Source organism: Mus caroli, unplaced genomic scaffold (assembly GCF_978045245.1).
Source record: "Mus caroli unplaced genomic scaffold, Mus_caroli_1 scaffold_9, whole genome shotgun sequence".
NCBI lineage: Eukaryota > Metazoa > Chordata > Mammalia > Rodentia > Muridae > Mus > Mus caroli.
The window spans coordinates 26,939,669-27,083,847 of NW_028227264.1; the positions used below are offsets into that span (position 1 = coordinate 26,939,669).

At 38.8% G+C, this 144,179-nt stretch overlaps 2 protein-coding genes, 2 non-coding genes and 1 pseudogene across 14 annotated transcripts; 4 read left to right on the top strand and 1 right to left on the bottom strand.

The window, feature by feature from the left end:
• The first annotated feature begins 26,263 nt into the window (after positions 1–26,263).
• Echdc1 (ethylmalonyl-CoA decarboxylase 1) lies at positions 26,264–59,245 on the top strand. 4 transcript variants are annotated; one of them, XM_021174149.3, is made up of 7 exons: positions 26,276–26,374; positions 29,453–29,506; positions 30,689–30,904; positions 35,427–35,569; positions 45,261–45,313; positions 47,648–47,728; positions 58,173–59,245. In XM_021174149.3, the coding sequence occupies exons 3-7, from the start codon at positions 30,691–30,693 to the stop codon at positions 58,579–58,581; spliced, it is 900 nt and encodes a 299-aa protein (XP_021029808.1). In that variant the 5' UTR covers positions 26,276–26,374; positions 29,453–29,506; positions 30,689–30,690; the 3' UTR covers positions 58,582–59,245. The 4 variants fall into 4 exon arrangements, with proteins under 4 accessions (XP_029338170.1, XP_021029808.1, XP_021029810.1 ...); XM_021174150.2 differs by lacking the exon at positions 26,276–26,374 and adding an exon at positions 26,606–26,825; XM_029482310.2 differs by lacking the exon at positions 29,453–29,506 and having other exon boundaries at positions 26,264–26,374.
• A 16-nt stretch (positions 59,246–59,261) lies between these two features.
• Rnf146 (ring finger protein 146) lies at positions 59,262–75,514 on the bottom strand. 8 transcript variants are annotated; one of them, XM_085842718.1, is made up of 4 exons: positions 75,436–75,508; positions 74,742–74,802; positions 67,579–67,688; positions 59,262–61,165 (listed from the first exon to the last, which is right to left on the bottom strand). In XM_085842718.1, coding segments are annotated over exons 3-4 (1,080 nt in total). In that variant the 5' UTR covers positions 67,581–67,688; positions 74,742–74,802; positions 75,436–75,508; the 3' UTR covers positions 59,262–60,087. The 8 variants fall into 8 exon arrangements, with proteins under 8 accessions (XP_085698844.1, XP_021029802.1, XP_021029805.1 ...); XM_021174143.3 differs by having other exon boundaries at positions 67,533–67,688; XM_021174146.3 differs by lacking the exon at positions 74,742–74,802 and having other exon boundaries at positions 75,436–75,514.
• LOC115032294 (U6 spliceosomal RNA) lies at positions 62,869–62,974 on the top strand. Its single transcript, XR_003837934.1, has one exon. It is a non-coding gene; the product is annotated as a U6 spliceosomal RNA (small nuclear RNA).
• Positions 75,515–115,197: 39,683 nt separating the features above from the next.
• On the top strand, positions 115,198–115,328 carry LOC115032243 (small nucleolar RNA SNORA17). Its single transcript, XR_003837896.1, has one exon. It is a non-coding gene; the product is annotated as a small nucleolar RNA SNORA17 (small nucleolar RNA).
• A 28,092-nt stretch (positions 115,329–143,420) lies between these two features.
• Positions 143,421–144,179, top strand: part of LOC110303461 (uncharacterized) — a 2,847-nt pseudogene continuing 2,088 nt past the window's right edge.

Below are 144,179 nucleotides of genomic sequence, written 5' to 3' on the forward strand. Positions count from 1 at the left end.
AAAACTGAAAGTGAAGGGCAGACTGACAGAAACAAAATCAACCAGTGAAGTAGCTTGGAAGGAAACAAACTACTGAGCCCCCACATTCCTCTTTCTGGTCTTGTCCTCTAATTAGCATGAGAGAGAATCATATATCCTGTGAATCCCTGAGTCAGTGGAAAATCAACTTTCTCTTGGAAGGCATTTAGTGTAGCTAATGCAGTTTGCAAAGCATTAGAATCTGAAATCTCACATTCTGAACTTGGCAAAAAGGAGTGAGCTGGTGAGGCAGACGCTCTGGGTCTGTATTGAGACAACTGTACAACAGCTGGAGCCTGCTTTGAGTTCCTTGCTGTTTTTAATGATGCAACATAAGTAAACATCTGACCTAATGGCAGGTTTTTCTGGTGATGGGATACTTTTGAAGTGTTTCATAACTGGCTTTCTGGAAAAGGAAGACAAAACAAAAACAATAAACAAAAATCTAGTGGTAGTATTTGACAGTTTCCATGGTCGACATGTTTCTATCAAGACACAAATGTGATGTTCACCAGTTCACAAAATTCCAAAACATTTTTAGTTGATCCTAATTAAATGGCATGAATAAACTCCAGTACACCATCTGTTCTTCTCATCAAGTGGTTATCATATACCACAGTTCATTTAAAGTTTGGCTTCAATAATAAATGCCATGTATACTTATATTTATTTATTAAATTTTAATATTTATAAAGTACCTTGTGAAATGAGTGAAAGAAAATTTTACCATCAGTTAAAAGTATCAAAACAACAAAAACTTTGGTAAGTATAATATTGTAGTTTTTATATTCAGGTTGTCCTAGAAACATGAAAACAAACTTTGTCAACCTTTCTAAGAAGGTCAAGAAACACAACAATAACCATCTAAGAAGTTCAAGAAATACAACAATAACTATTTTGTCATTTATTCTGAATACTTTTAGTAACTATTATGTAAGAAATGCTTAAATATGTGAAAATACAAAAGCAAATTAGATTCTTCTATTGAGAGATCTTCACACTGTGACAAAGTAAGACAAGGCAAAGGTTCCTCCATCTTGAATCATTGCTGAGGTCATTTAAGATTTAACTAGAATTTAAATTTCTTGACGGAGAATCCCATGGAAAACAACCAAACTCCATTCAGAACACAAGGTCAGGATGTCCTAGCTAATATAAATTAGCTTCTTTTAAAGTGCTTTTTTTGTGCAAACCTCTTCCTCCAGCTAACTTCTTATATTAGTTTCTATTAAACTGCTTGCTTCTACAAAGGCCCCCTCTAGCTGATGAGCAAGATGCCAGGACATGGTTTCTGCCTTTAAAATCACTGTGTTCTACATCAGGTTTCCAAACACTTGGGCATGGTTTCAGCTGACTGGAACAAAGATTATCAATTGGCTATAAACTGTGTTTGAATGGTCATCTCTGGTAAACTCTCTGAAACAATACTAATAGAAGAATGATAAATTGTGGCTGGAGATGTAATTCAGTTGTAAGATGCTTACCTGCTGTGGAAATATGAAAATGCTTAGTGCATGCAAAGTGGCACTATTAAGAGTTGTGGCCTTGTTGGAGGAAGTTTATCACTGTGAGGATAGACTTCGAAGTCCTATGATCAAGCTTCACCCACTGCAGAAGAGAGACCCTACTCCTGGATGCCTGCAGAAGACAGTCTCTCCTGGTTGCCTTCAGATCAAGATGTAGAACTCTGAGCTCCTCCAGCACCATGTCTGCCTGCAGGCTGCCATGCTTCCTGCCATGATGGTAATGTACTGAACCTCTGAAACTGCAGGCCAATCACAGTTAAACATTGTCCCTTATAAGAATTGCCTTGGTCATGGTGTTTCTTCACAGCAATGAAAACCCTAAGGAGATGAATCAGCATGTGGCATGACTCCTCAGCATCACATAAAACTTGGTAACTCACACCTGTAATTCTCCCCTTTCAGAAATGGCAGCAGCAGAATCAGAAGCTCAAAATGATTGGTGGTTTGAATGAAAATGGCTCCATAGGCTGTGGCACTATCAGGAAGTGTGGCTTGTTGGAGAAAGTGTGTCACTGAGGGCAGGATTTGAGGTTTCTGCTGCCTGCAGATCTGGATGTAGAACTCTCAGCTCCCTCTCCAGTACCATGTATGCCCGCATGCTGGCAGTACTCTTCCCTCCATGATGATAATGGACTGTACCTCTGAACCTGTAAGCTAGTCCCAATTAAATATTGTCCTTATATGAGATCGGTGGTCATAGTGTCTCTTCATAGCAATGAAAAGTCATCCTCAGCTATGTGCAAATTTGAATGCAGCTTAAGTGGCAGAAAACCAAGAACAGTAAAAGAAAAGTAGGTTAAAGATCACAGTTGTATGTAGGTGCATCATAAGTTGGATATCAGGAACAGAGAAAGCACATGGCACCCATAGAATACACATGCTGAGCACTGTTCAAACTCCAAACTCAGAGAACTCCTCCTGTCTCCATTCTCTTTCCAGTTGTGCTGTTCATGTTCACTAAAACTGTCTATCTGAGCTCTGTTAAATTTCATTCTGCTGTAATCAAATAATTTTAAACATATCCATATAAATACTTTTAGATTTATTTATTTTATTCTGTGTGTGACTGCTCTGTCTGCAGGTATGTATATGTACTATGTGCATGTTGATGCCTGTGGAAGTCAGAAGAGAACAGTGGGTATCTCAAACTGGATATACTGATGGCTGTGAGCCTGTGTACAAGGCCTCTACAGGGGTAATAGATGCTCTTAACCACTGGGTAATATCTCCAGCTTCTGTAATATACATTTTTAAAAGAGATACAATATAGTAGCCTTTATCTGTCTCTCAGATATTCCTTATACAAAGAATATGAGATACTATTTTGACAAATTACTTAATGGCATTATTAAATGTCTTTGAAACTTAGAGTTGACTAATCCTGGATCTGTCTGCTAGGCCTGACTAGCTATACAATTGTTGCATATATCTTTTACCTGTCTACTTACAATTTTTTTCACAGATACAATAAGAGCAATACTAAAGCTTACATTTTAAATTCTTTAGAGCTGATTCCTAGTTTGCATGATATGTTACATGAAATGGTAAGTAGATGACAGAAACATGGCACCATTACTACTTTTCTGAGTGTTGGTGCCTAAATGCAGCACAAGGAAACAATTGCTGCTATTTTCTAAGTACTATGCTCTTTGCTTTGAGGTAATGAATAGCATGTCACAAAATGGAAATCTGCATTTCTCTCATCTTCATTCTTCCTTTTCTCTTTCACTTTTAGAGTGTGTTTTGTTCAATGCTTAGAGAGTTTCAGGTACTTTCATGCAGTAGACAGAGCATGTATTATAAAGTCTAATTAAGATGGTAGTCTTGAATTTAGTTACATCAAAAATAATGGTCACTTTAGTTGGGCCTTGAATTGCTTGTTTCAGAAGCCAACATCCACCCGGGTATACAAAGTTAACTCTGACACTTGCAGTTTCACTCTTCAGTGGCTTCCTGAGGGAACTATGATCTGTTCTGTCTTTTCAGGGTACTGACTGAGTTAGGGTTTCTATTGCTGTGATAAAACATCAGGACCACAGGCCACATGGGGAGGAAAGGTTTTATTTCCTTACAATTCTACAAAGAAAAAAAATCAGCACAGGAAGTCAGGGCAGTAACTCAAGAAGAATTGGAACTTGAAATCAGGAGCTGATGTGGGGGTCATGGAGGGGTGCTGCTTACTGGCTTGCTCCTTATGGCTTGCTCAGCTTGCTTTCTTATAGAACCAAGGACCACCAACACAGGGGTGGCATCACCCATAGTGAGCTAGACTTTCCTGTATCTTCATCTCATGATTAAGAATTAAACAAGAAAGAGAAAATGACCAGGGTGTTACCATCTCCTTAAAAGAAGGCTTTCAGTGGCCTAAGAGCCTCTCAGTGACTGAGCTCACTTCCTAAAGGGTCTACCATCTCGCAGCAGTGACATCCTTCAGACCAAGCTTGAAACACATTGACCATTGCAGGGGCAGGGTATTTCAAGATCAAAACTGGAGCAAAAAATACTTATTAAAGGTCTAAGATATCCAGATTTGTAGTGTAGTTTATGAAATTTAATAATGTAGTAAAAGACAATTTCAAAGCAGTACAGATTTAGATCATAAATTAAAATACCTAGGTATGAGGTTTGGTTCAGTCAGTGTAGTTCTCATTTGGAATGGGCAAATTTCAGGATTTAGCTTCCAGCACCACATACTAGACAATTCAAATGAAGTTCTAAAGTTACAGCTGATGTAATGTATGCAAGCCTGAGAGTTCATTTCTGAGCACACAGCAAGCGAAACATCATTCTGTACGTGTCGTTAGTGGGCAGACGTGGTATCTTATTTCATTATGGGAAATGAGAGTCTTCTTGAGACAGAAGCTCATTTACAAGTATCTGAACTATCACAAACCAGGCACGGGGAGGGAATACAGACAGGGGGCAGGCAGTACAGTGATGAGGGAGGTCAACTCTCAGCCCAAACCATAATTATGCCCCAGCACTAGATTAACAATGCTCCTTCAACTTCAGAATGACTCTTCTGAGTAATAGCTGAGGAAGGTATTTTATTTCGTTAATTTTCAGTAGAGGTGAAAGTGATGGTTTGTCTTGATGTATTCGGTGTTACTAAATTTACCTCAGAAACACTTGTTGGCTGGCGTTAAGATGGCACAGTCATGTTTTCCTTACAAATATAGCTTCTTCCCCATCGAAAGTTTCTTCTTTCCTGAAACCCAGCTTCCAATATTGTCAAAAGAAGCATATCTAAAATATAAATAATGATGACAGGAAAGGGGAATACCTTTGTTTATTGATTATTGAGCTAATATGTCTGTCAAGATGTAATCTACCTGTGAAATTAGAGCCTTTCTCACTGATGTCAGTGAGATTTTGACTCTTGTAATGAAATTCGAAATAACTCAACCTACAGCAAAGCAAGTTTATTCTGGTACATGTTTCTGGAGTCCAGGACGAGTTAGCTCTATTCCTTCTGGAACAAAGACTAGGTATAGTAGGGCAGTGTACATGAATGGAGCAAGCTGCTCACCTCCTGATGGTTGGAAGTAATCAGAGACATAAGATTCCCATAATTCTCTCTGAGAGAACACACTATGATTTAAGGCCCCCAGTGGCCTCACCAATTAACAAATACACTACCACCCAATAACACCACAATCTGGGGAACAGATGTCAAACACTTCTCTTTGAAGAACATTTCAGATTATGGCATTTGATGAGGAATTTATTTTATTTTATTGTTTTTATTTTTTTATACAGCACTCCTTCAATGAAGATTTCTGGCCATTCAAAAATAACATTTCAATGTATGGAGTGTGATATGATTGTAGAAAGGAAGAGATCTCACTTTTTCTAAAAAGATTTTTTTATTGGAAATGCTATGTACAATGTAGAGACAGTTTGAAGGTTTAATTTGCTTCAATGTATAAACAAATATGGTTGATTCATGTTCTTATATGTATCACCCCCTGGATATGAAAGGGTTAGTAGCATGGGAAAATGCCATACTCTTTTTTTAATATTTCTTGAAGCAGATGGTGAACCAATGTGTTGGGCAAGAATCCACTAGAAATTTAATATTATTATCCTGAGAGTTTTATTTTATTTTATTTTATTATAAGTGAGTAGCTGAGTATCAAGTCACTTGGACTCAAGCATAGGAACTGAAACAAAGAAAGCAGGTTCTGAGGTCCCCTGCTGTGGGGACTGCAAGCTGCTCTGAGTCAGAAGGAGGACGGAAGTTGCCTACTTCTTAGGGCAGAGATTGATTGAACTGTGAATTTATAAAATTGGGATTATTTTCTTTTAGGAAATATTTACATACAGATTTTGTCCAAATCACATGTGGATTTTTGCTTGGGTTCAGAACTAAGAGAGGGAAAATTAGTCACTGACTCCAAGTAGAGAGGACAGTAATAATTATAAACAGGTATTAATTAATAATGTCTGTGGCTCCAGGCAGATAGGCGAACAGATAGATGGTATAACAAGATGGCTGCTCTAGGCAGAGAGCTGAACAGAAAGATGCTATAGAGATCTATTGCTCTAATATGCCTCACAGGATACTTAAAATCTGTCTGACGTGAGCTCCATGGGAATCTTGGGTTATTATTCTACATGGCAAGATAGAAAAGGTCTAAGAATAGTCTTATACAGTATTTTAGTTTACTTCATTTGTTTTGTATTGTTTTAATTTTCAAAATGGGTGTGATTTTGAGTTCTGTGGCTATATTATTCCTCTGGGAGAGAGGTCAATATAAAGGTTTTTCTGGTTCCTGGCTCAAAGTTATGCTAGTTTAGGAGAAAGGTTTTGTCTTTGCGTTTTGAGAGAAGGTGATTAGTGTCTGTCCACCTTCCAGAGCTCTATGGATCAGACTTGATAGAGGGCGACCCCAGAGAACTAGATTCCAGAGAATCAAACAAAAAAGTCATCTTGATGATACTAGAATTTTGATTTGCGATTTATATATTACAGAATATACAGCCTTGATGAGTTTCATCGTCAGGCATGCTGAACTGATCTGCTTGAACTCCTGATATCTTGGTTTTTCATCCGGTTCCAGTCAGAACACAGACATCAGAGACTAATACAATCATTGGTGTGGCCTTCTTAAGGCCAACCAACTCCCTCATTTTCTCTACCTTTCCCCCCTTCAAAAATATCTCAACACCCATATTGTGCTTCAAGAAGTTATGTAGAGTCATCGTCCCATTTCCCTGGGCTTTCGGGCTGGAGGTGATAAGTCTAAGACTGTCTTTCTAGGGAATTTAGAAATGGTCATAATTGGAACAGGGAGGAAATGGCTAGAATTGATTGTATAGCCATGATCTCACTTGGTAGAAATCTTTATAATTGTTACTAAGTTGAAGTCATAATCTCTTATTTTGGTACAGAATTTATTTTGATATAGAATCAAAGTTTCATTGGTACAAATTTCTTGTATTGATACAAAACTTTTGTAAATACAAAGCTTGGACCTAGCCCTTCTATAAATGCCATTATAAACTGATCTGAGATGTGTAAGCCTGTGAGTTAAGGGACAAACAACGAATTCATGGCTCTGAGTTTATTGCTAGGTTGTTTTCAGATATTTTAATTAGAAATAGATAATTAAAGGGTAATTAATGGACAATAGTCAAGATTACATAGATAGTTGGCTTTCAAAAAAACTTCATAAATCCACAGAATGTGACATTTAACGTTATTTATTCACTTGTTGTTGAGACAAATCTGATCCTAATAGCTTCCCATTTGTGGATTCAAAGAAGCAGCTGAGCATCTATACCTCCAGGTGAGGTGATACATTGTGGCTAGGTGGCCACTGGGCAGAAATTGCCTATCTCTCCTGCAGACCTATACCTTCCTTGAGAGGACACAAGTTATAGGTTAGGACAGCTTAGTTCTGCTGAGACAGAATAGACTAGTCCTTAACAATTCCTGTTTTTCAAAGGTCTGTCAGATGATCCCAGGCCAGAAGGCTGGAGACTGATGCTCTAACTTCCTGACCTACCGGGGCTGTGTGGGTAGGCAGCTGTCTCTATAACTTGTCTCAGTCCTGGAAGCTGTGTTAGGCTTCCTCTATCTTCAGATATGTTGGCCATTCTCAGATTTCTGATCGAGTTGATAAACAACTTATAATTTCATAGCCAACCCAAGCTATTTAACATTGAACAGATTTGAGAGGATGGTTTTCTGATGGCATACAATCTAAGCCAGGACATAAGTCAGGTGTAGAATTATAAGTCTTTTAAGTTAGGACAGATGACAGAGTGTTCTATTTTATTGACAAAAATGATAGATTGGGTATTAGGTCTATCTTATACCTTATAAATTTTAAAAAGATGGTAATGTTGTGCTCAATTTATACTTGAGACGAGAGGGTTTTTTTTTTTTTAATTTGGACAGAATGAGTGATATGTAGCAGGATTTCCCCTAATTAGTTTAATTATTAATATAACAAGAAGCCTGTTATTGGATAGGGAAAAGGCAGGCAGTGTGAAGAGTTGCAGAGAGGGAGATATAGGAGAAAGAGAGAGAAAGGAGGAAAGATGGAGCAGGAGGAAGATGATCCAGATTCCACATGGCTTTAAAATAGCCAAGGCAGCTATAAATATCATAAAGGATAGAATATTTGGGATAACTGGTCTAATCTAGGTGGGCAGCTTGTATCATTATCAATTGGCTCTGAAATTATTGTGTGGGCATCTTGTGAATTGAGAATTTATTGGTATATAAATATGACTGGTTAATTATAAGCTTCTAGAGTTTTTATTTTACTACATTACTTGGTATTGTGACAACTAACCTTGAGGTGAGAAGTCATTGCATGTGTCTGTCATGGCAGAGAACCGCCAAGGGAACTTAGCTAGTTGGGCAGAGACATTTTGGGAGCTCCCGGCCAGAGAGTCTGCCAAGATGAGAACACCAGCTGGAGCCATGTGGCCCACTAGTGCCTGGAATAGCATGGGAACTTGCTGATCTTTTTAATATTTCCTGCAACAACCTGGTGACCCAATCATTGACTTGTGGAGATCAGTCAATGGATACATCTACAATACAATTCCTGTACCTAAGGCACAGGGAACATTGCAGAAGAGGGAACAGAAAGACCATTAGAGCCAGAGAATCTGTGAGTTTATTGTGATATTATATGTCCTAGCAATGGCAGAAGCTACACCCATAAAGTCTTGCCAACATAAGCTATCTAAACATGAGCTGAACAAGAAAGCATAAGGGTTTAACTTGTTGAAGAGGCCAAAGATGGGGCTGTGGTGAAGAACACATCTGTTCTTGTTAAGGACCAGCTTCAGTTCCTAGCATTCACACTGAAACTCACCACTTCCTGTCACTCCTGCTCCAGGCAATTTGACACCCTCTCCTGGACCTCTGCAGATATCCTGCACTTTCATGCTGCACATAATGAGCTAAATGTAAGCAAAATACTCATACAAAAAAAAGTTTTAACCTATTTAAGCAGGCAGAAGACATTTGCAGTATATATGAAGAATTCAGCTCCTGGGGTCAAGTACATTGAATTTCAAATACTAATATTAGTATAGAACATTTTTCTCATCTTAGAGATTTCATGGTGTTCATGATTGCATGAATCACCACATAATTCATTTCTATTTCCACTTATAAAAAATACACATTGTGAGCTATGTGTGTTTAAAATACATACTGTATGCTGGAGGTCTGAAGATCAGAGCCTTATTTTCTGGACTCCAAATAATTAAGTACTGGGCCCAACTGCTCTGTCTCCAGGCTTATGACTTACCCAGCACCGCTGAATTCCCTTGGACTCTACACACATACTGTTTGTACAGCAGCTATAAGACTTGCTACACAGTCAAAAGTATGTATATAAAGGCATACACACCATTAAAATGAAGCCAAGCTCCCTGCCTCCCAATTTGCTGGTAAGTCAAAGATGACAAAGTAAACTCAAGCCAATCCTGTCACCCTCCCCAGAAGCAGATCAAATCATGGGTTTCATGGGTTCTGTGAATGCAAAATAATATTTGCTATAGTTAGGAGTATATTAGAAAGCACTGTCTAAATATTTCAGATAAAAATTTGAAAAGTTTTTCCTGGCCTGACTTAAAATGCTTGCTATATCCCTTTTATTTTCTGCCTTCAGAGACTACTATATAAACCTGCCAGCGTTATTAATGCATCTCACTATGACTCCTTGGTGTTACTAAATATGGAAAAGCAGAAAAGAGGATCCTCAAAGAAGATCATTGCTGCTGAGGGAAGAACAGTACTGTCCTTTCTTTTTCTTCTTTATACTTTGAATCTTCATATAGGTGTCTCTGCAAATGTAAAAGTGAAAACAGCTAGCTCCATTGGATGTCACATACATACCACACACACACACACACACACACACCATCACCACCACCATGAAATAAATGCACTTTACTTAGGTCTTAGGATATAATTTTTTTCTTTAGAAAGAAATCACAGCTCATGTGTAGAGTAAAATTTTCAGTGTGTAAGTATATTATTTTTTACGTTGGTGCCTAATCATAGTTTAGTTACTTTGTTCCCTTTGAACCATTTGCTTCCTGGTCTGTGTGATGGTTATTATGATTTCAGTTTAAATTACTGTGCTTATGAAATATATATATGCCTCTCACCTGTAAACCTCATTTGCCCAAGTACAGATAACTTCCTGCAATGCTGGGGGTGTTGTTCATTTTAGATAACAAACATGCCTGTGTTTGCTTCTGCAAACAAGCTGGCTTGCCCTGTATACACAGAACATGTGCTTGATTACAAGCAGGCAATAAGTACATAGCCTTGTGAGTTTTACCTCTATGTCTCTCTGCGGAACTGAGAGACAAAAGATGAGGAAAAATTAAACTTTAAGGCCTCTTTGGATCAAATACAAAACAAATTAAAATGTTGAAACTGAACTGATTACACAAAGGCAGAAAGTACACAACCTTAAGGTTTACCTTTATAAGTTCCTCATTAATGAAATTCCGGGTCATACTCTTGGGTATGTTAGGTATGGAGCTGCCCAGTATCCATTCTTCTGGCCAGTATTAATAAGCCTGTTATTAAAATGTCTTCATGGTCAGACTGATAAATCTCTGAATGACTTCAGACCCATAACAGTCTGAAAATCATAAACAAGCTGGAAATTATAAGTATAGGCAGACTCCGAGGTTTTCCAAAGGCCAGGATCACAAAGAGACATCTTTGTATACAGACCAATGTGCTATTTTGGTGTTCCATGCTAATGCCAGGCATTTATTTTCATCTTGTTATCAGCTTTCCGGAATCTAGTTAGCATTGTGTAAGCTCAATTTTCTTCAAGACCTTTGCTTTCTATTTCATCTCAATCTGACAGCTCTATACTGTTCAGTTTTAAGAATGACTTCCAAGTCTCCTTCCTTCTGCATCTAATCTCTTTTTTCTTGCTCCTTTTTTCCCATTACAGGTAACTGCCTCATCCTTGTGTGTCCTTGGGTTTCTTTAATCTGCATTTGTCCCTGTAACACACTAGCTCCTCCTCAGTTTATATGTTCAGCAAAACCCTCCGAGCACCTATTCCCATGTTTTTCCTTTCTAGCACCTTTGGAATCTTATTCCTTATCTCCAAAACTGCCAAAATCATCTCTTGAAGTCTAATAGGTGCCATGCTCATAATCTTTGCTTTTCCTCAGAATTCCCAGTATTTATTATGTGGACCATGATGGTACTGATTCAATCTTGTAAGGCTCTGATAATTTCTTACTTCAACATTTATTTACTGTTTCTTCTTGCCAAAGAGACACTGACTTTACTTTTTTCCTCCTCTTTGACTCCTAGTTCCATGGTAACCTGTTTTAGGTTCTTCATGTAACTCCCATAGTCTCTAACTAAAAAACTGAAATTGTTTGCTATCAAAACACTTCCTGAAGCTTGTGGATATATTCCATCTTTTTTACAGTCCAATAAGCAAGGATAACCATAACTTGAGATGAAGGTTGGGGAGAAGAGCAAGATCCAAGCTGGTTTCTTTGTTGATAAGCCTCTCTTCAGAAGCAGGTACTGGCAATGTGCCCCTAAGAGCCATAATGTCCACATGTGGCAGCATAATTTCTGATAGTCATCTTTGTCATTGAGCCACTCTTGGAATTTAGCACAACAGGCTAACTGTGCATGCATGTTGACAGCCCCTAGTCACAATGCCTTCACAATGTCCTGCTGTGGAAAACTAACTGCCTTGATAATATATATGCTTTGCACATTATGCATGCCTTCCTAGCCCGGCTAGTGGTGTCAGATTCCATTTGCCTATATTATGTTGTTGTGGGTTTGTCCTGGTGATGTTTGCATTCTGATTGGTTCTGTCTCTTCAAGACAGGTTGTTTCTGACGAGCAGTCCATCACAAACTCAAGTGATCTCATGTGGACCTTCTCCCCATTTTAACTGATCAATAAAGGCTAGAACCTGTGATTGGAGAGTAGGGGTGAAACTTGGGACTGGAGGTCTGACTGGGGCAAGTGGAGAGGAGAAGAGGACAGAAAGAGAGAAATAAAGAGGACAGAAGAGGAGGAGTAAGCAGTGATTGATCTGAACCACGTGGCCAGGAGAAACTGCAAGTAGCAAGGGGTCTTGGAGCTGGGGAATAACTTAGTGTAGTGTTAGGCCTGCCCAATGTAGGCAAATAACTTACAATTATGATAATTGGATTGTGGGTTTTTTATATGAGCTTTGTCTTAGTCAGGGTTTCTATTCCTGCACAAACATCATGACCAAGAAGCAAGTTGGGGAGGAAAGGGTTTATTTGGCTTACACTTCCATACTGCTGTTCATCATCAAAGGAAGTCAGGACTGGAACTCAAGCAGGTCAGAAAGCAGGAGCCGATGCAGAGGCCATGGAGGGATGTTCTTTACTGGCTTGCCTCCCCTGGCTTACTCAGCCTACTCTCTTATAGAACCAAGACTACCAGCCCAGGGATGGTCCCACCCACAAGAGGGGCCTTTCCCCCTTGATCATTAATTGAGAAAATGCCTTACAGTTGTATCTCATGGAGGCATTTCCTCAACTGAAGCTCCTTTCTCTGTGATAACTCCAGCTGTGTCAAGTTGACACAAAAATAGCCAGTACAATTGACCCCTTGTCAACTTGACACACAAACACATCACTAGTAAGCCTCAACCCTTACATTCTTATTCATCCCCAAGATATAAATAACTTTAAAAGTCCCACAGTCTTTACATATTCTTAAAATTTCAATCTCTTTAAAATATCGATCTCTTTTAAAATCCAAAGTCTTTTTACAATTAAAAGTCTCTTAACTGTGGGCTCCACTAAAACAGTTTCTTCCTTCAAGAGGGAAAATATCAGGGCACAGTCACAATCAAAGCAAAAATCAATCTCCAACCGTCCAACGTCTGGGATCCAACTCACGATCTTCTGAACTCCTCCAAGGGCTTGGGTCACTTCTCCAGCCATGCCCTTTGTAGCACACACGTCATCCTCTGGGCTCCAGATGCCTGTACTCCACTGCTGCTGCTGCTCTTGGTGGTCATCTCGTGGTACTGGCATCTCCAAAACACTGCGTGACCCCTTCAGTCCTGGGCCTTCAATTACAACTGGGGCTGCACCTTCACCAATGGCCTTCCATGGCCTCTCACAGTGCCGAGCCTCAGCTACTCTGCGTGACCCCTTCATGCCTTCAAAACCAGTACCACCTGGGTGACCCTTACACATTACCAAGTCCCACTGCAGAAGGAGTACAACCTTGCCTATCTCTGGAACATAGCCTCTTTGTGCTTTCAGAAAACACTTCCCAGAAGATGTCACCTCAACGATGCTGGTCTCTTCTTAATCACCGCTAATTTCTTAGCTCCAGCTAACCAGCATCAATAGTCCCAGTAATGCAAAGTTTTTGCTTTAGTAGTTCTGGTATCTTGTTAATCACAGCGGATTCTTCAGCCCCAGCTAACCAGAACTACAAAATCTTCACAATAAAAACAGCAATGGCCCTGAAGAGAGTCTTTAATTTTCCCCCTGAAATTTCACAAACCAGGCCTCCATCTTCTGCACTGTTCTCAGCATTATCTTCCAAGCTCCTACACAACATCTGACAGAGCTCTTAACAATGAATGGATCTTCAAGCCCAAAGTTCCAAAGTCCTTCCACAGTCCTCCCCAAAACATGGTCAGGTTGTCACAGGAATACCCCACTCCTGGTACCAATTTGTCTTAGTCAGGGTTTCTATTCCTGCACAAACATCATGACCAAGAAGCAAGTTGGGGAGGAAAGGGTTTATTTGGCTTACACTTCCATACTGCTGTTCATCATCAAAGGAAGTCAGGACTGGAACTCAAGCAGGTCAGAAAGCAGGAGCCGATGCAGAGGCCATGGAGGGATGTTCTTTACTGGCTTGCTTCCCCTGGCTTACTCAGCCTACTCTCTTATAGAACCAAGACTACCAGCCCAGGGATGGTCCCACCCACAAGAGAGGCCTTTCCCCCTTGATCATTAATTGAGAAAATGCCTTACAGTTGTATCTCATGGAGGCATTTCCTCAACTGAAGCTCCTTTCTCTGTGATAACTCCAGCTATGTCAAGTTGACACAAAAATAGCCAGTACAAGCTTATTGGAGTTGGGAATTCTAGCAATTTTATGTGGCTTTTTGCCTTTGTAGGATCATCTGAGCCATGTTCCTACAAAATGTCAATCAAGGCAACTGAGTCACAGCAATGAGATCTAGAGCTAGGGCAGAAGACAACCAGAGCATTCTAACACATAACTTCCCCAGACATACTGCTGGCCATCAATAGTTCAGCAAGACGGCAAGTCCAGCTTGAACTGACCCTTGTCTTCTATTGCTCCTCTGCTAGTAAATGTTGTCTTACCTTTTCCATAATCAGAAACTGCACTGTGGACAATCTTGTGAGACACACCCATTACATCTACCCTTGACACCCTTCCTAGCCTGTGCAACAACCAAGTTCAAGACCAGACTGAGATCCTGTCTCAAAAACAAAACTCACAGTGACTTCTTTTAACTTTCTCCCTCTTTATTTTCTCTTTAAAAGTTTTTTTTTATTTTACTGTTAGTTTGTATAATAACATCTAAAAATAATTCACAGTATTACCCTAACCTCATTAATAAATTTTCATCACAGATTAACCGATAAGCAAATAAACAAATATAAGCTAAAAATACTACTTTACCCTCCTTTCTCCATGTTTCTCAATACTTTCTCAAGTATTTAATCAATTATATCAGCTGTTTTAGAGTGCTCTGAAAGGCCAGAAGGCATTGGATCCCCAGGAACTGGAGTTATAGATAGTTGTGTTCTAAAAGGCATGAGTGCTGGGGGATAAACTCAGGTCTTCTGGAAGAGTAGCAAGTACCCTTAATCACTAAGCCATCTTACTAGCCCTCTTTTTACTTATTAATCATTTGTACTCTTTTCACCTTGATTGAAGCTACTTTCTCAAAAGTAGCATATTTAAAGAGTTCCCTTCTGAAGTAATGGCAATAGGCCTACCCCATAATTGGTAAACAAGCATACTTGGGAAATTATTCAGAAAAAAACATAACCAAATGTGTTTGGAAATTGATGTAAGAGAGTCAACAACTCCCCCCTCCCTTTTTTTTAACATTGTTAGAGAAAAATCAATGGGGGAACAATGAGGTTTAGGGGGCATTTGAATCACAATCTCCTTCTCAGCTGCTTTATGCTAGCTCAGCACAGGGGTGATTTAATTCTGAACAAATACAGCTAAGAACATGTCTGTCTCCCATGTCTCCATTTCATTCCCTTGAGCTGCCAGATACTGCCATTTTTTCAGATACTTTGGCTAGTTTTGTTTTTGTTTGTTTGTCTTTTGTTTGTTTGTTTGTTTGTTTTTGAGACAGGGTTTCTCTGTATAGCCCTGGCTGTCCTGGAACTCACTCTGTAGACCAGGCTGGCCTCGAACTCAGAAATCTGCCTGCCTCTGCCTCCCAAGTGCTGGTATTAAAGGTGTGCAACACCATGCCTGGCTAGGCTAGGTTTTTATAAAGGAAAAATTCCAGCTGCCAAATTAGCAGGTATACCCCTATTTAGTCTTTCTTTCACCTATCTACTCAGTGGACAGGCATAATGGAGGTGTGTAGTTGCTTAAGACTGAAGCCTAGGTTACATTCATGGGGTAAAGGTTTTGCTCTGGAGAGCAAGCCAGAACTGTAAGTTACTATCTCCTCCCATCTTTAGATACTCCATCTAAAGGAAAGAGATATAAACCCACAGGAAAACCCTCATTCTTTTTCCCTAGAAAGAGTGGAGCAGAGATGGCTGAAGTTCTCTGCCAAAGAATTAACTTTATTTGAAATGAAGTGTTGGAGAATTAAAGCCAAGGGTGGCCTTAAAACAATACAGGTGTTTGTAGGCAGTGAAAGACAACAGGTTAGGACTTAGAGCAGTTTGGCCCAAGAGAACAAGATAGTATCAGTGAAGTATTTCTGGATCAGGGGATCAGGGCAATCTTCCAACTACTTCTAAAACAAAGTTCACCTTGATTGGGTAAAACTCCTACCTCTCTCTGGCTTTTTTTTTTTTTTTTAGGCTCTTCCTAAGTTACCTCTTTTTTCGTCTCACCTTTCGAACTCATGTGTAGAGGTCCAGTCATAGCTCCTGGTCTTTCACCTAAATGCTCTCCCCTCCCAGATCATCTACTCACCCCATTACTCTGCCACCTCTGCTCTCTCCTATGGGACTTTGATGACCACTGTCTACCAAGGCCACACACAGTCTCCTGTCCACTGCCAGTCAACACTGGAGACCAAGTCCTTCTATCCCCTCCAGACCATCCACCCTCACCATTCTCTCCTAAATGGCAGGGCACTTTTCAGGTAATTCTTATGACTCCTACAGCTGCTAAACTTGAGGAACTCTCTCATTGTATCCACCTGTCTCAAATCTTTCACCCCCTCCACCAAGCCCAGAAAAATGAGACTCCACTCCAGCAGCTGTAGTCAACCCTGCTGGATTACATATGGGTTTATCATCCAGGGTAGCTCTTACATCTGGAGATTCAAGGTTCAAGAAACCCCCACTGATAACAGTCAAATAGGTCAGTAAACTGCTCCATACCTGGATGCTAGGACCTGATGCAAATTGTTGTCATCCCTACCTCTACCATTCCATCTAAATATATGACCTTTTTGTTTGCTTCTGCCTTGATCAAATGAAAGATGATTGTAAAAAAAATGGCCAGAAAAAATATGGGGGCTGCCAAAATTGGTCTTGCCAGATACATATGTTAGGATCACGGAACAGTCATTTCTTCTACCAACAATGCAAAACCCTCTTCTTCTATATTCAAGACCCATGGAATCCCAGGTGGGAAACAGGTGTTGTTGGTAAGCTCTACCATAAAAAATCAATCTGGGTCCCCAGTAATTACTATTCACATCCAGATGTCTTCAGGACATGTTCTCCTTCTAAAGACAGATTGATTCCCTGGCAGCAGTGGTGCTTCAGAACCAATGGGGACTAGATGGTCTTACAGGGAAAGCAAATGGCCTTTTCCTCCCAGAAGAATGCTGCTTCTACGTCGATGAGTCTGGAATAGTGAGAAATAAAATCTATCAGCTACAAGCAGACATCAAAGAACATAGGAAACCGTATAAAGCCTCTAATTCCTGGATTTTTGAAAACCCTATAATGGAAGAGCATACTGCCTTTCCTAGCCCCACTTCTCATTTTTCTGGCTTTACTATTTGCTCACTGCCTCATTAACCTTGTTCCTCCTCATCCACATTCCTCCAAATTTAAAAAAAAAAAAAATTCTAACCAAACAAGCAATTAGTTCCTTTTACGGGATTGCCAAGCACTGCCCACAAAGGAACCTGATGAGAATGACTATCCAATGAGCCCCAATGGTAAGGGTCCAAACTGATGACAGCAGGAAGCAATCTAAGAGATCCTCTGATGCCCCTATTCCTGGCCCCTCACTTAGAAAATCAGAGGTACATCTGTGGACAACCAGAAGCGATGAAAAGCCACTCCTGCATCCACTGCCATGACACTCGCCATACATCCCTTTGCAGATGCTTCTTGGCCTGGATAAAATACTCATCTCACAGCTCACAGCCTCTCCTCCTTCTCCCTCTCTTTCTTTTCTTCTTCTTCTTCTTCTTCTTCTTCTTCTTCTTCTTCTTCTTCTTCTTCTTCTTCTTCTTCTTCTTCTTCTTCTTCTTCTTTCTTCTCCTTCTCCTTCTTCTTCTTCTCTCTCACATCCCCTCAGAGACCACCTCTGACAATAAATCCTCCCATGTGAGACCTGCAGCTGGTGTGATTTTTTCTAGGATTGTGCCGCATATTCTAACAGAGACCTCTGAAATGCAAGGTAACAGCTATTTCTACCTTCTTCTTTTCTTTCTTCTCCTCCTTTTTGTTGAGACTGGATCTCTGTACATAGCCCTGGCTGACCTGGAAGCCATTATGTAGACCAGATTAAGGGCGTGTGCAACAGCACCTGGAGCATATTCTTCTTTAAGAATTCTATCGTGGGTATTCTGTTACAGCCCATTTCATTAGAAATTAGAGGTAATGCATGATCAATTTTGACGAAGAATTGTTTGCATTTTCTTCAGGTCATAAGAACTGTGGGGAAATTAAAGGTGCCAAACTTATCAACCCAGTGAAAGAAATTTCAAGAGATCCCACAATATGTAGTGCCAGGGAAATGTTAGTGATCCCCACGAATACAGACAGGAGCCAGTCTGAAGCAACTCACAGTAGGGTCTTTATTTTATTCCAGATAGCTCCCCCCTCCCCCCATGCACCACCATCACTCAGGATGGTTTTGGTGGTGGTGGAGCCCTGAATGTCTTTTGGGGCAAGGCTTTATAGTGAGCACCAATCAGGGAGTATGTGTGCAAGCATCTAATTGGAAAGCTACTGTGACCTTTAACACAATTGGCTGGTGCTGGGAGTCATATCATAAACTTAATTTCTGTTCTCCTCCTTATTCCTTTATTCCTGTTATTAGGAATGGGGTGGGCTTGTAACCTGGGGATACAGGTTTGTTGGAGGAATAATCTAGAAACACTGGTCTTGTTGAGATTGTAACCTGGAGACCCTGGACTTGTTGGGGATTAGCCTAGAGACTGTATCTAGGCTCAGGTTTTTTTCAGGGGTAACTTGGAAACTAATTCTAGGTACCAGCCTGTTTAAACTTAGATCATGTTTTCTAAAATGGCATCTGAATTTAAAAGATTTGCCACCTCAAATACAGGCTGTGATATTGGCTTTATCCCTTGACTATCTTTCGTCATATTTACAGGGGAAGCATGAACAAAAAGCAAAGCAGAGAGATTAGAAAAAGTGAACTTTGTACAGAAAATAGTTGTATATAAAGCTGTAGTCATATTACTATTGCTGTAATTATTTAACAGGTTTCTCTCCTTTCCCCTTTTCACCCCATCCCCTATTCCCCTCTTCCTCCTTTGCTGTCCTGCAGATAGTAGCTACTCCCAACATACTCTCTGAATGATGCATTGAGTTCTGCTTCACTGCAAGTCCAGAAACATCAGTCAAGTGATAATGGACTAGCACTCTTAACAGCACAAGACAAAATAATAAATCTTTCCTCTTTTTACCCCAGGTGTTTAGTGAATAATACAGAGATCTGATGGCACACAAGTTAGCTACTCTAAAAAGCAATAATAAAGGCTTTGCACTAAATCTTTGATAACCAAACAAACAAGCAAGCAAACAATAGCAAGCACCATAAGGTAGGGACTCACTCATTATTTGCATTTGTATGTATTCTAAAAAATATTTTGTAGTTGCTTGTTTATAGAAAAATTGTTTTTGATATTTTAAATTTTTTATTTACTGTTATTGTAGTAAGGTGTATTTTTATTTTTAATATATATGTTTGTGTTTATATATATACATATATATGTGTGTATATACATAAAACATTAAAACATACATAAACATAACACATATATAACATTAAGTTATATATCTGACAAGAAACTTATCCAAAATGATGAAAAAATTTAAAACTTTAAATAAAGCCCTAATCTAGTTTTTAATGGGAAATTTTTGGATAGTTTAAAAATGTAATAGAATACCTTCAAAAAGCTAATTTAAAAGTAAAACTTTAATTTTCATATATCATACTAGGTAATTTCTTTTTTTTTTTTAAATTTTTAAATACTTTTTATTAGGTATTTTCCTCATTTACACTTCCAATGCTATCCCAAAAGTCCCCCATACCCTCCCACCCACTCCCCTACACACCCACTCCCACTTTTTGGCCCTGGCATTCCCCTGTACTGGAGCATATAAAGTTTGCAAGTCCAATGGGCCTCTCTTTCCAGTGATGGCTGACTAGGCCATCTTTTGATACGTATGCAGCAAGAGACAAGAGCTCAGGGGTACTGGTTAGTTCATCATGTTGTTCCACCTATAGGGTTGCAGATCCCTTTAGCTCCTTGGATACTTTCTCTAGCTCCTCCATTGGGGGCCCTGTGATCTATCCAATAGCTGACTGTGAGCATCCACTTCTGTGTTTGCTAGGCCCCAGCATAGTCTCACAAGAGATAGCTATATCTGGGTCCTTTCAGCAAAATCTTGCTAGTATATGCAACGGTGTCAGCGTTTGGAAGCTGATTATGGGATGGAACCCTGGATATGGCAGGCTCTAGATGGCCCATCCTTTTGACACACCTCCAAACTTTGTCTCTGTAACTCCTTCCATGGGTGTTTTGTTCCCAATTCTAAGAAGGGGCAAAGTGTCCACACTTTGGTCTTTGTTCTTCTTGAGTTTCATGCATTTAGCAAATTGTATCTTATATTTTGGGTATCCTAAGTTTCTGGGCTAATATCCACTTATCAGTGAGTACATATTGTGTGAGTTCCTTTGTGATTGTGTTACCTCACTCAGGATGATACCTTCCAGGTCCATCCATTTGCCTAGGAATTTCATAAATTCATTCTTTTTAATAGCTGAGTAGTACTCCATTGTGTAAATGTACCACATTTTCTGTATCCATTCCTATGTTGAAGGGCATCTGGGTTCTTTCCAGCTTCTGGCTATTATAAATAAGGCTGCTATGAACATAGTGGAGCATGTGTCCTTCTTACTGGTTGGAACATCTTCTGGATATATGCCCAGGAGAGGTATTGCAGGATCATCTGGTAGTACTATATCCAGTTTTCTGAGAAACCGCCAGACTGATTTACAGAGTGGTTGTACAATCCCACCAACAATGGAGGAGTGTTCCTCTTTCTCCACATCCTCGCCAGCATCTGCTGTCACCCGAGATTTTGATCTTAGCCAACTCAAAACAACTGATTCATATCTTTTTTGAGTAGCTTTTCTGTCATACAAAGATACAGTTAATTTTGAGTTTATTTTGTGCATAACAATCAAGTAGCACACATTAATTCTTTTGAACATGGAGATTCAATTGTTATTTACTGAAATAACTGCTGTTTTAAACTGCCCATTAAAACTGGATATGGTATGATACCTCTGTAAGCTCAGGACACAAGAACAAGAGGCAGGATTATTTTATGGCCACTCTGAATACATAACGAGTCCAAGAATTAAAGTCACACATTAAAATTATCATAGGTTTTCTTTAGGTATTGATCCTTCACTGGACATTCAGATTCTGTATCTTAGCTGCTGCAAAGAGTGCTTCAATGAAATAGAAAGGCAGCTATTCAATGTACACGTTTCATTTTCTTCTGTGTATCTACAAGAGACTTTTGCTTAAAAACCCAGACATACAAGTTGTGTGTCATACAGTAGATCTAAGGTACTCTTATGCTATTTTCCACACAGCCACAGGACTTCAATTTCTACAAACATTGTCCAGCAATTCTCTCAACCTCCACATCCTTATCAACACCTGCTGCCTCAGTCAATTTACAACAAATGTGATGTGTTAGCTTTGTTGGGTTTTAATTAGCCTTTTGGAAATTAGTGCAGCTTAACAATTTTTTATATATTTTCTGTATTTGTATGTGTTCATTTTGCTAGTGGGCTTTGTTCTGTTTCTGTTCTTTGGTGGTACAGTCTCTCTGTGTAGTACATGCTGGCCTCAAACCTGATGGGTGATCCTTCTTTTTTTATTGTTTTTTTATTAGATATTTCCTTCATTTACATTTCAAATGCTATCCCCAAAGCCCCCTATACCATCTCCCCTCCCTGCTCCCCAACCCACCTACTCCTGCTTCCTGGCCCTGGCATTTCCTTGTACTGAGGCATAAAGAAAGTACCCAAAGGGCTAAAGGGGTCTGCAACCGTATAGGAGAAACAAGAGTAAGAACTAACCAGTACCCCCCAGAACTGTCTCTAGTTGCATATGTAGCAGAGGCTGGGTGATCCTTCTGCCTTCACAAGCTGAGTACTAGGGCTATAGGCATTCATGATCATGCCCAACTGTATACATTCTTTTGGAACGTGTGTGTTCAAGAACACAATTCACCTTTTTTTTCCTTAAAATATAAGGACAGTTCTATTAAGTTGAGTAGGACTTGGACTTTGAATGTCTGAGTATTGTTCACAAAAATCTCTCACTTGTAGACCTCTTCTTTTAACTCTTTGTGGTGAAGAGACTTTTCAGCTTGATGATCCTATCTACTTTTCTTCTTGAGTTGCCTACACTTTGGGGATACTAAAACTTACTAGGTCGATGTGAAGAACCTGTTTGCATTCTTGTGTTCTAGTAGTCTTATGGTTATATGCCTTATTTTTACCCATACTGAATTAATTTCCACTTTTGATATGAGAAGATTCTAATTTCTTTTCTTTCTGAAGTGGGTAAAATATGCTGCTTAGGAACTATCTTCATTTGCCAACTGTTCTTTCTATACAGTCAACAATATCCAGGCTCCTCCTCTCCTCTAGTAACTGCTATCTCTGGTTTCCCAAGATTCTTGCTATTCCGGTTTCCCAATTCTTGCTGGAATTGGTGCTAGGGTTGAGAGTCTCAAGTCAGACTCTTTACTAACATTTATTAATATACCTAATGAGAGCAATCTAAACCTTCTGAGTTTATTTTTAGAACATCTGTCAGACTGTCAGTCTGAGTTAAGTGTTTGCAATAGATCTGTTGGTTTGATGAACTCTTAGGAAATTACCCCAACGTAGCCTGAAAAACAAAATCAACACAAAAAGACCATAAATGACAAAAACAAAAACAAAACCAATCTTTCAAAGATCCTGAAAAACCTTTGCTTGTCTTCAGAGTGGATTCTTGATAGCCTGTGCCACGTGACACACTGTTTCAGAAGACTAAACAGTCAGAAAAAAACCAAAACCAAAACCAACACCAAAATAAATATCTGAACTCCAGCGATGGTAAAATTAACTAACTAGTGACCATTTTATGCACAATATTTTGATGAACTTCCATTTCGATAAGATCGTTAAACTCCCTACAGTGGAATTAAGATTTAGCATTTGTCTGGTTTTGCCACATGGCTGGCCCAAGCAACCTGTTTAATTTAGTCTCAAGAGTAGTAGAACTTTTTGGATCCTTACTAACTCTGGTCATTTCACATAACATTTTGAAATAAAGTCTTCATTGTCTCTCTAGTAGCCATTGTACAGGAGAAGACTCTCAAATTCACATAATGATGTAAAAATGCCTGAAAGCCCACTTCCTCCAACCCCAGCTATATGACTGTCCCCCGCCCAAGAACAGGCACAAGGAGGTATAATTTGTTTTTGTTCATTAACACTGAAAGTTATTTCATGTGTGTATATATGTTCAAGTGTTCAGGTACACAGGCACATGGAGGCCAGAAAATACCCTCAAATGTTATTTTCTGGAACTCTTCTCACTCCTTTGAAACAGGGTGTTTCATTAAGACAGGCTGGCTGGCCAGCAAACCTGTTCAGTGATGAGATTATGAGCACACAACACCATGCAAAGTATTTTTATGTGATTTCTGGGGATCAAATTTAGGTTGTCATGCTTGTGAGGTACGCAGTTAGATTAACTGAAGTGTCTTCCAGGCCCTCCCTACGATTTGCTTGTTTAGCACAAAAGTTACAATAGAAGCTGACTTCACCCTAAGATGTGCATCTACAATGATATACTGTATATAGAAACAAGCTTTCTGGCTTTCTACAAGGTTGCAGAGAGTACAAACTAACTATCTGGGTCAATCTACATATCTGTCACCTTCCTGTTTTCTCAAAGCACTTAAAAATTCATTTTATGTGGGTTAGTCTAAAAGTTTATTCCAATTTACTCAAGAAAATCCTGTGATAGTTATACTTGGTTGTCAACTTGACTAAATCTGGAATAAACTACAATGTAGCACATGTGTGATAAATAGTCTGCTTGGTTTGAAGTGAGTCAATCCTTTAAGGTAGAAAGGCACAACCTTTTGATCCAGATCTTGAAGCAGAACACCTTAAACTGGGTCACACCTCCTGCTAGAAGCTTATATAAGGACACAGAAGAAGGAAACTGTCTTTGCCTGCTTGCCTTTGCCTTGCTAGTATATCTACTTCTTCAGGGGCACTGAAGCTTTCTTCTTTGGGACTCCAACATATACAAAAGACCAGCTGAGACACACAGCCTCGTGGGACTGAGAAGCTATTAGAATCTTGGATTTTCTATTCACACCTGGCCATTGTTGGGTTAGTTGGACTGCAGCCTGTAAGTTATTCCAATAAATTCCCTTTATATATACATATATGTTCCATGTATGTATGTGTGTTCCATATATATGTGTGTGTCCCATATATGTGTATTCATATATATATATTCCATATATGTGTGTAACATATAATATATATACACATATATATGTGTATATTCCATAAATTCTATGACTCCAAAGAACCCTGATTAATACAATGATTAAATCATATATATGCATACAGAGGGGACTGTATATGAAATATAAACAATGATTTGGTTACTTCAGTTCATTAAGTGTTCAGTTTTTTTCTCTATCCCAAATTCCTAAGATGCTTTTAAATTCTTTTTAACTTTTTCTCCCTTTTACCCATTCCATTTCAACTTGCTGGTAAATTCTTTGAGAAGTGGCAACTCATGAAATACTTGGAAAATTGACAAAGGACAGGGTAGAATAATATCTAGATTACATAGGAGTCGACTTAGTAAAGAGAGTAGCCTACAGTTACACAAGAAGAACAAAGGCTTTCAATCTTGGACAGCTGCCCGGGACACAATAAACACATCCAGTCAAGGAGAAAAGTGGCAAATGAGTTCTGTCAAGTCACTACTATCAAGAGGTTTTTCTGCTCAACACTCTAACAGTGTATACTGCTTACTACATAAGAAAAAATATCAGGCTGGCCAAAAGAAAAACAGAATCTAAAAGATCTAAATCATAATGTCCGGTATATTCTGGCAATAGGATCCTGGAGTTTTGCCTTAGTGGCTTTACTATCTACTCTTTTCTCCTAAAGCCTGATTTCCTGGTTATTACTCAACCCATTTACATCAGATTCTAGAAATGAGCCTTCCTATCAACAAATAAAAATCAGTATGTGGTTTCTCCATTGAGAAAGTTCACAGGGAGAACTGGGACAAGTCTCTGGAAAGAACCACAGGGGACACTGACGCTTCTGCAAGGCCAGTTACCTGATTAAAGCCTTCAATGTTTGTGTAGAGGCTGGAATGTTACAGGTCCAGGGTCACATGATAATTTATCTTGGGCCACTATTAGCTTAATAGTCATTTGCTACCTCCTCTCTATGTGACCTAACAATTTAATGGTCGCTGGGTAAGTCTTTTGGAACAAACTAACAGCTTCCACCAGTAGAACTGTTAAGGATGCTGTCAACTATAATTTGACAGCTACAGATTCTGAGACCTAAGATCTGAGACTTAAAATCTCCCTGCTCCTTTCACCCCATACTTTCACGTTCCCATCAGTGTATTTGGAAAATAATTTTTGTTGGTCTGTTACCCTAACACCTTCATATTGTAACAAAGAACTGGGGATAACCCAAACCTCACTTATATTTGGCTTTAGAATAAACTCTCTGCCTTTTGAAAAATACTAGAATTAAACACTTCTAGCAATGACTTCTTCCTACCAGTTCAGCTAACCTAGGCTTATTAATTCTTCCTTACTAAACACACCTTTTTATTATAAACTGATCACCATTTCTGCCCCACTGCTTTGCCACATTATATCCATCCCACCAGAAATACACGCTTTTATTTCTTTGATCATTATCTATGATAACTGCAGAAGTCTATGAACACCAGAGTGCCATCCAAAGCAGGGTACAGAGCTGACAAAACCGACCCCAAAGAGCAAGGTACAGAGCTGACAAAACTGACCCCCTCTGAACACCCATCTTTCTTTTCTCCCCTTTCCTTCCTTTTTTAAAAACAAAAACATTTTGCTTCGAGTCTTTAAAGAGCACATGGCATAGTCGTGTCACAAAAACCTACTAAATATTTTTTGACAAATGATAACATATTGCCCACAGCAGCTCTTAAATCCAAGAAGGCTCAGTGCTCATTAACTTTCTCTCTCCTTCTCATCTTATCGTTCCCTTTTTTCATTTGCAGCCAAGTGGGGTACGAAGTATTTGGGTGGCCTCCTTTCCCTTGTCTGAACCCTAAACCAAGGAGATGTTAACCACGGAAAAAAACCTGAGCTCCCTGCTCTAGCTTACAACAATTGAGGTGAAAGTTCCAGACCTGAAAAGTCTGATGGGGAGGGGCGGGACTTCCGGGTCGCCTGAGTTCCTTCAGCTAACCCAGGAGCTCTGGCCAAAGGGTCCCGGGGAGCATACCAGGAGCGGAAACAGGCCCGGAGCGGTGTGGAAGCCAGAAGAGGCTCGCACGCAGCGGAAGGTGGGGTGCGGGAAGAGGGTCTCAGGACACAGAAAGGGAAGTCAGAGCCAGGGGTTACGGGCCGGCGGTAAGGGGGCGCCCAAGTGACAGGCCGCGGAGATGTCCCCTCCCCCTCTCCCCCTCGTTCCCCTCCCTCACCCCCGCCCCATGGCCAGCGCGCTGTGGCGTGATTGGGTGGAGTGCCTTTGCGGGCCAAGGCAAGAGCGAGGGGACGCGCGGAGCGCACACGCTCACCGCGCAGGCGCACTGCCCTCTGCTGGCTCATGAGGCACCGCAGCGCAGGCGCCGCCGCGCAGGTGGGCTGGTGAGGTCCTGCAGGTCTCTGGGAAGTTCTGAGGCGTTGCAGAGAACGTGGGAAGATCGCTAAGCTGGCAGTTTCAAAGGACGAGAAGGTTTGAGGTCAAGTCTAAGCTGATTTCTGAATATTTTGGAATCCCTTGTGAGAACTGAGGTAATGTTCCGTGGGATCTCTAGAATATCTACCTGTGAGCTAAATGATCTTGCTTATTTCAAACTTTTCCTACATCTTTGTTTCGTGAAGCCAACTTTTCAACAAGAAGAGCAACCCAACTGTGATGGGAGCAATTAAAGATATCCTACCCTGTCTCCACTTCTATCAAATCCCAAGGAGTTATGAACTCCTCACTAAGGACATCACCACACTTTAGCTTTTCTTAATTTCCTAACTTCCACATCGGATTCAATCTCTAACTTATTGTTTCTTGTTCTCGGTGCCACACGTTTAGAGATATGACTAAGACTGATCAAAGAGTTAGTTTGAAGAAATAGCTCCCTCATAGGGGCCTGACAGGTTAAAACAAACAAACAAAAAAAGAATTGTGAAATTTTGGGGAGGGAAGACGAAGCATGGCAACAAGACAGGTTTGTTTTGTTTGTTGTCTTTTTGACGTGAAAACCAATTAGTTGACAACTAGCTGAGGCGCAAAGAGGATGTGCAACAAAGTGAATTAGAAGAAACCAGCTAGATGGTGAACTAGCCTTGTGTTTTAAGAAAAATCTTGGAAATCCCTGTTTGCCAGGGACTGTTCTCAGCACTTCGGATGCCTTCTTGGAAACTAAATTTAGTAGGACGACTTGTCAGAACAAGAAGTTAATGATAGTGTTTGATGTGACCACAGCTGTTGGTAGTAGAGATGGATTTTATGTAGTCTAGGAACTTAGAGAAGATAACTTGAAATTACTGTCTGGAACAACAAAAAAAAAAAAACAACCAAAAAACAAAAAAAAATTAAAACAACCCGGTAACAGTATATGTGCTAAGATTTGGGATGACAAAAATCAATATTTGAGGAAATAAAAGTTGTTTTCTTTGGTTTGTGTGGGGAGAGGTGTGGGTGGTGTGTAATGTGAAAACTTGGGAAACAGGTTATATACTTCATCCGAAAGTACCTTATAATTTTTCTTTGTTTACTTATGCTAATTGTTTTAAATATGGAATTATGTTAGTTTTCCAGTATGACTTAAGGACTTTTAATGGAAGAACTAGCATGTAGAATTGGAGAGGGAAACCTTTGGTCCCAGATGGCCAGAGATGCTTTGCAGTGGCTTGGCAGTGAGCATGTTCACCTGGGATGATCTGTTTCCTGATAGAACAGCTGCTTTGCTGTCCTACCACATGACAAAATTTAGGATTTTTGTCCTCCTGAAGAAATGTTTCTAACATTGTAACTCAGCCATTTTCATTACTTTGTGTTCCCAGGAATATAGCAAATATAATCTGTTTATGTGTGTCTGCTCTAAGACAACATTGAAATCTTAAACTCTACTTATATTTTCAGATACTACGCTAATTCACCAATATCTAACATCTTATCCTCTTAGCACCCTAGCCATCATGTATCTTTAAAAAAGTTATTTTTAATTATGTATATAGGGGTGCGGTGGGCAGGTTATATGCACAAGAATGGGAGGTCAGAAAAGGTCTGGGTCTCCTAGAGCTGGAGTTACTAGCTGGAAACCAAACTCAGGTTCTCTGGATCAGTAGTAAATGATTTTACCATTGAGTTTGTGTATTTAAAATTGAGATGAAAGTATGCACAACAAACTATTAGCACATTGTTACAGTTGGATTTCCAATAGCAGGCTTGAGCTGTTCTTTGAATTACACTGGTACAGAAAGGAATCTGGAAGAAGAGCAGAAAAGAAGGCTGAGTGTTGAAAGAGAGATACAGAACAAAGGAAGAAGAGAAAAAATGGGAAATTAATAGAAAAATGGGCACATGTCATAACAGAAGCCTTTCTTGGAAAAGTGTCTCTTTGTAATGATGCAAAGCAATGCATTGCATAAATAAGTGTTCAGTGGTTTGAGGGTGAAGGGTCATGATGCGATACCATTTATACTAATCATATTCAATGATGGATGCTAGACAATATATCTAGGTAAAATAGGTAGACCCCTTACCATAGATACATATATATATATATATATATATATATATATAGGTGTATGTGTGCAAATATATGGATATAGATTCTACTAACCTATAAAAACTGTTAAAATGCCAATGATTTCTAAGCCTTAACTCTATATTTTATACTTTAATTTCCTGTTCTTTTCCTAAACAAAGCATTATAAAAATACAGATAAATTAATATTCTTTAAATAGCCATCTAAATCATAATCAAGTTTTTGTAGCATTTTTGTTTGATGTTATAACCAGTGTGGGAAAGATAAGAACTTTTGCTTCAAATTAATCTCCTATTTGAGTTATCTTTCTACTGAAACATATTCATGAGCAAACCAAACAATTTGCAGAGCACACATAGCCATGTATATATATATATATATACACACATATATATATATATACACACACACACATACATACATATATGTGGGGGAGTATCTGTATATATATATGTATGTATATATGTGTGTATATATGTATGTGTATGTATATGTGTATATATATGTATGTGTATGTATATGTATAAAAATGTATGTGTGTATTTATATATTTGGTAAGCGCACTGAACTCATTAGGCTTACTTCTGGAAATGTAGGCGACTCAACTTTTCAATTTGAATCCTTGATCTTGAGAACTTATATTTTTCTAGCCCAGAAGCAGACCCAGCAGAACCGTGACACCTACTCTGTGTGCCCTTCTTAAGGTGAGAGGGTAAAAGTAGCTCCAAGTGTCTTTTCTCAAAACATGAAGGGTGCTGTGTGGGAAATAAGACTGACAGCGGAGAGGAAATGAAGGAGAATAGACACCAGTAACAGCAGATACACTTGTTGCCTCCTACAGAGAGTTCACATTTCAGTTTTTCTCTGGAAATGAGTAAGATGACACCAGTCAAACTGCTCTTCTCAATTATGTTTGCTAATAATTTTTTGGTATTTACTGGTAAATTAGTTATAGCTCTGAAAGAATATATTAGTCCTAATCCATAACATCCATTAACCTTGTGAGAGGAAAAGAAAAATACTGATATGTGTAAGATATTAACATTGGATGATACTAATAATCACTTCTGGGTAGAAACTTAGAAATTCTGTTATTGATGTACCAGATCAGAAAAAGGAGAAAAAAATATTTTAAGAAGGAAGTAATGTAGCATGTTATATTTGTAAGACTCTGGTTATTTGCGTCCATATTTTGTGTGTGTATGTGTGAGAGTATGTATATGTAGGGTGAATCTTGAGAGAAGAAAGGCAAATTTTAAGTAATGGCCAAATGGAGACATGATTCTTTTATTAGTAAAGAGGCATTAAAAATAGGGTCAATTTCAGAATGTCCCAGTTGGATTATAGGGACATCCAGGTATCAGTAAAGCCTGAATCAGAGCCAGGAATATAAGATTTGTTTCTCACAGAATTTAAGATAACTGTGGGAAGTATAATGGAGCATCTGTAACAGTAAATAAAAAAATGCAGACACAATAAAAATGCAAACACACACACACAATGTTAATGAGATGCTGTTTTGGGAGGAGATACAACACCACAAGTGTGGGTTCAGTCCAAAGAACTGATAAGACACCAAAGTATCACTCCACTGAAGTCCAGCTTGATGGACTCGTGGACTGATTGAGCTATGCACAGGGGCGGTGATGACTCAAAGCTAGTTGCATCACTAAAAGCCCAGCCCAGCATGGATAAACACTCCCGAAAGATGGAACCTTGAAGAAAAACGAGTTGTAGGCTAGCCTAGTCTACTTAACTGGAGCTTACCTTCATTGGCAAGGTTTTCACAGGTCAAGAGAAAAGCTTTTTATTATATCCAACACAACAGTATAACGATAATGTGTCTCTTTTTATTGTGACAACTGTATCCTTTTTTTCTTTTCTAGAAATGGCAAAATGTCTGTTGACTTCATCTCTCTCTGTAAGAACAAAACTCTTACAAACAGGAGTGTCACTTTATAATACGACTCATGGCTTCCACGAGGAGGAAGTGAAGAAGATACTGGAACAGTTTCCTGGTGGATCCATTGACCTCCTGAAGAAGCAGAACGGCATTGGCATTCTGATGCTAAACAACCCCAATAAAATGAATGCCTTCTCAGGTAGGAGAGGTCTGCCTTCTCCACACAGAGAATGACACTAAGTCAGCCTGCTATCGTAGCTTTTCTAGTCTTTCCCAGTGAAAATTTTGGTTGAAAGTCTTGGTATTCTTTGTAGAATATATGAACACTGATATCATTTTCTATAATGTGAACCAGAAATATTTTTATAATTATGCATACGTTAATTTTTAAGTCATGAGTACAAATCTTGATAAAAATGGACACTGTTAAGTCAATATGTTTTTATACTCCCCCATATACACCCTGCCTTGTTCTCTCTCAAGTTCATTGTTTGTCTCTGTCTCTGTCTCTGTCTCTCTCTGTCTCTCTCTCTCTCTCTGTGTGTGTGTGTTTGTGTGTATTGTATCCCTGAATACATAAGTGTAACCTACTCAGTCTGTATAATGTTACTTGTCTGTTTATATTTTCAGAACTGACCTTGGTTTGGGATAACCAAAGACACTTTCTTCCCTCGGGAAGATTTTTCTTCCATTTCCAACATTCCTTAATTACCTGTAGTTCTTTGTATAGGGTTGAGTCCTCATGAACTTTCTCTTGTCCACATTCACATTGCCATATCTATTGGTGTCATCCTTCTTCAGGTCAAATTTAGACAGTCATGTTGGTGAGACTTCATATATTCTGATATTTCTAGAAGATATAACCATAAAGCAAACTCCCTCTTCTCCTGGCTTTTAGAATCTCCCCCTCCCCTCTTCTACAATGTTTGTTAAGCCTTAGGTGCAGGAGTTGGTGTTGTAGGTATAACAGTTAGAACTGAGCTATACAGCTGTGCATTTTGATTGGTTGTGGTTTTCAGTATCCCTCACTCTCAAGTTGATAGAATCATTTTCTTTAATTATTATTGTTTTTACACACACACACACACACAGAGAGAGAGAGAGAGAGAGAGAGAGAGAGAGAGAGAGAGAGATACATAAGTACAAACTAACTGCTGAGTGTGTTTTTGTTGTTTGTATTTATATGGTTTCAGCACTGACCACTTTGTATTGGTCCCACCCCAGAAGCTAATTCTCGCTCAGCTGTAATTGGTTGACTATAGTCTTTGGTTAGGGGTGAGACTGTGCAGGACTTTACATGTCTATTGGTACTGCCATTTTTCAGGTCTTGTTTATACAACCATTTCTAGGAAACACTGTGTCCCAGCAACCATCCTGGTATTTTCTCTCTGACAAGCTGTCCACCCCTCTTACGTGGTGTTCCTTGAATGGGATGTGCAGGAGCTATGATGTATCCACAGTGACTAAGCTCACTGCAGTCCATTGATCTCTGAGTTGAATTTGTTCACTTGTGGTTTTCTGTGATGGCCTCCATTGACAGCAGAGAGACTTTGGTTTGGTTTGGTTCTGTTTGATGAGAGATAGTAGCTACATTTGTCTGTGAGTATAAGGATAACATTTAGAGTGTAGTGAGGAATTATTCTGGTGTAGCAAAATAGTGATAGTAGATTTTTCTTTTGGGGTTCATGACCTACTTCACTACCACCAGGAAGTTGGCTAAGTTTCTAGTACCAGGCATGATTTCTCATGCTGAGTGGACCTTCAGTTCAAGTGGATAGTTTCTGAGAAATACGAATATGTGAGTGCCACTGTCTGTACATATAAGAAGGTTGGCTGGCCATGCCTGTTGTTTTGGCTCACAGATGTCACCTTGGCATAGAACTATTGACTGTTTTCTTCCCTTGGTAGCTTTCATAGTGTTTTTTGGTACCATGGATACTAGACCACAGGAAAAAGGCTTTCATGTTAGACCCAGCTCAAATAGACAAAGTCCTGTGTCCAGTGTTTTCAGCATTAGAGATTTACCTTCAACCTTTGAAAGACAAGTAAGAGGAACAGCAATAGTCTATGTTGTTTGGGGATCACTTGGATGATGTTGACTAGCCATTTAAAGATTTCTCAAGACTGGTACTGGGCATTTTGTTAGTTTGTGATTCTTAAGGGAGGCATTATTAGCCCAAGAGACATAATTTACTGTGTGTGTGTGTATATATATATATGTATATATGTGTGTGTGCGCGCATACACTTATATGTATTGTGTATATTTTCAGATAAGTAAAGAATAATAAGATTCCTTGAAGTTTTATCAAACGACCTAGGTATTCTTTGTCCTTCCTCCTTTCTCTCTTTTGTATTGACCTCCCTCCAGACTCCCTAGTTCCTATTCCTATTTGTATCACCCCACCTCATTCCTTCATATTTTCTGATTTCTGTGGTTTCTCCTTGTTGTATACTCTCATTTGAAGATTTAGATCTAGAAGCTGCAAATGTAGATGTAGAAGTGACATTTGTCTTTCTCAGTCTGGGAAAACGGAATATAATAATTTCTAAGTCTATCCAGTTACTTGCATATTTTGTAATTTTATTTATATTTACAGCTGAATAGTATTTTCATTATCCAACATCTCTTGAAGGGCATTTAGGTTTTTTGTTGGTTGGTTTGTTTTGGTTTTGCTTTTCTTGTTTTCTATCTATTGTGAACTGGTTGGTAGTGTACATGGCTGAGCAAGGATCTAGAGTAGAATGTAGAGTTCTTTGGGCATATGTCAAGGAGTACTATAGCTGAGTCACAGTAGGTTTATTTTTAGTTTTTGAGGAATGTTCGTACTGATTTCCAGAATGGTTGAACCAGTTTGCATTTTTACTTTTAGCATTTAAATTGTTAGGCTCAGAAGTATTTTACAACATTTTATGTATTTACACATAATTCAATCAACTGTAGACTATGAGTTTCCAGCACTGGGCCTTTATGGAAAGGCCACTTTCATTCTGCTTAAGGAATTGAGACCACCTCGATTACAGCAATGCTGGCCAACACAAATAGAATGACAGACACAATGAGATTCATGTTTAATGTTAAATATTCTAGCAGCTATCATTTAGATAGCAAAACCAAATAGGTAATATTAATTATAATAATATAGTCCATTTAACTTCCTTTATTTAAAATATTTTTACCAGGGGGAGGAGATAAGGGGGCTCTTGGAGGGAAAACCAGGAAAGGGGATAACATTTGAAATGTAAATAAAGAAAATATCTAATAAAAATATTTTTATTGAAGTAAAGATTATAAAAAATTTCATGTACAATACTTTCCTTTCTCTTTCCTACTATGTCTTTGAAATCTGTTATTACATTTAGAACATATCTCAGGTGATCACCCACATTTCAGGTGTTCAAAATTTGCATGTAAGTAATGGTAGTATCTCCATATATTCAATTATGTAGGGAGTATATTAATTTAATGCATAATGTGAAAAACAAGTAAAAGCAGAGATGCTTTAAGTAATGGTGTTTTGTTAACATGTGTGGGCAGATGAACCTTTGCTTAGATATCATCAAAGCAGATACTCGAAGGCTCTGAGTAGTTAATATATCCTCCAACTTCTTAAAGTTTGCTGTACTAAGTCAAAAGAGAGAGTTTAAAATGAACTAGTGGTATAGTTTTTAAATTCATGGTCACCATTATTGTTTAGGTTTAAATATCATTTGTGATTGAAGATATAGATTTGTCTATATAGATTTATTCTTACCCTAAATGTATGGATTATTTTTGTTTCCCAAACTGTAAATAATTTGCATGCAAGAATATTTTCAAGTGTGCAGGACATTCTTGAGAAGCTTTTATTTTAAGTAGGTAGTACTTAGAAAGGATGATTTTGTTAGTTATTTGTGAATTCATAACATTGATCGAACATCTACTGTAGCCCCTGTTACTATTGGTTATGGCAGAATCGTAATTATTGACCTTGTAGGATTTTTTTTTCCAAAACAAAGTCCCATGAAAACTGTTTTAAAATCCCATTAATCATATTTGCATATATTATGATCCATGATATGCCCAGATACCGGTTATTTATTAGAACTTGAAATGACACTTCAGCTGTTTCCATATGGTAACGATCTAATGTGTAATTCATCAGCTTTACTGCGGGTAGACCTGTAAAGCAATTTTATATTGTACCTCAGGTGTGTCAGTTTTCCAACCATGACCTTAATTTATATGTTTATTAGCCCTTTCCAGACTTAACTGAACAATCAGTAGTCCCGCTGAGGAGATGGTTAGAATTTCACTTTGTTGTAGATTTTTTGTATCTGGTGTATCATAATATCTCATAGTCATGTTATGCTCATAAAGCTCATTGAGCTTGCTCACTGAGACAGAATATATTTGCTCTCTTTACCATAAGAAGTAATTATTCCTTATCATTTTATCCACTATAATATATTCCAATTTTTCTATTCCTAGGTCATGTATGATATATTCCTATTTTTCTACCTAAATACATTTGTCTGATTTCTGTGAATTTAAAATTTTAAAGCAGAGCCTGTTTTATATACCTTGTTTGTATAATCCATTGTATCAAAACAATAAGCATTTGGTAAATCTACAGTAAATATTTATAAAGTATCTGTCCTCGCACTCTTGCTTAGCACTTTACTGTATCTGTTTTTATCATCTCTCAAATGTGTTTGTGTTTTTCCTCTCTCATCTGATAGGTGTCATGATGCTACAACTTTTGGAAAGGGTAATTGAATTAGAAAATTGGACAGAAGGGAAAGGCCTCATTATCCATGGAGCAAAAAATACTTTCTGCTCAGGATCTGATCTGAATGCTGTGAAGGCACTCTGCACTCCAGAAGTAAGTACATAGCCTGTGTCCTCGAGGCTGCTCGCAGCAGACATGCCTGAGAAAGTCATTTTACCTCTGTGCTTAGTGCTATAACTCTTCAAAAAGGAGTTTTTGTTTGATTTGGTTTATTGTGTTTTCTGAGAAAGTATAAAGGTTATAAGGGTAATCATAATAAGAAGAATTTGTAAGGAAAAGAAGGAAATGTTAGGGTCTTCGCTACAGGGTATCTATAAAAGGCATTTTGGTTGGCATGCTGAGATGACTCATCTTTGTGGTCCAAGCAGAGCACTTTCCGATGTGCTTGTGTTTTGGAGAATGAGTGTCACTGGTTTTCAGTATTGCTCTCTCCTTCCAGCAGTGCCTCCTCCACCTCTTCTTTTGTAATTTTTTTTCATGTGGTATTTCTTGCAGTATTTTTTTTAATTAGGTATTTTCTTCATTTACATTTCCAATGCTACCCCGAAAGCCACCCCCCCTTCTTGGCCCTGGCATTCCCCTGTACTGAGGCATATAAAGTTTTCAAGACCAATGGGCCTCTCTTTCCACTGATGGCCGACTAGGTCATCTTCTGATACATATGCAGCTAGAGACACGAGCTCCGGGGGGTACTGGTTAGTTCATATTGTTGTTCCACCTATAGGGTTGCAGACCCCTTTAGCTCCTTGGGTACTTTCTCTAGCTCCTCCATAGAGGGCCCTGAGATCCATCCAATAGCTGACTGTGAGCATCCACTTCTGTGTTTGCTAGGCCCCGGCCTAGTCTCACAAGAGACAGCTATCTTTGGGTCCTTTCAGCAAAATCTTGCTAGTGTGTGCAATGGTATCAGCGTTTGGGGGCTGATTATGAGATGAATCCCCGGGTATGGCAGTCTCTAGATGGTCCATCCTTTCGTCTCAGCTCCAATCTTTGTCTCTGTAACTCCTTCCATGGGTGTTTTGTTCCCAGAAGGAACAAAGTGTCCATACTTTTGTCTTCGTTCTTCTTGAGTTTCATGTGTTTTGCAAATGTATCTTGTATCTTGGGTATCCTAAGTTTCTGGGCTAATATCCACTTATCAGTGAGTACATATCATGTGAGTTCTTTTGTGATTGGGTTACCTCACTCAGGATGATGCCCTCCAGGTTCATCCATTTGTCTAGGAATTTCATAAATTCATTTTTTTAATAGCTGAGTAGTGCTCCATTGTGTAAATGTACCACATTTTCTGTATCCATTCCTCTGTTGAGAGGCATCTGGGTTCTTTCCAGCTTCTGGCTATTACAAATAAGGCTGCTATGAACATAGGGAGCATGTGTCCTTCTTACTAGTTGGAACATCTTCTGGATATATGCCTAGGAGAGGTATTGCGGGATCCTCTGGTAGTACCATGTCCAATTTTCTGAGGAACCGCCAGACTGATTTCCAGAGTGGTTGTACAAGCTTGCAATCCCACCAACAATGGAGGAGTGTTCCTCTTTCTCCACATCCTTTCCAGCATCTACTGTCACCTGAATTTTTGATCTTAGCCATTCTGACTGGTGTGAGGTGGAATCTCAGGGTTGTTTTGATTTGCATTTCCCTGATGATTAAGGATGCTGAACATTTTTTCAGATGCTTCTCAGCCATTCTTTTGTAATTTGATTAAACATTTTTAAAGAAAATTTTAAATTGTAGAAATTTTTGGATTGTGAAAAAGTTGCAAGAATAATACTGAGTCCCCAATGTCTGTACCCTTTGCCCTTTGTTTTAGCATATTCCTTCATTATAAAGATTTGTCAACAACTTATGCACAACATTGGTATTTTACTGCTGATGGGCAGTGGTGGCACATGCCTTTAATCCCAGCACTTGGGAGGCAGAGGCAGGTGGATTTCTGAGTTTGAGGCCAGCCTGGTCTACAGAGTAAGTTCCAGGACAGCCAGGGCTATACAGAGAAACCCTGTCTCAAAAAAACCAAGAAAAAAAAAAAAAGAAGAAAGAAAAGAAATGCAGCTCTATGATCTAGGATGTGGACTGTCAAATAGTGAAGCTCATTGAAGCACGGGTAGAATGGTGATGTTGCAGATACTAAGGGTAGAATATGGGAAATTTAGTTTCCATTACACATGGCAAATTAGTGCTATACCATGGTGTCTGGAATGAGCAGTGCTAGAGTATATCTATCAATGTTCTTATACACACACCCTACAGTCATGATAAAATGGAAGGAAGAAAATACTTTAATTGGGGGGTATACCTGTAATCTGAGTGGGGGTTGATCGTTGAATTGGTGATATTTACTAACTCAAGTGGTACACATTAGATATGTATTTATTTTTACATGTCAGACTGGTATGAAAGAAAAGAGAAAAAACAAAGTCCATAAAGTATTGGTATGGGTCATTCCGTTGTGTTCTTTTCTGCTTTGAAATCTGACTCAGGTCATTATGATTCCTTAGGTCTCTCACCTGTGAAAATTCCTCAAACTCTGTGTATATGCATGTGCACATGAGCATGCACATGTGTGTGATCTTACTCTGTAGCTCAGACTATCCTGGAACTCCTTATGCATATCACGTATCTTTGATTGGATTCAAAGTCCCTGAAATCCTCCTGTCTCAGTCTTCTTAGAGCTGGGATTATAGACATGAGCCGTTACAATCCAACTATTTTTAGGTAATATTCAGAGTATAATAATATTTGTAAAGTATAGATTATTTTTTCACATGAGAATTTTTAAATTGACAAGTAGAAATGGTGTATGTAAAATTCCTGAACCATTTTTTTTCAGTTAGACAGTGTTCTTTTGCACTCAAGAAATAATGATAAGTTTTTGTAAATATGAAACTTAAAGTCCTGGAGCTGAGGATCTCACACACTTACCATGAGGTGCAGCTGGATTTCATCTAACACTTGCAGCTGAGACCATGAGACTCTCACTATGATTTCACATTGTAATTGGTTTCTCTCTTTCATAGCCAGCATACTGATGCTTTGTGTTATAGACATATCAGTGGTGTCTCTATGTTTGGTGAATATGATTTCTGGGACTGCTGAAGTAACTGAAATATATGACAATTTATTAAGTGGATTACCATTGTCCTCTAAATAAAATAAAATGCTTTAAAGTATTATTAAACGACTTGTCTTTTAAAGATCATTCATGTTGATGTTTTACCACTGCAATTTTTCAACTAAAATTTTTGAAGAAAAATTTCAGATGTCCACAGAAACAGAAAATCCAGTGAAAACTTCATATACCCATGATTGTCATCATTGGCAATATTCTATTCCTAAGCTCTTGTATCATCACAGATCACTTAAAAAGCTGGTTTCATTTGGGCTCTTCTGTGTAATGATGAAGAAAAGAACTGCAGTTTTCCCTATTACACAGTTGCTTCTTAATTGAAGCTATGGAAACCAGGAGATGGACTAATGCCACACAAGGGTTAGCCCTGAAGAGTTAGGAAAAGGAGTAAAGCAAACCATAGGGGGAAAGTGTAAATATTATTCATTTGTAAGATTATGGTTCTGTGGCACAGATGGTCTAGAAACCTTGAGAAATCTCTTTAGAGATCTGAAGGAATCAAAGTCCACAGCTGTAAACGTAAGTGTATAGGAAGGTATATAATTGCTTACTTTTCAGCAAGTAGGTGTGATGTGTCAAGGAAAAGGCTTAATGCTTAGAAAGCTTCACAGCCTTAAACCCAGAAGGAACAGAGTGTTCTCCTTTCTCCCTGGCTTCCTGGAACCCTTCTGCCAAATTACTGCTTAGGTCTTTGTTGCTTAAATGCCTACAGCAGCCCCCAACCTTCTGTATAAATGCTTTAATTTTGTTGCTACTCTGGTACAATTTCATTTTAGCCATAGAAATAGATAGATAAGTTATTTATTTTCCAAAAATATCTCAGTGTATTTGGAAGGAATTCATTATTCCATAAAACAGGTACTTATGGTCATCGAATAAGATACTTTGCAAGATGGGAGTTTTTATACTCAAGATGCATGCAAGTGTGGAGGGAGATTGATGCTCCTCGTTTGTTTACACACACTGAGGATTGTACGTGTTTTGTCATAGTTGTTATTGGGATGACCTGGAAAGGTAAAACTAACTCTCAGGATACAGACAGATAAAAACCACATCTGTTGTAGCTCTCTACTCACTTCTCCAGTGCTTCCCAGCTGCCTGTACCCAAGCACTTCACTGCTGTTTTTGTTTTTTGGAATTACTCCATAATACCGTCCTCTACTTGGCTCATAGTGTTTGCTGTTGTTGACTTCTTTTCTTTAACTCTTTGAAAACGTTTATGGGTGGTGTGCCTACATGTGTGCATGTGTATCATTTTCATGCTCAGGAAGGACAGAACAGGGCAGTCAGTCCCCTGAATGGGAGTTACACATACTGTGAGTTCCTGGAGGAATAGCTAGTGCTCTTAACTGCTGGGCTGTATCTCTAGACCCCTGACCTCTTTTCTTCCTTTAACTCTTAAGAATAAATGAGTTCTTGACCTGTAGCTTTGGGTGAAGAATTAATAATATTTCCTCATTCTCTTCCTCCTCCTGTTCTGCTTCTTCATTTCTTTCAGTATAGTCCAGGCTGGCCTGGACCTCAGAAAGATTCTCCTGTCTCTGCCTCCCAAGGTGTGTGTCACCATGCCTGACCAAATTAAATCTCAGTCCTAGGTCTTTGGGGCCACTATTAATTTCCTATTTATAGCCAACACACACTCATTACATTGTGTGATCTGTATTAGTATTGGTAGTGTACTGTCAGCTTCAAGTAACTTATTGCATAAGCCTCGCATTTTCTGTTGCCTCTTCTCCTGGGTCGGGTTGCCCCACATCTCTGTAGCTCAATTGAGTTTAGTTGTTTCTTCATTGGCGCTCTACTTGGTTACTTCAAGTATGAAAGAATGTGGGCAGGGGGAGAACATAGTACCTTAATGGTTGTTCCATTAAGATTATTGAGGACTTAATGATTATATTCCTTAGCTTCTATCTTGTAGAAACAATATGTCAAATAATGAATTCAAATATACAGTTTATATAAAACAGTTTATTAGTAGTATAGTTAAGGTGTAAAAATTGAAAGCAAAAGTACCCTAAAGCACAAAAGAGAAAACTATTGTGACATTTAGAAAGTTGTGATTTAATCACATTATTTGACCTGGTCATTCCTGGAAATAGAACAAGAACAAGGCACTACAGCTATGTAAATGATGGGCTTGTGTGAGTAAAACAGACAGAGACAGAGACAGAGGGAGAGGTTGGGGGAGAATCTGTGTGTGTGTGTGTGTGTGTGTAAGTGATATGGGCTGGTATGAGCAAAACAGTGTAAGTACATATGTGTATGCATGTTTGTCTCTGTGTTGTTATATGTTGTTATATATGCTATATAATGATATACATATGATATTTAGAGAATTGCCAGATATTTGAACTTAAGATTATTGGTTGAAGAGGGTAGGAGTTAATAATGATGTTGGTAATGTACTTTGGGATAATGTGCAATTTGGTATTTTCAAGATCTTAGAGTTTATTCTGCTAGTGACCAGAAATTATTATCCTACAGGAAGCATTACCAGGAAGCAGGATGGAAATTATATGTAAGAAGAAGTTAAATAGAAGAAAAATTGGTTAGGAAGTAAAGCTTTTTTTTTTTTTTTTTTTTTTTTTTAACTTATAAACCCATGAACTGATGAACAGGTCCAGACTAGTATATTTGGAACAGAAATGAAGAAAGAAAGTAAATATTGGCAATAATTCAAAGGAGGAACTGAGGAGGCACAGCTAGGTTCTGATAATGAGGATTTTGTGAGCTAGAGGAATTGGTAATAGCATCACCATTCTGAGCCTGCTGCCCATGGCTAACTCTTCTAGTAGCTAAGCAGCCTGTGTGTGTGGAACTTACAGAATGTATAGATCTTTGTCTTCCCCACTGTACTGTAAGCTACAATTTCTGCATCTATCGTCAGTCCTGTCGATGAGGAAATGAGCTCATAGTCATGATTTGCTCAAGGGCATAGTATTGCTAAGTGGCAGAACTAGAACCCAGACTGTGCTTTTACCCCTGGTAAGTTTAACAATGCTAAGCCTAAGGAACTACTGGCAGAAAGTGGAAATAGCTACTAGAGTCTACTGCTTCACATAAAACCAGCAGTAGGAGTGGCTGGAGCTTTCAAAGAAAAGGAAGCGAATGAATAAAAGAGAAAAAGAGCTATGACCTGGGTTTGGGAGAGTCCAGGCATTTAGGGGATTGATTGGCTGAATAGGAGGACTCAAGGGAGAAGACTGCAAAGAAGCAGTCACCCAGCAGGCAAATAGTCAGGAGTAAAACATATTCCTAGAAAGAGAGAACCATTGAAACTCTAGATTACTTTGGCAAGATAGCTATTTTGACTATATTAATCTTGCCAATCCATGAGCATGGGAGATCTTTCCATCTTGTGAGATCATCTTCGATTTCTTTCTTCAGAGACTTGAAGTTCTTGTCATACAGATCTTTCACTTGCTTGGTGAGAGTCACTCCAAGGTATTTTATATTACTTGTGACTTTTGGGAAGGGTGTTGTTTCCCTAATTTCTTTCTCAGCCTGTTTATCCTTTGAGTAAGGACAAAACAGCAACCAACAGATTGGAAAAAGATCTTTACCAATCCTACATCTGTAGATGGCTAATATCCAATATATAGAAAGAAATCAAGAGTCAGAATCCAGAGAAACAACCCTATTAAAAATGAGGTACAGAGCTAAACAAAGAATTCTCAGCTGAGGAATACCAAATGGCTGAGAAGCACCTAAGGATGTTCAACATCCTTAGTCATCAGGGAATTGCAAATCAAAACAACACTGACATTCCACGTCACACCAGTCAGAATGGCTAAGATCAAAAACTCAGGTGACAGCAGATGCTGGTGAGGATATAGAGAAAGAGGAACACTTCTCCATTGTTAGTAGGATTGCAAAATGGTGTAACCACTCTGGAAATCAGTCTGGTGGGTCCTCACAAAATTGGACATAGTATTACCTGAGGATTCAGCTATACCACTCCTGGGCATATACCCCAAAGATTCTCCAACATACAGTAAGGACACATGCTCCACTATGTTCATAGAAGCCTTATGCATAATAGCCAGAAGCTGGAAAGAACCCAGATGTCCTACAACAGAAGAATGGATACAGAAAATGTGGTACATTTACACAATGGGGTACTACTCAGCTATTAAAACAATGAATTTATGAAAATCCTAGGTAAATGGATGGGCCTGGAGGGTTTCATCCTGAGTGAGGTAACTCAATCACAAAAGAACTCACATGATATGCACTCACTGATAAGTGGATATTAGCCCAGAAACTTAGAATACCCAAGATACAATTTGTAAAACACATGAAACTCAAGAAGAACGAAGACGAAAGTGTGGACACTTTGCTCCTTCTTAGAATTGGGAACAAAACACCCATGGAAGGAGTTACAGAGACAAAGTTTGGAGCTGAGACGAAAGGATGGACCATTTAGAGACTTCCGCACCTGGGGATCCATCCCATAATCAGCCTCCAAACGCAGACACCATTGCATACGCCAGCAAGATTTTGCTGAAAGGACCCTGATATAGCTGTCTCTTGTAAGGCTATGCCGGTGCCTAGCAAACACAGAAGTGGATGCTCACAGTCAGCTATTGAATGGAACACAGGACCCCCAATGGAGGAGCTAGAGAAAGTACCCAAGGAGCTAAAGGGGTCTGCAACCCTATAGGTGGAACAACAATATGAACTAACCAGTACCCCCAGAGCTCGTGTCTCTAGCTGCATATGTAGCAGAAGATGGCCTACTCGGCCATCATTGGGAAGAGAGGCCCCTTGGTCTTGAAAACTTTATATGCCTCAGTACAGGGGAACACCAGGGCCAAGAAGTGGGAGTGGGTGGGTAAGGGAGTGTGGGGGAGGGTATGGGGAACTTTTGGGATATCATTTGAAATGTAAAATAAGAAAATACCTAATTTTAAAAAATTTTTAAAAAAGACAATGAACTCATGAAATTCTTAGGCAAATGGATGGAATTAGAAAACATCATTGTGAGTGAGGTAACCCAATTACAAAAGAACACACATAGTATGCACTCACTGATAAGTGGATATTAGCCCAGATAATCAGAATACCCAAGATACAATTCACAGACCACATGAATCTCAAGAAGAAGGAAGACCAAAGTGTGGGTGCTTCAATCCTTCTTAGAAACGGGAACAAAATACTCATGGGAGCAAATACAGAGACAGTGTGTGGAGCAGAGACTGAAGGAAAGGCCATCCAACGATCCCATCCCATATACAGTCACCAAACCCAGACACTATTGTGGTTGCCAAGAAGTGCATGCTGACAGGAGCCTGACACAGCTGTATCCTGAGAGGCTCTACCAGAGCCTGATAAATACAGAGGCGGATGTTTGCTGCCAACCATTGGACTGATCACGGGGTCTCCAATTGGGCTCCCCAATGGAGGAGTTAGAGAAAGGACCCAAGGAGCTGAAGGGGTTTGTAACCCCATGGGAAGAACAATAATATCAACCAACCAGAGCTTCCCAGAGCACCCAGGGAATAAACCACCAACCAAGGAGTACACATGGAGTGACTCATCGCCCCAGCCGCATATGTAGTAGAGGATGGGAGGAGAGGCCCTTGGTCCTGTGAAGACTCCATGCCCCAGTGTAGGGGAATGCCAGGACGGAGAGGCGGGAGTGAGTGGGTGGGTGAGGGAACACCCTTATAGAAGCAGGGGAGGGGGAGGGGATAGGTGGTTCTAGGGGGGTCAGGACCAGGAAAGGGGATAACATTTAAAATGTAAATAAAGAAAATATCCAATAAAAATTTTGAGAGAGAGAGAGAGAGAGAGAAAGAAAAGACCAGAGTCAAGAAACTGGTGTTAAGTCAAAGAGAAGATGATATGGAGTAAGGAAAACTCATTTATTTTGACAAATGGAATATTAAAATGTTGTGGGACAAGGTTGAAAGCCAGATTATTCTGGGTTGAAGAAGGTATGGCTTTTATGAAAAATCTAGGAATCAGAGCAGTAGAATGCAAAGTCACACAGCTCATTCTAACATCTTTATTTTACATATGCCTTCCTAGCAGTAGCAGATGGGAGAATCCTGTTTCCCCAAATGACTGGGCATGAAACTCTACTCTGTTCTAGGAAGCTATAGTTGTCGTGCTTGGTTGTCAATTTGATGGGATTTAGAGTCACCTTGGAAATAAAGCTTTGGACATTCTTGTGAAGAATTATGTAGATTGAGTTCATTGAGACTGGAAGAACACCATAGATGTGGGTGATACTGCACAGGCTGGGTCCTGGTCTGAGTGAAAGCAAGCAGACTGAGCATATCCACTCACCTCTGCCTCCTGACTGAGGACAGCACATTCCCAGCTGCCATGACTTCCTTGCCACTCTTACTGCTTGCCTCACACTATTTTACCAAATCCTCCTTCCTTTTGTAAACATCTGTCTTTAGAACTTTTGCCATTATCAGTGAGAAAAATATTTAATTTGGGTTGCAGTCTGACTCACCTTGTGTTGCTGTCCTGAGCACAAGATCTGGGAGAATCACAGCACAATTTACACTTCAGTCTCAGAGAAATGGAAATGAAAACTTTGATTTTCAAAAAGTTTGGCCCTGTTCCTTTTAAAAATCTGAATTGTAAAAGTACCTCTTTATGTTATATAACCATATTTTTGTTTATTTTTATTTAAAGAATGGAGTGGCCTTATCTATGTTCATGCAAAACACGTTAACAAGACTTATGAGGTAATGTATCTTTCTTTTTAAAATAGGATTTTTAACAGACTGGTACTTATAACTTATTATTGCATTCTTTGTACATTTTAAAAAGTTAGCTGAGCTTCATATTGTGAGTATTGTGATAATTGAATATTATTATGCCATAGAGAACAGTCATTAGAGTGAAATAGTAGTGAGATAGAAATAGTTTTGTAAATAACAAGGTGAAAGAAGAAAACAGTTTAAAAGACCGTGGCTATATAACTGGCTACCACAGGAAACAGCTCTGGAGAAAGACAAGGTCTGATGCCAGGGGAGAGGCAGGGTAACATGCAAAGACTCCCTCAGGATGGAGAGAAGTCAAGGAGAGCAGACTGCATCCACAAGACAGAAGAACTGAATAGGCAAATACTTTGAAAAGCTTTCTGTCAAAAGTGGGTTTACATTACATCTAGATAAAGGAAAGGGAGAAAAAAAAATTTGTGCATTTAAGGTTACAAACTCAGTATGCTTTGAATGGTTCTGATTTTGTCTTTCAGATTAATTTTTTATGTATGTAAGTACACTGTCACTCTCTTTAGACACACCAAAAGAGAGAATCAGATCCCATTACAGGTTGTTCTGAGCTACCATGTGGTTGCTGGGAATTGAACTCAGGTTCTCTGGAAGAACAGTCAGTGTTCTTAACTACTGAGCCATGTCTCTAGTGCTCTTTCTGATTTTTTTTATTCTTAATATTAGCAGTTTAAAAGTATGAAAACTAAGAATATTCATATTTAAGCATGCTTATTTGACATTTCTGTATTAGTACTCATTTGAGATCTAGAAAAAATACAATCATAATATTACTGTTTTAAATATCATTGTCTTAACTCGTGTTTACTCCCACTGCACAGGTATTTACTCTTTTTTCTAGTTTAAAACTCTTTTATAAACATTATTTTATATGTATGGGTGTTTTTCCTGGTTGTCTAGAGCCTTCAGAGACCAGAGGCAGGCATCAGATCCCCTAGGACTGGAGTTATGGATAATTATTAGCTACCATGTTGGGTGCCGGAAATTAAAACTATGTCCTCTGCAAGAGAGCAAGTACTCTAAGCCACTAAGCTATCAATCCTTTCTTCAAGATAGGTTATTTTTTTTTCATTCTCTTAATTATCTTTCTATCTGTCTGTCTCGTCTGTCTGTCTGTCTGTCTATTTATCTATTAATCAAGAGGGTATTACACAGCCCGGTTTGAAACTTATTATTAGTTGAGCCTGGCCTCAAACTCCTGTTTCCTTGCTTTTATTTTTTTTTTCCCCGTTTCCAGGTTTACAGGTAACACCACATCTGGCTAAAAGTTATTCTTGCTTAAGTAATCCTTTCTATGTGGGAGTAGGGCATATTAAGAAAATACTTAGTCAGGTTAGACCAATAGCTTTCCATATTGGTTAGAATCTATAAAAAATGTGTATTTTGAAAATATATCTACCTAATAGTATTCTCACAGTGCTCTGACAGAGTTTATTTTTATTTCATTATTGTTTTTAAGATAACGTTTTGACTCTATAGCCCTAACTGTGCAGAAACTCACTAGACCAGGCTGACCTTGTACCCTTAGAAATCCATTTGTCTCTGCCTCTCAAGTACTGGGATTAAAGGTGTTTACTAATGCCTGCCCCCCTTCTGATGTCTTCCTCTGGTCTCTGAAGGCTCTTGACACATATATACAGTAGATAATATAAACCACCAGGCCAAACACTCATAAATATAAAATCATTTTAAAAAGTTTTAACCTAGGGGGGAAAAATGTAAATTCCAGTGTGGTGGAAGCAAACAGGAGTTAAGGCAAGATGTGTGTGTGTGTTTGTGTGTGTGTGTGTGTTTCTTTATAAAAAGAAACAGTAGGATTTTTTTTTAATGATAAGTAATGTTAATATTATAGTAGCAGCCTATGGCCATTTAGTCTTTTGATGGAAATCTTAAATACTTGACTTTGCAGCTCTGTTTTAGGCCAGATTATCCAATCAGATATGACCATAATAACTACACCTTGACTGTAGAGCCATAAAATAAAGCAAGCAGTTTCACAGTGACAGAGCTGGTATCTGCAGAGCTAAAGGTTCTATCCTAGGTTCCTCACTTAGAAGACAGTGAGTCTGCTTTACTGTAAACCAGACAGTGATTCAGGCAGGAACTTTGCTGACTTCCTGGAGCACAAGCGTGGCTACTTTTTGGCATCGTGCCATTTTTCTTCTGCTGGTGCCCTTGATAATTCCTGTTATTAACATTGAGGAATGTTGAAGATTTTAAGATGATGGATATAAATGAATACTAAATTTAGAATTATTCACCTCTATTTTTCCCTTGAATATACAGACTACCATTAATAAGTGTTGCTCTGGTTCAAGGCTGGGCAATGGGTGGAGGAGCAGAACTTACTACAGCATGTGATTTCAGGTAAGATAAAAATTACATTGCTGTAGGCATAAAAATAATTAGCACATGCTTGGATTTAATTTTACCATTTCAATATTTCATATATTCTTAAACAAGATAATCAATTAATGAATGTTTTCTTTTTACTAGTCATTAAAGTAGATAATAGTACAGCTGCTATTACTCAATTATAATGAATTTCTTTAAAAAAGCAACAGAACACAGTGACTATTCATAAATCAAATCCATATTAGCAAAGATCCTAAGAAGGAAAGTCATGGAAGTCATACAAAGGAAACTCTAAACCCAAGAGAATTATTCAGAAGTTAGCAGCTGAAAAACGCAAGAAGAGAAGCCACTGGACACGAAGACCATGGTGCTGCGGTTCTCATCAAGAGGGTTCTGAGAGCCATGTTTTCACTGTCTGGGGTTCATAGCCACTTAACAGATGGAGAACAGAGTCGCCAGGAACTCTGGGAGCTGATTGTTTTTCCTTAAAATTCTCAGCTTTTTGTAGCTGTGTAAGTACAGAAGCCATAAAATCTGATGCTTTATACAGGCTTCTTTGTGCCGTCCCAAAGACTGTAGGAACAACTCTGAGGAGACCTCTGTATTCTTTTATATGCTTGTCCTGAGGTCTGTAAACATGGAGGAAGACAGCATCACATTGAACGGTTCCATGTAGACAGCTTTGAGAAGTTCTCAGAGCTTGAAATCATAGCAAAGAATTGTGTTTTCAAGGAAGTTAGATGTTTTATTTTTAAGGATGCATTTGATTCTTTTCCAGTTCAAAGAATGTTCTGTATTATAAGGAGCTAAACTGGTAGGACAACAAAGAGCCTGAGGCTGGCACCAGATATACTGTCCTCACCTCTGTCTGCTGCTTCTACCTGTCTGACCTGTGTGTGTATGTGTGTGTGTGTGTGTGTGTGCGCGCGTGTGTGTGTGTACTGTATCGGTGACCTTTCCACCCATGCCCCAGTTCCCAAATAACTCAGAGACTTATTATTTGTTAATTAAATGCCTAGGCCATAGCTAAGCCTGTTCTCAGAAGCCTATAACTTACATTTATCCATCTGTATCATTCTCTGCATACCACATGGATAGTTACCTCTCCTCAGCTTTATTTGTACAACTTCCTCTGAGTCTAGGCAGGGAAGCTCCATGCTTTGCTCTTTCCCAGAGTTCCTCTTTCTGCTGGATGTACCACCTTCCTATCCTGCCTTATGTTATAAGTCATAGGCTTTTTATTTTAGCAAGTCAGAAGGTGCTGTAGGCAGGCAAGGAAGAACACAGACACATTCACATAGTGTACAAAAACATCACTTCAACATAATACTTACCCTTAATGTACACAAAATATTAAAGTGGTCTTAAAGTCACTTTATTTTACCACTATAGTTTTTAGTAGAAAAGTCAATAAATAATTATCTGTCGTTCTTTAAGACTACTTTTTTTGTTTGACATTCTTTCACTAATAATCTTGACTTCATTTTATGTTTTTTAAAGTACTTTATTTTTATGTTCTTAAAGTACTTTATAGCAATACAGTTTATGTATTAAATAACTGTTATACAATAATTTGATAAAATCTTAAACAGAACACAATTTCAGATCCTAAAATCCTCCCCACAGAATACATTTTTCAAAAATCACTTTTTTAAAGGATTTGTTTTATCTTGTTGGTTTTGTGTGTGTGTGTGTGTGTGTGTGTGTGTGTGTATGAATAATTTCCTATTTTCATGTGTGCTCATGGAAGCCAAAAGAGGGCGTCAGATCCCCTGGAACTGGCGTTAAAAGGGTTTTAACTGTGATATGGGTGCTGGGAATCAAACTCTCATTCCTGACATGAAGAATAAATGCTCTTAACTGCTGAACCATCTCTCCAGCTCCTAAAATCACTTTGTGTGAATGTGTTTCATTCCTGTTTTCTACACATTGTGTAGACTTTATCTTTTAAAATGGTGGCACATATACTAAGAGACAAGTTTCAGTCAATTTTTGACATGATTTCTTTTTTTTTTTTTTTTTTTTTTGGTTTTTCGAGACAGGGTTTCTCTGTATAGCCCTGGCTGTCCTGGAACTCACTCTGTAGACCAGGCTGGCCTCGAACTCAGAAATCCGCCTGCCTCTGCCTCCCAAGTGCTGGGATTAAAGGCGTGCGCCACCACGCCTGGCTGACCCGATTTCTAAAGCTAAGGACATGTCCCTTCTGCTTTGGTAAATAGCATTCTGGACATCATTCTGAATGTAGGTTGTGCTGATTGGAGTTACAAAGGCTTTGTTTTAAAATAATCTTATATTGAGATCTAAATTACATGTAATCAAATTCATCCATTTTAATTGTGCATTATAAAGGAATTTTGACAACTGCATATACCCATATAACCACTTGTGGAGAGGTAAAAGCCTATAATTGAGTCATTTGGGAAGGGATTCTAGTTCAAATGCATTTGCCTACACAGAAAGATCTACCATACCATCCAGTTATATGGATAGGTCCAGTGGATAGACCCTTTGAGATCTAAGTCATCATACAGTAGAGATACATATATTACCCGTGCTGTAGCATTATTGACAGGCGCATAAGTGCTGGATGGTATGATAGACCTTTCTGTGTAGGCAAGTGAATCTGAACCGGAATTCCTTCCACCTCAGCCTCCCAAATGACTCACTTATAGGCTTTTACCTCTCCACACTTGCTTTTTCAAAGAGCAAAAACTTTAACTTTTAAAGTATGTTTAGGTTTTCATTTTAAAATATTTACAAATGTCCAAAAACTTTTACTCAGTCTCCTCGAGTACTAGTTACCAGCCAGGATACAATTACAAATCAAGAAAGTCAAAGAGAAGCAGTGCTTCTAACTAATCTGTATATGTCATTCAGGGTTTTTCTGTTACCATTTTAATATCCTTATTTTTGATATGGGATCCGATCAAGAATCTATTTTGGTTGCTACAGAAGTAGCCGCCCTCACCCTTTTGCATTTAACCTGTCCATTTATATATACTTGCTATATAACTTGAGCATAGATTCTAGTAGATCACGTGAATTAGGATCCTACTTCTTTCCTTTTTTGATGGTACCACAGAGCTACATCCCCTGACATTTTGTTGCTTTAATTTTGAGATGGGATCTCACTAAATCATTGGGGAAAATTTTAAGAAGTTGTTGATCCAACTTCTGCCTCTGGTTTTCAGGAAACTAGGATTAGTGATCTCCATACCAGGCCAGGTTAGTTAGGGTGTAATCTTTTTTATCAATATTGCAACCTCTGTCTTTTAATTGGTAGATTTGACTGTCTTATACTCATTGTTGCTATTGATTTTATTTTAGTCTACCATCTTCTTAAAAAATTATTTTTATTTGTATGCGTGTTTTGGCTATATGTGTATATGTGTACCACATGGTGCTCTCAAAAGGGCAGGATAAATTTAGTGTTGGATCCCTGGCACTGGAGTTACTGGCATTGTGAGACACTGAGAGTCAATGCTGGGACCTGAGCCTGGGTTCTCTTCAAAAGCAGAAACTGCCCTTAATCACTAAGCTATCTCTCCTGCCCTAACAATCTATCATCTTAATATTTTTTTTCTAATGACTTGATTCTGTCTGTTCTTTCTTACTGTTCTTTTCTTGCCTCATTGTAGATTATGTAATTCCATTTACTTCTATTGACTACATAAACACACACACACTGACAGGGGAGGGAGGAAGAGACGGATTTCTTCTAGTTTTGAATTAACAGCATATATCTTAAAGTGGTCACGTCCCTCTGCAAAATCCTAAACTGATTGAAGTTAAGATATTGGGATATTACACTTTATGTTTATTTCTTGTCTTGACCTTTAGATATTATCTTTATTTTGCTTCTATGCAGTGTAATGTCACATTGCTACATTTTTGCTTTAGTCAATCATTTAAATGTGTGTATATATGTGTGTGTGTATATATGTGTGTGTGTGTGTGTGTGTGTGTGTGTATAGATACATCTGCATATATATAATGAAAATGAATTAGCAGCCAATTGTTTGTATTTCCATTAGAATGAATATTTGGTTTCAGTATGTTGGTTTACATTGATTGCCAACCAGACAGAATCATTGGACATACATACATTAGATTAATGGAGGTGAGCAGATTCTCTCTGTGGGTGGCACCATTTCATGACCTGGGGTTCTGGTCAGTATAAAAAAGGGAATGTGTGCAGAACACTAGGACTTACAGCTTTCTGTTTCCGAGCAGCCCTCCCATTTCCAATGTTACACCTTCCTTGTCAGGACAAAGTGTGCCCTCAAAAACTGAGCCTGAATAAACCCTTCCCTCCCTCCTTCTTCCCCCTCCCTCCTTCCTCCCTCCCTCCCTTCCTTCGTTTCTTGTTAGAATTTTGACATGTCAATGAGGAGAGTAACTATCATAGACTACACATAGTCACTCTATGGATTTTTGTCACATATTTTTTTAAAAGTCGTAAATGAAGATGAAAGCTTCCCTAACAAGGAATTCCTTTAGCATTAGATTTATTTTGTTGAATGTTATTTACTAGTTTAGAAATGAAGTTTTGATAAAGCAGTCTAATAACACAAATGTACTGTTTCATTTGTTACAAAATCAGAACCTAGGAACCCATGATTCAGTCAACAGTGGGCACCTGGCAACACCGCTGGAGCCCCCACTTAACCATTTTTGTAACAACCTCTCATTTCCACACAGCATTAAAATGCACTTACTCACATAGGATGATAGACATAAGCAAACTCATGAATAAGAAAATTTTTGTTTTTCATTTGATAATTAAGGACTTGTTTCAGTTAACAGGTTTTTTTTTTTGTTTTTAATTCAGAAACTTTAAGGTTGTTTTGATGTAGGAGACAATTTATCAAGATCTCAACCTCTTTGAAAACCAGTATAAGGGAATGGATTCATAGATGCAATGGAAAAAAAAAAAAAAAGAGAGGTCATTTCATGCTCTAGCACCCTCTGCTGTTCTGACTTCAGACTGCATTACGGGCCTCTGTTTTGTTCGTTGAGGAAATAGTCACATGGCTTTGAGTGATGTGAAATTAAATTAAATAGGAAAAGCTTTGTTTTTAACTTGATTAGATGTTTCCCTTATTTTATCCAGAGATAGAAGTATTTAGAGAGTATATAAATCAAATATGTAATTATATAAAAATAAAACATTTAAAGAGTTTTAAGCTATATGCAAACAGGTACTAATACACTTAATGCTCTTCCATAGGACCACAAGTTAAGACTTTAGAGGCTCATTGATAAAAACAAAGATCTTTTGATGTTATATCTGGTGTTCTTCTTCAAGTGTTTACTAGATCTTTGTATAATCTTTCATATTAATTTGCCTCTTCATAATTTGGAATACTTAGGATTTAGAATGAAAGAAAAAAAATATCAGAGAAGACCATCAGAGACTTAATCATTGACATACTGTGTCATTCTGGAGTTTAGCATATTATGGATCTTACTGAATATTTGTTATGATATACATGATTATATCTTTGTTATCAGATACATGAAGAAACATACCTGATAGGTTTTTAAAAGTTTTCCAGTGAAAGGATGGTCACTTTTATGGAAATGATGGCATAGTTAGTTCAACATTTTCTGGCTTATCTATAAGCCAGATATAGCCATCTACAAAATATTCATGTCTTTAGTTTCTAAATTTTCTCTAGTAGTATGTATTTGTTATTTGCTAAAGAATTTACCCACAGCTAATTATTACCCACATCAGAATTTTGCATCTTTTGTTACAAATTACTTGTAGTCAAAATACAATCTAAAAATATTAAATATAAAGGTATGGGAGTAAATCCTTTCTGATTCAGATTGCATGCTCTTGTGAGTGGCCTGGTGAAAGCTCATGCCATTCGACTTCGTCTGCTTAGAGGTGAGGTATCCCTTTGAACTGTGCAGTGCTGACACCTGCCCATTAATCATTAGTATTTATCTAGATTATCAGAGAGCCTCCGTCATGGTATCACATGGACTTATACTCAATGAAATTTCTACTTTACTTAATAATTGCTATAGATTAATGATACTGGGAATCTTATTTCAGTATACAATTAAAGTTGATATATTTTATTACTGGTCTTAATTTTTAGCTGTATTTCATTTGATCAACCTTCCTTTTGGTATATATGTTTAGGGAAGTTATATATAGGATCTGATGCTAGGTGTGTTACCTTCTGTAGAAAAATGGGAGATAATAGAACAATTTTTGTTTAAGTGAAGAAAAATATGGTTCTTACCCTAGAATTTTGAAAATCATCACCCTGGATTTCTGAGCCCTATTAATTCCACATCCCAAGAGCAGCTACAGTGTTACAAGTGTGCGCTCCAGAACGGACTGCTGGCTGAGTGTGCTTCACTACTAGCTCCAGTAACAAGGACAGGGACCTCAGTACAAGTCATGCTAGTCGATGTTTTTCCCAGTGCCTTATCAGTTATCTCTGTGATCCAGTGATTTACATGACTATCTGAAAACACAAAAAACCTTTCATAATGCTGGACTAAAAAGGTAAGGTACTATTTCAAATATGTATTTTGACTCATTTTAACACACTTAACTTTTTTAGCCTTGATAACTTTAGAATTCATGCAGCTGACATTTTCACTCAGGCACCTATTCTCTTTCCAGGAAGACGGAAATAACTTAGTATAAATAATAGCTCTTCCCCCACCTCCTCAGTCACCAGCTGGTAATACAGTGTATGCAACTGCCAGAAACATATTCCTGAATCAGACATTTCATGTGAATCTTTCTAAGAGAAAGCCTTAAAACAAAACAAAACAAAACAGAAACGCTGAGGGCTAGGGAAATAACCCCAGATAAATGAATATTAGCAAGTTAATACTAGTTTTTAACAAATTTTACTTCAAGCAAATATACTAGTTATGTATTGTCCTGTTCCACTTAACCTTCATAATACCATTTAATATGTATGTTGTTACCTATATTTCCTAGTTTCCTTGAAGAAACCTTAAAGGCATAAATGTCTGGCTTTTTCTTTCTTTCATAATCAGTTTGAATCTTCTACTTCAATTCCATGTCTAGATAAACAAAATGTTATTTTTTATTATTTGGAAAGACAAAAACATATGTCTAATGGTCTCCATTAATGTAATCATTGTTGAAAGATGGCCCACTACCATACTGGGTTTCACAGTGTAAAGATAGTTGTTCTAATTTTAAATGAATTAAAGATTATATAATATGACAAAGAACAATTTAGGATGACTACAGACAAAGTGTTTCTATGCTAATCTGTTTAAGGGGTCAACTAAATTATAACAAAAGTTAATACACAAAGCTTATTATGTGTGAGGCTATTATAGCACAGTCTTATAGATTTTTAAAATAAAACATAGTTCCTCTGATATTATTTATAAAGAATTGGAAAGTACATATTCTGAATACTCATTACATAGGAACACATTTGATAACTAATGTTCTATGGCACGAGAACTGCTTTATAGACAAGCAAACTCAGGCCAAGAGAGGGCAAGTAACTTCTTAGGGTCTAAACAGTGATATTCTTCTTCCCTAAGTGTCCTGTTTCTTGGCTGCACTTTATGGGGTGCAGTGTGCAGCCAGAGAGACTGTGTTAGGAGGTCCAGCCCCAGGGTCTGGCTGTGGCTCCATGAACTGCACAGGAAAGCTCTGCAGTCTTCTAGTTCAGTGCATATCCCACCTTTTATCACAGGCCATAATGCCTTTCATCAGTGAACACTTTAAATACTGGTTTTCTTGTATACATTTTATAAAACACGTTCTGCTGAGTAGTTTGTTACATTCATTTAAAAATGTTCTTGGATATGTTTACTAACCCTGAAACTTGGGATTTACTCTTCAGAAAGTAGTAGCAGCACACAGAGTAGCCTTTCCTTAGGTCAGCATTTAATCAGCATCCCTGACAAAAGTACAAATCAGGCCACAAAGATGGCTCAGGAGGTAAACGCACCCAGGTTCAATCTCTGGGTCTCACATGGCAAAAGGTCTCACATTGTCTTGAGACCTGTATGGTGTGTTGTGGCTTGTGTGCGCACACAAAGTAACAGTTTGCCCAGTGTGGGTAGGCTTTCCTGTAACTGGTCCATTCAAATAGCTGTAAGAAACATACTAACATACTAACATCTGATGAATTTCATCTCTTCCTTACCATATGTCAGTGGCACATAGAAATTTTATATCAAAGGTAATTCAATAGTTTTATAAATAGAATATTATGACTTTATAAGGGCTAAGTCTTCTTTATGGACACATAGACTCTCCCTAGCAATAAGAATTTCAGTTAATACTAGGTAACTGCATGTGAACTCTAGAATTACTGCATAATCCTGGGAGATGATGAAGCAGTTTCTATTTTGAGGTTTATCTTATTGGTTCAATGATTTCCTCTTGAATTATATTTTCCAAGACTTGAAATTTTAAAGTTTAATTTTGTGAGACTTAATAAAGAATCTTGTAAAAGATTTTTCTGCTGAGTGTGATGTATCTGTCACTGTTGAAACGCCTTTTGTTATCGCCAGTGGATTTTCAAAATTATGTTTAATGCATACTAAAGGGTACATCAACACAAGCATACTAGCTATGTAATTTATAAAGAACATATGTCAGATTATTGTACATGCTTTTACAAGAATTTCTTGAGGATCTGCTAGTTGTAAAATAGGATTCAAAAAGGGCAAACTTGGGGCAGTGAGTTTGGCTCAGTGATTGAATGCACGTCCCTCCAAGCCTGACAACCCAACCAAGTCCTATGTGCAAGATTCGTATGTTGAAAAGAGAGAGGCAACTGACCTCCATACATATGCCATGGCATTGTGTTGACACACTTAGGAAAAACGTGGTCAATCTTTAAAAACTGACAAAAGTGACCTTGTAAAATGGAGAAACAAAACATACATAAGGATGGTTGCCTAGATTTCTTAGAAGCAATGGATTCATGCAGTGTTATATCTATATTGTACCAACATCCAATGCCTAATTTTTATGTTCATTTATAAATAAGTTTACTGTTTACATCGTCATTTTCTCAGTTGTCATTAGTTAGGATAACACATGTCATTTCCAGAATTTGGTTTAAAAACTGGCACATTTAAGTAATTATGCTACTTAAGAGTAGCAAATATTTCTAATTCCACAACTATTAGATACTATCTTCTGCAAATTTAATTCCTTCCCAATTTTTTGGCAGATTCTCATATGGGATTAGATTCAGGTCCTTTTGACGAAGATTATTCTGCTTGATACCCATTTAAAACTATCTGTTGACACCGTTTCCATATACTTGACTGTAGAAGCAATTGCTCATCATTGTGACACATTCCTGGTGGATACACATCTTCTGAGGACAAAGGTTCCCAGTGGGTTAGCAGGCTTTTGCAGGACACTGTAATGGTTCACGATTCAAGGTCAGGCTGAAGTGTAAGTCACTTGGTATATGAGAACTAAGTCATCCACAGTTGAATGTACAATGTGTTGGAAAGGCAGACCACTTCAGCTCTTTTTTACTTGAGTAGATTTCAAAAATGACTATTCTTAGGAAAATATTAAAATTTCAGCTTGACATTTAGTCTAGATTAGGTTCTCACATTAAAAAAAAAAAAAGCCTCCCATTACTGCGTACAACAAAAACATGGCACGGGTAACTCTTCCTAGAGACACTGTACACTTTAGGACTTTACAGGACCCTCGGTACACAAGTAACTACATGTGAAGCTTCTTTCTTTTTTTGGTTTTTCGAGACAGGGTTTCTCTGTGTAGACCTGGCTGCCCTGGAACTCACTTTGTAGACCAGGCTGGCCTCGAACTCAGAAATCCACCCGCCTCTGCCTCCTGAGTGCTGGGATTAAAGGCGTGCACCACCACGCCCGGCTGTGAGGCTTCTTTCTACATCCACCGGTTATTCTCTTTATGAATTGCCCTATCCATTAAAACACTAGTTGGGGTATAACTCCTATAGGAACTTACTGCTGTCAGTCCAATTGAAGCTACTGCCATCTTCCTTACTGTCGCTCCTGCTTCTGCTTTGGTCTAGCTTTGATTTGTGCAATAAGCATCCAGACACTGAAGCCATCTAACTATCTGGAGGTCAAATCCTGGTGTTAACTAAAACTCTATGACTTAGGATGAGCTATTTGGCTTCCATTGCATGTTTTTTCAACCATAGAAATGAGAGTATTTATATCACAGTTACTTTGAGAATTGGTTAACATAAAGTTCCTAAAATGTGAGGCTGAGTTCTTATCAAAGATTGGAAAAGTTGAAACAAAAATGTTACTTTTAAAAGCAAGAGTTTATTGAATAGTACATGGTAAGTTAAATTCTAGCTGGGGACATTTTCCAACAATTTTATGTCTGCCTAAAAAGATCAGCGACTTCCTGTGAGACCATGGTTCTTGTATATGTGTATAGTTACAGTTCTTATTCTTGTTTTTACAGGTTGATGACTGAGGAAAGTGTGATCAGATTTGTCCACAAGGAGATGGGTATAGTTCCAAGCTGGGGTGGTGCCAGCCGTCTGGTTGAAATCATTGGCAGCAGACAAGCTCTCAAAGTGTTAAGCGGGACTCTCAAACTGGATTCCAAGGAAGCTTTAAATATAGGCTTGACTGATGAGGTCTTACAGCCCTCAGATGAAACTACGCCTCTAGAACAGGCACAAGAGTGGCTGGAGAAATTTGTCAGTGGGCCTCCACAAGTCATTAGGGGTTTAAAAAAATCTGTCTGTTCTGCCCGAGAACTGTATATAGAGGAGGCGTTACAGAATGAACGAGACGTTTTGGAAACACTGTGGGGTGGACCTGCAAATTTAGAGGCTATTGCTAAGAAAGGAAAGCATACTAAATAGCGTTTAGAATGAGTGTAGTACAGGTGAAGCTACAGGGGAACATACATGGAGGTGAGATGATTAGAAATGAGCTGCTGAAGTCATTCAAAGGGGACTGCTAATCTGCATAGTTGGCTTGGGGGCCTTCTCCATATTGTAATTCAGTGCTCTGTTGTCTTCCTTAACGTGTAACACATCTACCAATTTCTACATTCCTGTAGTAATTCTTAGCCCGGGCTTATGTTTTGTAACATACTTATTAATTTAACTTTTAAGAGAGGGTCTTAAACTTGCTATGTAGCGCCAAGGGTAGTCTTGAATTCCTGACACTCCTGCCATCGCCTCCCAAATACTTGTTAATGCTGCTGTTTCTGGCTGTTTTGGTCTTTCTTAAGTCGAAATAATTTACAAAAGCAAAGTTAAACAAAATTTAAAATAACTTAATATATCCTTCCTATGAAGCAAAAGGCAGGGAGAGATTAGAGGCATGTAAGAAATATTAGTTATTTTCGTGTGTGTGTTCTGTATACATAGGATACTGATGTGAAATGGTTCTTCATTTAAAGAATAAAGTGGGCTTATTGGTTCTATAACACTATGCTTGTAGCCCAGACAGAAATACCACTGATGGAGACTGGTAAAGTAAATGTAAAATAAATGGAATTAGCTGCTTGAGAAATTTAAATCTCACGACCGATGGATCTTTTTCCACATTTGTTTATTCCAAACACAGTGCCCATTGATAGCTTCTCTTTCCTTATTCTCTTCTGAAGAAATCAGACTTCTTGAGTAAGGAACAGTTTGAATAGAATACAATCAATTCAAACCTCACCTTTAAAAAAGCTCTTTAGCCACAAATACCAAAGTGTCCTCATCCCTTTTCCAGATTCAAACAAGTTATTTCTGATAAACTCTAGTATTTATTAAATTATAAAGTTTTTTTAATCAAAAAGAAAAATGCAGACTAAGAGAAACCTCCAAGTACAAGGACAAGACAGCAAATCTTCTGGAAGGGAACACCATGAAGTGCGGTACAGATTCTGAACCTCATTAGCTGCAGCTTTACAGTTCTATTTCAAGAAGACCAACTATAGCTGTTAATCATCTATTTTAAAATCCCAAGTCACATCAAGCTTCCTGCTCTGAATGATATCAAATATCTCATTTTATTGAAGATTTTATACCAATCCATGCAGAAAAAATAAGGTAGTGCAAGAGTCAGATGAGGACCATTAATGCACAGGGACACACTAGCCAAAAGAACTAAAAACTTAAAAAAATACACTATAAACAGATGTCAAGAAAACTGTGTTATAGTGAACAGCTCTCAACTATCAATACCCCAGTTCCTCACATTAAATAAATTTCAGCAGAGACATGTTAGACATTTTAATTTCAGGTCTGTCTTTCCCATATCCCTTCCCCCCCAACTCCCACAATGCACTACTAAGGATGAGTATAATGTTACGTGGGCAGAAATTTACAGGTATCCATTTTACCCTTGAGTGTGGTGCTGAAGACATTTGTTTAAACCTCTGTCACTGTGCACTGTCCATCAGGCCTTCTGGATCTGACATTGACACTCACGGTCCCACCCCCTGCAACAACTGATCGGTCAGTTCCTGATCGGTCTGACTGGTCAGCTACTGTCTGGTTTCCATTTGGAACCAAAGGTCTCTGTTGGGTCGAAGAGTGCTGTGCAACTACCACAGGGGCATCCTCACTATCACTACTGGCATCTGATTCTGTTTCTTCAACGGAGGTATCTGGTACTCTGCCAGAAGATGGCGATTCATGATCTTCTTCTCCTTCACCTCTGTGACTCCTTTCAGCTATGCTATCTCCACTGAGTTGTAAATGAGCAAAAGAGTCTTCCAAAGAAATGCCTGCATCAGGGGATGGTGTTACAGGGCTGGTTAACTGACCATCAACTGATGTCAGGGGCCTTGTAGAAGATGGCACTGCCAGCTGAACAGAAGCTCCAGTCTGTGCTGATCCACTGTCCGCACCATCAGCAGAACTCTCTCTTGCTAGGTTTACAGTATTGGTGTCACAGTCCAGTCTAAGTCCAGCTACTCCCTTCTTTGGTATATCTATTATATCTCTCTTAATCTTCCTGCGACGTCCATGTTCATTTCTCCTATATTGAACCATGTTTTCAAGATCAGCAACATACAGAAATCCAGCAATTAACATCTCCGTGTTCTTTTTACCTTTGGAAAAAGCATCTTCCAGCTCCCGACTGGTGCGCTCATCATACTGCCACCACCCGTTCCTTCCTTCATAATACCACGCATATTCACCATTTCCTCTGCTTGCAGCCTTAAGTTCTTCTGGTGACAACAAGGTTGGCTTGTCAAGAAAATCCTCAGGAATTTCTTGTCGACAAAGAGCACATCGCTTCCCAAGCCATGAAGCACCCTTTACACACAGATAACAGAAAACATGCTTACAGGGCAGACTGACAGGGTGAACACATGTTTGTAGACAAATGGCACATTCGGGAACTGTCAGAGAAGGTGCAGTATTAGAACAGGACTCATTTGCCTTCTTATTGGTAGGAAGCATATTTATTGAGTGATCAATTTCACCACAGCCGGCCATCCTGTGAGAAGAAAGAAAATTGAAATCAGATTTAAACTTTTATTATATTTTAATTCACTAGTTCAGAAAATATTCAGTAAGCCATTCCATACAAACCACATGCTATATAAGATAGAAAAAATGAAGAGACCAGCAAATTCAAAGCCAGCTTGGGCTATATAATGCTCCTATTGCAAAAACAAGGGTAGGAAAGGGAAAGAAAACAGCAAAAACTAGATATACATAAAACCATTTTTACATTTGTAGTTGTATGTTGATGCAGGAACCAATGAAAAGTAGTTATTAGACAAAAAAAATAAATAAATAAATAAACCAAAGCAAATATAGCATCTTAAATACTAAGACAGAATTAAATGCAAACATTTAAAAACATGAAATCTAACTACACGCTGGCTTCGGAATTGCTATGAAGAGGAATGGGAAAACAGCTAGGTTCTTCAAATTATAGCTCCAGACAACAGCAATTTGCAGCCCTCATTTTAATTAGCAATCAGGTGACATTCCTAGATGTTTACTCAAGCCAGTAATTTAGCTCCTAAACAGCACTTATACCTCAATGCATTCAAAAGATCAATATGTCATATTATCATCCTCCTATGTGCATGGGCCCAAACCATTAATACCCATTATACCTTTCTCAAACCACACATCAATTACTAAATCACCACACATGCCTTTTAATTCAGCCACACTCCTTCCTCAAAAGGCTGATTCTGATAATCCAGAATCTCTTAGGATCCTTAAATGGTCTGGCTACCACTTCAGCTATCAAGATTTCCTCTTGTCAGGCATCGAGATATCCCCTGAACTTCCTCCAGTGTGATCTATGTATTCCCACACGCCCTTACAAATGTTTACTAAAACAAAACACTTTTTAAAAAAGCAAAACCATGAGTATACCATATTGTAAAACAGAAATTTAAGTTCTATTTTGATTAAGCTCCAATATCTAGATAAACCTTTTTCAATACAAGGTGCTTATATATACACCCTGTCACTATGAAAAGGTTCTGTCAGTGTACATATCAGTTCTGAGAAAGCACAACAAATAGCCAAATAGTGGATGGCTGTAAGCACCCACAGAGAAAGTAATACCATCACTGGACAGTGAAACTGATGCTAATCATGAAATCTAAAAACCCAAGTCTCACTGTCCTTCATTAACTACATGCTTTTATAGTCATTCAGATAAACCAATAACTTAAATTTCCTTACTTGAAAATTACATGGTTCAGGTTTAAAAAAAAATGATTTCTAAATTTAGTGTCTACAGTTCTATGAAAGTTCCACAAAAATGAAGAAATATAAATATAAAATTTGCTCTGAAGAGAGGGAGGAAAAGATTTGCCAACTTGGAACTTAACATTGATTAAAACTTTTGGAATTTTGATTTATGTAGATGTATGTGTACATGCAGAGGCACCTGCGCAGAGGTGAGTTGAAGGCTCCTGGTCACCTGGACCTGGAGTCTCAGGTAATTTTGAGCTTCTAGAAGTGAATGCAGGGAACTGAACTCTGGTCCCTACAAGGATTGCAAACCATGAATCCCTCGAGTCTGGACACTTAGAACCTTTGCCTTATTAAGTAGCTACTAACACCTACAGGTGCATTAACAGTGCTGCAGTCTAATGACAAACAGAACACAGAACACATATATGTGCATGTAGGAAATCACAAACATGATGTATTGGAAATGTGTTAAGAGTGCTCACTTCGGCAGCACATATACTAAAATTGGAATGATACAGAGAAGAGCAACATGGCCCTGCGCAAGGATGACATGCAAAATCATGAAGAGTTCCATATTTTTTTTTAAGCGTATAAAGCTTCAACTGTATATAACTCCTGAAGAAATTAATTAAAGCTGAACTTTCCTGTTAAAAAAAAAAAAGAAAAAAGAAAACGTGTTAATGAGCAGAGATGAATAGATGTAAGTTAGGAGGTTTGAGATGGGCAGGTGGGGGCCTGGATGGTGGAGATTTCAGGCAAACATAAAGTCCTGAATTTAGTAAACCATCAAGGAAGTCAGCCTGAAAACAAACATGACTTAATTGTTATTCCATAGATAGAAAACCACAGATAAAAAGAGAACAGCTGACTGGACAGACTGAAGAATGGAGTTCACAATCCCACTTGAAATCACGAATCAACTGCTATTTAAATGAGTGACGCCTTTCCCATTTCATTCTGCCATGCTAAACACAGACCATTTCAAACTAAACTATTATAAGGACTTGTACTTTTCATCCTAGATCACTCCAAACTAGGTCCTGTGGCTTTCAAAACTGAAGAAAAGATCCTTTGCCTTTCCATCTTATATCCTATTACTCTGCTTTTTCCTTTAACACTGGTTGCTCAAGAGACACATTTTCAAAATTACACTAATTTGTAAATTAGACTGAACTCAAAGGAAAGGACACATACAGTACCTATGGAGAGTAGTGGCAGATACTTAATGTATATATTATTTTTCAACCTTTAATGATAGTATCAAGCCCCCTTTCCAGAAATTTTTTATTATAGTAATCAGTAAAGTATAACTTCTAACTCATTCAAAATAAATTAAGCAAATACAACTTAATGTATTTCTCCCTCTAGGAGCTTCAAATCATTTTGTCATGCTTTCAAAGATCTCATTTGAACCAAGAGTGTAAAAGTGTAAGGAGAGACCTGCTAACTCCCCAATAACCAACACCATCTCTCTCTCCTTGCCTGACCCACGTGACCTGACCATGGACACTTTTTGTTACCGTCTGAAAAAATCTTCATTCTTTGAAATTCAAATCAAAGAACTTAATTTTAATGAAATTCCTTTTTTTTCCCATGTTTGTGTGTGCACGCATGTAAACTCATGCATGTGGTCTTGTGCACATAGAGACACAAGGTTGGCTTCATACATCTTTTTCAATTGCTATCCACCTATTCATTGAGGCAGTGTCTCTGAACAAAACTACAGCTCACCATTATGGCTTGTCTGTCTAGCCAGCTTGCTCTGGAGCTGTTGTCTCTGCCTTCCAAGTGCTGGAATTACAAGCTATATTACCCATCCTGCATTTTTGTGGGTGCCAAGGAACCGAACTATGGTCCTTACATTTGTACAGCAAACACTTATGAGCTGAGCACAAGAACGTGAGTACAAAGAAGGAATTGGTTACTTGTAGGGAGGGGACACATTAAATGTATAACATGTACTTTGTAAGAAGTGTGCAAAAACTTATCCTCCCTTCATGAGTTCAGATACTTATTCTCACTGCTAATAGGTCTTAAACAGATTTTAGGTCACAATCTTATTAAGAATGTGATGGAATCTTATTTAAAAGGTTAAAATTGGTCTCCATATATAACCATCAAGTTACAAGTCAGCAACACATAAACATGTTCTCAAAAACATGGAAAGTAGCAAGAGCAGGAAAAACAGGTACAAAACCTTGGGTTACCCAATACTTCAAATCATAAGCAACTTGTAAGAGATTTCAAAAATGCCCAGAGGAAGACAGGAAACAGACATCCCCACCAAAGGCAAGAGGGATGTCAGGCATGCTGCATAACTCCACTTACTGATTCTGCTTTGACTGCCAGAGATCACCAAGTTTCTTCCCAGTAAATTAGCCATCTTTATCTCCTATTGCCCCAAAGAAGGTTATGAGATTTCCTCACCCCTCTTAGTTACGAAACACTGTTATCACTGATCAATTACACAGTCAAAGAATCACTGGCAAAACAGCTGTGCTTCCACTCTGCCTCAGGTACAATATGGGGTTCTGCCAGCCATTTGCAAAACCCCTTAGATTTTGTAATCAGCACCACACTCTAACCTCTCGAGAACTCTGACTAGCAACTCAAATGACCTCCTTTACCTTAATAAATTAAACCCATTCTTTTTTCTAAAACCTTATGCTTTTCATTTGGATTTTAGCACATTCTCAATTCACCCCAAGTTTCTTTTTCCCTTTTCTCTATTACCCCCTCAATATCAGTACTCTTTCAAGACCCTGTAGGTATTCCCTGTTGTATACATTATAGCTTGTTCAGTATTCTGAGCATCTCATTGGCATGGGTCTGTGTGACTGGAAATGCTCCACCTCAGACCTTATTTCTGATTCAGTATTCCAAATTCCACCTCAATATTCTCTAGGCACTTGAACTTTAATGTGACTGAAAGCAAACTTTCTGCTCCCTAAATCCTGTATTTTTTTTTCCTCTCCACCTTGGATAAATTACCATTATTAGTGCTCACATAACCCCTAGCCACAACTCCTTTAAGAGTCTGCCTTTTCATTCCAAAACCTGTAAACTTATTTCCTGACCCTTAGCTAGCTACCCCTTGAACAAAATAGAAACCTTCCAATAGACTTCAGTCTTCTCTCTCCCTAGTTTCTCCTCTGCTCAGTCATGCTTATTTGTCATCTCTCAACCTTTAAGAGTTTCCTCCTATATACATAATCCAATAGAAGTTCCCAAGCATAAAATTGCACTAAAACAGTTAAAATCTTAGTTATACCATTTTCCTTTAGGTTAACACTTGCCAAAATTGCCTAACAATAGGAATTAACTAATATGCTCTTTCTGAGCCCAGGGGTTTGGATTTGGGTTCAATAGTCTGTCTTTTTAAATAAGTGCCTATTGACTGATGTTGGTATAGATGCCACAGTAGAAAGAGAAACTCACCAAGATGCTAAGACTTCATTTCCCAAAGGAGCAAAAAGAGGGGTTCAGCCTTCTTGGAAAAGACTTACCGGAGCTAGCTCACTCCAGTCATTTTATTCAAACCTTACACAAGGTTTATCAGTGCTGGGAAAAGTTCCAACTACCGAAGTTATCTTGCCCTTGCTGCCTAATAGAGCAGACAACCCACACAAACCCCAGTCTCTTGACCATGGCCAGCCATAATCAAAAGGAAGGATTCCAGGTTTGCCAGGATAAGGCTAAGATCTGTGCAGCTGCAAGCTCTCACATAGCTCTCACCAAGTGCAGATTTTCCAGGGAGACATCATTTCCTCAAGGTTCAAACAGTCTCAAAACAATTTCTCAGCCTCTGCTGATTAGTGCAATCATAGCAAAGGTTTTGCTGAAATTCAATTTAATGATTAAATTCAGCAACCCAAGGAAAATACACACCAGGTACCTGGTAATACACTAAGTATTAAATGAACATTCATTCTTTTGACTCTGATAGCTCTTTCTTCCTCTTTACTCTTATATATATTCTATCAGTTCTTGATACTCTGAAGCACCTGAATGTTAGGCATCTGTACCCCTTTCTTGTCTTCTTCCCTCTCGGTTCTTTACATATTAATTTCTTCTTCTCAGCTCCAAAAGCATCTTACTGTTATCTCAAATTGGCACCTGCACTACCATTTATTTGGTAACATATTTGTCTCATCTCATTTACTAAGCTATAGTAAGTTCTCTGGTGACCATGGTCTACAAACATACAAGATTAACCCTACCTGTACAGCACACACATAGGTGGAAGGAGGCATCTGCCTCAGCTGTAAGGAGTTTGCCTAGCAAGCAAAAGGTCAAGGTCCTGAATGTGATCTCCAGTTAGGTGTGTGTTGGGTGTGGAGTATGCAATACACAAAATTCACTGGTTCCAATATAAAGAAAGTGAATTATGGCACCATTTTCTCTTATCCAATTCTCAACACTGACTTAGAATGATATGGTTATACTTTTAATGGCAAAGTTATTACACTGAAAAAGGGGGTAACAAACTAGTTTCTGTGTCCAACTTGGAGACTGTAAAATAGAATCTGCAGAAGTCACTCTGGTCCAGGAATGTGAACACTGTAATGAACAAGACTGAAAGGTAACAAGGTTTCATTTCCCATGATCTAAAAGTACCATGCTGATTGTAGGAAATATTTCATGACTATAATGAACTTTAATATGATCAGGTTCAAGGCTGTCAAACCCCTGAAGGCATATTACACAAAGCCTAGATGACAGAAAAACACAACTAATGAAAATATAAATTAAACCAATTGATATGAATAAAAATGGCGTACTAATTTCTAAATCTAAACACAAATGTAAGAGTATGAAAAAAAAATCTTTAAATGTCATGAAACAAACTTTTAGTAATTAGTTCCAAACTCCAGAAATCTTTCTCATCTTAATAAAATCTGAAATATCTTACCTTGGTTATTTAAGTAAATGTCTATGCAAAGCAAAGGTAGAAAACACAGGCCTCCAGATTTTTAGACTAATCATAGTATCCCTATGTGGAAACTTAGAAATCTTGATTGTAATCATTTAGTATGCATAGGACTGCTTTCTCTATAAAGCAATGGGAAGTCAATAAAAATTCATTTTGCACAATTAAAACTAAACACAGTATTTTTCTCTGCATTTACCCTACTCACTCCATTGGAGCTTCAGCGAAGCTGTGATGCTCGAGGCTATTCTTACATTTCTATCACAGATTCCACAGGCGCCGGTCACAAAAATCAAGCATCTTCATTACCAGCTGTCAGCTAATTGGTAGTGTTTTCTCTTGTGCTGCTGGTTCATTCTCTGTGCTGCAAAAGAAACACAGTCTCTCTAGCAATCCCTCCACACACTAAGGTCAATAGAATTACTTAAGTATGATGGTTTAACTAAATATACTGACAATTTTTATTTTAAAATAAAATTGAAGACAAGGAACAAGGTTGCTCTCTTTCACCACTGCTATTAACACAATGGAGGATCTAGCAAACAAGTTAGACTGAAGAAACGATAAAGCTGTACAAAGTAACAATAAGATTTTAAAATACATTTTTCACCTTTGCTGATAAGAAAATGAAAATAAACCAATTTCTCTATAAGGAGAAGAAGCTGAATAACCAAGTTCAGCAAAGTTGTAGATTATAAGTCACACACACCACACACCTCAAGCAATCACCCAACAGAAAACACACCAGTAATAGCAGTCAACAAAATGGGAATTAAAGAAAAAGACCATTGAAAGTAATACATTTGTTTTGGACTGACTTAACCAAAGCTTGTCTGAAAAAAAACGATAAAATATTAATGACATAAATAAAGTAGGACTGAGTAAGTAAAAAAGCAGCCAGTGATCATAACTGGAGGCCAGGAGAAGACAAATACTCCTCACAGTGGTCTATAGACTGAATAAATTCCTATTAAAATCTTACTATCCTTTTTGCATAAATAGCACAAAGTTAGTCCTTAAATTCAAAGAATCTTGAAAAATAAGAGTGAAATTCAACAACTGCCACCTCCCAATGTCATAATTTACTACAAAACTGAAATAGGAAGATACTTTGGTATGGAATTATGCATAGACAAATACATCCATAAAATAAAATTATGAATCAAGAAAACAGATGGCTCAGTAGAGTTAAGAGCACTTACTGTTTTTTTTGCAGAGGTTCCTGGTTTGGGGCGGGGCTCAGCACCCACACAACAGCTCACATCTCCCTATTCTGTCAGTTATATGAAATCTAATGCCCTCTTTTGGCCTCCACAGGCTGTTACATGTATACAATATACATAAACTTATATAAGCACATACTCATAAAAATATGTAAATAAATATTTTCACCAAATTTAGAAATAAACATATTTCTGTTCAAATGATCTTTGTGAAAGTGTATCAAGCCTATTCAATATGGGAAGAGTATTTCCTCAATAACTACTGGGATAACCTGATTTAGACATGCAACCAAGTCAAGCCACACTTCACAAAACATCTCAAAATTAACTCAAAGAGATCAATGACTAAATTATCATAATCAAACCCTTAAAATGTTAGAAGCCAATAGTGTACAAACTCTTTAAGCACTGGCATGCACAACACCAATAGCATAGAGAACAAAGGAATATATAAATTGGACCTCATCAGAATATAAAGAACATTTGACAATTTATAAAAAGGAAGAACAGATTTGAAAATCAAGACTTAATTTTCAGACTACTTAACTCTGACAACTCAATAAAAAAACAAAAATAAGAAACAGGCTTGAGAAATCATTTTTTTTTTGTTGTTTTGTTTTGTTTTTTTGGTTTTTCGAGACAGGGTTTCTCTGTGTAGCCCTGGCTGTCCTGGAACTCACTTTGTAGACCAGGCTGGCCTCAAACTCAGAAATCCACCCGCCTCTGCCTCCCAAGTGCTGGGATTAAAGGCGTGCGCCACCACACCCGGCGAGAAATCATTTTTTAGAAGAAAATGAACAATGAGCACATGAAAAGGTATTCAGTCTTGGTAGTCATTAGGAAAATGTAAATCAGACCCACAGCAGTGTATCTACCAGGAGAGCTATATTTTTTTACAAAGTGAAAATAAGTACACGTGGCTGAGGATGCAGTAAAATCAGACCTTTCGTGACTGCTAGTACATGCGTAATACGATGTCACCTCTGAGGGTCCTGGGTAATTACTATATATCCAAGCAATTCCACTTCTAGATCCATACCAAAAGAAAACTAGTACTCACAGACTGTCATACACCAAACTTCCTAACAGAGTTACAGTGGAAAGATGGGATCTGCAGATAAATGGGTAAAGGAAACATGGCATTGCAGTATTCAGAACAAAAGAATGAAGTTTGTGCAATATAGATGCAACCTGAAACATCTTGCTAAAGTCACATGAGCCAGACACAAAGGGAGAAATACTGTATTTAGGACTGCATGAATAGACTACTTCATAGAGACCAACTTAAGGGGTGACCAGAGAGCAAGAAGAGAGAGCAGGGAGCTCCTGCCTCACTCAGATATATATAGTTTCTGTCTGGAATATGAAATATTTCCAGAAATACATAGTAAGGATGACTATCCAACATTGTTGATAAAATTAGCTATGTTGAGTGTACATTTACAAATGGTTAAAGAGTATGTTTTATTTCTTATAATTCTACTACAACACATGCTTTAAGTAAAATAATCAAGTTCTGTATGAACCCAAAGTGGCAACAAAATGTCAATAGCCCATTCTTAATACTGAGCATCACTGCTTCCTACACAGGTGCTATTAGCACATTAACTAATGGACGCTGTTAATTATTTTACTACCTTTATGGCAACATTTTCTCAAGCTACCTCCTGTCCAAGGAATCACAAAGCACCATCAGCCTCTAGCTGTTGCCATATAGTATTCCTTCCTGGGGTTTGCCTACTTCAAGAGGCAGGCACATCATTCCATGTAAAACTTACTTAACATCATGCACAGGATCACTAAAGCACTGACACCAATGTAAATCTAAGTAAACCTGAGAGAGGAGAGATGTGGATTCTGTTTCAGTTCCATACGCCTCTCAAGGTTGGCAACTTTTTTGCTAGCCTATTATCTAAGATTCTGATAGCCAAAATTAAATGGAGCACCTGAGGCCTCTAGGAAAGGGGTTTCCGTTTACTCTGGCTTTAGATAACATGGCTGCCACTATTCCATTCTTCCTAACAGCTTTTACACTCTGTCTTTGTGGTGGGAAAAAGTTCAGTTGTATCACACAGGATTATCAATGCGAGTCCCTCCCACATCCTACTCAGACACTGCCCATTTTCTCACAATGCCATCTGCAGGTCAGAGGGAAACATTCTATTGTCTCAACATGGCTTCTTTTGAGACTCTGCCACTGGCTGTGTTGACTTCATCATTTCACTCCATATCATCCTCTTCATGCCATCTTATAGCAGCCCCACACACCTACTTAACTGTCTCTGAGAATGAATAGGCCGGCTTCTCAGATGTCCTTAAACCATGCTCCAATATTCATTTATTAGAAACAAGTACATAACTTCTTAAAAGTATGCATTTTGGGGCCCTCCCACTGTAGATTCTAGGCTAGAGATATTGATGAGTCTTAAAAAACATAAAACTGCCCTTTATTTTCAACTTCTAAACTCCCAAATTCAAATCACGTTACTTCCTCTTAGCAATAAAGTGCCACTTGGCATTGTCATCTAAAACAAGTCCCAATCCCATTCTCAGACCGTAAGTGCTGGCCCTTCCAGATCACTTCCCACTCCCACACCTGCTCTTTAGTTATGGAGACCTCTGGCTGCTTCCCCATCTTCCTTCCTTTATACAGTTCCTGATGTCATTTCCTTTCCTAGCCAATCTAGAATCATCTGAAAGTTCTTCCCTAACAAAACCCCTGTTTTCATCTCCTTTAAACACCTCTGCTGAATCTTGCAATGTGTCATTTCAGTTTCCATGTCTTAGCCACTTAGTGGTCAGAGAAAATGAGAAGACATTATTACTAACTTCTCTGGCCCTACATACTGTCACACCAAATACTGTCATCTTGCATACTGGACACACTGGGAATTTCCTATGGACTACTATGTGACCAGCCTTGAGTTCATTCGTGAAGTCTTTGAGTAATGAGTAATACGTTGGAAAAAAATGGATCATGGTCTTCCTAAACTAGAAGCCAAATCTTAGTTTTCCAGTCTATTCAATAAAGGCAAATTCCTCAGGAAAACGAAGGCTTTAGGTAGGTCTCTGAACCCTAAATAAGTAAGTCCCTCTTACTCATCCTTGGCAACCAGACTTCCACATTTATACCAAAGGTATACCGAAGTTCTCAATGCTCCAAAAAGCTCTTGATAACTCTGTATATCCTCCTGCCTTTAAAAGTCTTCCTCTTTTATAGTTTATAAAATGCCCAATGATGTTCACTGCACTGCAGAGGAATGGTCCCTCAAACTATTTCCCTCTTCTGTATTTTATGTATTTTTCTACTATTGAATGAGTATTGGCATTATTAATTTATGCACTGACTTTTTTCACAGAATCATGAGGACCTGACAAATGTTATCTCTTTAAATGGCTGGTAAACTGCCAATCAATTTATGTTGATTTCAACTGCTTTGTTTAAATACCACAATACTTACGTCACAAAATACCTGAGTTTCCTCTGAGAGGAAGGCGCTCTTCTGGAAACTACCACATACATAAAGTTAGAGACTTTTAGAGAACCTACAAGGTAAGTGAGCACTAGAGCTACAGCTTGAGACTCTGTCATCCTTCTATCTTTTAGCAAGCACAAAATTCATCTGGCTAATGCCTACTTAAGGATTGTCCAGAATACAGATAAAAACCCAAGAATAAGGTAAAATTCTTGCCTGTAAAATTCTTTTTATAAGAAATGTGTACCCAATTTTTTCTTCACACTGAAATACAGTGAAAAAAATTTTGTTCCTATTTTTAGTTCTCCTTCTTCCATGTATTTACTTACCTATTGCTTCTCTTTAATAAATAACAACTGTCCCTGCCTATTCACTTACCTATCTTGTCTATAAATATTTAATCTCTACAACTGGTTTGTACTTAAATATCAAAGCAAACAGAAGCAAAGAAGTTTTGAAATAACCCATATAAATCTTTAAGAACACCTGCATTTGGACCAGTCTATCCTTAGAATTGTTTTATTCCAGGTATACATTAACTCTCAAAATCTTTGGTGCTCATAGACAAACTTTATCAAAGTATTCCATCAACAAACCAGACTGCAGCTATAAGGGGATAACTTTACAAATGTAAGCAAGATGGCAACAGTGTCTCTGTGAGGGCATAGTGCATATATTCTCTAAAACCTTGCAGGTTATGATGACTTTTCCAATTTCTATATCTCACAGGATTTTCTAAGTTGAGACAAAATGGATTAATAATCCATTAATCCAGCTACATTAAAAAAAACTGAAATGTAGTCATATTTTATTACTTTAAAATTGTAACCACTGAAGAAATTTAAATCATAATTACTTGACTACATTAATACCTAATATAAATATTAGGATTAATAATGTAAACAGTTAGGATTAATTTTAAGCCAGCCAAACTTTTTAAAGGTCCACTGTCCCTAGATAATAAACTTGAATAAAGTATTGTTTAAGAAAAAAAAGGTGAATCAAAGAAAAAAGATGAACATATCACAATAGAAATAAAAATATAAATGTCAAATTATATACAGTTGAACATTTTCTACCTATCCTATTTAAAGTTAAGGTGTAATGAAATAAGAGTTACTCAAACAGAATATACTATATAGAAAACATATATTCAAACCTTATTATGTATATCTGTTTACTTACATATGTCTCTATTATAAACACAAGAAAAATGAGTAGGGGTCAGGTGGGATTTAACAACACATCTTAAAATTTCTTAAGAAAGATTCCCAAATTCACAAGTATGTAACTGTTACAATGTGTCAATTTTTGTACTTCATCATCAAATCAGTTTTAAAAGTCTAAGTTAAGCTTGGAAATAAGTGTTCTGTCAAAACCCGATTCAGTTAAGTGGGGTTCCATACTTTTGAGGGATCTTTTTGCCTTGTGTATGACTGCCCTTAAGAAGCCTCATCCTATGACTCTATTTACTTTTGTCTCAGTCCTTATATTTAAGTGTAAGGCTTTAAATTCCTTCTCTGCAAAGTGAGCGTTGTATTTATTTCATTAACTCATGAGATACAAATGTCAATTTATATTTATATTTAATACACTTATTCTCATCTAACAGATGTTTCAGGCTGGCAGACGTTCTATAAATAAGAAAGTCCTCTTATTAACTGGTGAGCGACCTTTGTCCAGTCATCCCTATGCTTTTGTTACTTTGCTCTCGCCAGGACAACTCCAAACATTCTAATTAGCAGGCCTTTAACAATAGGCTTTGTATTAACTAACTAGAAAGGTAAATCAAAGAAACAAAGGAAGCTGTAGACTAATGTAAACAGTGTGTGTGCTCAAAAAGACTGTTTCTAACCCACTCAGCAGTTACCCAAGTTCAGACTCTGCGATCAAGAAGGCAACCAAGCAAGGAGGTAGAAAAGACTTTGATCTTCCATCTCTCATACTGATAGGGAAATGTGATAAGTCCTTCAAACTCATATGTGGCTAACAGAAAATATGTTTTAAACAGATGGATATGAAAAAATTCTTCCTATTATTTTCTTCTTCATAGTCAAGGAATCATGTTGGATCCAAAAAAAATAATAATAATAAAACAAACCCTCCAACAGTTTCAAAGTGGCACTTTTACTAAATGGCATGTCTCCTACAAAAAAAAAAAAAATCATTTATGTTTGCACTCCTGTGATCTAATGAACAGTTACTTGGGACATTTCCCCATGACTACAATTCGACTCAGTTCTTAAACAGCATAAAACAGAAACTTTCGAACGTTTAATGCCAGGGTTTTCATTCTGTCCACATTACACAGGCCCAATTAAGACATAAATAAACTCTATAATATCCAAGCCCCAAGCAAACATAGCCCAAACTCCATCTTTACTGTAGCAGTTACTCTTGCGTTTTCTCTAAAATGAGATTTACTTCACCTATTTTCAAGTGGTTTTACAGCTCCCAGACGCTCTTCACACTCTGCTAGTATGTGTGCGTCGTTTTCTTAATTTGTTCTTTAATATGCCATGTTCTTTAAAAGTCTAATGATACACATCATTTATTGTTATGTTCTACGCATTCAACTTCTATGACAATACGTGCCTTTCAATGCCCAAGCTCCAGGTGCACATCCAGTTTGCAAAAGAACACACACACACATACACAGAGAGATAAAATGTAGTTGTCAGAATTCGTGTGCTAACTTACAGTGGGGAAACATCTTACCTAATTATAGAGGACGGTTCCATTTCCACATCCTCAAAAACAATGTCACATAGCCCTTTCTCTTAAAAAAAAAAAAAAAGTCCAGAAAATAAGACAGTGACAACAATGGGGATCCCGTGCGCTCTCAGATGGGGTGGAGGGTAAAGGAGAAAACTCCACATCCAGCAACCAGAACAAAGCGACTGCCGGAGCTCTCAAGATGCACCCGGCTTGGGAGGCCCAACTGGTATCCCGACACCTCAGGCTGGTTTCGGGTTTGGGGAGCCATCAAAACAAGAACGCTCGGCGGCTTCCGCCAGCGCGAGGAGGAGGGGACGACTCCGGGCACTGGGCAAGACCCAGAGGCACAGCCGCGGCAGCGGCGGCGGCAGCAGGGCAGGCGGAAGAGAGCGTGCAGCCCGTAGCCGACTGAGGCCCGGTCGAGCCCGCTGGAGCTGCCCGCAGCCTGGCCTGCCTGCGCAGTAATGGCCGGGGCCGCGCCCGTCACAGTCCGGGCTGCGCCAGCTCGGCCTCCCTCCGCGCGCCCGTCCGGGCCGCGCTGGCCAAGGGCGTCCCCGTCCTACCGGCCCCCGACCCGCCGCCGCCCGCCGCGGACTCCGAGCGCCGCCTCGCAGCCAACGAAGCCGCAGTGCCCCCGCCGAGGCCCGCAGCCCACGGCCCCCCGCGCTCCTCACCGGTCCCGCCCGGAGCCCACCTCTCGGCCGCCGCCGCAGCCACCTCGCAGTCTTTTCTCCTCCGCTTCGGAGCCCGCAGCGGACGGGGACGCGCGCGGCCGTCACGTGACCGCCCGGCGCTCAAGGGGCGGGGCCGCGCCGGCGGAAGCCACGCCCCTCACCGTGATCTCACGCGCCCGGCGTCCCTAGCCAGCAGTCCCCAAGCTGGCTGCTGCTCTTCTCTGTCCCTTGTTGCGACCGGGCTGCTACTTGTCCCTGTTCCGGTCCTCCCTCACCCTCTGCGTGGCGCATCTTGTGGCCTTCTGGTTCTGAACCGGTGGAGGTCCTTCTAGGTGGCTTGTGGGAGGAAGCTAGACCTTCAGTACCAGGAACTTCCCAAAACTCAGCCTTGGGCCAAGTCCTACGTTTCCTTTGGCCGTGCCCTTAGGGAGAGACTACCGCTTGTTCCTCATACAAAAAGGCACAAGAAAAGGCACGTCGTGGACTGGATGGTCCCCGGGATGCTCCAGTTTATTCACCTCACAAATGGCTAGATATGTAATGGGAGAGGGGGCGTGCTGGGGTCTCAACAAGTCTTTTGAACCCTAACAGCATAGGAAGCTAGAAGAAGAAATCGTCCCGCGAATCTAGAATAAATTTCATGGGTTAGTTTTATGGCAAGCATATGGTGTTAAACATCAAAATCTAGTCCTTGTTCATTTTAATCGGCACATGATCTTTCTCAGAACAGTTTTCTCTACTTGAAGTTGCACAAAATGGACGAGAGAACCTTTTCAGGTTTGAAAGTATTTCCGCATTCTGTAACTGTTTGCATTGTGCTTGCGACAATGTTGCATTTTGAGGTTTCATCCACTGTTTGAATTCAGGACTGAAAAATGTACCGTGCACCTATTTATAGGGCTTCAAGGCCACTGATCCAAAGGAAGAGCTCATCTGCTTAACATTAATAGCTGTAAATCCAGAGCATGGGTTCGGGTTATTCAATCAGTTGTTATAGGAAATATTATATGAACTTTTATAGCCTGAAGAGAAAAGGTTGTACATCAATGTACGTTGAAAGGGATAAGACATTGAATAGGTGAGTCGAAGTGAGCAAGCATGTGGGTCTATTTCATAGGCTTCAGATGTTAAAATATTCTTAATTTCAAAGGGATCTAGCGGTAGGGGGTTGATTTACCATACTTGAGGATCTGGGTTCAACCCCTAGTACCATTGAGGGAAGGGGTTGGGGGGATTAAAAATGTTGATGGAAGCTACTGGCTAGCTAGGTTTCAACAGTGCATACCAAACAGTCACAAAGATGTTAGGCCAGAAGATACAGGAATTAGTAGCAAATGGTTACTATGGCGACTATGGGCTATGGGGGAGGAGGGGCACAAATATTTGTTCTTGTTTGCAGCATTCTCCTGGACCACTAATAGAAAGTTTAGCCAGCCATTCAGTCCACAGGATCTTCCAAACAATTGTGACTTCTTTAGGGAAACAGGTACACAATGTGTAAATGTCTCTTGGTATCAGCTATTTCAATACACTTTCTTCTAAGTAATACTATTTTTATAACTTTAATTAATGTACAGATATTGAGAAACATGCCATCTAAGCTTAGTTCCCTATCATGTCATTTTATTTTTAATTCCAGTGGTATACAATATATGTATATAATAGTAGCAAAGTAATAGCAAAATTTTGACCTGTTTTTCAAGATTCAAGTTTGAAGAAACAATAGCAGGGCTACCAATACAATATTCTGGGAGGGCTCATCTACTCCCTACAATAATCCAATGTCATCCTCTGCTATTCCCATTTTACAGAATTAGCACACAACTGGGGTTTGAATTCAGGTGGAGATTCTATGAAGATTTATTTCTGGGTTAGGAAATTTTCCATAAAGAAAGTCCTGTTTGAGAGAACAAAATTCAGACAGATCATAAATATGTTGCCTAGCCCCTATGTCTATTAATAAAAAGCTTTTTTATTGTTGTCCTTCAGTCTCCCTGGGTGCATAAGAGGCACGGAATATCTAAGTACCTGGAGTCTTATTTTGTCTGCTTACTGAAAAACCTGAGACAGACATGAAGTATCAGAAACCTAATAAAATACTCTCTCAGATTCAGCCCTTTCCCACAACCATGTCAATACATGCTTCTGTATCTTTGTTCCAACCCATCTTTAGTTTCTTTCTCCTTTGCTGAATATACACTTTGCAAATAATTTCTTGGCTGGCTCTTTCCATCTTCAAAATACACTCAGGATCCTACTACATTTTATGCTGACTTCTAAACCAAACCTAAGTGAGGTCATACCATACTTCTGAATACACATATACAACCCCCTTTGGCTTACCAACACAAAGACAAATCAAAAGTCCCCCTTTTGTGTGTCACCCTACTTTATGATCTCCTATACGTCTTAATCCACTTCCTGCTCCTAAAACACCCCTACTCAAACTCTCTGCCACATTCTTTGCTGGCCACTTCCCCTCTTATGATCACTCCCATAATGCATTCTGTGTTCTCCCTCTCCCTCTCTCTCTCCCTCTCCTTCTCTCTCTCCCTCTCTGTCTCCCTCTCTGTTACCCCCCACTCTGTGTGCTCAAATACCTTTGCATTCCTCTCCCTGCCTCTGTTTAAAATTTTCATATTACTCACTATCATTTCTTATTCTCCTTTCCATTTTTTCTCATATGTACAGCAGTGTAATGGATGTTATGTTTAACTCACCCAAATTCTTTGCATTCTCCTCTGGGCCAAAGCATAGAACTCAAAAGAGTGAGACTTTGTAATCTACTTTGTATGGCATGTTAGTTAATCTTTACAACTTCCTGGGATTTTGAATCAACATGGAAACAAATCTCTGGGCATACCTATTTGGATTATCTAGATTAGATTAATTAAAGTGGGAAGATTTGTCCTAAATGTGGGTGGTACCATTCCATGAGCAAGGGTCATGCTTTGTCTGAATACAAAGAGATTCAGGCACCAGCAGTCACAATATCTGCTTCTTGCTTGTGGATACAATGTGATCAGCCACCTTCAGCTCCAGCTACTGTTATTTCCCAGCCTGGTGACTATACCCTAGAACTGTGAGCCAAAACCAACTTTCTAAAAAAAAAAAAAAAAGTCTTTTTTGTTAAGGTATTTTATCACAATAACAGGAGAAATATCAAATACATATACCAATTGCAGGAATAGTGGGTGCCATTATTTAGACAAGTTTCCCACAAAAGCAACAAATGATTCAATGAATACAAGTATGCCCACAAGAAAATGTATGGATGTAAGTATGCATACACTCATTGACGTGCTGAATAATAAAATAAAAAATAATAAAAGAAAAAGGTGAACTCATTCTTTGTAGATGCAAACAATCACTAATTACAATCAGTAATTGTAGATGCAGACAATCACTGAGTTTATAATATACTATTTATCACACATCCACTTCCTGAAAGATATTTCAGGCATTCAGATGAATGCCCATCTTTGCATAATACAAAATGACAATTTTTCCAACATGATCAGGAGTATTTTTCAAGGACTTACCTCCCAGTCATGATTAAAGGCTAAAGCATTCAGATTAGTTACTTAAAGAATGAAAGTAAACCTAACAGATACAAGACGTTTCCATGACAACAAGACATTTCCATGACAATGTTCTGGTGCTGGCATTCTGGTTTGTGTCACAGAATTAAAGATAAAGGGGTTGCAGCCAGCTTCTAGGAAGTGCCTGTGTTTGGAATTTACTTCTTCCTGCCAGTTCATAAAAGACTCATGAATATCAACCTCTTCAGGTTATCATTCTACTGGATATCGTCCTCTCTAAGGCTCTAAGGGTCAGATTTTCATACACTGCTTGTTTAACTGAAGAATAAAATATAATTGATTTTTCTCAAAGACATATAAAAAGAGCATGGTAAAATTATGTACATTGCAGTGGAGTGCATGTGGAAAGCAACGCTTTTAGAAGCTTTACTGAACCCTAGAACCTCTTCTGACACTTGCAGAGGATCTACAAAGGGAAGTTTTTCTTTTTTTTTTTTTTTTTTGGTTTTTCGAGACAGGGTTTCTCTGTGTAGCCCTGGCTGTCCTGGAACTCACTTTGTAGACCAGGCTTGGCCTCGAACTCAGAAATCCGCCTGCCTCTGCCTCCCGAGTGTTGGGATTAAAGGCGTGCGCCACCACGCCCGGCTTTTTTTTTTTTTTTTTTTTAAGTTTTTCTTAATAATACAGAGACTGTAGTGGCCTTGTTCAAATATCCAGTGTTTCCCAGCATATACAAAATATAGGATGGAGCTAAATAATAAATGTATGTAGATAATAAAAAAATAAATAGATGCAGATGTGAGAATTTAACTGTTTCTTTTAGGTGAGGCATGAAAGACATTTGGAAAATGTAAAATAGTGGCACTCTTCTCATCCAATTATCATTATTTTGAAAATAAACTTATTTTTGTAACATGCTATTTATGTACTTAGAGCAATGGCATGATTGTAAGTGCATTAATAAATTTTATACGATCCTTAGTTTTGATTTTTTTATTTGGTAAATATTGACATACACATAAAAGTTCTTTAGGGTCTTATGCAATTTTTAAGTATTTAAAGGAGTGCTAATCTGGATCTATTTCAAGTACCAATAATTGTGAGCTAGATTTCTTTCCACATGAAAGTAATCCTTTGATAGCTGTGGATATGGCTTTCTCATTTGTCTGGAAGGAGAACAAAACAGACTCAGGAATGCATCAGTCATTAGAGCTAGCAGATGAAAAGGAATAAAGCAAAGGGGAAGTTTGGAAAACCAATTTTTCCATTTTAATTGAAGAATTACTCTCAGACTGATACATAGCATGGTACCCACACTATGGCTTGATGTCTCTTGTCATGAAATAGTGCTTACTTCTTTAAGTAGAAGAAGGTTGTCGGTAATATTTAGCCAGTGTATATATTTTTCTTTTTTTTTTTTTACCTAACATAATAATGAATGTTGTCTTTTGCATTTTTCCTTATCCAGTCACAGAAATTGTTATGAAAATAATTTCAATGAAGAATATTTGAAATTCAGCATGGGATCCAGTGCATGAATATGAGCTCGTGGAGAATCCAGGACATCTCAGGCAGCCTGGCTGAGAAGACTGTGCATGAGTCAACCACAAGGCAGTAAGGACATGGAGAGTCCTGGGACCAGAGCTGTCATTAACAAACACAGCAGAGCAGTTCATTCATTTAACTAACATATGCAAACTTTACTTCTGCTGTGTGTAGCCATAAACCAGAGGTAAGCTATTACCACTACTCATTAATTTGACAAAACACTTATCCAGGAAGGTAACTATTATCATTGTATTGTCACCACCAATGAACTCTGGTTCTCAGACACTTGGGTTGAGACCATCTCAATGTCCCAGTCGTTGAGCTAGCTGATGACAGATTATTGAACATCAAAGCCTCCAGATGCACGTGAGCCATTGCTTAGCAATATATCTCCTTCTCTGTAGCTATAGATATCCCTCAGGTTCTTTTCTCCAGAGAACCCTGTGACCTCCATGTTCCTTATTTCTGTTATGATTTTTGAAATTCTAGGAAACACTGTTTTTGTAAATGGAGCATATAAAATGGAATAAGCCAGTGACTGTACACCAGTGTGCTAATGTCTGAAAAGATATGGGCATTTTAGAAAAGGAAGGCTGTCATCAAAAGTGTAGAACTTCCACTGAGAATGTAGGATACAAATTCTCTGTTGGTATTGGTGTCATATCTGCAGCTGACTCAATCATATTTCTACTATGAGGAAAACTGGCTGAAAGGTGAAACTCATACTGTCAGAAGGAGGCCTCACTAAAGTGGCCTAAAGGCTGTTTATTTTCTCTGCCACCATTGTGTGAGGTCATGTCATCTTTGCTATAGTTCACTGGAAATATCTGGAATGTCCCTGAAAACAGCATGTGCTTACACTGGGGCCTTAGGTTGGTATGACTGGAAGGTTGTAAAAATCAGAAGAGCAAGATGCTGACAGGATTTAGGTCATTAGAGGCCTGCTTTGCAAAGAAAAGAGAGACATTGTTCTCTCTCTCTCTCTCTCTCTCTCTCTCTCTCTCTCTCTCTCTCTCTCTCTCTCTCTCTCTCTCTCTTTCATTCCTGTTCCCATGAGGAGCTTACTCTTCTAGAATAACTGTTACTGCAGGCCCAAAGGCAAGGAATGAAGCCACTCATGGACCAAAACCTTCAGAACTGTGAACCAAAATATGCTTCTTTGTAAGTTGATTTTCCCTCTTGGAGTTTGTTATGCTAGTGGAAAGCCAGCTAATCCATCCCAGGCGTTGTTTACATGAGTTTGGGCTCACTTATACAGAATTTGCTGTACGGAACATCCTGGTGCATGTCCTGTACTCAGCTGAAAACAAACCCATACACTTACCCAAACTAGTGCATCCCTGATTCTCCTATGTCCTCAGTTCCACTAAAATGTTAGAAATATGAAATAAATGGGGAAGGGGCCTGCTTAAGAAATTGAGGCATCTCTCAGTCTTGGATAATATAGGAAAGAAAGAGATTAAGAAAAAATTGCACAAGTTAGGATTAAATCTGCAGGCTTGTGACTCAATTTCTGTTCACAATAGAACAATCTATATTTAGATGTTCATGAAATACTCACCCCAAACAGACAGAAATAAAAGTGATCCAGAGAGGGGTGAGGGAAGGAGAAAAAGGGGGAGGGAGAAAATTTATGTACAAAGATATTTTTCATATCAAGTTTGTCCAGTCATATATTTTGACCACAATGCATCTTAACTAGTTGTTAATCACAAAATATTGAATTAGAAAAAAATGTATTTATGTCAAAATTTAAAATAAAACACTGAGCCAACAATCAAATCAATATCATAATTTTGGATTATAGTAAAATGAGAATTACAAGAACAAAAGGCATTAGCAATTTTCTTTTTTTTCCATTTTTTTAAATTTTTAATATTTTTATTACATATTTTCCTCAGTTACATTTCCAATGCTATCCCAAAAGTCCCCCATAGCGCCCCCCACTTCCCTACCCACCCATTCCCATTCTTTTGGCCCTGGCATTCCCCTATATTGGGTCATATAAATTTTGCAAGTCCAATGGGCCTCTCTTTCCAATGATGGCCGACTAGGCCATCTTTCGATACATATGCAGCTAGAGACAAGAGCTCCAGGGTTCTGGTTAGTACATCATGTTGTTCCGACAATAGGGTTGCAGATCCCTTTAGCTCCTTGGGTACTTTCTCTAGCTTCTCCATTGGGAGCCCTGTGATACATCCAATAGCTGACTGTGAACCTCCACTCCTGTGTTTGCTAGGCCCCGGCATCGTCTCACAAGAGACAGCTATATTTGGGTCCTTTCAGCAAAATCTTGCTAGTGTATGCAATGGTGTCAGCATTTAGAAGTTGCTTATGGGATGGATCCCTGGATACGGCAGTCTCTAAATGGTCCATCCTTTCATCACAGCTACGAACTTTGTCTCTGTAACTCCTTCCCTGGGTGTTTTGTTCCCAATTCTAAGAAGGGGCACAGTGTCCACACTTTGGTCTTCATTCTTCTTGAGTTTCATGCGTTTAGTAAATTGTATCTTATATCTTGGGTATCCTAAGTTTTGGGCTAATATCCACTTATCGGTGAATACATATTGTGTGAATTCTTTTGTGATTGTGTTACTTCACTCAAGATGATACCCTCCAGGTCCATCCATTTGGCTAGGAATTTCATAAATTCATTCTTTTTAATAGCTGAGTAGTACTCCATTGTGTAAATGTACCATAATTTCTGTATCCATTCCTCTGTTGAGGGACATCTGGGTTCTTTCCAGCTTCTGGCTATTATAAATAGGGCTGCTATGAACATAGTGGAGCATGTGTCCTACTTACCGGTTGGGACATATTCTGGATATATGCCCAGGAGAGGTATTGCTGGATCCTCTGGTAGTACTATGTCCAATTTTCTGAGGAACCGCCAGACTGATTTCCAGAGTGGTTGTACAAGCTTGCAATCCCACCAACAATGGAGGAGTGTTCCTCTTTCTCCACATCCTCGCCAGCATCTGCTGTCACCTGAATTTTTGATCTTAGCCATTCTGACTGGTGTGAGGTGGAATCTCAGGGTTGTTTTGATTTGCATTTCCCTGATGATTAAGGATGTTGAACATTTTTTCAGGTGCTTCTCTGCCATTCGGTATTCCTCAGGTGAGAATTCTTTGTTCAGTTCTGAGCCCCATTTTTTAATGGGGTTATTTGACTTTCTGGAGTCCACCTTCTTGAGTTCTTTATATATATTGGATATTAGTCCCTTATCTGATTTAGGATAGGTGAAGATCCTTTCCCAATCTGTTGGTGGTTTTTTTGTCTTATTGACTTTGTCTTTAGCCTTGCAGAAGCTTTGCAGTTTCATGAGGTCCCACTTGTCAATTCTCGATCTTACAGCACAAGCCATTACTGTTCTATTCAGGAATTTTTCCCCTGTGCCCATATCTTCAAGGCTTTTCCCCACTTTCTCCTCTATAAGTTTCAGTGTCTCTGGTTTTATGTGAAGTTCCTTGATCCACTTAGACTTGACCTTAGTACAAGGAGATAGGAATGGATCGATTCGCATTCTTCTACATGTTAACAACCAGTTGTGCCAGCACCATTTGTTGAAAATGCTGTCTTTCTTCCACTGGATGTTTTTAGCTCCCTTGTCGAAGATCAAGTGACCGTAGGTGTGTGGGTTCATTTCTGGGTCTTCAATTCTATTCCATTGGTCTATTTGTCTGTCACTATACCAGTACCATGCAGATTTTATCACAATTGCTCTGTAGTAAAGCTTTAGGTCCGGCATGGTGATTCCACCAGAGGTTCTTTTATCCTTGAGAAGAGTTTTTGCTATCCTAGGTTTTTTGTTATTCCAGATGAATTTGCAGATTGCACTTTCTAATTCGTTGAAGAATTGAGTTGGAATTTTGATGGGGATTGCATTGAATCTGTAGATTGCTTTTGGCAAGATAGCCATTTTTACAATGTTGATCCTGCCAATCCATGAGCATGGGAGATCTTTCCATCTTCTGAGATATTCTTTAATTTCTTTCTTCAGGGACTTGAAGTTCTCGTCATACATATCTTTCACTTCCTTAGTTAGAGTCACGCCAAGATATTTTATATTATTTGTGACTATTGAGAAGGGTGTTGTTTCCTTAATTTCTTTCTCTGCCTGTTTATTCTTTGTGTAGAGAAAGGCCATTGATTTGTTTGAGTTAATTTTATATCCAGCTACTTCACCGAAGCTGTTTATCAGGCTTAGGAGTTCTCTGGTGGAATTTTTAGGGTCACTTATATATACTATCATATCATCTGCAAAAAGTGATATTTTGACTTCATCTTTTCCAATTTGTATCCCTTTGATCTCCTTTTGTTGTCGAATTGCTCTGGCTAGGACTTCAAGTACAATGTTGAATAGGTATGGAGAAAGTGGACAGCCTTGTCTAGTCCCTGATTTTAGAGGGATTGCTTCAAGCTTCTCACCATTTACTTTGATGTTGGCTACTGGTTTGCTGTAGATTGCTTTTATCATGTTTAGGTATGGGCCTTGAATTCCTGATCTTTCCAAGACTTTTATCATGAATGGGTGTTGGATCTTGTCAAATGCTTTTTCCGCATCTAACGAGATGACCATGTGGTTTTTGTCTTTGAGTTTGTTTATATACTGGATTACGTTGATGGATTTCCGTATATTGAACCATCCCTGCATCCCTGGGATGAAACCTACTTGGTCAGGATGGATGATTGTTTTGATGTGTTCTTGGATTCGGTTAGCAAGAACTTTATTGAGGATTTTTGCATCAATATTCATAAGGGATATTGGTCTGAAGTTTTCTATCTTTGTTGGGTCTTTTTGTGGTTTAGGTATCGGAGTAATTGTGGCTTCATAGAATGAGTTGGGTAGAGTACCTTCTGTTTCTATTTTGTGGAATAGTTTGTGAAGAACTGGGATTAGATCTTCTTTGAAGGTCTGATAGAACTCTGCACTAAACCCATCTGGTCCTGGGCTTTTTTTAGTTGGGAGACTATTAATGACTGCTTCTATTTCTTTGGGGGATATAGGGCTGTTTAGATCATTAACCTGATCTTGATTCAACTTTGGTACCTGGTATCTGTCTAGGAACTTCTCCATTTCATCCAGGTTCTCCAGTTTTGTTGAATATAGCCTTTGGTAGAAGGATCTGATGGTGTTTTGGATGTCTTCAGGATCTGTTGTTATGTCTCCTTTTTCATTTCTGATTTTGTTAATTAGGATGCTTTCCCTGTGCCCTCTAGTGAGTCTGCCTAAGGGTTTATCTATCTTGTTGATTTTCTCAAAGAACCAGCTCCTTGATTGGTTGTTTCTTTGAATAGTTCTTCTTGTTTCCACTTGGTTGATTTCGCCCCTGAGTTTGATTATTTCCTGCCGTCTACTCCTCTTGGGTGAATTTGCTTCCTTTTGTTCTAGTGCTTTTAGGTATGTTGTCAAGCTGCTAATGTGTGCTCTCTCTAGTTTCATTTTGGAGGCACTCAGAGCTATGAGTTTTCCTCTTAGAAATGCTTTCATTGCGTCCCATAAGTTTGGGTATGTTGTGGCTTCATTTTCATTGAACTCTAAGAAGTCCTTAATTTCTTTCTTTATTCCTTCCTTGACCAAAGTATCATTGAGAAGAGTGTTGTTCAGTTTCCACGTGAAGGTTGGCTTTCTATTATTTATTTTGTTATTGAAGATCAGCCTTAGTCCATGGTAATCTGATAGGATGCATGGGACAATTTCAATATTTTTGTATCTGTTGAGGCCTGTTTTGTGACCAATTATGTGGTCAATTTTGGAGAAGGTACCATGAGGTGCTGAAAAGAAGGTATATCCTTTTGTTTTAGGATAGAATGTTCTGTAGATATCTGCCAGATCCATTTGATTCATAATTTCTGTTAGTTTCACTGTGTCCCTGTTTAGTTTCTGTTTCCATGATCTGTCCATTGGTGAAAGTGGTGTGTTGAAGTCTCCCACTATTATTGTATGAGGTGCAATGTGTGCTTTGAGCTTTACTAAAGTTTCTTTAATGAATGTGGCTGCCTTTGTATTTGGAGCATAGATATTCAGGATTGATAGTTCCTCTTGGAGGATTTTACCTTTGATGAGTATGAAGTGTCCCCCCCTGTCTTTTTTAATGACTTTGGGCTGGAAGTCAATCTTATCAGATATTAGAATGGCTACTCCAGCTTGTTTCTTCCTACCATTTGCTTGGAAAATTGTTTTCAGCCTTTCATTCTGAGGTAGTGTCTATCTTTTTCTCTGAGATGAGTTTCCTGTAAGCAGCAAAATGTTGGGTCTTGTTTGTGTAGCCAGTTTGTTAGTCTATGTCTTTTTATCGGGGAGTTGAGTCCATTGATATTAAGAGATATTAAGGAAAAGTAATTGTTGTTTCCTGTTATTTTTGTTGTTAAAGTTGGCATTCTGTTCTTGTGGCTGTCTTCTTTTAGGTTTGTTGAGGGATTACCTTCTTGTTGTTTCTAGGGCGTGGTTCCTGTCCTTATATTGGTTTTTTTTCTGTTATTATCCTTTGAAGGGCTGGATTCGTGGAGAGATAATGTGTGAATTTGGTTTTGTCGTGGAATACTTTGGTTTCTCCATCTATGTTAATTGAGAGTTTGGCTGGGTATTGTAGCCTGGGCTGGAGTTTGTGTTCTTTTAGTGTCTGTATAACATCCGTCCAGGATCTTCTGGCTTTCATAGTCTCTGGTGAGAAATCTGGTGTAATTCTGATAGGCTTGCCTTTATATGTTACTTGGCCTTTTTCTCTTACTGCTTTTAGTATTCTATCTTTATTTAGAGCATTTGTTGTTCTGATTATTATGTGTTGGGAGGTATTTCTTTTCTGGTCCAGTCTATTTGGAGTTCTGTAGGCTTCTTGTATGTTCATGGGCATCTCTTTCTTTAGATTTGGGAAGTTTTCTTCTATAATTTTGTTGAAGATGTTTGCTGGTCCTTTGAGTTGAAAATCTTCATTCTCATCCACTCCTATTATCCGTAGGTTTGGTCTTCTCATTGTGTCCTGAATTTCTTGGATGTTTTGAGTTAGGATCTTTTTGCATTTTACATTTTCCTTGATTGTTGTGCCGATGTTCTCTATGGAATCTTCTGCACCTGAGATTCTCTCTTCCATCTCTTGTATTCTGTTGCTGATGCTCGTGTCTATGGTTCCAGATTTCTTTCCTAGGGTTTCTATCTCCAGTGTTGCCTCATTTTGGGTTTTCTTTATTGTGTCTACTTCCCTTTTTAGGTCTAGTATGGTTTTGTTCATTTCCATCATCTGTTTGGATGTGTTTTCCTGTTTTTCTGTAAGGACTTCTACCCGTTTGATTATGTTATCCTGTTTTTCTTTAAGGATTTGTAACTCTTTAGCAGTGTTCCCCTGTAATTCTTTAAGGGATTTTTGTGCTTCCTCTTTACTGTCTTCTACCTGTTTACCAGTGTTCCTTTGTATTTCTTTAAGTGTGTTATTAAAGTCCTTCTTGAAGTCCTCTACCATCATCATGAGATATGCTTTTAGATCCGTGTCTAGCTTTTCCGGTGTGTTGGGGTGCCCTGGACTGGGCGAAGTGGGAGTGCTGGGTTCTGATGATGGTGAGTGGTCTTGGTTTCTGTTAGTAAGATTATTACGTTTACCTTTCGCCATCTGGTAATCTCTGGGGTTAGTTGTTGTCGTTGTCACTGTTTAAAGATTGGAGCAGAAGCTGTGTTCCACTCACCAGCAGTCTCAAAATCCTGTGGCGGGGGTCGTGGGTAGTTGGCGGGTGTCAGCCGACCCTGCGCTCTAGCTACCCCTGTGCTGGTCCGGCCGGAAGAGGCCTGTGGTCCTACTCAGGCTGGTTTTCTGCTTCCCTAACTAATGCAGTCTCAGGTCCCGCGCGCAATTGGATTGGAGCAGAAGCTGTGTTCCACTCACCAGAAGTCTTAAGATCTTGTGGAGGGTGTTGTGGGTAGCTGGCGAGTGTCAGCCGACCCTGCGCCCTAGCTACCCCGGTGCTTTTCTGACAGGAGAGGCTTGTGGCCCTACTGAGGCCGGATTTCTGCCTCCCCAACCAAAGCAGTCTCAGGTCCCGCGTGACTGGACTGGAGCAGAAGCTGTGTTCCACTCACCAGCAGTCTCAAAATCCTGTGGCGGTGGTCGTGGGTAGCTGGCGGATGTCAGCCGACCCTGCACTCTAGCTACCCTGGTGCTGGTCCGGCCGGAAGAGTGCAATTTTCAAATGTGGTCAAAAGTTAACCTCAAATAAGATGTGTAATAAGTGTTCTAATTTATTGCTAAAAACAAGGACCATGAAAAAACAAAACAAAACAAAACAAACAAACAAACAAAAAAAAAAAAAGGAAAAAGAATAGAGGAACAAAACCCTACTAAATATAGAAGTCAAAGTAGATTTGGTAACCCAAATACTTTCATCTAGATTTTAAATCAAAGATACAAGGCTGGTTAGACTGCTCAGCAGGTAAAAGTGTTACATGTGGTTGGCCTATGTGTTTGCAGGGCCGTCATGTCTTATACATAGAGTTAAAAACAGTGGCTGAGACAGATTTGCAAATGCATCATGATAACTTTGTCTGGAACTGTGCTATAATACTGACCTGAGAGGAATATGCAATAGAGATTTAGGCAGGATACATGAGTGGAGGCATTCACCACTTCAGGTTATTTTTCAGGGTTCACTGTACTGTGGTTAGGAGGAAGAGTTTAGTTGCCAATGGGGCATAGCTTGGGTAGTTCCCTATATCGATTTATAGATTGAGACCATATACTTCTTTTTTTATTTGTCTGCTTCAGATGTCTCATCCCTCACTTTAATCATATGCAAGTCCATTATGCATAGATGGAAAACGGTAAGTAGAACATTCTCCCTAAAAGTTCCTTTGAGGACACGGTTTTGCCTTGCTGCAAAAGAACAACAAAAACCTAATCCAAGCCAGATGGGTCTTTCCATTCTTCCTACCAGATACGCAGGGAATATACATGACCAAAAAGTGTCTAAATGTGATTGGGTAGGGAAAGCTGTGACTGCATGAAGGTGGGGGTTCTGAGGTTGCTGGGGGAGTTGTTTGGGGGAGTAAATGCATAGTATGTGTAGGTGAAGGAACTAGGCTGCCAAGTGCATTATTACAAGAGGGGAGCTAGACTCGGAAGATGGCTAAGTGGCTAAGCCCTTGCTGTACAACTATGAGGATCGGAGTTCAGAACCCATTAAAATACTGGGTGGGCGGTTACCTGCTTGTGAGTCCAGCCGCAGAAGAGAGAGACAAAGTTAAGCCAAAGCATGCTGGCTGCAGAGACTAGTATAGTCACAGAGTTGTCATCAGTAGACAAGTGACTCAGTGATTAATGTACAAGAGAAATCAGGGACACTTCTTCACATCAGCCTCAGACCTTCACAGCTCTATGTACCTACATGCATGGGAACTCACACACATGACTACAGATGAGACTCACATACAACACATATGTACAAACACACACACAAAGAAGAGGATGAGGCTACACATGGCCATAATCAAACAGGATATCAGGCTGAACTCTCTCCTGTGTTTTTATCTGCCTTAAAAGAGCTGGTTGTCCAAACCTGAGACCCTGGGATCAATCCCCCAAATACACAACAGAAGGAGAGAAATGCTCCCCAAAGCTTTTCCTGTGACCTCCACAGCACAATGGCACTAACATGTGCACATACATGTCATAAAAATAGATTTAAAATAAATAAATGTACAATATATCAGGACATCTTGGATAAATTTTATTAGGAAAGCAATGTATTTGTGAGCAAAAAGAGTTGCTGTTGGGAGGCTGACAATTTTAGATAGTACTTTACTAATTTTAGCTTATTTTCTGTCTTCCCTTCCAAGAGAGAAGGTTTGTTGAGAATGGGGTTTTATGTGTCTGCTTTCTACTGTGAACAAAGTAGATGCATACCTTTGGTATCAATAAATGTTTTGGGTTTTTTAATTTTTAAGTGACACAAAATTAACTAGAATTGAAAAACATGTATCTAATCATCATAGAATTACCTCCAAATAGTTCTATGACACAAGTTGTGCACATTCAATTTGCCAGTGAAGAAAAATTCTTCATATTATGTAAAATGCTTTATAGCTCAAAAATACTAATTAGATACTAATTTATATAATTATAGAATCTAAAAAAAATTTAAAATTTCTTATAATCAGAAGAGAGTTAAATAAAATATTCAGATCAACAAAAAATATATAAGAGCATATTTTCATATTAGTAATAACTGCATAGAAAATAAAATTTCACATCAAAGTATCGAAGATAATTGTTTGAGATTAACAAAATTATTTTAAAATTTCCTCCAATGTACAGATAATCATAGGCCTGACAACACTGGAAAACAGAACCCATGGCGAGATGTTGCTTTGAGTCGGAAGGATACATTTTGTCTGAGATATTAAACTGTTAAAAAATTAATCATAGTAAAAATTATTATTTAGCATTCAGTATTATAAGCTTGTCATGAAAATAATAGAGGGAGATGCTCAACATGGGTATAGCTCCTAGCACAATCATTCAGGCTGTTTACTTAATGGCTACAGATTTTCCACAGAAAATTTTGGAGAAAAATCATAAGTACGGAGGAAAAATGCACATTACATGTAGCCCTTATGTTACAAGATAAGCTGGCAATGCTTGCAGCTACAATGTATAGTTTGTTCCCTGGTGTTTAAAAGTCAAAAGTGTGTACATCAAAATATAAATGCTTCAAGAATTCTTGGAAGCCCTGGGGAATCAGAAGAAGTAGCAATCCTGGACTCACATTCTCGGAAGGAAGCAGCTGGCCCAAGCCCAGGAGGGGCAGCTCCCTTGGGGATCTGTAACTCGGAGGCACAGTCTTTCTAGCCGTCTGTTTGGTGTCAGTTTGCCTCATGACTTCAGGGAAACAGCTCTCCTCCAGTAGAGTTCTGAGACAGAAAGTTCCAGGGAAGTCAAGAGTTTAAAAAATAAAACAATAAACCATAAACAAATTAAAAGACACTAAAGGTAGATATTTAGCCAGCTTGAGATCATGACATCTGACACAGTTCTGGGATTATTCTTGCTGATTAATTTTGAAGAAGATGAATATTAATGACAATGTTTTTATTTTCATTTATTTTTTACTTTTTTATTTGTTTGTTTCTTTGTGTATTTTGAAACGGGGTTTTTCCATGTAATCCTGGCTGTCCTGGAAATTTCTCTGTAGACCACACTGGTCTTGAACTCATAGAGATCCACATGTCTCTGTCTTCCATGTGCTGGGGTTAAAGGTGTGCCCCATCACCACCCAGCTCATTGACATCTTTTAAATCAAGGGATGGTTAACACTTATATATGAACTTCACTGTTTTAAACTTGCATTGCGAAGAAAGTTTCCTTGCTTCCTATTCCCTTTCCAGTAACTCCAGCAACAGTGTTTAGATTGGAGATTTATAAACTGGGGGAAAGCCTCATCATATATGCATTTTTACTTAGCTATACAGAGAACAATTCTTAAACAATTTCAGCTATATAAGAACCACCAGAAAGCAGGCAGGACAATCTTACTAGGTGATGTATATAGGACCTACTGGATTCTTGAACACTACTTGTACAAAGACAGGAAGTGTCTCATAACTCTGAAGGTTTTAATATGTGTCTATCTATCTATCTATCTATCTATCTATCTAGATAGATAGATAGATAGATAGATAGATCTATATCTCTATATATGTGTGTACTATATATACATATGCATACACGACTTATATATGCATTACACATATATAATGTACTTGCACATATGTATACATATTGTATACATATGTATACAAGTATTAATTTCACTAATAAAAGAAAACCCACTTATATTATTCATGTACTAATTTCCAAAGTTTCTGATAGTGAGCAGAGATTAATTAGCTACAGTATTGCAGTCTTTATAACAAAAGCCTTTCTAACTGAAATAGTAACTGATCAGTCTTTGTATGCATAGACCTGATGAAGATTAAAGATCCCATATAAACTTTAAGCCAAGTACTCATACAAAATGACACATTCTCCATATGAGGAATTGGAAAAGTAAATTAGAGAACAGGGCACACTGCTTCGTGGTACTGCATTTGGTTAGCAGGCCCAAGATCCTGGTTTTTGATGATCAGCACTGTAAAAAATTAACAAATAGTAAGATGAAAGTGAATCATAGGCTCTTCTGTAGGGAAATACTTTTCCAAGCATAAAATAGTCAAAGCCAGTTACAGAAGAATAAGATAATATGTTCAACATAATAAAAGTGGTGAGATTTTGCACCTGATAGGTGAGTTAAAGACCGCTAAAAAATACTAGTAGCAAGTATTTCCCAGGTGAAATCTATACCATGCTTTAGCACACATAATAAAACAATGCAGATACCACATTTACTTTCTGATTTCCTCTTTTTTTTTTTTCAAGACAGGGTTTCTCTGTATCGCCCTGGCTGTCCTGGAACTCACTCTGTAGACCAGGCTGGCCTCGAACTCAGAAATCCGCCTGCCTCTGCCTCCCAGGTGCTGGGATTAAAGGTGTGCGCTACCACCGCCCGGCTTCTTTTTGCTTTTCTTGTTTGTCATGGAGTCTGTGCACCTGGGATAATTCTTGTGCCCCAGGCTCCAGAATGCTGGAAACTCAGCTTCTGCTCTTCTTTCAGTGTTCTAGTGCTGGTTATTTTCACAAGATTGTCTAAATTGAGTCAGACCTGATGGGAAAACCCCTGTGATCCCAGCTACTTAGTATGCTGAGGCTGAAGAAGCACAAGTTTGAGACTTGCCTGAACCACATAGTGAATTCAAGGCCAGCTTGGCCAATTTAGTGGTAAAGCCTTGTCTCAAAATAGCTGAAGGACTTTGGGAATGTAGCTCAGGAGCCGAGTGCTTGCCTAAAATGCATAAGCCCCAGATACAGCCCATTACTACAGAGTAAGCAAAGGAAGAGGAAGGACTAAAGTCACTTTCATTCTTGAGTGGGAGTCTCTCGGAGCACAGTATGAATGCTGTCTCTTGCTCTAGCTTTGTCATCCAGCTCCTGGGATTTGCTGTCCTTGCTGTTGATTGTCGTGACAGTTATTTTGCTGGGCACAGACCTTGCTGTGGTCACCCCTAGAGAACCAAATCTTGGATTCTGAGCAAAGCAACTCTTTCATCTGGAGGCCAAATGACATTTTATTGCTTTGGGTTTTTTTTTTCTTTCATTTTTAAAGTAGTTTTTAGTTTTGGAGATTATAATTATATAATTCTCCCCTCCCCTTTCCTCCTTGCAAACCCCACTCCTTTTTATTCTCTTTTAAATTCATAATCACCTTTACTTTAATTATTGTAACATGTTTTTCGTATTTGACATTTGTATCTCGTTTCAGAAGGATGGAAGTTGTCTAGGTGTGAACCAAACACTGACTACCCCCTCAGAGGTATCTTCTTTGACATGAGAAGACTGAACAGTCAATCAAGGATACTGAAAACTTAGTACAGAGATCTTAGAAGCCACCACCAACAGATCCAGCTTCAAAATAGCACTCTGGTCTTATCAGATTGACTCCAACCACATCCTCATAAAGATGTAGGCCAGCTTCATCTGTGTGCCACCTTTCATGATTTCCAAGAATGGCTCATCTTGACAGAATATTTTACTTTAAAAAAAAATAAATGATCTCTCACCAAGCATGCAATCGCAACACTGTGGGCACATTGGCACGTTTCATATAATCTGTGTTCTTCAGTCACGCAGTGGACATCTGTTGGTTATGTTTGCCAAAAATTCATTTCCCCTTCCTTTGAAATGGTGCCCCAAACTCACATTGGGAAGGCTGCCCCTTCCTTAGGGCATGCAAGCATGGGATTGTTAAACAGGATGTTTTCATTTTCTCCAGCCAGGGGATGGACATATAGGACAAACTATATGAATCCCGTGCTTTCTTTTCTTTGAAATCTGGAGCTCACAATGAATGTGGAGAATGGTATAAAAAGCAGTTGGCATTAATTATCACAGCCTGTTATAATTGTTCTTTGTTTTTTCCCTCTAAACATGTCAGTTTCTGATTTCAAGAACGACTCTCTAATCATATACAAGGACCTGAATTCTTCCATCCTACCTATCTTTTGCACTTCATGGGCTAGGTTGGATTCTGTTATTTACACCCAAGTAATCCTAACTGATCTAAGTTTTCCCGGGATGTATTTTTAATAGAGATATGTATTGCCCCAAATTTCCTGTTACTGAGGGGCATTTCTGTTCCAAGATAGAATCATACATTACTGTCATGTGACTTTTCCTGGAACAATATGGGTGAATGTCTGTTCACCCCAGGTACCACAACAGAAATACATTTAAGAAACAGTCCCATCCAAGTCTGCCTAGGTGAATGAGGATGCCCACTGTGGTTATTTATAGGGGCATGGGTGAAGGATTACTCACTGAAAGACCCAGCTCGACAAAGGTGACGGCTTACAGAATTTGCCCCTCAGGTTCCCTCTCTAGCTTGCAGACAGATCTAAATAAATGGAATCCCATCTACCCCATCAACCCTTCCCAATCTTGGGAAGGCTTTTGAGAGCCATGTAACTTTCTGAGTTTCATGAGTTATAAGTTTGGTGAATTTCCTGATTCTTTTAGTAACCTTACTTTCTGGCTCATATGAGCTTCCTTCCTTCTTCTGGGTGGGAACTATTTCAATTTGAATGAGGTAGAAATACTAAAACTTTATTCTTGTTCACCTAAAATTCAGTTAAAATGGCTAGTACATTTATTTTGTGTGTGTGTGTGTGTGTGTGTGTGTGTGTGTGTGTATGTGTGTGTGTGTTTTGTGTGGATGGTGCCACTAGGCTCCTATAGAGATCTGTGACAATATGGGAGAGTTAGTTCTTTCCTTCTTTCATAGGGGTAGATACCAGGAATAGTACTGTCATCATGCTTGTTGGCAAGTGCCTGAACCAGCTAGCCCTGAATCTCACCAGTCCTGAAGTTAAACTTTAACTGATATTTATGTTTGCCTGTTTTTCTTTTCTTTCTTTTCCATTGTTGTTGTTGGCTTTTGTTTTTGTTTTTTTTTTTTTTTTGGTTTTTTGTTTGTTTGTTTGTTTTTTGTTTTGACAGTGTTTCTCTATATAGCCCTGGCTGATCTGATACTTACTCTGTAGACCAGGTTGGCCTCAAACTCAGAAATCTGCCTGTCTCTGCCTCCCAAGTGCTGGGATTAAAGGCATGAGCCAGCACTGCCTGGCTGTCTTTTTTATTGTTTGGATTGGGTTTTCATTGTTTTTAGGGTGAGTGGGTGGATTTTTTTTTTTTTTTGGTTGTTTTATTTTTTGGCTTCGAGGAACAGTTTGCTATGATCTTACTTTTCCCTTCTGTGCATGGCAAATACCTCTTACCACCTCCCAAGAGCTAGAGTCACAGCCTTGCACTGCTATCCCTAGCTGGTGTCTGTATTTTTATTTGCCAAATCGGGCAACTTTAATATTAGAATAAATCAGAGTCACTGATTTATTAAACATTGAATCACTCTCTTCAAAAAATATATTGTGGTTTCTTCTGAGGTTTTATAGTATACAAAGTTGCTATGTTGTTTAACTTTGTTAAATGTAAGTCCCTAGAGATTTAGAAAGATTAAACATACCTTGAAGAGATCTACTCTGCAGACACTTTCTATTGGTTTTATATTTTATTTTTTGTTAAGTTTATTTGATTGATTGAATATGTTAGTTAATTTGTGTGTGTGTGTGTGTGTGTGTGTGTGTGTGTGTGTGTGTGTGTGCGTGCGTGTGTGCACGCACACGAGAAAGCACTAGGCATAGCATATGTGTGGCAGTCAGAGGACAACCTGTGAGAGTCAGATTTCTCCTTTCACTATATGGTCCCTAGGGATCAAACTTGTATCATCAGGATTTATGATGGTCCTTTTACCCATGAGCCATCATACTGGCCCCAGCTGATTTCTTAAATTTGTATTTGAGAATTTCATACATAAGAACTGTATTTTCATCACTTCCACCCCTCTCTCTACCCAGTACTTCTTTTCCTGCCTCTCCTTCTCTCCCAAGTTCATGGCCTCTTCTTTGAAAATGATTATAACTTACAGCTCTACTGTTTTCATTATGGACATTCCGTGTACACGGTGCTGTGTCACATGAGAACATTCTCACACTGTGTGCCGATCATGCTGAGCACCAGTGAGCACCTTGTCCATGCCTCCTCCTTCTGCTGCTCCTGCGGGTCATCAATCCCCCTTTTGTCCTACCCAGCTTTGCTTCTGCCTCAACATCACGTACACACATGAATTTCTGTATCTATATTCATCTAGAAGCCACAAATAAGAGAACTCATATGTTTGTCTTTCTGAACCTGGCTTAACTTACTCAGTATAAGATTACTCCTAGCTGCATGCATTTTCCTAAAAATGGCCCAAGTTAATTCTTCTTTATGCTTGAAAAGCTGCCCACATTCGTTTGTATATCACATTTGTCACTGGACACTTAGGTTGGGTCCATAACTTACCTCTGGTGCATAGTACTGAAATAAACATTGACATACAAGTGTCTCTGTGACATGTTAACTCGGATCCTTTAGATAAATATCCAAAAAAAATTATAGCTAGGGAGCATAGAAGATTCATTGTTGGTTTTATGAGAAACCTCCACACTGACTTCCATAATTTCTGGACTAATTTACATTCCCATCAGTACTATATAAAGTATTATTTTGTCTATATCTTCAATAGCAATTGTTTTTATTTGTTTGAAGATTTTGCTTTTATTTTTAATATTTTATTTTTATTTCTTTAGACAAGGTCTCACTATTGTCCATGGTTGGCCTGGAACTCATGGAGATCCACCTGTCTCTGCCTCCCAAGTGAAAGGATTAAATGTGTGTGCCACTATGACAGGCTTATTCTTATTTTACTTATGTGCACACGTGTGGTTTGGGGTGAGTGCAGTCCTAATGGATTCCCTGGAGCTGGATTTACCAGAAGTTTCGAGCTTCCCATTTTGGATCCTAGGAACCCTACTCAAGTCTTCTGTAAGAGAAGCATGCCCTCTTAATCAGTAAGCTACCTCTCCCACCAGGATCATTTGTTTTCTCTAAAGGGTTTTAATTAGGTACTGAATTAGTTTGTTTTGAGACATAATCTAACTATGCATTCCTGAATGGCTGACTTAGAACTCACCATGTAGAGCAGGCTGGCTTTGAACTCGCAGAGATCCACCAGCCTCTATGCCTCCAGATTGCTGGGACGGAAGGTGAGTGTCAACATTTCTGGCTCATTGTTTTCTTCATGACTGCCTTTCTGACTAGGGTAAGATTGACATGTCAGTGTTCTTTAATTTGCATTTCTCATATGGCTAATAAACCTGACAGTACTTTATGAGGACATTTGTGTTTTCTCTTTTGAGAGATGTCTATTTCAGTGACCTTTTGATTGAATTAATTCTGATTGTTTTTGCTTTATTTCTCCTGGCTGACAAGCTTAATTTTTTCTTTTATGTATGTATGTATGTATGTATGTATGTATGTATGTATGTATGTATGTATGTATTTAATTGAAAGTGGATTTTATTCATAAAGTATGTTCTGATTACCGTTTCCCCTGCTCCAACTCCTCACTGACTCTCTCCACTTGTCCACCCACCCAAATCCCCCCCACTGGAATATAAACAGGCATCTGGAAATAATAACAGCAATAAGAGTAAGATAAAAAACAGACAGAAAAAAGAGCTGAAGGAAAAGGACAAGAAACATACACAGATGCTGAGATACACAGATATACGCAACCAGAAACACCATAAACACAAAATCAGAAACCATATATGGGCAAAATATCTGTAACATAGATTAAGTTACTAACTAACTAACTAACTAACTAACTACCTAATAAAGCCAGCAAGCTCAGCAAAGCATTGTATGACAAAATCCTTCAAAAATACCATTGAGTTCATTTTGTGTTGGGCTTGGAGTCTGGCCTTGAGTGTGATTTATAAACCCACTGAGACACCACTGGGGGGGGCGGGGAATGAAAAATTTCCCTTGCAAGCCATTTTTCCACTGGACATAGTTTCAGGGGTTAGGAATAGGGTCTTATGTCTACTGGCTTAGACCTGTGAAGGCTCTGTGCATACTGCCACAGCTTCTGTGAGTTCATCTGTGTGTCAATTTTGTTTGGAAGGGCTTGTTTCCTTGGTGTCTTTAATCTTCACTGGCTCTTACAGTTTTTCTGCCTCTTTTTTTGGCAGAATCTCCTGAGCCCTGATGGCAAGATATTTGATGAGGACATACTGCCTAGGATTGAATGGTCCAAGCTTTCTCACTTTTTGCACATTTTCCAGCTGTGGTCGCTGTATTTGTTTCAAACTGCTACATGAGGCTGCTTCTCTGATAATGGCCGAGGAAGGCACTGAACTGCAAAAATAGTGGAATGTCATTACTATGTTCCTTTAGCAGAATAACAGTCTTTGGTGTCCCTGTAGGCCTCTGGCCTTTCTAGTTTCAGGTTCTTGGACACCTAGGCAGGGCAAGGCATAAGTTCCATCTGATAGAGTGGGCCAGTTGGCCATAATGCAAGATAGTGCCCGCCTCCTGAGGAGCCCTCACACTGCTTCCCATAGTGGCTGTGCCAGACCTCTATCCCACCAACGCTGGATGAGTATCTCCCTCATCCCACATCCTTGCCAGCACAAGATATCATTTGCTTTATTGATATTGGCCATTCTAACTGATGTAAGATTAAATCTCATAGTAGTTTTGATTTGCATTTCCTTGGTGACTAAGGATGTTAATCATTTCTTTTAGTATTTACAGCCATTTGTATCTCAACTTTTGAGAACTATTTTGATCTGTATCCTATTTTAAATTTATGTGTCCAATTTTTGAGTTATTTATATATTTCAGGATTTAACCCTTTATTGGATGTGTATTTGGTAAAAAAAAACAAAAAACAAAAAACAAAAAAAAAACACCTTTCTGCATTCTGTATCCCTCTGCATTCTCTGAAAGATGGTGTCATTTTCAATCTCATGAAATTTATTTCATGATAATAAATCAACAATTTATTAATTGCTGGTCTAAATACCTGTGCTATTTGTGTGCTGTTCAGCTATTAAACTGGCTACAGCTGCTTGCTTTGAGGGTTCATTCACCAGAATGTCCTTTTCCATCATTTTATCATGAGGTGATGTCTATCCTTGATATGAAGACGTGCTTCTTGGATGGAGCAGAGGGATGGATTCTCTTTCTGAATCTAATATTTTCATATGTATGTTTTTTTTGGGGGGGTGGATTGTGCCATTGATGTTGAGAGCTATTAATAAGCAGTATTTGTTGATTCCTGTTATTTTGTTGTTATAATATGGGCTTTTTCTCTCCTCATTTGATTTGGTAGTATGGAAATTATTTAATCCTTGTGTTTTCTGGGTATGGTAAGCACTTCTGGTTTAACTTTTTTTTCTAGTGCCTTCTATAGAGTAGGATTTGAAGATATACTGCTTAAATTGATTTATTGTGGAATCTTTTTCTTCACCTATAGTGATTGAAAGTTTTGCTGAGTGTAGTAATCTGTACTGACATCTCTTGAGATAAGACTTTGGTCTCTTTCCTTGCCTTTTGTGTCTTTACTATGTACTTCAAAATATAACACTTGATCTATGATATCATTTAACTCCTATTCTTTTATAGCTTGCATTTTTTTTTTATTGTAAAAGTAAAAGGAAAGCTAGCAGCATAAAACCAGTGAGATTTTGGGCCTTACATTTGAAGAAATAATATATCAATATGCACCTTGGCTGTTGTAGTCACAGTTCTTAAGATGCATATGGTATAGTTTGGTTCTAATTTACTTAGTGTGATTTCAAGAACACTTGAAAACATTTGTTCACTTGTAGAACTGATGCCAAAGGACAGTGGCATAACACATGATTGAGTTGAAAGTGAGGACTATTTGTCTCTGAGAATATAGCACCTATGAAAGTCAAGAAAAGAGTCAGTACCTTTGTTGTTGCTATTGTTGTTGTTGATGATGATGATGTCAGGTTATAGCTCTAAACATTCCATTATGTCCTATTTGAAAATTTCCAGTTAACATGTTTTTATTTTAACTGAATACAGTCATGAGCATAGCAAATTATTGATTACTTTTCCAGAAATCTGAAAAATTCTTCCATCAAATAGAAAAGCAATGATACATATTTGTTTTGCTGTTGGGATATACAAGATTGTTCACCTTGATTTTGGCTTGACATAATTACAGGTTTATTTGTATTGCTGTTAAGACTTTAAACATTGAATAAGTAGTGGTTTTCACATTAAAGACTTGTGCTTAGCTTATTTAAGGATTTATTTTTATTTTACTTTTACATGCATGGATACTTTGTTTCCAAGTATGTCTGCTAACCATGGACATGCAGTGCCATGGAAGCTAGACAAGGGTGTTGGATGGTAGGTGGCATAGGCACACCCTCTGGAAATGGTGAAAGTTTTGAAGCCAGCACATGTTTTTGACACAATCGCAGCAAAGCTGAGCTGAATGCTGTGATCACTGCCTTTCCGTCTCTCACTTTTAGGTTTTGGGCTCTGCTTGCTGCATTCTTGGGGACTTTCTGCATTATGATTCATTTTATGTCTTTTCCAGAGAAAAATTGTATCTAAGTCTTTTAGTGAAAGACATACTATCCCTTCTCCTTTTAGAGGAATAACTTTATCTAGCCTTATTTGGAAGTATTCCTTGTGCTACATAGATTGAGCTAAGCACAAGATAATCACTAAGCTAGGAATTTCGAAATGAAGCCATGACTCCAGGTATCTTTTTGGGATATGCAAACTAAAACAGTATAATTTGCACAGGGTAAACAGAGATAATTGAATAACTCTGACTGACCAGGAGAATTAATAATAGATTCAACGTCTTCTACAACATACTTAGAGTGCTCTGAAAATGTAGTTTCTAGATAGGGGATCATACAGGGTACACACCTGGAGGAATAGAACTCAGTTCATAAGATAAATTAACTAAAATAACCCTTTGCTACTTTATAATGTAGATGATAAAACAACATAGTAGAAGAAGTTAGGTATTAGTATTTGCTATTCAGAAAAATACTGGTTCAGATATATTTTGCTTGACTGTAAATCAGGCTGTCATATAATAAATGTTTACTTTGCTAGAGATATTTTTAGATTCTTTGAATTGGAGTTATAGGGCTAATAATAAATATAAAATGTGTTCTATTCCTATGTTCTAATTGTGACTAAACTTGTAACCCTGGACATGTAATGAAAAATAAAAGGCATGTTCAGAGACAACATGATATAATCTGTACTTCTTGGTAGTCGTTAGTCTGTTTTTCTTTTGTTAAACCTGTATAAATAAAGAGGCAACCTATCACAGTCAGAGCTGCAAGATTCCCCTGACTACCATTCCTGACTCACTCCTATCTTATGGCCTCCTTATCTCCTCTTGGGCCACCCTGTTAATGAACAGTGAAGTGACCATCACCCCCAATCACGTAGCCTGTAATAACTACTTACCCACACTTACCCATACTTCTGAAAGTTACCCAAATAAAACTCATTGGTTCTCCAAGTTGAACTTTGGTAGCATTCCCACTTTGGTCTAACCCTGTCTCCCTATTTCAGATGAGTATATATATATTTTCTCAGCTATCCAGGAACAGTGTAACACAACACATGGAGGCAGGAGAATCACAAGATGCTTAAAGGGTAGCTAGGTTGGCAGATGCAATAGAAACAAACAAGCAAATAAACAAAAATCCAGTTTTACAAACAAACTGACACCTAAGGCTGTCTCCTAACCTCCACGTGCACAGTGCAGCATAGGCATGCTGATATTTACACACACAAATGTGTGAACATGCACATGTACCACAGAGCTCAGAGATCATATCTTTTCTCAAAAGAAAATAATTTCATCATAGTCCTCATGAATATTGTCAAGGATCTTCTGGAATTGACAAAGATTTCATCTTTTAACCTTAGAAAGTTTCAGTGTTGATGAGGACTGCACAGTACCACCTGCTGTTAACATGTATGAACATACATTTTCTCGATTGACTGTGCAGTGATATTTCTTCTAACATGAATTCCTGTTTCTGTGAATTGAACAAGCCTTCCTGTATATCTACTGTTGTTGGAACCCCATCAGCAACTGGATCAGCAACATATAGCAGACAAAGAAAATTGCTTTAACATTTTCTTACTACTCTGTATAAATGTTTGACTTAGTTGGTGCTAGAAAAGTCATCTCTCCAGTGACATTATGTCACCCATGACTCTTAACAAAATGGCAAGTTGAGCTATATTTGCAGCATAGTGTCATTCATTACCAAAACATAAAATTATCAGCTCCAGAGTGACAGAACTTTTCAAATTTCTTCAATTTGCCTGACTATAGTCTGATGGGAGAACCCAATTATAAAATACAAACAAACAAAACCAAAGCAAATTCAAGAACACAATCTCACTTTTTTCAGATTATAACATATTTGCCTTGGTTCACAAACTCCCCATCAGTAAATACTTGCAATAGTCTTCTTATTAGATATGCTGCCACACAGCTAGCTTTTACAGCAAAATATGAGCTGGAACATTTGAAAATTGTTGAGAAGGCAGGCATTTATTCAGTTCAAGTGTTCTGTCTTTACAATAAATTTGGTAGCATGCATTTTTGTCCATGTATCACCTTTTAAATTTTTTATTGTTTTTTATTGTTACAGTAGTATATCTTCTGATATAGAAATACCTTTTCATATAGATCCGATTTGATCATGAATAAACTGCCTACGGGGCATTTTCAACAGTCATGCTACACCCTGACAGATAGGCAAGCAGACACATAACACATATCAAGTATGAGAAGCTCAATTTGCTAACATTTGGTTTAGAAAGTTTATATTCCATGTAACATCAGCTTATAATTTTTCCTTACTTGTAGTACTTCATGTCTGATTCTGAAATGGATGTATATAAAATGAGGCAACACTAGGCTGATCTATTCTTTAGAACAGTTTGTATAAATTTGAGTTGATATATCCTTGATGTAGTAATCTTCAGACTCTAGCATGAATCCTCATGCATATTCATCAGCCTCACACTCAGGGCTTCTAATTTAGTAGGTATAAATTAAACCTTGAGAGTTTTCATTTATAACATACAGTCAGCTGATACTGATGCTTTTGTGCTGGGATCTAGACTTTAAGAACCTATTTAAAATTTGGTAAAATTTTAACAAATTTTATAGATCATGTGGGCATGGTTATTTTGTTTTGATAAATACATAGATTTTAAACTAATCAACATCTTCATGATTCATTTCTAGTTCTGTTATCCTTGGAGGTGTCTATTTGAGAAGGACATATATGTCTATTTTGTCTCACTTCATTTCAATGAATAATCATTGAGAATATTCCTTAAAATTACTGCTCTGTTCCCCATAATATGAATTTTATTACTATTATGTACTTTTGAGCTCTTCTTTGATGTGTTTGATGTTGTCTGCCTGGTTCCCACTGCCCAGATTTCTGCTGCCCAGAGGCAAGTATCATCTGTATGTCACAAGGCAATTTATGGTCAGTGGCACCAGGTGTTATAAAAATCAGAGTCAGGCCAGGCAGTTGTGGGGCAGTGGGCAAAGTTCTACAACCCCGGGGAACCTGATGGGTGGTGATTTCCACTTACATGGGACGGATCATGTCTCCTGGACCCCTGGCTTCTGTCGAAGTTACCACCCCCACAGCCCTCACAGGAGAGGCATGTGACTATCAGTCATGCAGACAATGTCCCAAGCTCCTGGCATTCTGACTAGACTCCACCCCCACAGTTACCTGACTATAGTCAGGTATGCTCCTCCCCACAGTTACCTGATAGCCCAGCCCACAATAAAAGGAACTGCTTGGCCCCTCCTTGCTTTCTTTAGCTCTCACCTTTCTTACTCTCCTTTCTAGCCCTCCTTTTCTCTCTCCCTTCCCTCCTCTCTCCACGTGGCCATGGCCAGCCTTTCTCTCTCTCTTTCTACCTCCTCTCTTTCTCCCTGCCTTTCCACAATAAAGCTCCAAAACCATAGACTGCCTCTGCTCATTAAGGCCGGCCATGCTTGAACAATGGGATAGGCTTTCCCCTAATGAGCCCTGTCTAACCTCCCGCTGGAAGGCTTTTCTGTGCTCCAGCCACGGACCAGAGGACTGGACTGGACCAAGGACTCTTGCCCATGTGGGAACCACCCAGCACCCCCCTTTCTCCTTAACCTCTCCTCCCTTTGACCTGGGGCCGCCCCCAGTGCCCCCATTCTGTTCTCAGCTCTTCCACAGTGTCTGAGATGCCCGAGGCTGAGAACCTGGTACCTAAGACTGCCCCTTGTCCACCACCCACCGAGCTGGGGTCCAGTGGCTTCCTATGGCCAGACACCACCTGGGCTGCATGGAAAGCATGTGGCAGTCTTCCGAATCCACCCACCCAGAGCATGGGAACTCAGGCAGGATGTGGGTTTTCTTTCCACTCTCTCTTTCCCCCACACTCACTGCCCAGCAGGCAGTGATGGCACACACCTTTAATCCAGGCACTTGGGAGGCAGAGGCAGGCAGATTTCTGAGTTCGAAGCCATCCAGGACAACACAGAGAAACCCTGTCTTGAAAAACCAAACCAAACCAAACCAAACCAAACCAAACCAAACCAAACCAAACCAAACCAAACCAAAAAATTAGTCAGTAGCAACAAAAAAATATAAACAATATTAACCAGAGGCCAATATAGACGCTGATTCAACACCCTCAAGAGACCTATTTTCCAGTATAATTCTCTCTCTCTCTCTCTCTCTCTCTCTCTCTCTCTCTTTCCCCTCCTACTTGTATTATTATTTTTATCCCATTAGAACTCTTACAAATATTTAAGTTTTGTGAACTTATAAACATTTAATTATGTTATGGGTTTGTTTCTCTATTAATTTATATTTGATTTTAGTTTTATTATTATCTTTTTTTCCTAGAATTTTTTTTCTATCTTTTCAGCTCTTGGTGCGTGTTTAGCCCATCAACTTTACCTTGTTCTTGCTTTGTTACATGACATTTTACGACTGGATTATTCTGCAAAATTATTCTTAATTGTACTTTGTGAATTTTGCCATGAGGCAGTTTATGTGTAGTTAATAACTGAATATTCAATAATTACCAGCCCTTCATAGCTTATCTAGTAATAGGTTCTTTATATGTCCAGATATCTGTAATCAATCAGATCATGGTCTGCTTGTGCATTTTCAGCTTGTCTCTTTTCCAATGCTAACCTTTTATCTCATAGCAAAGTCATGGAATGTGGAAGGTATGGTGTGGTAGTTTGAATCGGTATGCCCCCCTCCCTCCCCTCCCCCCTAGAGTCATGTGTTTAGATTCTTGGCCCATAGGGAGTAGCCCTATTTGGAGATGTGGCATTGTTGGAGTAGATGTTGCCTTTTTAGAGGAAATGTATCACTGTGAGGGGTGGGCTTTGAGGTCTCCTAAAGTCAAGCTATGCTCAGTGTGACAGTCTCTTGCTGGCAACTCTCAGCTGCTTCTCTAGCACTGTATCTACCTGGGTGTCATCAAGGTTTATGCCATGATGATAGTGAAATAACCGCTGAAACTGTAAGCCAGCCTCAATAAACTGTTTCCTTTATAAAAGTTTCCTTGGTCATAGCATCTCTTCACAGCAATAAACCCCTAACTAAAGCATATGGTGTCTATTTGGGGAAGGTTTTTACACTCTTCTTTTTTGGCTCAGAAGTAAGTCAGTTTTTGAAAAGGTCTTCCTTAAGGTTGAAAAGAGGGTGAATTCTTTAGTTCTATAAACCAATAAAAGTCTGTTTAAGCATTTCTAAGCCTTGAAAATAGTCAGCTTTAACTATCAGGTTCTGAACGAAGTGTATTGAGATTTTGCTATTTCATCATTCTTTGGTGAATCTGAGCTCAGCACTGAGAAATGGCTGGTTGAACACACTGTGGGCTATGAGCTCAGCTTTCCCTTTCCCTTTCTTTTAATTACTTTACCTCTATGTCTGTGGTCTTAGAAGTTTCTTTCTATCTTTCAAGCTAATGGTCCTATAATCCATCTTAAAAAGCATTTAGGCCAGCATTTCCCAAAAGAGTATTGAGAATCAGGGAAACACAAGCTGTCTCAGTAGTTTCCAATCCTGTGGCTCCATTCTTCTTACTGTACAGAATGCCCAGTGTTAAGTTTGTTCATTCCTTCCATCTCTGTCTATTGATTTTTATCATTTGCTCTCTCTCTCTATCTCTATCTACCTATTTACTTTTATAAAAGTACTTAATAATTTGATTTCTCTGTGGGGACTTTGTGGAAGTCATGGTATATTTTTGAATGTTTTTCTCATAGTTCCCATCTGTCTTATGCTTCTGTTTCACTTTAAAAAGAAATTAGTTAAGATTTTGCTTATGTATGTCAAGTGCTTAAACTTTACATTTCATATTATAAGAAAAAGAAAATTTGATATAATTTCTATAGAATTTAGTCATTGTGTAGCTATTAAGTTAATGTTATTAGTTAGTATGTTAATGATGTTGTCAAAGTCTTTAATCTAGTTAACTATTTATAAACTAAAAATGACATGGCATACTTATGTACTCATCTCATAAACTGCACCTATAACATATATAATATAGAACTTGGTAAATAGTGAGATATTAAGAAATGAGGAACATTATTTACTAAAGCAGAATTTCTATATGACAAGGCAACTTAAAATAATAAGTTAAACACAGGTCCTGTAAATCAAATATGCAGACTTCATGGAGCCATGAACCCTATAAGAGAACCTACTATTATCAAGTTTCTAAACAAGTATAATTCCTAAATGCATTCTAAATAATCATTCTTATATCCACAGATGAATATAGTTCTGACATCTCATCAAAGATGCTTCTTTGCTCTTTGCATTAGGCAGAGACCTTTATAAGAAGCCAAAACTGATCAAAACTGCAGAGAATAAATAACCAAGGGTTTCCCACTGCCACCTGATACATCTATAACTAAACTCCCATACCTAAGGCTCAAGGAATGTTAAGAAAGAAGGAGAAGCCGGGCAGTGGTGGCACACGCCTTTAATCCCAGCACTCGTGAGGCAGAGACAGGTGGATTTCTGAGTTCGAGGCCAGCCTGGTCTACAGAGTGAGTTCCAGGACAGCAAGGGCTATACAGAGAAACCCTGTCTCAAAAAACAAACAAACAAACAAACAACAACAACAACAACAACAAAAAGAAAGAAAGAAAGAAAGAAAGAAAGAAAGAAAGAAAGAAAGAAAGAAAGAAAGAAAGAGAAGAAAGATCATACAAGTCTGAGGACCAGGATGTCTATTGTGGGATTATATCTTCCGTATATTTGAAAGCTGTACTCATGAAATCATAACAGTATGGTGGCCTGAACAAGCCTTAAATAAGGAAAACACCAATCGACATGTCAATGTCAATAGGAGAAATCCCACAGGACCTCCCTACTTCTAAATGAGCTGCAGGGAATTATGCCTGTCTTTCTTTCTTTCTTTCTTTCTTTCTTTCTTTCTTTCTTTCTTTCTTTCTTTCTTTCTTTCCTTTTTGTTTTTGAGACAGGGTTTCTCTGTGTAGCCCTGGCTGTCCTGAAACTCACTTTGTAGACAAGGCTGGCCTTGAACTCAGAAATCCACCTGCCTCTGCCTCCCAGGTGCTGGGATTAAAGGCATGTGCCATCACTGCCTGGCCAATTATGACTTTCTAAGAGAGAAAGAATTATTCTTTCTTGGAGATGGTCACCCTACACCAGTGGTTCTCAACCTGTGGGACATGACCCCATTGGGGATCACATGTTTACATTACAATTCACAACACTAGCAAAATTACAGTTATGAAGTAACAACAAAAAAAGTTCATGGTTGAGAGTTATCACCACCTGAGGAACTGTATTAAAGGGTCACAGCATTAGGAAGGCTGAGAACTACTGTCCTAGGTTATACAATACAAAGTGATCAAATCTAAAAAGAATATACATATAAGCAACACTAAGTAGACTTGGCAAGTGATATTTATATATTTATTCATTTATACATGTGTAACAATAACAAAGAAAAAGAGAATGTGAATTTTAGAGGGAAGTGTGGGATAGAGAAGTTGACAGAAAGTGAAATGACATAAATACAATATGCAAATTTACAAAAAGATTCATATACAAGAATAATTATATATAAACTATACCCCAGTTTTAAAATATTGGGCCTGTGGCTCACATTACTATTGCAAAATAAGAAAAAATTCAGTAGGGTTTTGAAATAGTGGTAGAATAAAACAATATTTGTAAGTACTATTTTTTTTTTGCCAAAGATGGGAGAAAAGTAATTAGTTTGGGCTCATTGAGCTCATATATAAAATGAAATGGAGATTGAAACCTCATGAAACACACACACACACACACACACACAATATGTACTCCCCAATGGGAGTCACAACACACAGGTTGAGAAACACTAATATAGGGTGACAATCTCTAAGAAAGAATAATTCTCTCTCTCTTAGAAAGTCATAATTGACTGCAGCTATATGCCTCCTATATGATATTAAGAATGCTACAGCCCCAACTGAAGGAATTTGTCAAGAATAACATACAGATTTTGCCAAACTTAACAGAGCCAGGTGAAATGACACAAATTATAAGGTTTCAAAGCCAGTATTTAACAAGTAAGCATGTTAGGACAGGAAAGATGGTAGAGCACTTGTATAAGCATCAGGCTCTGTGTTTACATCCTAGCATATAAGTAAAAGTCAGGGAGGGCAGTGTGTACCTGCAACCTTAACATTGGGGAGGCAGAGACAGATATGTTTAAGAGTTCATTAACTTCAGATTCAATGATCTTGCCTCCAAAAATTAGGTGGGGGAGAGGTTGAGGAAGACACCAGACTTGACTTCTGATAGACCTATAGCTTCCATATTTACTTTATTATAAATAAAGAGACTAAGAACAGAGACTCTTAGCTTCTGTTTTAGTGAAGACATCATATTCACAGTGACCCATCCTAGAGGACCCAGTAAACTCAGAGCACTTGAGGAATTGCTGCTCTCAGAGCAGTGGAGGACCCGCTGAATTCAGAGCAGTTGAGGATACACTACACTCAGAGTAGTTGAGCATCAGCTGCATTCAGAGAAGTTGGAAAACAGCTTGACTGCTCCACTGAAGACCCAGCAGTCTGAAGGCCTCCCAGGAGATTTACTGTATCCAGGGCAATAGATTAGCACCTTTTCTGACCTTGTGAAGAGCCCTCAGTTGGAAGGTTCCACAGATGGTCTGCTACAGCCAAGGCTGCAGGCCTACCAGGAGACCTGAAGCAGCCCAGGGACAAAAGAGCCAGACTTTAGAGAGTCACCCAGACCAATAAACACCAGAGATATCTAGATGGTGAAAGGCAAGCACAAGACCATAAGCAACAGAAGCCAATATATGTGGGCATCATCAGAACCCAGTTCTCTGACCACAGCAAGTCCTGAATATAACAACACACCTGAAAATCAGAAAGCTGATCTAAAATCCTATATCATGAAGATAATGGAGTCCTTTAAAGAGGATATCAATAACTCACTGAAAGAAATACAGGAACACACAGGGAAACAGGTGAAGGAATTGAATAAAGTGACCCAAGACCTAGAAGTGGAAGTAAAAACAATAAAGAAAACACAAATGGAGGAAAACCTGGAAATGGAAAGCCTAGGAAAGATGTCAGGAATTACAAGATGTAACTATCAGCAACAGAATACAAGAGATAGAAGAGAGACTTTCAGGTGTAGAACATACACTAAAATAGATTGACACAACTGTCAAAGAAAATTCAAAATATAAAAAACTCCTAACTCAAAGAAATTCAGGACACAATGAAAAGACCAAATCTAAGTATAATCAAATAGAAAAGAACAAAGATTCCCAGCTTAAAGGATCTGAAAATGTCTTCAACAAAATCAAAGAAGAAAACTTCCCCAACCTAAAGAAAGAGATGGCCATAAAGGTACAAGAAGCCTATAGAACACCAAGTAAATGGGACCAGAAAAGAAAATTCTCTTGTCGCATAATAATCAAAACCCAAACACAAAGAACAAAGAAAGAAAATTAAAAGATGCCAGTGAAAAAGGCCAAATAAAATACAAAGGTAGATCTATCAGAATTACACCAGACTTCTCTACAGACTATGAAAGCCAGAAGAGCCTGCTCAAAGGTCATGAAGATGCATGACACAAATGCCACCCAGGCTACTATACCCAGCAAAACTCTCAATCAACATAGATAGAAAAACCAAAATATTCCAGGACAAAAACAAATTCAAACAGTATCTATATATCAATCCAGTTCTACAAAGGATCCTAGAATGAAAACTCCAACACATGGAAGGTACCTGAACCAAAGAAAGGACAAGATATTAAACATCTCACAACAAGGCCAAAAGAGAACCACAAGCACATAAAGCAACTTACAAAACCAAACATATGAGGAACCAACACTCATCTCTCTTTAATATGTGTGAATATTAATGAACTCATTTCACATATAAAAAGACATAAATAAGCTAACAGACTAGATATGCAAAAAAGATCCAGCATTTTGCTGCATACAAGAAACACACCTCAACAACAAAGACAGACACTATCCCAGAGTAAAAGGATGGAAAAAGGACTTCCAAGTAAATGGTCCCAGGAAACAAGCAGGAGTTGCCATCCTAATATCTAATAAAATAGACCTTCAACCAAAAGTAATCAAGTGTGATGAAGAAGGATACTTCATATTCCTCAAGGGGAAATTCCATCAAGAAAAGGTCTAAATTCTGAATGTCTATGTCCCAAGTATAAGAGCATCTGCATTTATAAAAGAAACTTTAATAAAATTCAAATCACACATTGAACCCCACACAATAATAGTGGGAGACTTCAACACCCCACTCTCACTAATGGGTAAGTCATTGAAACAGATAATAAATAGAGATACAGTGAAACTAACAGAGGTTATGAACCAAATGGATTTAACATTTATATGCAGAATATTTCACCCTAAAACAAAAAGAATACACCTTCTTTTCAGCACCTCATGGTACCTTCTCCAAAATCAACCATACAATTGATCACAAAACAACCCTCAACAGATACAAGAAGATTGAAATACCATGCATCCTATCAGATCACCATGGCCTAAGGCTGGTCTTCAGTAACAGCAAAAAACTACAGAAAGCCCACATACACATGGAAACTAAACAGCTCTTTACTCAATGATAACCTGGTCAGGGAAGTAATAAAGAAAGAAATTAAAGACTTCCTGGAATTTAATGAAAATGTTGACACATCACACCCAAACTTATGGGACACAATGAAAGCAGTGCTAAGAGGAAAGTTCATAGCACTAAGTGCCCTGGTAAAGAAACTGAGAGATCTTACACTAACAACTTAACAGCACACCTGAGAGCTCTAGAACAAAAAGAAGCAAACTCACCCAAGAGGCTTAGAAGTCAGGAAATAGTCAAACTCAGGGCTGAAATCAACCAAATCTAAACAAAGAAAACAATACAAAGAATCAACAAAGCCAGAAGCTGGTTGTTTGAGAGAATCAATAAGATAGATAAATCCCTAAACTAACTAACTCAATGGCCCAGAGACAGTATCCAAATTAACAAAATCAGAAAAGAAAAGGGAGAGATAACAACAGAAAGAGGAAATTCAAAAGATCATCAGATCCTACTATAAAAGCCTATACTCAACAAAACTGGGAAATCTGGATTAAATGGATGGTTTTCTAGACAGAGACCACATACCAAAGTTAAATCAAGAGCTGATAAACTATCTAAACAGACCCATATTGCACAAGGAAATAGAAGAAGTCATTAAAAATCCCCCAACCAAAAATAGCCCAGGGCCAGGTGGATTTAGTGCAGAGTCCTATCAGAACTTCAAAGAAGACCTGATACCAATTTTCCTCAAACTATTCCAAAAAATAGAAAGAGAAGGAACACTACCTAACTCATTCTATGAAGCCACAATTACTCTGATACCTAAACCACACTAGGACCCCACCAAAAAAAGAGAACTTCAGATCAATCTCGCTTAGGAATATCAATGCAAAAATATTCTTCCAAACCAAATCCAGGAACACATCAAAACCATCATTCACCATGATCAAGTAGGCTTCATCCCAGAGGTGTAAGGCTTGTTTAATATATGAAAATTCATAAACATAATCCACTATATAAACAAACTCAAAGAAAAAATATCACATGACCATCTCCTTACATGCAGAAAAAGCACTTGACAAAATACAACACCCTTTCATGTTAAAAGCATTGGAGAGATCAAGAATTCAAGGCTTGTACCTAAAAATAATAAAAGCAATTTAATGCAAACCAACAGCCAATATCAAGTTAAGTGGTGACATACTTGAAGCAATCCCACTGAAATCGGGGACAAGAAAAGGATGTCCATGTCTATTCAAAAAGCTAGCTAGAACAATGAGACAACAAAAAGAGATTAAATGGATACAAGTTAGCAAAGAAGAAACAAATGTATCACTACTTGCAGATGATATGATAGGACACATAAGCAACACCAAAAAAAAAAAAAAAAATCTACCAGAGAACTTCTCCAGCTGATAAACAACTTCAGCAGAGTGGCCGGATATAAAATTAACTCAAATAAATCAGTAGCCTTCCTTTATACCAATGTTAAACAGGCTCAGAAAGAAATTAGGGAAACAACTCCCTTCACAATAGTCACAAATAATATAAAATATCTTGGGGGTAACTCTAACAAAACAAGTGAAAGACCTGTATGACAATAACTTCAAGTCTCTCAAGAATGAAATCAAAAAAGATCAGAAAATAGAGAGATCTACCATTCTCATGGATAGACAGAATTAACATAGTAAAAACGGTCATCTTACCAAAGGCAATCTATAGATTCAATGCAATCAGCATCCCAACACAATCCTTCAAAAACATGGAAAGAACAATTCTCAAATTCATCTGGAAAGGCAAAAACAAAAAAACAAAAAACCAAACCAAAACAAAAAACAAAAAACCAAAACAGAATAGGAAAAACAATTCTTTTTTTGTTTTGTTTTGGTTTTTTTGGTTTTGTTTTTGTTTTTTCGAGACAGGGTTTCCCTGTATAGCCCTGGCTGCCCTGGAACTCACTTTGTAGACCAGGCTGACCTCAAACTCAGAAATCTGCTTGTCTCTGCCTCCCAAGTGCTGGGATTAAAGGTGTGCGCCATAACCACCCTGTGGGAAAAACAATTCTTAACAATAAAAAAACACACCTGTGAGAATCACTATCCCTGACCTCAAGAACTGCTATAGAGCAATGGTAAGAAAAAGTGCATGGCATTGCTACAGAGACAGACAGGTTGATCAACAAAATAGAATTGAAGACACAGAAATAAAACCACACACTTATGCACACTTGATCTTTGACAAAAACGTCAAAAATACACAGTGGAAAAAAAAAGAATTTTCAATAAATGGTGCTGGTCTAACTGGCTGTCTGTATGTAGAAAAATGACAATAGACCCATTTTGTCACCTTGCACAAAGCTCAAGTCCAAGTGGATCAAGGACCTCAACATAAAATCAGACACCCTGAATCTAATAGAAGAGAAAGTGGGAAAGAGCCTTGAACTCATTGGCACAGGGGGAAATTTCCTAAACAGAACTTCAGTGGCTCATGCTCTGAGATCAAGAACTGATAAATGGGACCTTATGAAACTGGAAAGTTTCTGTAAGGCAAAGAACATAGTCAATAAAAATCTTCACTGACTCCACATCTGATAGAGGGTTAATATCCAATATATATAAAGAACTTAAGAAGTTTATCAACAAAAACTAAACAACACAATAAAAAAAATAGGGTATAGTGTTAAACCGAGAATCCACAACTGAGGAATCTTGAATGGCTGAAAAGCACCTAAAGAAATGTTCAAAGTCCTTAGTGATCAGAGGCATGCAAATCAAAATGACCCTGAGATTCCACCTTACACCAATCAGAATGGCTAAGATCAAAACCTCAGGTGACAGCACATGTTGGAGAGGATGTGGAGAAAGAGGAACACTCCTCCATTGCTGGTGGGATTGCAAACTAGTACAACCACTCTGGAAATCAATCTGGAGTTTCTCAGAAAATTGGAACTAGATCTTCCTGAAGACCCAGCTATACCACTCTTGGGAATATACCCAAAAGATACCCCATCATGCCACAGGGGCATGTGCTCCACTATGTTCATAGGAGCCTTATTTGTGATAGCCAAAAGCTGGAAAAAACCTAGGTGTCCCACGACAGAAGAATGGATACTGAGAATGTGGTTCATTTACATAATGGAATACTATTTAGCTATTAAGAACGAGGACATCCTGAATTGTGCTGGCAAAGGGATGGAAATAGAAAATATCATCCTGAGTGAGGTATCTCAGACCTAAAAAACATGCATGGTATGTACTCACTAATAAGTGGATGTTGGGGGGAAAAAAGAAAAAAAAAAAAAGGACAGAATACCCAAGATACAGTCCATAGAACTGAAAAGGTCAATAAACTGAAGGACTCATCAAGTGAGGACACCTCAGTCCCACTTGGGAGGGGGAAGAAAGCAATCACAAATGGGGAGGGAGGGAAGAACCTGGGAGAGAAAGTGGAGGGGGAGGGGAGGGAGTCAAAGTCAGGGGTGCAGGGTAGAAGGGAACCTGTTCTGGTATTGGGTGAGGCATTGCAGTTGTGGCTGCTGTATCACATGTTTGTCAGTAGGTGGCAGAGGAGAGGCTATGTCTACCTCAGTGTTCTGACTTGTGAACTTCTGAATGATTTAGGAGTCCAATATTCCCTGGGGAGAAAAAAACAACAACAACAACAAAAAATAAATAAAACAAAAAACCAAGCCTTAGACAACCACCAGTCCAGCACCTTGTAGGCCTGGTGGGCAGACTGTGCCTAAGATAACTCCTGACCAGTGCTATAATGCATGAACAGGGCATAGCATTCCGGAGACCACTTCTGAGATGACCCCAGTCTTTGGCACTCAAAGACTCCAAGTGCCACTAAGAGAAGCAAGTAAGAAGTGATGGAGGGATGAAAGAGACAGAGAAGCAGAAGGGTGTGGCTGCAATGAAGAGAGACAGAACTAGAGACTTAAGGGTAGTGAGGAACAGCCTCATGTTAGTAGTTGGTGATGCCACCTGAGACCATCGTGGGGTCCTGGCCTGAAATGTCGCTGGGTCCATGGACCTGTAGCAGCAGGGGTCTGTCTCCACCAAAGGTCTGGCTGGTTTTGGGGGACATATTGATGTCTGAGGGCTGTGCACAACTGGCCCACCCTTCACCAAGGGCATCACCCTTCACCAAGGGCATCTTCAGAGAGTTGACTCTGGGAGCATAAGAGCTATATCTAACCAGCTGCAGTACTATGGATAGAAGCCCTGCACATTGCAGGAGTTGCTGGTAAGCTGCCTTGAGAATATGAGTGTAAGAGAGCTGGCATCCCCCCTCTTCCTATTTACTCCTCAACACCTGGGGCAAGCAGGAGATCTGGCTCTGAGGACATGAGCGTGGGATAGCCTGCCCTGCCTTGTGGCATCAGGAAGGGAGAGATCTCCTCCCCTCCTTTTGCCCCCACCACTGGTGACAGACAGAGAGTTGACTCCAACTGGGTTATGAGGCCATGAAGGTGCTCCTGCCCCTCATCTGCTTTAGCACTTGGGAAGCAGGCCCTGCACCTCACCTAGACAGCAGAGTAGAGCTGACCGTGATGGCAGGGGCACCATAACTCATGCCTGAGAGAGTGAATGTAGGAGAGCTGGCCCCACAACTTGTCTGCTGTGCAGCAGCATAAAGAGAGAGAGAGATGCCCTCCCTCACCCTCACCTCTTACAGAAGAGCTTGTCTTGGATTCATAAGAGCAGGAGAGCTAACCCTTCCCCTCAACTACAGCAGCACTTGGGAGAGCAGGCCCTGCACCTTGCCTGCCAGCTGGGGTTGCAAACGAGCCTCAACCCTGAGGGTGAGGAGATAGAGAGATTGCAGGTTGACCAACTCAGATACTTCTTGGGCCCAGATCCAGGGGTTTGAATTGGTCCACCACCACATCTACCTCATTCACAAACTGCTGAAATATATGCAGATGTTGGTCCTACAGATCCAAAACTATAGGATCTTCATGACATAGAGCAAGAACAGGATATGTTAGAGGAATCTCAGAGAGGATCCCATACTGATAGTGATAGCCAGAGGCCTCATACCAGGCTGAATCATTGCAATAAGCATTTGTAAGCAAAGAAGTGTGGACGAAGGGGAATACTGTGGATTATACTGTGACGCACAACAGCCACAATGAAGTTTTTCCTCCTGTTTGGGGGAACTTGTAACGGTTGGTATGAGGGTAGGGGAGATGAGTGGGCTTGCGCTGTATGATGTAAAATTTGCAAAGAACCAATAAAAAGGTAAAACAAACAAACAAACAAACAAAAACAACCACCAACAACAAACCCAAGGATGTTGAGTTATAACCAGAATTACTTCAAGAGTTTTCAGGAAGAAAGAGTGTCAGGGATGACAGAAAGGTGTCTTGAGGATAAGGAGACTCAAAGGCACAGTAAGATGTAGGGTTCGCTGTTACAGGAAGGCTGGAGGGATGTTTATTAGGTCCTGAGCCAGGCTGTGATTGATGAGTTTGGTTTTGTGGGTTGACAATGAGGTAAGATGTATTAAGTTGAAGACAGGGTGGATACAGCTGTTTGTGCTGTCAGGGAAACTCAATTTTTTTTTTTTTTCACTGGTAGAAGTTTGGCTAATGATAACACAGGAAAGTGTCTGCTTGGTAGTTAGGGCACTGTGTGAGGCTCAGAGGGCAGAACTTGAAAATATAGATTTTATGCTATATACACATACCCTGTTGATAGAAAAATCTTAACTATTTTATAGCTTACATATTACACAAGTCACATTCCAGAACAAGGCTACCACAATTTCAAGAAATGTAAAAGACAGAAAAAGTCAATTTTATACAACCCACAATATTTATTATGGATCAAAATGAAAAATTTACCACAAAGTTCAGGAAAGTCTTGTAGGGGAGCAGCTGATAACTAAAATCTGGCTCTCTAATTGTCTCTTTACTGGGTCAATAAAGACAGCAGAAGCTAATCTCTGGGCAAAGAGAAAGAGATGGATTTTCTGGGTCCCAGGAGAAAGAGAAGGGGACTCGGAGAGATTAGGGAATTCGGACGAGGCTGTGGAGCAGATAGGAGCAGCAGACATATAGGTCTATCACGGCACTGATAGTTTGAATTGTCTGCAGGCAGTGAAAGCTAAGGAGGATGGGGCAAGCTATTCTTCACCCAGTCATTGTGGTAGAAGGCGATAAGGGCAGCAGGAGAAAAAAGCAGGCCGCCAAGGCAGTCAGTCGGTGGAATGCAGGCATTCTCAGGAAGGATAGTTGTTGGACTATTTAGCAGAGTTAACAGCAGTGTGTGGCACCAAGCAAGGAGCAAGCATGCTTTTAAAGACCACACACAACAGAGCCTGACTTAACGAAGAGAAAAAGAAATGAACCCGGAAAGAATAGCAATGACAAGATCTGTAATGATGTATGCAGTACTCTTCCAAATCCAACCTATGTGTTTATGAAGGTAGAACATGCCATGGAATGCCAAGTAAGTTAGAAGTGGGATTTCTAGATGCAAAATGTGATCAAGTGAGATGAAAAATACACTACATGGGATTAAGACCATTAGGCACTTTGTAAGGAAAACTGGTAAACACACAGACAGTGATGGAAGTGATTTACAAGAAAGCTGAGAGGAAACAGAAAATGACTTGAAAGTTCATCTGGGGTCAGTGCCCAGTAGCATTATATATAGTAAGTTAAAGTGAAGCATTTAACATTTGAGAAGAAAGAAGTGAAGGAGGAGGTGTTAGAAACATAAACATGGCCCACCAAATTTAACAAAAGTTATAAATACAAAGATTCAGGAAGATCAATAAAAATCACTCAAAGTACGTCCAAACACATCATAATTCAAATAACAACAACAACAACAAAACCAAAGAAACTCCTAATAACCATCAGAGAAAAATAACACTACAAAGAACAGTTAAGAGTAACAGTAGACTCTTCTTGATCCAAAACGAAATGGAGCAATATCATCAAACCTCAGAAAATGAATATGGTCAACCCACAATTTGTAAGTCAGTAAAACTGGGTTTCAAATGCCAAAGCAAAATAAAGCTCTTTCCTGACTAAAAAAGCTAAATGAATTCCTTACCAGGAGATGTGTGCACCAAGAATTATAAAAGACACTTTTCTGGGCAGATGGAAAGTATCACTGGAAGGAAACTCGGATTTAATCTAAGCAATAGGAAGCTCCAAAAAGTGCAAACAGTATTATTATTAAATGCACTTTTCATTACCTTTAAAAATAGAAACTGTGTGAAGCAAACATGCTAGCTGCGATATTCAATGTGTTTGTAGGTTAAAAATATGTGACAGAATAATGTGAGAATTAAATATAAGAGAAAGCAAAGGCATGGGGAGTGTATAAGCTTAAAAATATCAAAACCTGCCAGTGTTGGCACATGCCTGTAACAAAAAGCACACAAGCCCGAGGAGGAAGGAGAGTCAACTGTTCAAGGACCCTCAGGCTACACAGATGCTATTAAAAACAACACTAGAGCCTGTGAAATGGTTCAGCAGTTGCAGTTGCTTGTACAAAGCCTGTTGACCTGAAATTGAGAATCTCCACCCACATGGTAGGAGGAGAGACTGATTACTGCAAGTTGTCGTCTTACCTCTATCAGGTGTCATGGCACACTGTTTCTTTTTCTCCCCCCTCCTTTTCCCTCTCCCTCTCTCTCCCATACCCCTCTTTCATACACACAAAATAAAAATATAACTAAAATTGCTGTAGAAATTATTTAATCCTGTCCTGAAGTTTCTACAGTGCCTATGATTATTTAGTTCTTCAATAAAAACAGACACAACTTTTATATTTACAATTAGCCTTAAACAGCACAAGAGCTGGGCAGCTGCCCACCCTCTATGTTGTTAGATTCTCTTTTTCTATTGGTAACCCTAAGTTATTACTTACTTGATTTCATCTGGGTTGCTCTTAACTTCAGTTGATCAGCCCTCCGGGCCATGTTTTCTTGACTCCTAAGACAATGCATCTTCTCCTTCTTCCTCCTGCACTTTTTTCCTTTGTGGTCCTCCTCTGATCTCAAGCCAAGAAAACCTAAACCCCAGCTCTGTCTCTTCTGCCCAACTATTGGCTATTGGCACCTTTATTAACCAATCTGAAATAACTTGGGGCAAGGTCTACCTGTGAAGTTTCTTGTCACTGGGACAACTAGGTCTTGGGGACCCACATTTAGTATAGCAATAGAAAACAAAAGACTGAACCTCAACATCAAATATTTAAAAATATATGTTGGTTAATGTTGCATTGCCAATGTCTTATATATATTAAAACTGCAAATAATGCTGCCAAAATTGTTGGGTATAAAAATACACACACACACACACACATGTATATATGATTATACAATGTATTTATATATAATATCTTATATATGCAATCATAGATACATACAGAATAAATAATAGTAATAAAGTAGAGTAAAAATATAACTCAATGGATGTAAACAGATGAACAGAACTTTAAATGGGACAGTTGGAATAGTTTGCTAGGCATGGTAATACATACCTGTATTTGTAGCAATCTGAGGATTGGTGGCAGAAGGATCAAGAGTTCAAGACTAGTTTAGCAATGCAAAGATGTCAAGACAGGCTGGGGCAACAGAAGGCTTTCTCTAAAACAACAACAACAACAACAAAACCAAACAACCAAACAGCAAAAGAAAGACAAAAAGAAACAGGGATAGTATTTAACTTTTCATATGAAACAACATATAAATGCATATACAATGAAAGCACCAGTAGTTTCTGAGAGATGTTGACAAATGTTTAGGACCAAGGCCAGATACTTTTAAATCCTTGGCTTCCTATTCAAGAAAAACCAACCAACCAACCAACCAACCAACCAACCAACCAAACAAACAAACAAACAAAAAAACCAATGGTCATACAGAATGAAAACTAAGAAAAAAGCCTTTATTCAAAACAAAATGATGGTACAGATGAGAACTATACTGTCAAGATAACAGCAGGCCACGTGGATGAAGGTATTTAGCACTACAATGACTGTTTAGGGCTTCTTTTTATGGAGTCCAAGAGATAGGAGTTTGGTTGTCAAGGTTGTCAAGGGTTAAGTGGTTTTCTATGTTGATTGACCCGCTACATCACTACTTCTCTATTGTGAATGTTCTCCCTCATGGCAAATTATTGATCATGTGCATACCCAGTTATGAACAAGCATAAGATGATAAACAGTACATTCTCTCTAAAAGGTCGATGCATCCAGAACCAGTCTAGGCCAGATCACACTCTCAACCCTTGGACAATATATTTAGAATAAATTTAATTAAAACTGCCCCAATTTGGTAGTCATTAAGAGAAGGAAAAAATTATTTGTTTGGAGTTGATATTTGTGCAGCTAGCTTTAGGTAGAGCCCTTAGGTTTCTAACAAGTTGTAGATTCCTTGGGGTGGCGTGTGTGTGTGTGTGAGTAATTATTATTGTAAGAGATGTGTGTGCGTAATTCAAACCATGTGGAATATGATATTGCTGAAGTATTTCTTACCTTTATTGTCTCAGGAAGAGTAATTATTCTGGGAAGTGTAATGGTGAGTCTACAACCTTTGTAGTTCAGTGTCTTAAAAGACTTTCTAGGCCACGGAATGTGGACCTTGACAGATTTCTCTATAAAAGACATTCCTCATCCTCATTCCTGATTCAAGAAGAAACAGATAGTCTGAGTACCCTTATTATCTCTTATAGAGGAAAGTTTTATTACATAAACACCCAAAAGTTAACCTGTGGCTAGCTTTCTTACTTACTAAACTATACATATATTTAAGAGAAAATATTATCAAACATAAAGAAGCCTCTACAAAACTAAAATATTTTCTAATTTGTTTTATGTGGTCATTAAAAAAAATGATGCCAAGACTGGTCACAGAAAATATCCACCCCCTCCAAAATAATAATAATTAATAATAATAATAATAACAACTGCTCCAAAGTGAAAAAATTATGGGTTAGTATTCATGAACTTATATAAAATATTGCAAGCACATTATAGAAAACTGAGCCCAAAATATTTTAAATGTAAAATGCATAGTAACCAAAGGGGTTATCATAGAAGCAATGTTTGCTTCTAATCAAGACCTTCTCTATAGAGTAGGCTAAAAAGTAAGTAACTTACCCCAATGAACTCAGAAAAGGCACAATTCTATGATCTTTCCCTGAAGGGAAAAGGGACAAAGATATAAAGAAGGAACCCAAGCCTCCTCTAAGCCAAGTGCAGCAGTGCATGAAAGGTCCGTCTGGCTGAGAGCTCTAGGTCAGCCAAGCTTCCCGAGACCTGTCTACAAAAGTGAAAGCAGCCAGACAGCCAAAGGAACAGATCCCTCCCTGCATTTAACCGGATTCTTTAAAACTGTGTGTGCAGAAACCTAAGATGATGATGTTGTCTTACTTGCTGTGATGGAGCTGCTGCTTCTTTGGAAGGATGGGAACAAGACATAGGTGTATGCTTTTCTCAGACACAGCATGGTCTAAAAGGATTCTGTCACAAGATTCATCCCTCTGTAGGGGATTTCTTGTATGTATGTTTGTTTGCGAGTCTGTGCTGTCCGTGTGCTTACAGATGAGGGGTGGGTCAGAAGAATACTCCCCAAGATTCCTTCTCAATTGCCACTTACTACTACCTACTACAATCCCTTTTATTATACAGCTTTTGGTAAATTGACACATTGCAAAAAATGCAGACTATGTTTTAGAACCAAATTCCACTGAGTATTGATCCAAAGGCATTTAAGGGTTGGGAGTGTTTTAAGACATGATCTCAGGAATATTAAAGAGAATAGTGAATAAAATTTTCTTCTGAGTTTACTTCTGCCACTTAGAAAATTACTGTAATTTTTATGATCTCAGTCTTTCATTTAATAAACTGAGAGCTATAAGATGCTTACCTTCTACAGTGGTAGGTTTATGTGACTTTTTCAAAAGGTCATTAGTGTGATGTAATCTTCGAGAATTCCCTGCATCTACCATGCCCTTCTCAAACCTAATTTAACATTTTCTGTTTCAGTACTCTCTTTAGCTCTTTGCACTACAGTATACTATCTCCTCACCCTTGAACTGTAACCTCACCTCTTTCGGTGTACCCTTACTTATTCCCTGACTCTGGGAGTCTTCCAAAAGAAACACATATAGCTGAAAATTCAAAGCTAACATTGAGGAATGAGGAAAAAAAAACATGGTATTTGTCTTTCTGGGCCTAGGTCTCATTAGAACAATTATTTACACACATATGCATATGTGCGTACACGCGTGCGCACACACACAAACACCCATACAGGAAAGTCTATCCACTTCTAACTCAACTTTACCATGGGACAGAGTGATCCTGAGAATTTGTTCGTGGGTCTCTGACTATGGCATCCTAGAAACTCTCATTCATTGCATCTAGGGTGGAGCAAGGGAATTTATATTTCCAAGTCCAGATGTGGATCTTTCTAGTCACACTGGTCAAGAAACTAGATAATATATAGTTCTAATTCTGACTAAATGATGTATTTTTGGTTAAAGACTAGAAACATGAAATGCAAATCAAAACAACCCTGAGATTCCACCTCACACCAGTCAGAATGGCTAAGATCAAAAATTCAGGTAACAGTAGATGCTGGCAAAGATGTGGAGAAAGAGGAATACTCCTCCACTGCTGGTGGGATTGCAAGCTTGTACAACCACTCTAGAAGTCAGTCTGGAGGTTCCTCAGAAAATTGGGCATAATACTACCAGAAGATCCAGCAATACCTCTCCTGGGCATATACCCAGAAGAAGTTCCAACTGGTAATAAGAACACATGCTCCACTATGTTCATAGCAGCCTTATTTATAATAGCCAGAAGCTGGAAAGAACCCAGATGTCCCTCAACAGAAAAATGGATACAGAAAATGTGGTACATTTACACAATGGAGTACTTACTACTCAGCTATTAAAAACAATGGATTTATGAAATTCTTGGACAAATGGATGTATCTGGAGGATATCATCCTTAGTGAGGTAACCCAATCACAAAAGAAGTCATTAGATATGCACTCACTGATAAGTGGATATTAGCCCAGAAACATAGAACACCCAAGATACAATTTGCAAAACACAAGAAAATCAAGAAGAGGGAAGACCAATGGGTGGATACTTCATTCCTCCTTAGAATAGGGAACAAAATACCCATGAAAGGAGCTACAGAGACAAAATTTGGAGCTAAGACAAAAGGATAGACTATCCAGAGACTACCCCATCCCATTATTAGCCACCAAACCCAGACACTATTGCATATTCCAGAAAGAGTTTGCTGACAGGACCCTGACATGGTTCTCTCTTGTGAGGCTATGCCAGTGCCTGGGAAATACAAAAGTAGATGCTCACAGTCATCTATAAGATGGAACACAGGGCCCCCAATGGAGAAGCTAGAGAAAGCACCCAAGGAGCTGAAGGGGTCTGCAACCCTATAGGTGGAACAACAATATGAACTAACCAGTACCCCCAGAGCTCCTATCTCTAGCTGCATATGTAGCAGAAGATGGCCTAATCAACCATCACTGGGAAGAAAGGCCCCTTGGTATTGCAAACTTTATATGCCCCAGTACAGGGGAGTGCAAGGGCCAAGAAGCGGGAGTGGGTGGGTAGGGGAGCAGGGTGGAGGGACGGTATAGGGAACTTTTGGGATAGCATTTGAAATGTATATAAAGAAAATATCTAATAAAAAAAGACTAGAAACATTGCAGTAATGCTAGTTGTCTACAATAGCAGAGTACAAATATATGCCTGGCAGTCATGTCGAAATATTTGTGCAGAAAAGCTAGTGTCCACTGTTCAGGGCTTCAGATATGTTCTAGGTTAATGGAGGACCTGATAGGATTATGTGTGCAGGTTATGAGATTTCATTTTTGTGTTGTTGTTTTTTATTATAGTACAAAGCTGCCTCTTGGTCTGTCAACATCAAACACAACTGTTATGCAAAAGATGGCTTACTCCTAGCCAAATATGGAGGAGTATAGACTCAGAATATGACCTCAGATTACCTTGAATGACAAGTCTGGATGTGGAAAAAGTTGCATAAATTTTTTGCAGTCACAGAATAAAAGTCATAAACCTACTCTTTTAGCAAATCCGTTGTTGGGGTATCATGTAGGTGAGTGGCATCAGAATGCGGAGGTCTGTGTTTCTGGTGTAACTATAATCGCAGCTGCAGCCTAGGCAGAAGCAAGTGACCAGCTATGTGTAACAGTACATTCCAAAAGGTTTGTATTAGTTGTCTATGAATTTAAGCCTCTGAAGTATATTGAATTGACTACATCTATGGTCTGTGAACTTTATTATTCCATACTTTCCCCTCTTTACATTACAATATTCTGTAGTAAGATATTTAAAATGATTATTGAGATTTGCTGAATAACTTTTATGTGCATAATGTCTACTTTCCTGAATCATCCTCAGAACTCCAGAACCTAGTAGCATTAACCTTTCTAAAGCACTGCTTAAGCAAATTACAGTCTTTCTTGCAATTGCTACAATTTTCCACTCAACTACCCAATGACTACACTATCCACACTACTGACTGTGCTTTGATTTACTGTGATCTGGATTAGAAAGGGGAATTAGTACTAAAAATTACTTGTCAGTCATATGCCAGAAAGCATCCATCCTCACCTTTGTCTGGTACCAAATAGAACTTGTTGGGGTATACGTCCTCAGATATATTTACAGATTGAAGATAGTACAGAAACACAAAGAATGAAAAAATTGTTCCAGAACTAAAATCTTTAAAACATGGCCATTGCTATGATGTTGCATTAGACATGGCTAAAATATAGTGTAGGATTGGAGTTTTTAAAACCTGCATTTTTTAAAAAATTGGGTGTTTTGTTTATTTACATTTCAAATATTATCCCCTTTCCTAGTTTCCCCTCCAAAACACCCCTATCCACTCCCCCTACCCCTGCTAACCAAGCTACCCACTCTTGCTTCCTGGCCCTGGCATTCCCCTACACTGGGTCATAGAGCCTTCACAGGACCTCTCATCCCATTGATGACCGACCAGGCCATTCTCTGCTACATATGCAGCTCGAGCCATGAGTCCCACCATGTGTACTCTTTGGTTGGTGGTCTAGTCCCTGGGAGCTCTGGGGAATGGATACAGAAAATGTGGTACATTTACACAACAGTGTACTACTCAGCTATTAAAAACAATGAATTTATGAAATTCTTAGGCAAATGGATGTATCTGGAGGATATCATTCTGAGTGAGGTAACCCAATCACAAAAGAACACACATGGTATGCACTTACTGATAAATGGATATTAGCCCAGAAACTTAGCATACCCAAGATACAATTCACAAACCACATGAAACTCAAGAAGAAGGAAGACCAAAGTGTGGATACTTCGATCCTTCTTAGAATGGGGAACAAAATACCCATGGAAGGACTGAGAGAGACAAAGTATGGAGCAGAGACTGAAGGAATGACCATTCAGAGACTGTCCCACTTGGGGATCTATCCCATATAAAATCACCAAACCCAAACACAATTGTGGATGCCAACAAGTGCTTGCTGACAGGAGCCTGATAGAGCTGTCTCCTGAGAGGCTCTGCCAGAACCTGACAAATACAGAGATGGATCCTTCCAGCCTACCATTGGACTGAGCACAGGGTCCCCAATGGAGGAGCTAGAGAAAGTACCCAAGGAGCTGAAGGGGTTTTCAGCCCCATAGGAGGAATAACAATATGAACTAACCAGTACCTCCAGAGTTCCCAGGGACTAAAACCTACTTTTAATAACAGTTCACAAATACTTTGACCCAGGTCTACCCCACTGGCCAAAGGTAGGGGAAAAAAGATTGTAAATAGCACAAGGGGATGTGGACCTGTTTAGAAGTAATTTGAGGCAATTGCAATCTCCATTTGTCAGGATACCAGCAGTCCAGTTCAGTAGTGTCAGGATATCAAACATGAATCAGCAACAGTGTCACCATCCAGAGAAAAAGCCACGCCTCTGCCAAATCAGCAGGAGACAGCGGGAGCAACCAGGACCAGCCTGGACACCAGCAGAAGTTCTCTGGTATGCCTTTCTCAATAAAGCAAAGATCAGCTAAAATGAAAATGCCAGACCAAGAAAGTGTCGCAAAGCTAGCTATACAGCACACTCACTGTCACTGTCTGTTGGGTCCTATTTCTATCTCTCCAAATATCACATGTCCCCCTATGGGTCTTGCCTCAGAAAAACACCAAGCACATCTGCATCACCTGACACTACCTGAAGCTTCCACTTCAATATAGTTCCAAGAAGCCCATGTGCTAAATTATGACCATATGAGCCATTATGAAGTACTGTGGCTAGAAATTTAATGACTTTGGTGTTCATAGGTGGGAGACAGGGTGATAAGTTCACCCACGAACTTATTAATGGATTTGATGAAATTAGTACTCTCATAATCTACTCAGATGTCATCAGCACCACCAGCTATGGTCCAAGCTTGCAGCAAACGAGCCTTTACATGGGGTAGTGCATATCATAATCATTGTATTTCACTACTTGCCTCCACTGGCTCATGTCCATCTCAAAATTCAACATGCACTTAGCCTGCATAGGTCCAAGAACTCTAGCACTGTTCAAAAGTTCAAGTTTAAAATTTCCTTGAGACTCAAGGCAAACTTTTAGCCCTAATTCTGTATTTTATATTGGGATATACAATCCTATATTTTATATTGGTACAATGGGGACTGTGTTATAAGAGCACAATTAGCATTGCCATTTCAAAAGAAGAGGATGGGGACACAGAAAAGGATGATTAAAGCATAAAACACAGCAGTGTTGTGTAAAATATTAAGAACCAGTCTATGCTACCACCAGCACGGCACCAGCGGACAGGCTGGCCTGTTCTCATCCCGGTAGACTCTATGGCTCAGAGCTCCAAAATCTCTTCACCCAGCTCGCTAAGTTCCCATGGTGGGCTATTGCCACAGGTGCCCCATGCTTCCAAATTCCCGTATCTGGCTGGGGTGCCCTGCTGCCTTTCTCTGGAAATCAGTTGAGTTGCTGCATGCAGGAAAACACCACACAATCTTAGTTTAGATTCTACAGGTAACACAATCGCTGGGTGGAGAAACTAGCATCCTAATTTTGTAAGCTATTTTAAATTCTAAATCCGATGGCAGATCCCGGTGGATTCTCCACCTAAACCGGGGGCCTGTCACTACCTACATTGTGTCCCCATGCTCTTTCCTATGCAAAAGTAAGTATCTTTCTCCTGCCTCCCTTCCTCTCTCCGACCTGAAAGTCCCGCCTACTTGCCCAGTGATTGGTTCCTTGAAATATTTATTCATTAGGGGAAGGTTCTACCATACAGCAGGGCAAATATTATATCTTGCATATCTATGTCTGAGCTCCAGGAGTCTAGGTAGCACCATGGTCTTTCTGGCTCCACTCCACATAGCCTCCTTTTTTAGTCTCAATGTGTTCACTACACACAGCAGTATTCTTTCTTTAGTGTTTGATCTACATTCTTAGAATCTCCTTTGTAGCGAAGATATCAGCTTCATAGCTTTTATACATTACTCTCTCGGGGGGGCATCTTCTAAGTATTCTGACCCTGTTGCTAATTACCTGGAACGATAAAGGACCTTCCTTCAAAACCCAGCCTTTGTGACTACATAGTTATCGCCTTCAAAACCAGCACCATGTAGATAAAGGCTGAGGTTCAAGCAGTCACAGGGTCTTCTTCAAATGTGGTTTTGGTATCTTTTGAATGTTCTTATAGCTGGGCACACTGGCAGACTCATCTCTAGGAGACCCTGTGCAAGAAGGCTACTCAGAAACTGTCTTTTCTGATGTCTTTCAAGGGACTTTTATATCCTTGAGCTTGAAATGGGTACAGTTGGACCAGTTCCTGAGATGTCCACAAGCCATCTCTTTCACTGTACTTCTGCCAAGTACTTAGCTTTTCTTTATAATGGCATGAATATCTAGGAATCTCTCCTTTCTTCACAACTTTACACTTACTTTTTTTTTTGGATGTTTCACATCCCCCCAAATCTTTATATTTTGTTTGCTCATAAATTCACTGTAAATCACCTAAAACCAGCCAGCAATATTTGAGACCGTGAATGACAGATTGTCCCAAAATCTCTACCAGATTAAGTAGTTCCTTTCACTTTACAGCTTACACCCAAGTGGCACCGGGTTATTTGCCACCAGGTAACATGACTTGTCGAATCCACAGTGGACTGTTTATTTCCACCTAAAAATCTCTTGAACATAATCTTTAGTGTCCACATTCGTGTCGGCAGGCTGGTCTTTGGTGTTCACAGCTTAATCACCTACATCACATAGTAAGCTCGAACTACAAATGTTCTAAACACTTTTCGAACCTATCTCCAACATGCAAATTCTTCTCACACACATGTTCCAAATGTTTCGAAACCTCATGCTCAGGTGTAATCATAGCAACAACCTCAATTCTGGGTTCCTGTGTTAGCTGCCCATTGCTTAAAGTACCTTTAAAATGACATTCAGGAGACTGGAAGAAAGATTTGATTCAGTTCCTATTTCCAGGGGCTCCAGTGTATGGCCACTTGGCTTCATTGCTCTGGGCATGTGGTGAGACAGAACACCCTGTGCTTCTTTGTGTCTTGTTCCTGATCATCCCTGTTTTACTTCCCACATTTGGAAATGATGGATGTAAAACTTGTAGTATTCTCTGGTTCGATGAATAAATTATAATATTAACATTTTTAATTTTAGAAGACAAGTATATTGTGAACTGTTACTGTTTTTAAAACCTTCAGCAGAGAGTTTGAGGAGATAGCTCCCTTGGTAAAGTGTTTGCTACTCATATATGAGGGCCTGAGTTTGTTGCCCAGATCTGACGTAAAGCAGCTAGGCATGGTGTGGCATGCATGTAGTCTTAGTGTTGGAGAGGTAGGGACAGGTGATCTCTGTGGATTTCTGGCAGGCCTGCCTAGCTGAGCCCTGGGGTCAGTGAAAGACTACAGATACATCTCAAAGACCAAGGTAGAGAATGAGTGATGTTGCCTTCTGGCCCCCATCTAGAGAGAACAAGGTGCATCTATACTTCCACACACATAACCTCTATTCCCCACCCCTCATGGACGTTCAATGGTCATTCTCTTTATATATTTTTCTTTTATTCCTTTTTTATTCTTTAATCTTTTTTTTACAGTCCAGTTTTTATTCCTCTCCTAGTCCACCCTCTGACTATTCCTCATCCCACATTTCCTCCCCCAACACCCATCTCCAAGAGGATGTCCCCAGCCCCTAGCCCACACCCCACTAGACCTCCCCACTCCCTGGGGCCTCAAGTCTCTTGAAGGTTAGGTGATTCTCTTATCGAGGCCAGACTACACAGCTTTCTTCTGTATATGTGTTGGGACCTCATAACAGCTGGGGTATGCTGTCTGGTTGGTGGCTCAGTGTCTGAACAATCTTGTTGGTCCAGATTAATTGATACTGCTGATCTTCCTACAGGGTCACCCTCTTCCTCAGATTCTTCTAGCTTTACCCTAATTCAACCACAAGGGTCACTAGATTCTTTCCATTGGTTGGGTGTAAATATCTTCATCTGACTATTTTAGCTGCTTGTTGGGCCTTTGGGAGAGCAGCTGTGCTAGGCTCCTGTTTGTAAGCACAGCATAGTATCAGTATTAATCTCTGGCCTAGGGGCCCTCCCTTGAGCTGGATACCAATTTTGGTCTGTCACTGGACCTCCTTTCCCTCAGGCTCTTCTCTGTTTTTACCCTGCAGTTCTTTCAGCAGGAACAATTCTGGGTCAGAGGTTTTGACTGTGGGATGGCAACCTCATCACTCCACTTGATGCCCTATCTTTCTACTGGAGGTGGACTCTACAAGTTCCCTCTCCCCACTGTAGAGCATCTCATCTCAGGTCCCTCCCATTGAGTCTTGAGGGTCTCTCACCTCCTAGGACTCTGGAACATTTTAAAGGGTCCCTCTACTTCCTACCTCCCAAGGTTGCCTGTTTCTGTTCTATCTGCTGGCCCTCAGGGCTTCAGTCCTGTTCCACAACTGTGGGAAGCCATATGTGCCATTGCAGGATGGCATTGGCTACTGCTGGCTACCACAGATACATAGGCAGTAAAGTTTTTTTGCCAAGATGAGGTTTTGAGAATTAACCAATCAGATGAGAGACAAGATAACCAATCAGATGTTAACCAATCAGATTAGACATGCAAATGAGGTGGTAAGCATAACCCATCAGATGTTAACCAATCAGATTAGACATGCAAATGAGGTGGTAAGCATAACCCATCAGATGTTAACCAATCAGATTAGACATGCAAATGAGGTGGTAAGCATAACCCATGCATAATCAATCCGGGTGTGAGACACGCCTCTCTTAGGCCTATATAAGCAGCACCAGTTCTGGGCTTGGGGTCTCTTCGCCTCTGCAATCAAGCTCTCCCAATAAACGTGTGCAGAAGGATCCTGTTGCAGCCTCATTCTTGCTGGCGAGTCAGGGCGCATGCAAGACACAACCTCCCACCAATACCTTATCACATTCCCCTCTTCCACTCCCTATCCCCTATCCCAACCAGGTCCTTCCTGCTCCTGTGAAAAAACTTCCTCATCTAGGCTTGGTTTAGGAAAGTGTTTCAATTTTACTTAAATTAATTAATTAGCTAGTTACTTTTGAGTGACATATATGATAGAAAATATCACTGTTTCTGTCACATGGAGTGGCTCTTATATTCAATAAAAAAGTGTCCGGTTACTCCCATCCAGGTTGGGTTTACTAAAAAGCCATCAAGTCTGACCTTAGCATTTATTTCCCAATGCTTCATAAAGTAAGTATGTGAAGGAAGATTTAGCAGAACAGGAACACAAAAGTCGGCAAGAAAAGACATCAATATAATTTTGCCAGAATGACAAATCCTCGGCAACAAAAATTCACCACAGTGTCTGTTCTGCTTGGACAGGGAAAGCCATAGTCCTTCATATTTTCTCTCAAGTTAGCAATTGGCCACAAGCTGTTGGTGGGAGGTACACAAACTGTCAGAAACTCTCAGTTCTTTTACACTGATTTCCAAATTGAGAACTCTTCAGATATTTTTCACAAGTCTTAGAGATTGCAAGAGACAGAGAAGAGAGATGCTTGGGAGTAGTGAAGAAAACCCAGTTGGAACAGAGTTTTCTAGCTACAAGAGTATCAGTTGTGTGGAAGGACAGTAATCATAGTTTGGGAAGAAAATGGAATCTGTATAAATTGGCCTTTAAAAGCAAATATTTCAGAGATGACAGTATGCTGACAGCCACAGATGATGGTATCTTCCATGTTAGGTGGCCATATCTTTTATGTCACAACCACATGATATATATATATATATGTGTGTGTGTGTGTGTGTGTGTGTATATGTATGCATGTATGTATGTATATATACATATATATGTATATGTATAGAGGTAGATAGATAGATAGATAGATAGATAGATAGATAGATAGATAGATAGGATGGAGCTGATGCCTGAGTGAAACTAAGTTGCTTAAAATTGACAGAAAGCCTAATACTATTATTCTGCTAAATGAACATAGCAATAGGTTGACCCCTAATGACTTTGTGATAGAAATGCAGATCAATTCTTTACATATTATATATGTAATGCATGTACACACACATATTATACACACAAACACACACACACATTCATGTGACTTGGGCACTTTTTCTTTTAAGCAAAACCAACAAAACACATCTGCACCATAATCAAACCGCTTTTCCTTATGCTCTGATTGAGTTTAAAAACCAGCACAAGTGATAATGATGTAAGAGAAAGGACTCATTCTAAGGTGTGAACCTATCATTGTTGTTTCATCAACTCCAAGTTGATACATCTTTCATAGGATGCAGTAGCCATCCCTGACTCCCATGACTCTTGAGGTGCCCCATGTCACCCAGAAGATGCCTACCTCTCCCTCATTTCAGAGGTTCCAAGTAGACATTTCAAGTCACTCCTTGCTCTAACTTGTTCTCAAAGTTTAGTGGATGCTTGTTGAAGCCAAAGGAGGAAGTGGTGTAGTGGAGAAGTGTGTATGGACCAGCCACAGTGTCTTGTGTTAGAGGCCTTTGCCACTCTGGGAATTGAATTCATTGCCGAAAAGGCTGTCCTCTCTGAAAAGGAAAGGAACCTAACATTGGGCTCTAGCTGTGTCAACTATTGTTTCTGTGATACCACATGCAAAATCTTCAGTCAACTGTGGTCAGGCTTCATGTAGGTATAATGTTTCAGTCCATGTAAAAGTTATTGTCTCAACTGGAACTAATTCTTTTTGCCAAATTTGTAGAATAACTTACTAATTTGCTATCTCTATCTTTTGCTTTTTTCCTCTCATCCTGCCCTCCCTCCTTCATGCTCTCCCTTTCTCTCTTCCTCCTTATCTCATTCCCTTCTTCTTTCCAGCTACCTATATGAGAAAAGGCAGATGAAACAAAGAAATTAGAGAAAGAATTTCAAGGTTAAGAAATGCATCAATCTGAAAGTGTGTTGTGTAATGAATGAGAAGAGTCAACTCTCTAAAGAAATGAACCAACAGGAAAAAAAAGAACATGTAAAGATACAAAGGAGATGATTCTCAAAATAGTAATGAGGGCTTTTAAATAAGGATGGCAGAAATCCCAGTGTAGCTGGCCTGGTAAAAACTAATGGGGCCATAGCAAAAAGCATTGAAGAATCCCAGAGCAGTACAGATATCCAAACTGACTAAGGGGATGTCAGGATTCTTTATGGGAAAAAGTCTACTTTTGATTATATTATTTTAATACATACACTCCACCAGATATATGAATAGATTTAGTTGTGGTTAGGTGTGTATGTTTGTAAATCTATGAGTGCCATAAGAGATTTTTATGCAACGATATGGCTAACCAGAATAGAGTATCTTAATTTTAGTCTTTCCAGGTACTCATTTTCACACATCAAAAAATACATATTTACTGGAAATAAAAACAAACATGGTAATTCTTTATTACCCTGGGGTTGTCTCTCCACACTTTCATGGTGATCTCTAGTGGATTTCACAAGCTTTGATCATTCAGAGATTTTTTTTTTTTTTAGTTTGGGGTATAGGACCTGAATGGTCTAGAAACTTTAAGCAGGAGGCCCTATTTCTATTTGATTTTTGTTTTTGCGTTTTGGCTTCTGTGCCTATCTAAATTTCACCAATAGTTCCTGAGTCAAGGACAGAGCATACTAAAGAACTTGACAATAGCACAGAAAACCAAGAAAGTTTTTTGGCCCCAGACACGGGGCAGAATCTGCTGGATTTCTTAGAATCCTCTGTGTTTTGGGGTTTGGCTGGGAAGGGAACTCTAGGGAGATCTCTTGGCTCTTCTTGTGCAGCTGGGTGAAAGAACTAGCCAGGGTTATGTAACACACACTGGATAAAAGTCTCCATCATTTTCACAGAGCCAGAAATTTAACGTGCATGAAAACTGTTGTCTTTCTATAAAATTAAACAAAATTAACCGTAAAGAACACCCTCTTTTCCTACAGAGAAATAAATACAATCTACAATTGATCCTCCTCTGAAATTATTCCTGAAAAGGCATTAAAATTCTAAAGTTCTACAGCAACATTCATTTTCTCTTTGCTTCCTATCCTGCTGGTAGAATTGGCAGTCATAATTTTCAAAGTTTAACATGTAAATTCTAGATTCAAGAGAGTTCTGTTGAGTTTATGTTGTCAGTTACTTCCATGGTTTTCACACATAGCTCCCATTTATTTGTTACTTATACTGGTTGTGAGACTAACCTTTAGTGTCGGAACCATCTCTCCATTCCTGTTTTACTATTTTCTTTGCATTGTCCAGTTGGGGGCTGACAGTGAAAGTTCAATAGATGCGCTTGTCTCTCAAACTAGCTCATCAGAAAATTGAATCTCTATTTTCTCTCTTCTCAGGAACTGTGGACTATAGATTTGCATAACTTCACCTTCTAAAGACATAGGGATGATTTATTGATCAAAAGGTACCACATATTCACCGTTGTAATATGATTATGAAGTACCCCATGTAGGCTCATGTGTTTGAATACTGCATCTCTAGCCATCCATGCTGATTTGGAAGGATTTAGATCCTTTAGCAGGTAGAGATTTCGTGGTGGGCAGGGAACATTAAGAGAAGGTACTGAAGTTTTATAACCTGTCCATACTTCCTGTTCTGCAAACTGACTGCAGCTGTAATGTGACCATGTTCCTGTGGCCATGTCTTCAGGGAAACAATGGACATACCCTTTTTAAATCCATGTGCTGGGGCTGGTGAGATGGCTCAGTGGGTAAGAGCACCCGACTGCTCTTCCGAAGGTCCAGAGTTCAAATCCCAGCAACCGCATGGTGGCTCACAACCATCCGTAACGAGATCTGGCGCCCTCCTCTGGAGTGTGTCTGAAGACAGCTACAGTGTACTTACATATATAATAAATAAATAAATCTTAAAAAAAAAATCCATGTGCTAAAGCAAACTCTCTCTGTCTTTCTCTCTTTCTCTCTCAAGTTGACTGTAGTGAATGTAGCACACTGGGAAATCTTCCAAAATAGAGTTACATAACTTCACCTTGTAAAGGCATAGATGAGAAGTAAAGAGAGCTTTTGGAAATGTTACCATATGCAAAAGATTCCTTCAGGATCTTACATAGAAGTTATTCCAGTGTTTCTTCTCCAAAAGTCTAGGGAGGTTTTGTGATTATTTTAAAATTTCAGAACACCAGAAAAATCTGATCCTAAAAGTCTTTATTTGTTGCTTCAGCTACTTTAAGGTAGCCTTTGGTTATGTGTATTTGATAGAAATCTAATGTTCTAGGATTTTCATTATTCCATTTCCCCTCATAAAAACACAGTTACACTGTTTCAGACTGGAACTTTAGGATCAAGCTCCTCCTGGGAATATTAATGAGATTTATTCATGGAGAAGACCCTTCTGCATCTAGAACTGTCTAGCCCTGGGTCACTTAAAGCAAGTTCCAGAACTTACAGAGCTTGCCTTTTCTGGACAAATCCATCTCTTGGTTGCCATCAGATCCAGTAATGTATACACTCTAGAAAACAACTCATACTAGAAATTACTCATAATAGAAATCCTGAAGTTATTTCAACATACTTGAAGGTAAGGCTTGATTGTTCCCAACCTTTTCTACAGTGGAAGATGCCTTGTGGCTAAATCTGGGTCATTAGCATCTTAGGATAGGTTTGCTCTGTGTGTTATTGTCTCTCTTTTATTATCAGATTTTCGAAATCTCTCTAGATGGTAAGCTGGCAATGCTATGGTTTTGCTTATTTTAAAAAAAGCATCCCTCGTTTTAGCTGCAATAAAGCCTAGCTGGGATTTAATCAGGCCTCTTGTACCATGAGCTGTACATGATTGATTAGAGCTGTTTACCACATGAGAGAGTCTGAGCTAGCCCAGAAGCACTTACGCTCAAAGTTCTCTTTTATAGTTATTTATTTATATTACATCCAATTTCTTATTTATTTATTTATTTATTTAGTCTCTATCTCAATGTGTGTGTGTGTGTGTGTGTGTGTGTGTGTGTGTGTGTGTTTGCACATGTGCATGCTTTTGTATAGGTCCAAAGAAAACCTGGCATCATACTCTAGAGGACAGACTTGGTGGCTCATGCTTTGTGTGTATATCTGCTACAATTGAACCATCTTTCTGTCCTAGAGTTTTATGTACTTATTTTGCATTTTGAGTTAGAATTAGCACCTATCTTCTTTAGATTTTATATCTCTATCTCTATCTATCTATCTATCTATCTATCTATCTATCTATCTATCTATCTAAATCTTAAGTGAAGCAGCACTGAAGACAGGACAGTATATTTAAGATCACATTCAATAGGTGCAATATCATGAGGGTACATTGCACCCATTAGCATTGTCACCTAAAGTAATACTCTCAGATTTATCATTAGGCTAGGGTGGCCAAGAATCTTGTCAGCCAGTTCAAAAGGATTTAAGATTGTAAGGCATTATTATAAAAAGCTTATATTCTTCCAGGACCTAGAAAATCCTGAAGTTTCATCTAATAATTGATTTTAGACTTTTCAATATATACCAATACTTTAATAATAATAAATCACGTAAAGTCAGTGTTGTCTTATTAAAATTCCATGTGTAGTGATTGTGATTATGCTGATAAACCTCCTTCAGTAGCAGGAAGCACTTAACAGAATTAGTAACTATTGTTTTTCTTTCTTTTTTGGCTTGGAGTGTTTTTCTAGTAGCTGGAATTCTGCAAAGGTTGAGACCATGACTACCTATTCCTGGCCACATTCACCATCAACACATATTTATTAAATCAATGACAATGAGAGCCAGGAGTGATGATTTCATCAATTAGAGAAACTCTGTGGCAAAGACTGTTTTTGTAATAGTACCTAGATTAGACATAACTCCTAATTGTAGTTAAAATTCTGGTGAATGGAAAATTTATGCTAAGCAGTACTCATTAAAACAATCTTATTCCAGCTGTTCTATTTGGAGGTAATACTTTCTGCTATGCTGACTCAGTGGTTCCTGACTATGACCTTGTGTCATTTCCACCCCTGGAGAGTGGATAAAACTGTTTGTATAATGGACTATTACTCTCACAATTAGATTACTAATCAGTTATCTTATTCATCTCAAAATCGAAACTCCTCACTGACCTTATTAGAACTAGAGAAGCTATCACAAAATCTCTAGGCAGAATTAATGGAGTGTTTGGGATGGAAGAATGTAAACATGAATGATGTGAACTAACTGTGGAGGTTGCTGGTTGCACTGTTATGAACTACAGGTGTTTTCCTGTAATCAGAGATGGGTAACAACTTCAGAAATGAAATAAGGACTTCAGCCACACAACTTCCAGGAACTGAATATATGAACAAATACAAATAAGGTAGGAGAATAGCCTGACCTCCAAATGAGGAGCCCTAGGTTTTGTTTCTTTATTTGATTGTTTTTAATAAGAACTGAAGCAGAAGAACCACTTTATCCATTCCAAGGTTCCCAATTCTCAGAGAACTGAATTGTTTGGGGGAATTTTAGTTTGGGCTTGTTGCTTTCACAGCTGATGTGCACTAGATCATCTTATAGAATACCCAGAGTTTGTTCTGTCTCAGATGACAAAATTAAGTTTTGAAAGATTAAGCATCACACTGAAGTTGCTTTACCTAGAATGTGTACAGTACATCCTAGAAAAGGTGTGCAGACAGTAGAAAATTCTATACTATGTGTTCAATGATGGAAAAGAGAGAACTGAGGCTGTAAATACCTATGACCTATTGGAATTGCCTCCATCCAGCGGAGTGCATCTTGAATTCTTCAACTCTCTGTACAAGAGGACTACCTAAAGTCAAATCTTGGACTTTCAATAGCACAGAGGCACGAAATTTTACAACCGTGTTTTACGTTGTAGCTCTGATTAGTGTGGAACTTGTTAAGTAGCCTAGTGTAGCTTCAAAGTCATGCTGGAGGACCCTGCTTCAGGTCTTGAACACTAAGATTACAGTTGTGGATCCCAACACATGGCTTTTATAGTTGCTTCTTAAGCATGTCAGCAGTGTTTTGAATATGCTTGGTCCAGGAGAAATGGCATTATTAAGTGTGACCTTGTTGGAGGAAGTGTATCACTGTGGAAATGGGTTTTGAAGCCCTGCCCAGTGCAGAAGAAACCCTTCTCCTAGCTGCCTGCAAAAGATATCCTCTTCTGGATGCCTTTAGGTCAAGATGCAGAACTCTCAGCTCCTCCAGCATCAAGACAGCCGGAACACTGCCATGCTTCTTGTCATGATGATAATGGATTGTTCCTTTGAAACTGTAAGGCATCCCCAATTAAATATTTTCCTTTGTAAGAGTTACCTTGGTCATGTTGTTCATTCACAGCAATGGAAGTCATAACTCAGACAATGCTTGTGGGTTGTTTTTTTTTTTAACTTTGCCCATATGCTTTTCAGGTTTTTTAAAAATTAGATTCCATTATTGTATTTGATGTATCCATGCTGCAATATCTTTGAGGCATTTAATAGCATGAAATATTGGAAGGGTGAAAGAAGAGCATTGGAGGGATGAAGGGAGAAAAGGAAAGATGGAAGAGAGGGAGAGAAATGGGAGGTGCTAACAGAGTGAGTTTTACAACTGGGGAAGTTGGGAGTAACAGAGGTTAAATGAATTGCCCAAAGACACCCACTTTACAGGTTGTAAAGTCTGGTCTCCATATAGGGTGTTAAGGTTTAGGCACTTTTAGGACTGAGGAATGCTTGATTATTCTTAACCCTGTCTTACCTCAATGTGTACAGTTGAAAATCACACCTACTCTACCTACACAATGAAATGCTAGTCAATGCTTTGTAATAGACAACTAAGCTCATAGTTGATTTGGGTTTCTTTGTGTTGTTAATAGGAAGAGCCTGAAATAAAACATGAAAACACAGTATGTTTGCATGAGAATTTTTATCTGTACATACTCTACAAACTACAATTCAAACTCAGGATAAAAAAACAATGCTTTGAAAAGGAAACAGGCCACATAGAGCCTTCACAGGACCAAGGGCCTTTCCTCCCATTGATGACTGACTAGGCCATTCTCTGCTACAAATGCAGCTAGAGACACAAGTCCCACCATGTGCACTCTTTGGTCGATGGTTTAGTCTCTGGGAGCTCTGGGGAATGGATACAGAAAATGTGGTATATTTACACAATGGTGTACTACTCAGCAATTAAAAACAATGAATTCATGAAATTCTTAGGCAAATGGATGGATCTGGAGGATATCATCCTGAGTGAGGTAACCCAATCACAAATGAACACACATGATATGTACTCACTGATAAGTGGCTATTAACCCAGAAACTTAGACTACCCAAGATACAATTTGCAAAACGCATGAAACTCAAGAAGAAGGAAGACCAAAGTGTGGATACTTCATTCCTTCTTAGAATGGGGAACAAACTACCCATGGAAGGAGTTAGAAAGACAAAGTTCAGAGCTGAGACAGAAGAAACGACCATCCAGAGACTGTCCCACCGGGGGATCCATCCCATATACAACCACCAAACCCAGACACTATTGCATATGCCAGCAAGATTTTGCTGACAGGACCCTGATATAGCTATCTCTTGTGAGGCCTGGCAAATACAGAAGTGGATGCTCACAGTCATCTATTGGATGGAACACAGGGCCCCTAAAGAAGGAGCTAGAGAAAATACTCAAGGAGTTAAAGGGGTCTGCAACCCTATAGGAGGAACAACAATATAAACTGAACAGTACCTCTCAGAGCTTGTGTCTCTAGTTGCAAATGTAGCAGAGGATGGCCTAGTCGGCCATCAATGAGAGGAGAAGCCCTTGGTCTTGTGAAAATTATATGCTCCAGTACAGGGGAATGCCAGGGCTAGGAAGCAGGAGTGGGTGGGTTGGGGAGCAGGGTGGGGAGAGGGTATAGGGAACTTTAGGGATAGCATTTGAAATGTAAATGAAGAAAATATCTAATAAAAAAGATGAAAGAAAAAAAGAAAAGGAAAGGAAACAATTGTTCTTAAGAAAAAATTCCAATATTAGAAAACAAAACAATCAAACAATAAACACCCTAAAGACAAAGAAAAAGGGTTTAGAAAAGGGAGAAAGAAGAGGATAAAGAGGATTATAAAGCAAAACTAAAAAATAGATTTTTCAAAAATAAATCCACTCTGGTAAACATATTGCATTTTTGCAAGCCTTAAGCAATTTCTGCTTGTGTCATGCATTATGGATATAGTCAGAGCTGTAAAACTTTGAAGCATAAGGAGTATCAGAGGATCCACAACATTCTGATCCATCTGCCTTTGCCCTTATTTTGTTTTAAAATTGGAAGTAAGATTGCTTGCTCTGCATTATATCTTTCTTCATGGATCAGATTACTTTTTAAAAGCATTTATGTCCACTAATCACTTTTATACACTGAGGAGAAAGGATAAGCTTGAAGAGAAAAAGTAAATGGTAAGCCCTATCTCAGAGTCCTGCATTCACAGTGCATCTACTTCCTCTACAGTGGCATATGTATCAAACTCAAAATCTGGATCTCTTGGTATTTGGATCTCTCATGATTATACAGTCAATGAGTGTTTCCATTGCTCAAAATGACTCTTCAGACTCTTGTTATTTTTTGAAGGTATTTGGTATTTGGGATGGAGGATACCTTAAGTTACAAGGGTCAACAGAACACAGGTGACATTAAAGCAGGAAGAACAGCAGAAAGATTTAAGAAGAGGATTGCTACTACTGTTGTTAAGCTATGTGGACATGACATCAAACTGCCTTCTAAGCATTCATGCTTGTATCCAGAAACAAATGTTGTTAGCCTTAAAATCCATTGCATTTATGAACTCACTGCTGCTGTGGTTACATGCACTGTAACCATAATCTGCCCAAGACTTGGCCTGTCAAAGAACTAGCCATGAATGGTGGAGAAGCTCATGGGACTGTATCCTTATCTGCTGAACTATTGAATGATAGATTCTGGGAGAGGGGGAGTCACTATTTTCAGTTATGTACCTGCTATTTAGCATAGTAGGTTCTATTTGATGGTCCATGTGATGGTCCCATCCCCATAGTCACCCTGATGGTCAAAGTTTAACTGTGTTAAACTTTCTTTCTAAGAAAGAAAGAAAGAAAGAAAGAAAGAAAGAAAGAAAGAAAGAAAGACAGAAAGAAAGGGAGAAAGAAAGAGAGAGAGAGAGAGAGAAAGGAAGAAAGAAAGATATGATCTGGAGAAACTAACCTGTAGAGACGAGTGGATGGTCGAAGGGTGTGTGGGAGTTAAGAGTGATGGGGGTTGGGGTGAGAACAATCAGTATGAATTAAGCACGTGTATGAAATGGCCAAACAACAAGATTTAATTAATTAGAAACTCACATAGCCATAGAAATCTTTACCTATTGTGGGCTATGTTATAAAAGAATAATGAATAAAGTTAAGGGACTATTTTAAATGTGATATGCTATAAAATGTAAAATAATATCATTAATATTGACATTAATTTTGATTTAAGGATGTTATTTCTCACTCCATCAAGTTACAAACTAGATTTGAATTAGGAGTTCAAATCACAAACAAGAACAAAAACATTATGTTGACATTATTACCCAGGAAAGTATTTTACTACAACTTTAAATAAATATATGAATTATAAATTTATGCTCTCTGCTTTTTCAAATAATTCAGTAGCAACCCACTGTATGCAATCTTGATTAATTCACCTTGTTATATTATGTAGCAGCTTATAACTCTTTTACACATTGGCATGCTTTCAACTATTCAATTAAAAATGGGATGTTTTATTAATGTAGCCAGTTGTTGATACAAACCATCTTGCACTTTTTATATTCAGCAAATATGCAGCTAAACTCTCTCCATTAACTTCTTACTTAATAGTTAAAAATAGAAGCCTAGCGTAATGTTTATAATACAGATCCAATAATAAATTTAGAATTCTAGTTTTCTGCCCAATGGAAATTTAAGCCCTCCCACATGCAAATAAGGTTTCCCCAAACTCTCAGTCTAAGCCAATGTAAAAATACCTGCTGCTAAACCCTGAATCATCCCCAAAACTATATATAAATCCTATCCAGGAAATAAAAGGTGTGTGAGAACTATTCTGTCATCTGAGACTTTTATCTTAAGAGCTGTAACACTTGGGAAGAGATCTGCTCTCCCAAAGCTCCAGCTGATGCTCTGCCACACTCCTCACTGGCTAGTCGGCTTCTCTTCCCCTAGCCTGACTGGACTCAGTGCAGGGTGGCACGGAATTAGAGCATGGCAGAGACAGAGATGGAGCAGACCAGCGCAGTGGAAGTGGGGAAGCAACTTCCCCTCCCTGCCCACATTTTCTTCCCTTCTCTGGAACCCTTGCATCAGTCCTGGCCAGAGATTTCCATGGAAAGCCTCTGATACTCAGGCCCCCAGTGGTTCTCAACCCTCCTAGTCATGTGACTATTTTATATAGTACCTTGTGTTGTGGTGACCTCACCCAAGCATACATTTATTTTTCTTACGACTTCCTAACTATAATTTTGCTACTGTTACAAATCATAATATATATGTGATATTCGGGATATCTAATATGCGACCCTGTGAAAGGGTCTCTCAGTCTCCAAGAGATTGATACCCACAGGTTAAGAACCACTCTTCTGGGGGAGGGGGCTGGGAAAGGGGTTAACATTTGAAATATAAACAAAGAAAATATCCAATAATAATAAAAAAAGAACTACTCTTCTCTCTTGATGACTGTCACTTCTGTATGGATAGTAATCCAACACTCCCACCTCAGTACCCGAATACATATGGATGATACCAGCGAACACTTAACCAGCTTGGGATCATTATTTCTAGTTTACCACTTTTGTTTTCACAATCACCTCAATTTTCTGCTGTCTCTCCCTTTTGGACTTCTAGTAATAATATCAGTGTCAAATTTACCTTAATTACTCATCTGCATACTTGGTTCATTTAATCATTAATCTGAGTTCATTTTCCTGGCTTATAAACAGGCAAAGTATGACACAAATCAACATTGCTTTTTTGTTAAGAGGAGACACTGAATGATCCATGTTATTCACCCCTGTACAAAGTCTTGTGATTCATTACTTTTAAAACTCTTTTTGAGACTGTAAGTTGTCCTCCTGTGTCCTTCGTAAAACCCCACATCTAACCCTAGATCAACAAGTCCCTCCCTTTCTGGCTGCCAAACCCCAATGAAAATAAATGCCTTGACAACATGGCTTGAAGCCACTACAAACTCACCGACTCCTACATCAGGGGAGCTATTAGCACTACACAGTAAGACTTCTAACTAACCATTGTCTACTTCCTTTTTCATGTCCCACAATAATATTTGTGAGCCTTCACTACTTTGATGTTCTCCATCATTTTTAGCAAACGATCTCTACATCAGAGAGAAAATGCAGACCCTTTTGGAAGAACGTTTTTCCACTTCTGGATTCTTCCCACGAGGCACACTGAAAAATAGCTGCCCCGTGTATTGGGTATCAATGTGTTGTTTGGATCACATCTTCCAATTTCTTAGTCACCTTAGTTAAATCAGGTATATTTCAAGGGTTTTATTTTTCTTCTTTGATTCTCATTAACCATATTCCCATGTCCTGAGACTCTCTGATCCTAATCTGTGCTTCATTGTCTCAGTCACAAGCCCCACCTTGCAGATGTTTCTGATTACTAAAATCAACAGGTACATTTCAGTCCTTACCTTATGTGCCCTCTGATTGTTTGAGATTCTTGCCTTCATCCTCCTGATGCCATTTCCTTGCATGGTTTCCGTGGTATCACTGAGTTGATTCTCGTCCTTTATCTGCCATATTAAAAACTCTGGCCCATTTGTAAGACATTAACCACATTTAACAAGGATCCTCTAACATCTAAACTTCTAACCATAGTTTTCCCCCATCTTTATAATTAATGGATAATTCAAAATAATTCAAACGAAACTCATTTCT

Excerpts from the sequence above, each read along its gene's own strand:
- Echdc1 (XM_029482310.2), top strand. The coding sequence starts at position 30,691 with ATGGCAAAATGTCTGTTGACTTCATCTCTCTCTGTAAGAACAAAACTC. Across the intron at positions 45,314-47,647 it reads ACGTTAACAAGACTTATGAG|ACTACCATTAATAAGTGTTG; the intron begins GTAATGTATCTT and ends TTGAATATACAG. Across the intron at positions 47,729-58,172 it reads ACTACAGCATGTGATTTCAG|GTTGATGACTGAGGAAAGTG; the intron begins GTAAGATAAAAA and ends TTGTTTTTACAG.